Below are 144,179 nucleotides of genomic sequence, written 5' to 3'. Positions count from 1 at the left end.
ATGACAGAGATTGTACTGGATTTTAGTCTCTGGTCCCCTAGCTAGCTGTCCTTGTATATCACTGTATACAGCAGTACTGAGACCAACACCCTGTCTATAGTCGCCCCCTCCTGCTTTAGCCCTTTCAGAGCCTATTAATGGCAGCAAATTCCAGATTCAGCAACTACCCTGGAGAGCTAAAAATCAGAGTATCCATTTCATTTTTGTGAAAGAAAAAGCAATCCCCTCTTTTGCCTACTTTTAACCTTTTCCACGCCCTAGGTATCTTACCCTCTCCTCACCCATCTCTGTCCCTTTCCCCCATAGGCTAGAAAGAATGAGCATGAAAACCTGTCGCCCAGAAACAAGCAACTGTGCGCTACATGTCGAGGATATCAAAAAGTGAAAACGGTAGGCAAAGGCCGACAGACAAGTGTACGTGCACTCCCAGGTACAGAGCTTCTCTGCCTCCCAGGAGCTCTGTACAAAGAAATTGTGATGGAGCCCTTTATAAAAAAGGCTGTCTGTGACTGAGGTCACAAATGAGGCCGTGGATCCTGAGGGCAACTGGTACAATGTTAGCAACTTTCTCCATTTCAAGGAACAGAAAACAAACCAGGGTAGACAGACCAGAGGTGAAGAGATGAGATAAGCCGCTTGAGGCTTGTTATTAGCTACATACTTATAGACTCCAAGAGCTATGGGCTTTCTGCTCTCACCATGACATCTCTAACACACACCAAGTCATCTGCATTATTACAATTATGAAACAAGTTGCTTCCTTTGGAATTTGTCACTAATTCAGTCTGAGCCTCAATCTAAAAAAAAAAAAAAAAGGCTGGGGAGAGGTCCTATAGTGGTTCCAGCCAGCCAGGAGTGTCCCTTGGCCAGATAGCTATAATTTGTAATGGAAAATATTAGTAAGGAGGAATGTTATGGGAAAAGAAGTCTCTCAGGAGATCTGAAAGGAACAAGGAGACAGCGCCGCCACATGTCAGAGTCACTACAGAAAAGAGGCCTGATGTAGGGGAGATCACAGATCAGAAGGAGGATGTGGGTTAATTTAAGGATGAGGATTAGGGTAGCATGGTATTGGGGTCAGAGTAAGGGTTAAGGGTGATTTAGCTAATGTTTAAGTACAGGTGATGAAGGACCACTTTTTAAGTCTAATATCCACCAAATCTTCTTGGACTTAAGGAGGCTTGACAAAGGGTTAATTGATAAGGGAGCATGGGGACCAATTAGATAAGGAGGAAGGCTGAGCTTTGTGATCAGTGAACGTGACCTGAGTGAATTCTGGCAAGTGCTGCCCTCCATGTTATCATCTCTTGGTTTCCCACACACCGGGGACCACAGTGTTCAGTGTGAATGTTGACTGTGGTCTGGACTGGGATCACTCCTGGTTCCATTTCTGGAATCACGTGCAGAATGCCCTGACCTTGGGGATAAACTGGCCACGGCCCACAGGCACCCTTGGGACTTGAGAAAATCCTTTCTCAAGGCCTCTTCCTTGCCCCTTGCCCTAGCTTAGGCCTGACAGGAATAGACACGTAGGCCATGGCTTCACTGCTGCCACAAAGACAGTCTTCCAACACAACAGTGCCTAGAAACTCTTCTCTACTGCTGTCAAAACTGGCTGAGAAACTATAGAAAGATAGAAAACAAGTCTGAAATGCTACCCTTACTCTACGCAGGATCCTTCAAGGGAAGGGACTGGTGAACTGCTGTACTTCTGTGGCACCATCCTTCCTTAGCAGCTTACTCAGTGATAGTTGGGGAAGATGTAAAGACCCCCTATGAGTGGAAGAGACTTTGTCAGCATACTATTGAGCAAGCAATAGATTGTTGAAATAATTGGATGTATTTTTTTCTGGGCATAATACAATGAACTCTTTCAAAAACGGACATTTCAGAAATTGTATAAATTCATGGAAGCATGCCAGCATACCATTGAAAAGCAAAAGACTATTGAAGAAATAAAAAAAGATTTGCCAAAATTTTAAGCAACTGATAATGGATATTTTATATATATATATCATACCAATATATATATATATATAACAATAGCAATACTATGAGAGAAGTTTACATCAAACTCCACATTCAACACAATGTTTATCAAACTGCTAATATCATTCCAAACAAACCTAGAAAGAAAATGTAAAGTTCATATGGAGACTTAAGTAACTGAAAGCCAAAGTTATATTGAGCAAAAAACAGCTGTCTTACTTCAAAATACAGGACAAGGTATAGTGATCGGAATAGAAAGGTGTTGGCATAGAAGCAGACCCATAGACAAGCAGAAAGCAGAGTGCCCCACACTTTACAGACATTGGATTCTCAGCAAAGAAGCCAGAATTGTGAAGTAGGGGGAAAGACAGTCTCTCTATGAACAGTTCTCAGGAAACCAGGTACTCACAGGGAAAAGAGAAAAACCTGACTCCTCTTACCTCCAAAACCAGAAAGCATATCAATAGCCTACTAGGAAGAAACAGGAACGTACTTAAGATATCTATATAGGCTATGATTTGGAGGATAGAGTAAGACGCCCAAGAACAGAAAACAAAAATAAACATAAATGTGTGAGATTATATAACAAGCTAAAACCCCAAACAACAAAAGAGCAGAGTGAAGAGACAGCTGTAGAACGGGCAGGTTGTGAACTACTCTTTTGCAAAAGGCTAATGTCTAGAATATATAAGGAACTTAAATTTTCAATAATAAAAAAATCCATATATAGAATGAGAGAGAAATTCAAATGAGCAAATTTATGGGAGAAAACTCCACTTTAGTAGGAAGTCAAACACACAATCATCTTCTGATTAGAATAATTATTATCAAAAAGTCCCTAAGTAACAAATACTGGCAAAATCTGTGAGGGAATGTTTGTATATTGGTGATAAGGGGAAGGAATTAGTCATTATGGAGAACAGCACAGCACGGTAGCTCCTAAAATACTCCAAGTAGGACCTCCACATGACCCAATCATCCATCTTCTATTATATAGCCAAGGAACCGATGCCAGCTTATCAACAAGGCATTTGAGCACGCGTACTAATTACCGTGTTATTCACAATAGCTAAGATACGTGTCCAGCCTTGAGGCCTGCGAGGCCATGAGAGGATAGAGGATGGATGGAGAATGCATAATGGAATATTACTCAGCCACATAAAGCAGAACATCTTCTCATCAGCAACAAAAATCTTACGCAAACTGACGTCACTGAGCTAACTAAGGGAGATAAGTGAGGTTCCGAAACACACATATTAACTATTTTCTCATACGTAGGATTTTTTTTTCCTAAAAGGCTGATCAGGATATATAGTAGAGATCATTAAAAGCTGGGGCTGGGAAAGGATAAACTGACTAGTGGGTGCCAATGCATAGATGGGTGTACTGAGTCCTGCAGGTATGAGTCTTTAGCACAGTGGGATGGCTGCGGTTCATGGTAACCTATTATTTTATGTGTCCATAGAAATAAGGAGCTGAGGGACTACAAATACAAACCAATGATTTGGAAAGTGTCAAGTGTCAAAGTGAGCTCCCTGCGCTAAATAAATTAGTACAAATGTATGTTTGTCACATTGTAAAAACTTGTGTAAGGACAGAGAAATATTTAACTACCCTGATTTAGTTATCATTACACTATAAACATATATCAAATTATGACCATAAGTCTGTACACTTTTAAGTTTAAGAAAATCAATAAAGGTGGGAAGAGAATGACTAGGTGCACCCTGATGCAATTTGTCTCAGAAACAAAAATGCCATTGTTGGCAGCTTTGGTCTGTGCATCCCCTAGACCCATCCTTGTGTATAAAATACTAACAGCTTGAGTGAGGGGTTTTAGAACAAGGCTCATGCAACTCTGCAGGTGGTCGATAGTTCTCTGCCCCACCCTCTGTGGAGCACAGCCAATCATAGATGAAATTTTGGAAAGTGACAAGGTCTTTTTCTGGCATCTTCTCTTGCCTTTCATGTGTCTAGAAATCTCCCCTCCTATGTTCTCATTGAAGTCCTTGCTACCCTCACTTTCTCCAGGTACTCCTGGTCTTCCGGTCATCCTGTCTCCCATTCTCCCCCCCCCCTCCATCTTTCCTCAGCCAAAGATTCCGAATAACAATCTGACTAAAACTGGTAGAGTTGGCATTGACTTTTCCATTTTCAGGCACCTCTAGAGGTACTGAACACCGAACAATTTACAATTGTATTGGCAAGTAGGCCAATAGAACACCTACACCAGTATTTCTGTAATTGTCACTTCAATGTCCTAGGGATAAGCATTTGGTGGGGAGGTGCTGAGTGACTGTGCATTCTCCTTAAAGAACCAGTCTGGAGTGCTGGTGTCAAATCTAAAGCTTAGGGTGTGGTATTTCCTAGCTAGAGAAACCCGTGGCTCTTTACGGATTCTAGCCTGGGTGAAAGGCACACATTTTCAAACATGCTTCAAGCTGTCATCATTTGCTCAGTAATTTAATCTTGAAACTGTCTTAAGTGGGCAATGTGGGGGCTAGAAATACAAGAACAGCAGTGTAGAGCTGTATGTAGCACATCTCCTCCTGAAGATGAATGTTGATCAGGAAAGCCAGACATCATTAAGCAAGGAAGTGCACTGAGGTTTTATGAGTGTTCTGAAAGCAGGTCTTTAGACCAGGGGCAGAGAAGAACCAGGAGCCTGCCATGTGTGGAAGGCACGGATGGCTGCCCTAAGAGGGGGAGTGGAGAGTCACAAGAGGATATGTGAACAGTATCAGACACAACTCAGGGCTGCTAAGGTCCACTGTGTAGGTCACAATGTAGTTAAGCCAATATACTGAATCAGGCTTTCTTTCTCAGGTACAGCCAAAAACTTTCATAATACCTGACCATCAGAAACCACCCTCCCAGAATTCTGTGAATCACAGGTGAGTCAAAGACATAAACTGGGCTATAACATAAGTTCTGATTCTAACTCTTTGGGACACAGGATTAGGACTGAAAGGACAGTAAACAAAACACCCAGAGGGTGAAATTCATAGTGCTTTTATCTTCTGTTGAAATGGAGTCATGCTTCATAAAGAAGTTACTTCACTTCTGTACATGAATGACTATTAAGTTACTATTAGCACAACCTTCCTTTCCACCAATGTAACGACAGTCCAAGGAGTAGGGGAGGAAATTTCTTCCTCACCCTCTGGCAGATAACCATTCTCCTGTAGATGATATATCTCTGATTCACAACATATGAGTGACAGCACATGATTTCCTGACTTCCAGGCATCCTCTGTCACCTACCAGCAGCTCAAATTCTGTTTATCCTTTTGATTGTCGTTTGCAGCAGTGCAACAGAAAAATAACACAATAACCACAGGAGGAGAGTCTAGTCAAATCGCAGGTAGCGAGGTTTTTGAACCTTTTTCCTGTGTTTGTTTATTAGCCATAAAGAATTTACTTCTTATTTTATCTTTTAAAACTCTAGGAAGAGCATGGAAGGAGTTGAGGGCATGGGTGTGTGTGTGTGTGTGTGTGTGTGTGTGTGTGTGTGCAAATGTTCTCATTATGAAAACTTCAATTAAAAAAAAAACCCAGACCCAACTATGATGCTATGCATGTATGAAAAAAAATCATAAGAAAACTCATTGTTTTGTAACTAAAGCAACAACAATAAGAACAAATATGGACTTGTGCTGGCTCAGGCATCAATATTCTGAAAGCCTTATGATAGACTATGGAATGCGAGCATAGAGTCACCTTCACAAAGGAGTTATATAGGGCCCCAAGGCAACATTTAATTCTCTCCCTTATATATAGAGAAAGATGGGAGAAGCTAATTGGTCTTTCTGTAATCCTATGTGGCTCAGAAGCAAGTGTTCTGATTGCTTTTACAACATCACAGCCTTTTGTTCCAGACTACAACACAGTCTGGTGCACTGACACCGTGTACCAGTGCTGGCTTGGGTACACAAAGGTCATGGAGGAAACACGTGTCCTAGCAGTCCAAGTTCCAACACTAATAACATTTACTCATACTTTTTTATCATGATAAAAGTAATTCTGATAAATACTCTTTGCAAACTTTAAATAGGAACCTCTTTGAATCAATGCTTTCTGAGCAAAAGTAGATTCTTCTGTGACAGAGACTTTGAAACCTGTTACCCTGGTCTATTTAGAAAGTTTTGCACTTTGAGTAAAGCACTTAATCCCCAAATCATTCATTGCTTTTATTTTAAGCAAATCTTTCCTGTTCCTTTAAACTGTGGCTAAAAATTGATTGATCTTAAAATTCTCCCAAACCTTTGGTTTTGGTTTCATTTTCAATGTAATGAAAGAAAGCCTACCACTTCCATTTGATACCTCCTTAGAGTGTTTGTTCTGTTTGATACCTCCTTCGAGAGACTGTAAAATATGGACTTGGCTCTGTTTGCTGCTTATAAAATCTCTACACTCTTTAACTGTCACCACACATATAGCCAATGACACTGTCCCCGTCGAAACAATTCCCTTTCCCCTATTAAAAATAGATATATTTTATCTTCATTTTTGTGTATGTCATGGGGGGTGGGGGGTTGCACCTGCAGAGATGAAAAAGTCTTGGGATAGTCTGGGACTGAAGTTATGTGAGCCCAGCATAAGAACAGGGACCTGAACTCGGGTCCTCTGGAAGAAGCAAGCCTTCTTAATCACCAAACCTTCTTCCCAGCCCTCCTGCTTCTAAGTGACCTTAACTGGAGCCACCACAAGAGCTAATAGTTTATGAATGTAAGGAATGAAGGAGAGAGGAAGACAGAAAGGGTGGAGACACATATTCTTATGTGTTGAATGGTAGAACACACTGCTCTTAAACTATTCATTCCTAAAAATACTGCCGATTGCGTGCACAGTATGGACAATGGATGGATTTTGCGTCCTTTTGACTATACCTCAGTGAGGCCTCCAGTGACAATTAAATTAAAGCTTGTCTAGACCAGCCATATATTTTGGTAACAAGGCAACCTCAGAAGATCTTTTTAGAAGTGGGCACATTAAAATGTAGAGCTAGCCTTCTACATTGGTTCTCAGCCTTCCAAATGCTATGGCCCTTTAATACAGTTCCTCGGGTTGTGGTGACCTACAAGCATAAAATTAATTCATTTTACTACTGTTATGAATTGTAGTGGAAATGTCTAATATGCAGGATATCTGATATGCCATCTACAAAGGGGTCATGACCCATAGGTTAAGAAACATTGCTGGCAAGTTCATCACATAGTAACAAATTGTAAGTCTTGAGGAATTAAGCAGTTTAGCTGAATCTAGGATGTTTTGGAATTGAATGTATTTGGAGTAAGGGTCACCCCCACAGCCTTGCTGGAACAGAGGAATGGAAACATCACAAAGTCTCTAACTAAAATGTTTCCTTAGTTTTGATTTTCAAGGGTAAATTGACTGACTTGGAAGTTTTCTTACTTTTTATGAAAATTAAATATTTCCAGCTGGGCAGTGGTGGCACATGCCTCTAATCCCAGCACTTGGGAGGCAGAGGCAGGCGAATTTCTGAGTTTGAGACCAGTCTAGTCTACAGAGTGAGTTACAGGACAGCCAGGGCTATACAGAGAAACCCAGTCTCAAAAAAAACCAAAAGAAAAAAATTCCTAAATCCTTACTAGTTTTAGACTCTACATGTTCTTATAGTAGAATAATATGTTTAAATAAAGGTTTTATCAAAACTCACGAGGGTACTACTGAGGAAAAGCTGCTGAGAGTAAATGGTGTTTGGACAGTTTAGTCTTTCGCCCTGGTGCAAGGCCACTGTGCAGCTACCCTGCTCTCTGTATAAAGACCCAATCCTCTTTCACTAGACTCTAACCAACTGATGCATGTGTTCTCTTGATTCTTCCATCAGAGAGGTGAGCCTTCATTCGCAAGTGCAGCAGTTAAACTCCTACAATGATATTCCAACAGGTGTGTTGTCTTTTAGAGTAAGTACTTCTGGTATAATACCTACTCTGCTTGGAGCCAGAGAATGGAAGACATAGTTTCTATGATGCCTCTTAAATTTTTCTAAGCAAATTCCATTCTCTGTCCCGTTTTTATTTTGCATATTGTCTTTTGAAGTGTTGTGATTGTTACATAGCCTCCTCCTCCTCTTCCTCCTCCTTCTTTTCTTCCTCTTCCTCCTCTTCTTCCTCCTCCTCTTCTTCCTCCAGCTCACTCTGTCTTTTCCAAGGGTCTCACATGTTTTCATGTCGTGTTTTCCCCCAAGGCCCCTTTAGGTCACCTTTGCCTCTGAGAGGGTACCCCCCACCCAAAGAACCCACACACACACACCCTGGGGTATCAAGTCTCTATAGTATTATGCACATACTATCCCACTGAGGCCAGACAAAGCAGTCCTGTGCTTCATATATGCTAGAGGCTTCAGACCAGCTCTTTGGCTGGTGGCTCAGTCTCTGGGAGCTCCCAGGGTCCAGGTTAGTTGACACTAACTTCCAATGGGGTTGCCATTTCCTTCAGTTCTTTCAATCCTTCCCCTAACTCTTCCATAGGGGTCCTGATCTCTATCCAATGCTTGGTTGTGAGTACCTGCATCTGCCTCAGTCAGCTGCTGGGTAGAGCCTCTCAGAGGACAGCCATGGCAGACTCCTGTGCACAAGCACAACATAGCATCAGTAATAGTGTTAGGGATTGGTGCCTGCCCATGGGATGGATCCCAAATTGGGCCAGTCACTGGTCTGCTATCCCTTCAGTCTCTGCTCCATTTTTAACCCTGCATTTCTTTTAGGCAGAAGCAGTTTCAGGTTGAAAGTTTTGTGGGTGGGTTGGTGTCCACATCCCTCCACTGGGGGTCCTGTATGGCTACTGGAGGTGGTATCTTCAGGTTCCATATCCCCACTGTTGTGCATTTCAGTTAAGGTCACCCACGTTGAGTGCTAGGAGCCTCCCCACATCCCAAGTCTCTGGGACCTCCTAGAGATTCCCCCCAGCCCCCACCCCTGGCAGCTGTGTATTTCCCTTAGTTCTCTTGGCCCTCTGGGCCTCTCTCCTGGCTCTTCTCATACTTGATCCTGCCCCCCACTCCCCTCCTCCTTCCCACTTACACCCATGTCCCTCCCTCTCTCTGCCTTCCATGACTATTTTGTCCCTCCTTCTAAGTGGGATTTAAGCATCCTTGCTTGGACCTTCCTTGTTTAACTTCTTAGGGTCTGAGGGGTATATCATGAATATTCTGTACATTTTGGACAATATCCACCTATCAGTGAGTACATACCATGCATGTCCTTTTGGACCTGGGTTACCTCACTCAGGATGATATTTTCTAGTTCCATCCATTTGCCTGAAAAATTCGTGATGCCCTTGTTTTTAATAGCTGAAAAGTATTCCAGGTGTAAATGAACCAAATTTTCTATATTCATTATTTTGTTGAGGAATATATAGGTTGCTTCCAGTTTCTGGCTATTACAAACAAGGCTGCTATGAACACAGTGGAACATGTGTCCTTGTGATATAGTGGAGAGTTTTTTGGGTATATGCCCAGGAGCAATGTAGCTAGATGTGTTGGTAGAACTATTTCCAGTTTTCTGAGGAATCACCATATTGATTTCCAGAGTGGTTGTACAAGTTTGCAGTCCACCAGCAATAGAGGATTGTTTCCACTTCTCTACATCCTTGCCAGCATGTACTATCCCTTGAGTTTCTGACTGGTGTAAGGTGGAACCTCAGGGTCATTTTGATTTGCATTTCTCTGATGATTAAATGTACTGAATTAAGTGCTTCTCTACCATTCAAGATTCCTCTATTGAGAATTCTGTTTAGCCCTGTATCCATTTTTAATTGTTTAATTGGGTTATTTGGTTTTTTGAAGTCTAACTTTTTGAGTTCTTTGTATATTTTGGATATTAGCCCTCTGTCAGTTATATGGTTAGTGAAGATCTTTTCCCAATCTGTAGGCTGCCATTTTGTCCTATTGATATTGTCCTTTGCCTTACAGAAGCTTTTCAGTTTCAAGAGGTCCCAATTTATCAATTGTTGATCTTAAAGCCTGAGCCATTGGTATTCTGTTCAGGAAAATCTCTACCTTGCCAATGCTTTCAAAGCTATTTCCGACTTTCTCTTCTATTAGATTCAGTGTATCTGGTTTTATGTTGAGGTCCTGGATCCACTTGGACTTGAGTGACAAATATCGATCTATTTACATTGTTCTACATGCAGACTGCCAGTTAGACAAGGTTCATTTGTTGAAGATGCTTTTTTTCCACTCTACAGTTTTGGCTTCTCTGTCAAAAATTAAGTGCCCAAAGGTGTGTGAGTTTATTTCATGGTCTTTGATTCTATTTCATTGATCAACCTGTCTGTTTCTGTACCAATACCATGTGGTTTTTAATCACTACTGCTCTGTAGTCCTGCTTGAGGTCAGGGATGGTGATTGCCCCAGAAGTTCTTATATTGTTCAGGATTGTTTTTAGCTATCCTAGGTTTTTTGGTTTTCCATATGAAGGTGAAAATTGCTCTTTTGATGTCTGTAAAAAATTGTGTTGGAATTTTGATGGGAATTGCATTGAATTTGTAGATTGCTTTTGGTACAATGGCCATTTATAACTATGTTAATCCTATTGATCCATGAGCATGGGAGATCTTTCCATCTTCTGAAGTCTTCTTAGATTTCTTTATTCAGGAACTTGAAGTTCTTGTCATACAGATCTTTCACGCGCTTGGTTAGAGTTACACTGATATTTTATATTATTTGTGGCTATTTTGAAGGGAGTTGTTTCCATAATTTCTTTTTCAGTCCATTTGTCATTTGTATAAAGGAGGGCTACTGATTTGTTTGAGTTAATTTTATATCCAGCCACTTTGCTGAAATTGTTCATCAGCTGTAGAAATTATCTGGTAGAATTTTGGGGGCCACTATTATATCATCTGAGTATAGTGATACTTTGACTTCTTCTTTTCCAATTTGTATCCCCTTGATCTCTTTTTGTTTTGTCTTATTGTTCTAGCTAGAACTTCAAGTACTATATTGAGTAGATAAGGAGAGAATGGGCAGCCTTGTCTTGTCCCTGATTTTAGTAGGATTACTTCAAGTTCCTCTCCATGTAATTTTATGTTGGTGATTGGTTTGTTGTATATTGCTTTTATTATGTTTAGGTATGTGCCTTGAATTCCCAATCTCCCCAAGACTTTTAACATGAGGGGGTGCTGGATTTTATCAAAGACTTTTTCAGTGTCTAATGAGATGATCATGTGATTTTTTTCTTTGAGTTTGTTTATACAATCGATTACATTGATGCATTTTCATATATTGAACCATTCCTGCACCCCTGGGATGAAGTCTACTTGATCATGGTGAATGGTGTTTTTGATGTATTCTTGGATTAGGTTTCTGAGAATTTTATTGAGTATTTCTATGTCGATGTTCATAAGTGAATTTTGTCTGAGTTTCTCTTTTCTTGTTGGGTCTTTGTGTGGTTTAGGTATCAGGGTAACTGTGGCCTCATAGGATGACTTAGGTAGTGTTCCTTCTGCTTCTATCTTGTGGAATCGATTACAGAGTACTGATGTTCCCTCTTCTCTTAAAGTCTGGTCAAATTATGCACTAAAATCATCTGTCCCTAGGTGTTTTGTTGTTGTTGTTTGTTAGTTGGTTGGTTGGTTGGTTGGTTTTTTTCTTTGAATTTGGAGGTTTTAAATGACTGCTTCTATTTCCTTATGGGTTGTGGGACTGTTTAGATAGTTTACTTGATCTTGAATTAACTTTGGTACATAGTATCTGTCAAGAAAATCATCCATTTTGTTGATTTTCCAGGTTTGTTCAGTATAAGCTTTTGTAATAAGTCCTGGCTATTTTTTTCTGTTGTTATGTCTCCCTTTTCGTTTATGAATTTGTTGATTTGGATACGGTCTCTGTACCATTTAGTAAATTTGGCTAAGGGCTCATCATCTTGGTGCTTTTCTCAAAGAACCAGCTCTTGATTCTTTTGATTCTTTGTTTTGTTCTGTTTCTAATTGGTTCATTTCAGCCCTGAGTTTGACAGTTTCCTGCTGTCTATTTTTTGTTCTGGAGTTTTTAGGTATGCCATTAAGTTGCTAGTATGAGAACTCTCTAATTTCTTTATGAAGGGAAAATTATTTATGAATTTCCTCTTAACACTACTTTCATTGTGTCCATAAGTTTGGGTATCTTGTGCTTTCATTTTCATTGAATTTCTTTATTTTTTTCTCTAACCAAGTTATCATTTAATAGAGTTGTTCAGTTTCCATGAGTATGTGGGCTTTCTGATGGTTCTGTTGTTGCTGAAGTGCAGCCTTAGTCTGTAGTGATATGATAGAATGCAAGAGGTTATTTCAATCTTTTGTCTGTTGAGGCTTGTTTTGTGTCCAATTCTATGCTCAGTTTTGGAGAAGGTACACTGAGGTGCTGAAAAGAAAGTATATTCTTGTAGTTTTGTGAAATGTTCTATAGATATCTGTTAAATCCAGTTGGTTTATAACTTCTGTTAGTTTCATTGTGTCTATGTTTAGTTTCTGTTCTGATGACCTGTCCATTGGTGAGAGTTGGATGTTGAAGTCTCTCACTACTATTGTGTGGGGTTCAATGTGTGTTTTGGGATATAATAAAATTTCTTTTATGAATGTGGGTACCCTTGCATTTGGGGCATAGATGTTCAGAATTAAGACTTCATCTTGGTGCATTTTTTCCTTTGATGAGTATGAAGTGTCCTTCCCCATCTCTTTTGATTACTTTTGGTTGTCTATTTTATTAAATATCACAATTGCTACTCCAGCTTGCTTTGTGGGACCATTTGCTTAGAAAACCTTTTTTTCCAGGCCTTTTCTCTGAGGTAGTGTCTGTCTTTGTTGATGATGTGTGTTTCTTGTATACAACAGAACCATGGATCCTATTTATCTACCTAGTCTGCTAGCCTATGTCATTTTATTGGTGAACTTAGTCTAATGATGTTGAGAGATATTAATGATCAATTATTATTAGTTCCTCTTATTCTGTTTTTGGAAGTGGTACTATGTTTGTGTGTGTGTGTGTGTGTGTGTGTGTGTGTGTGTGTGTGTGTGTGTTTCTCTTCTTTTTGGGTTTGTTGTGAGATAATTAATTTTTTGTGTCTTCTTAGGTATAGTTACCCTCCTTATGTTGGCATTTAATTTCTAGTATCCTCTGTAGGGCTGGAAATATACTGCTTAAATTTGGTTTTGCCATGGAATAGTTTGATTTCTCCATCTATGGTGATTGACAGTTTTGTTGGGTATAGTAGTCTGGACTGACATCTGTGGTCTTTTAGGGTTTGCAGGACATCTGTCCAGGGCCTTCTGGCTTTTATGGTCTCTGCTGAGAAGTCAGATGTAATTCTGATAGGTATGCCTTTATATGTTATTTGGCTTTTTTCTGTACTGCTTTTAAAATTCTTTCTTTGTTCTGTACATTTAGTCTTTTGATTATTATGTGGTGGGAGCATTTCCTATTCTGGTCCAATCCATTTGGTGTTCTGTAGGCTTCTTGTACATTTATAGCCATTTCTTTCTTTAGGTGAGGGCATTTTCCTCTATGAATTTGTTCAAGATGTTTTCTGGCCCTTTGAACTTGGAATCTTCACCCCTTCTATTTCTACTATTCTTAGGTTTGGTCTTTTCATTGTGTCTCAAATTTCTTGGATATTTTGGGTTAGGAACTTTTTATACTTGGCATTTTCTTTGACTGGTGTATCAATTTCTTCTATGGTTTCTTCTATGCCTGAGATTCTTTCTTCTTCCATCTTTTGTATTCTGTCGATGATGCTTGTGTCTGTAGTTCCTATTCTCTTTCCTAGGTATTGCTTCTATTTCTATTTTAGGTCTTGTACCATTTTTTGTTCATTTTCTTCACCTGTTCGACTGTGTTTTCCTGTATTTCTTTAAGGGATTTATTTGTTTCCTCTTTAAGGGTTTCTACCTGTTTGACTGTGTTTTTCTGCACTACTTTAGGGGAATTATATCATCTTTAAAGGCCTTTATCATCTTCATGAGATGGGATTTAAGGTCAGAATCTTGCTCTTCAGGTACTTTAGGATATTCAGGGATATTCGGGGCTTGCTGTAGTAGGAGAGTTGTGTTCTGTTGGTGTCAATTATATTGGCTTCTGTTGATTATGTTCTTGTGCTTGCCTTTCACCATCTGATTGTCTCTGGTGTTAACTGGCCTGGGTGTCCTGGATTGGAGCAGGCATCTCAGGAGGCAAGTAGAGCTGTTTGTCCTGGGTTAAAACAGGCCTCCTGGGAGAAAGGCAGAGCTGTGGGGTGGGGCTGGGGGAGTGGGAGAGCTGACCCATGGAGAGTGTATGTGGAGGTTCAGACAGGAGGGGAGATGGTACTCCAACAGAGCACAGGACAGAGCCCACATCTGCTGGGTTCTGTGGGGGGTCCCAGCTGGTGTGGGGGTTGGGTGGGGGTCTCACCTGTGTCCCTGGTTAGAGCAGCCCTCCTGGGAGGCAGACAAGGCTGTGGGGTATGGAGAGCAGCAATGTAAACCTTTTTTAAAAAAATATCAAATCACATTTGAAGAAGAGGTCAAGATGGTAAAGATTGAATTATTCACATCATGAAGTATCTTTTGAAATATTAAATGCTTTTCCAGCTGTAGCCTTTTTGTAAGATCATGGCTGTCTGTTTTTTCAAAGAACAGACCTATGTATTCATGTGTCTTGGAACAGTCTCCTTAGAGCTGAACCCTCTTTTCCCTTGAACTTATATTACAATGCCAGTTATATTTTATTTTCAATTTAAATTTAATTGGCAATATTCTTAACACTTGGGTGTTATTTCTAAATTTTACTTGGCATTTTCAATCAGATTTATAAAAGTCTAAATGTTGTTGCCATGAGATGGTTCTATTAAAAGAAATTCTTATGTGAAGTTTGAGTATGCTAAGGCTAGAGGAGCCTTTGGTGGCCCTTGGTTATTTTGTGTATTTGTGAGAACAGTGTATAAGCCTTTATTTCTCTGTTCTTCTTCACACTGTCTTCCAGAGAGCATTAGCTACAGACTGCCCATCTTAGGTCCTAGGACTGCTGTCTTCCACAGGCTCCTGTCAAGTGCCTATGAAAATCCTCGGGATACTCAACACCGTGCCTTTCCCAGAAAGAAAGGAATGAGCAAGACAGTGAAGCAGTAAGTGAGTGGCCAGAGCTCATTACCCCCCCCCCAAACACTCAGGGACAAGGCCACTTCTCCAAGACAGTTTCTGACACTGGTACCTTCCCCTAATCATGTATCTCCCAAAAGATGAGTAACTTTTTCCTTCCCATGTGCTGCTCTTCTAGCTCTTACCACTTCCTCCTAAAGATAACATGATTTACTTTACATAACTATAAAGACTTATTGACTAACAAAGAACATGCTTAGTGTACCTCATGTTGTTTTGCTGAAGTTTTTAATGCATGTTACATTATAATAAATGACAGCCTTCTTTTTATAAGTCATGGATTTTTCCATCTAAGTCATTTAGCCCATTCCTTCAGGTAGGGGAACAGCGATGACTCCTTGAGCCCCCTGTGACTTCATCCTATTCATAATAAGGGAGAAAAATCACCTTTTTTTCTCTATCAGTTCATTTTATAGCAAATAGGGGACACTATGATGTAATAACTAGAAAGTGACAAATGCTTACTTATTGCAAACTGTGGTCACAGGAACTACACCCTACATTGCCTTTTTTACTTCCTTACATATTGATCAGGTGTTCAGCTAATCTTTGCTTAATCATATCCAGGCCTTGCTTGAATTTTATGATTAAGTTATTTTATATGAAACGCATGCTTTCTGGTCTTTGCTGATCTATATGAACATAATGTGTGGGATGCAAAGGAAAATTCCAAGTTTACAAATATTATTTATTTGGTCATGTATTTTATGAGCCAAATTTCATGAGGCTTCATAAAAACAAACAGACAAACAAATGCCCTTCTGTTTCTGAGGAAGCAACTGCCTGGTGGAACCCCAGACTCTAAGTATATGCTAGACCAACCTATAAGACAGCCTCTGTGCTGATTGTGTTTTAAAGAATGGAGCTAAGAAATCTCAGATCAATGAACCAGTGTCCAAATTTAACTCAACAAAAACAAAGAAAAGAAAGACAAAACCTGTTTTGTTGTCTTATATTTGTGGTAGGCTATGAATCTTGTTTCCACTGCAGTTGGAGTTTCAGAGCTTCAAAAGTAGTCCCCATGACTTCTATCATTTCAGACAATTGACTAGCACAGAAAAGCTTTTCTTTGTTATTGTTTGTTTATGCTGACGTCAGTGAAAGGACTTGGGGTGCCTACACTCATGCATTAGGGGAAATAGTTCCCTCATGCACAGTTATTTGAGGTAATGTAAGCACTGTGTAGCTTAGGGGATAAAGTGCTGCTAAAATCTCACTAAGATGGCCTTATCTAGAACAGCCCAAACCTATGTCATTAGGAATAGCATTTTGGCATTTGTCATTATTTTGACAGTGGGTGCTATGATTTAGATCTTAAATCCCCATAGTGGCCACAGTGTAAAGACCTGACCACTAGCGTATGACACCACCAAGGGGTAGGATCATGTCTAAGAGATGGAGCCAAGGATAGGTGATCCACCTCACCTATATCACTTTGATTCGACTGTACTGTGGAAAGTTATATCATTTGGGGACATGCTTTGAATGGAATAATGGAACTCTGTCCTGTTCTCCCCTCCTTTCCCCATCCCTTTCTTCCTCTCCCTCTTTCTCCCCCTCGACATGTTCCTTACACTATTTGGTCTTCGAAACATTTTATACTCTTTAATAATTAAGAATCCTAAAGAAGTTTCAAATGGGAGCTATATTTGTTGATATCTACCACAACGGAAATTAAATTTAAAAAACACTTTTAAAAATAATTTTTGAAGCACATTCATTTGGTGTCAGAATATTTAAATTATCACACGTCACTTAGTCTTGGGAAAACTCCTACAATATTTGAGGAAGAAAAATAAAAGTGTCTGTGTGTGTGTGAGTGTGTGTGTGTGTTATGTGAATAATTATGATATTGAGAGCTCAAAAGGACTTCAAAGGCCGAAAGTTTTCAAGTCCACATTTTAAGACTTCAGGTCTGCAATATATCCTTGAATCTCCAGGTCTCCAGGAAAGGGATGATATAGTGATTTTATTTATGCCCAAAGTAACGTGGTCCCTCGGTAGATGATTTAGAGAGAAGGCAATACCAGGTTAATGTCTAGCATCAGCTTCCCTTTAGGACAGATGAGCTTTGTAATTTTTCTCAGCTAGTGTCCCAGTGAGAACAGACGTTTGGCTCCCTCAGCACTGTCATGTTTCAATTTGCATCTGAGTGTTTGCTGATTCACATTTTAGTTTGTAGGAAATTTCCCAGAACCTAAGACCCAAACCTGACTTCTTAGGGCCCCAGCATACTAGTGATGACCTCAGTGGTATTGCTAAGTAGCCAATCAAGAAGAGTTTCGTTGTTACTATGTTCCTACAATCAAATCCTGGAGAGTAATAGCACTGAGTGCAGAATGCCCTGAATTGAGATTCCACCTCTAACACATCTTCATGCATGACTAACCCACTGCTTCCATTTAAATTCAAACCTGCAAAGAGATCTGCAGATCTACTCTGTGGCTTTTCTATATCAGTAGTAAACTTCTTTAAAATAAATCATCTCACCAATATCATACTTTGCTTCCACTGTGTTGTGGGAGGCAAATGGTTTACTGTGTCCCTATTGGCTCAATTGCCTCTCCCTTAGAGGCAATAGTCTGAGCCTGTTGTTATCCCACCTCCTGACCATTCTTAAGTATTATCCAAAAAACTACCATGAATAGGCCAAGCAATGTCTTCACTTGGAGTAATGTTACTCCTATGTCCAAGTTGTGTGCAGTTCAGATTAAATTTGAAAAATGAATAATCTTGAGCAGATGTTTTTCTTTCAGAGCAAAAGCCTGATTTTTACTTAAAAGAAAAAAAAAAACTCAAGTAAAAAATCTGCAGATGTTAGTCCTAACCACTTCTTTCTTATCTCCTCTCACTCCAACAGGGAATTTAAAAACCAATCAATCTGCATAATTCCCTTATGTTAGGAACGGAAAGAAATGCTGAATTTGGCAAAATCCATGCTGTACTGTCTATCCTGCTGTGTTTTAAGTAATGCACATTTGTGGTCACACCTGATCCTAATATTAATTCTGGGAAGTGGGACAGGCTTCCACTGCCGTGCTTTCTTGTCAAGGTCACTTGTATTTTTCTCTTGATTACAACTATTGGGTGAGGAGAGGGAGAAGGTGGGTGGGGGGGGGGGGAGTTGAAACTGTTAGCAAGTTGCTGGCTCCCTGGCCGCTAAGGGTCTTCCACATGGGCCAGCTTCTGTTCATTATTTTTTTTTCCATTTTTTATTAGGTATTTAGCTCATTTACATTTCCAATGCTATACCAAAAGTCCCCCTTACCCACCCACCCCCACTCCCCTACCCACCCACTCCCCCCCTTTGGCCCTGGCGTTCCCCTGTACCGGGGCACACAAAGTCTGCGTGTCCAATGGGCCTCTCTTTCCAGTGATGGCCGACTAGGCCATCTTTTGATACATATGCAGCTAGAGTCAAGAGCTCAGGGGTACTGGTTAGTTCATAATGTTGTTCCACCTATAGGGTTGAAGATCCCTTTAGCTCCTTGGGTACTTTCTCTAGCTCCTCCATTGGGAGCCCTGTGATCCATCCATTAGCTGACTGTGAGCATCCACTTCTGTGTTTGCTAGGCCCCGGCATAGTCTCACAAGAGACAGCTACATCTGGGTCCTTTCGATAAAATCTTGCTAGTATATGCAATGGTGTCAGCGTTTGGATGCTGATTATGGGGTGGATCCCTGGATATGGCAGTCTCTACATGGTCCATCCTTTCATCTCAGCTCCAAACTTTGTTTCTGTAACTCCTTCCATGGGTGTTTTGTTCCCACTTCTAAGGAGGGGCATAGTGTCCACACTTCAGTCTTCATTTTTCTTGAGTTTCATGTGTTTAGGAAATTGTATCTTATATCGTGGGTATCCTAGGTTTTGGGCTAATATCCACTTATCAGTGAGTACATATTGTGTGAGTTCCTTTGTGATTGTGTTACCTCACTCAGGATGATGCTCTCCAGGTCCATCCATTTGGCTAGGAATTTCATAAATTCATTCTTTTTAATAGCTGAGTAGTACTCCATTGTGTAGATGTACCGCATTTTCTGTATCCATTCCTCTGTTGAGGGGCATCTGGGTTCTTTCCAGTTTCTGGCTATTATAAATAAGGCTGCTATGAACATAGTGGAGCATGTGTCCTTCTTACCAGTTGGGGCTTCTTCTGGATATATGCCCAGGAGAGGTATTGCTGGATCCTCCGGTAGTACTATGTCCAATTTTCTGAGGAACCGCCAGACTGATTTCCAGAGTGGTTGTACAAGCCTGCAATCCCACCAACAATGGAGGAGTGTTCCTCTTTCTCCACATCCTCGCCAGCATCTGCTGTCACCTGAATTTTTGATCTTAGCCATTCTCACTGGTGTGAGGTGGAATCTCAGGGTTGTTTTGATTTGCATTTCCCTGATGATTAAGGATGTTGAACATTTTTTCAGGTGCTTCTCTGCCATTCGGTATTCCTCAGGTGAGAATTCTTTGTTCAGTTCTGAGCCCCATTTTTTAAGGGGGTTATTTGATTTTCTGAGGTCCACCTTCTTGAGTTCTTTATATATGTTGGATATTAGTCCCCTATCTGATTTAGGATAGGTAAAGATCCTTTCCCAGTCTGTTGGTGGTCTTTTTGTCTTATAGACAGTGTCTTTTGCCTTGCAGAAACTTTGGAGTTTCATTAGGTCCCATTTGTCAATTCTCGATCTTACAGCACAAGCCATTGCTGTTCTGTTCAGGAATTTTTCCCCTGTGCCCATATCTTCAAGGCTTTTCCCCACTTTCTCCTCTATAAGTTTCAGTGTCTCTGGTTTTATGTGAAGTTCCTTGATCCACTTAGATTTGACCTTAGTACAAGGAGATAAGTATGGATCGATTCGCATTCTTCTACATGATAACAACCAGTTGTGCCAGCACCAATTGTTGAAAATGCTGTCTTTCTTCCACTGGATGGTTTTGGCTCCCTTGTCGAAGATCAAGTGACCATAGGTGTGTGGGTTCATTTCTGGGTCTTCAATTCTATTCCATTGGTCCACTTGTCTGTCTCTATACCAGTACCATGCAGTTTTTATCACAATTGCTCTGTAGTAAAGCTTTAGGTCAGGCATGGTGATTCCACCAGAGGTTCTTTTATCCTTGAGAAGAGTTTTTGCTATCCTCAGTTTTTTGTTATTCCAGATGAATTTGCAAATTGCTCCTTCTAATTCGTTGAAGAATTGAGTTGGAATTTTAATGGGGATTGCATTGAATCTGTAGATTGCTTTTGGCAAGATAGCCATTTTTACAATGTTGGTCCTGCCAATCCATGAGCATGGGAGATCTTTCCATCTTCTGAGATCTTCTTTAATTTCTTTCTTCAGGGACTTGAAGTTTTTATCATACAGATCTTTCACTTCCTTCGTTAGAGTCACGCCGAGATATTTTATATTATTTGTGGCTATTGAGAAGGGTGTTGTTTCCCTAATTTCTTTCTCAGCCTGTTTATTCTTTGTGTAGAGAAAGGCCATTGACTTGTTTGAGTTAATTTTATATCCAGCTACTTCACCGAAGCTGTTTATCAGGTTTAGGAGTTCTCTGGTGGAATTTTTAGGGTCACTTATATATACTATCATATCATCTGCAAAAAGTGATATTTTGACTTCCTCTTTTCCAATTTGTATCCCCTTGATCTCCTTTTGTTGTCGAATTGCTCTGGCTAATACTTCAAGTACTATGTTGAAAAGGTAGGGAGAAAGTGGGCAGCCTTGTCTAGTCCCTGATTTTAGTGGGATTGCTTCCAGCTTCTCTCCATTTACTTTGATGTTGGCTACTGGTTTGCTGTAGATTGCTTTTATCATGTTTAGGTATTGGCCTTGAATTCCTGATCTTTCCAGAACTTTTATCATGAATGGGTGTTGGATCTTGTCAAATGCTTTTTCTGCATCTAACGAGATGATCATGTGGTTTTTGTCTTTGAGTTTGTTTATATAATGGATTACATTGATGGATTTTCGTATATTAAACCATCCCTGCATCCCTGGAATAAAACCTACTTGGTCAGGATGGATGATTGCTTTAATGTGTTCTTGGATTCGGTTAGCGAGAATTTTATTAAGGATTTTTGCATCGATGTTCATAAGAGAAATTGGTCTGAAGTTCTCTATCTTTGTTGGATCTTTCTGTGGTTTAGGTATCAGAGTAATAGTGGCTTCATAAAATGAGTTGGGTAGAATACCTTCTACTTCTATCTTGTGAAAAAGTTTGTGCAGAACTGGAGTTAGATCTTCTTTGAAGGTCTGATAGAACTCTGCACTAAACCCGTCTGGTCCTGGGCTTTTTTTGGCTGGGAGACTATTAATAACTGCTTCTATTTCTTTAGGGGATATGGGACTGTTTAGAAGGTCAACTTGATCCTGATTCAACTTTGGTACCTGGTATCTGTCCAGAAATTTGTCCATTTCGTCCAGGTTTTCCAGTTTTGTTGAGTATAGCCTTTTGTAGAAGGATCTGATGGTGTTTTGGATTTCTTCAGGATCTGTTGTTATGTCTCCCTTTTCATTTCTGATTTTGTTAATTAGGATTTTGTCCCTGTGCCCTTTAGTGAGTGTAGCTAAGGGTTTATCTATCTTGTTGATTTTCTCAAAGAACCAACTCCTCGTTTGGTTAATTCTTTGAATAGTTCTTCTTGTTTCCACTTGGTTGATTTCACCCCTGAGTTTGATTATTTCCTGCCGTCTACTCCTCTTGGGTGAATTTGCTTCCTTTTTTTCTAGAGCTTTTAGATGTGTTGTCAAGCTGCTAGTATGTGCTCTCTCCCGTTTCTTCATGGAGGCACTCAGAGCTATGAGTTTCCCTCTTAGAAATGCTTTCATTGTGTCCCAAAGGTTTGGGTACGTTGTGGCTTCATTTTCATTAAACTCTAAAAAGTCTTTAATTTCTTTCTTTATTCCTTCCTTGACCAAGGTATCATTGAGAAGAGTGTTGTTCAGTTTCCATGTGAATGTTGGCTTTCTGTTATTTATTTTGTTATTGAAGATCAGCCTTAGTGCATGGTGATCTGATAGGATACATGGGACAATTTCAATATTTTTGAATCTGTTGAGGCCTGATTTGTGACCTATTATGTGGTCAATTTTGGAGAAGGTACCATGAGGTGCTGAGAAGAAGGTATATCCTTTTGTTTTAGGATAAAATGTTCTGTAGATATCTGTCAGATCCATTTGTTTCATCACTTCTGTTAGTTTCAGTGTGTCCCTGTTTAGTTTCTGTTTCCATGATCTGTCCATTGGTGAAAGTGGTGTGTTGAAGTCTCCCACTATTATTGTGTGAGGCGCAATGTGTGCTTTGAGCTTTACTAAAGTTTCTTTAGTGAATGTGGCTGCTCTTGTATTTGGAGCATAGATATTCAGAATTGAGAGTTCCTCTTGGAGGATTTTACCTTTGATGAGAATGAAGTGTCCCTCCTTGTCTTTTTTGATGACTTTGGGTTGGAAGTCAATCTTATCAGATATTAGGATGGCTACTCCTGCTTGTTTCTTCATACCATTTGCTTGGAAAATTGTTTTCCAGCCTTTCATTCTGAGGTAGTGTCTATCTTTTTCTCTGAGATGAGTTTCCTGTAAGCAGCAAAATGTTGGGTCTTGTTTGTGTAGCCAGTTTGTTAGTCTATGTCTTTTTATTGGCGAGTTGAGACCATTGATGTTAAGAGATATTAAGGAAAAGTAATTGTTGCTTCCTGTTATTTTAGTTGTTAAAGGTGGCATTCTGTTCTTGTGGCTGTCTTCTTTTAGGTTTGTTGAGGGATTACCTTCTTGTTTTTTCTAGGGCGTTGTTCCCATTCTTGTATTGGTTTTTTTCTGTTATTATCCTTTGAAGGGCTGGATTCGTGGAGAGATAATGGGTGAATTTGGTTTTGTCGTGGAATACTTTGGTTTCTCCCTCTATGATAATTGAGAGTTTGGCTGGGTATAGTAGCCTGGGCTGCAGTTTGTGTTCTCTTAGTGTCTGTATAACATCTGTCCAGGCTCTTCTGGCTTTCATAGTCTCTGGTGAAAAATCTGGTGTAATTCTGATAGGCTTGCCTTTATATGTTACTTGACCTTTTTCCCTTACTGCTTTTAGTATTCTATCTTTATTTAGTGCATTTGATGTTCTGATTATTATGTGTCGGGAGGAATTTCTTTTCTGGTCCAGTCTATTTGGAGTTCTGTAGGCTTCTTGTATGTTCATATGCATCTCATTCTTTAGATTTGGGAAGTTTTCTTCAATAATTTTGTTGAAGATGTTTGCTGGACCTTTGAGTTGAAAATCTTCATTCTCATCCACTCCTATTATCCGTACGTTTGGTCTTCTTATTGTGTCCTGGATTTCCTGGATATTTTGAGTTAGGATCTTTTTGCATTTTCCATTTTCTTTGATTGTTGTGCCGATGTTCTCTATGGAATCTTCTGCACCTGAGATTCTCTCTTCCATCTCTTGTATTCTGTTGCTGATGCTCAAATCTATGGTTCCAGATTTCTTTCCTAGGGTTTCTATCTCTAGTGTTGCCTCGCTTTGAGTTTTCTTTATTGTGTCTACTTCCCTTTTTAGGTCTAGTATGGTTTTGTTCATTTCCATCACCTGTTTGTATGTTTTTTCCTCTTTTTCTGTAAGGACTTCTACCTGTTTGATTGTGTTTTCCTGTTTTTCTTTAAGGACTTGTAACTCTTTAGCAGGGTTCTCCTGTATTTCTTTAAGTGATTTATTAAAGTCCTTCTTGATGTCCTCTACCATCATCATGAGATATGCTTTTAAATCTAGGTCTAGGTTCTCAGGTGTGTTGGGGTTCCCTGGACTGGGCGAAGTGGGTGTGCTGGGTTCTGGTGATGGTGAGTGGTCTTGGTTCCTGTTAGTAAGATTCCTCCGTTTACCTTTCGCCATCTGGTAATCTCTGGAGTTAGTAGTTATAGTTGACTCTGTTTAGAGATTGTTCTTCTGGTGATTCTGTTACCGTCTATCAGCAGACCTGGGAGACAGATTCTCTCCTCTGAGTTTCAGTGCTCAGAGCACTCTCTGCTGGCAAGCTCTCTTACAGGGAAGGTGCGCAGATATCTTGTATTTGGGCCTCCTCCTGGCCGAAGAAGAAGGCCCAAAACAGGACCTTTCTCAGACACTGTGTTGCTTTGGCAGTTCCCAGGTGGTACAGACTCTCACCTAAGCAGACTAAATTCCTAAGTTCCTTGGAGTCCCGGGACCAAGATGGCGACCGCTGCTGCTGTGGCTTAGGCCGCCTCCCCAGCCGGGTGGGCACCTGTCCTCCGGTCCGGAAGGTGGCCGGCTGTCCCCGGCCCACACAGGGTGCTGCCTCAGCGCCTCTGTGCTTCTGCCTGTTCCAGAAGCTGTCAGGTTCTCTGGCGCACCCTCTCACCTGTTCAGACTAATTTCCTAAGTTCGGCGGGTCCCGGACCAAGATGGCGACCGCTGCTGCTGTGGCTTAGGTCGCCTCCCCAGCCGGGTGGGCACCTGTCCTCCGGTTCGGAAGGTGGCCGGCTGTCCCCGGCCCACACAGGGTGCTGCCTCAGCGCCTCTGTCCTGTTCATTATTTTAAACGTGCATAACACCAAGTAGTCTCAAAGGTGCTGTTTCAGTTTCACTTGGTACAGTTGTCCAGAGCTGGCACTGCCCAACAAAGGAAGAAGCATGGGATTGCTATCTCTAAATAAACCTAGGAACAAAACTACTAAGAATCAAGATTTAGGGGGCTGGGAAGCCAGTAAAGTGCTTGACCTGAAAAGATTGGGGTGACATTCCCAGAACCCACATAAAAAGCTGGCTGTGACGACATGAAGCTGTTCTAGAACTTCCTAACACTGGGAAGGTGGGGACAGGCAGGTCCTTGGGCACCGTGGCCAGTCTAGCCTGCTCAGTGAGTTCCAGACCAGTGAGAGACACTCTCACAAAACAAGACACACGGCACCTGTACATGCCCACACATACACAGACAGAGGGCCAGGGGAGGGGGAGAAAAGGATCAAGATTTAAGTAAGAGTGTGCTGCTTGCTGTCATACTGGAGACCATGGGTTCAATCTTGAGGACGGGGAGGAGGAAGACAGTGAAAGAAAGAATAAGCTAACCCATAGAGAAAACTGGGGTGGTTTACTAACTAACCTGTAAAACCACAAACTAAGCTCCATAAATTTGGAGGTTTGGAAGCAGACTTGGTTAAGTATTAGGATTCTGCCTTTGAAGGAGTTATTATTTCAATTTAGAGAAATATACACATGTGTGGACTTACGATACACACACACAGTGCATGGAGCATGAGTTACAAAAATGGAACACGCAGCAGTTTCAGCAATAACAGTCGCCGTATCGCCAGGCACCCTGCTGTCTGCACGGGAACAGAGCAGCAATTATTGAACCTCACCCGCAAGGCTGATGGGAAAGAAATAGCTATGTGAGAGAAATAGCTACGCGTTATCACTTGTTCTTTGTGGAGTCTTTGGCAAAACATTCTATCACCTGGTCGGCCAAGTGCAGAAAAGCCAGGTGAGGCATGGGTGGAGGATAATGGCTATTTCAGGGGAAGTTTACAGGGTTCATTAGCTATTAAGAGCCATTCAGTGGGGATGCCATGCCGGGGGGAAAAAAAGCTAGAAACCTTATTTCCTAGATTTGAGAAAAAATGCAAAAAGAGTACAACATATGTAAAATCAGGGAAAAGATCGTGGTAATATTGGTTAGCTCTAAAAAGGCAAACAGAGTGACTGGAGGGCAGAAAATGGCAGAGAGGGTTTTGCAACCTCCACTCTGACTTTCCTTTTGGACCGTGAACTACTTCAGTGTTTCACTGACTCCAAAACAGAACCTGGTGAAACAAAAGGCCTTTTTGAAAGTGCCAAGAAGCTAATCTAGCTTTGTCATTGGAAACCCAATAAACTATCTGGATAATTGTCTTGCTGACACTCCCTCAGACGGACAGAAGCCTTGAGTTCTATCAAGTTCAGGCAAGTGTCCGGTCCAAAGAATACATTTTATCTCTGGCCCTCAGGAAGTTTTGCCATTGAAAGGCAAGTTCTGGCATCCAACTATAAATGGTTCATGCTAATGCAGTATTTTATAATTGTGCGCTCTCTCTCTCTCTCTCTCTGCATCAACTCTGCATCTTGCTCTCTTAACATTAAACAAGACTTATCATTTATCCTCCCCTAAGGCACTTAATAAAAATTCTTCATTGCACTGACATAGGGGTGCCTGATTTTGCTTGCTTTATATATATATGTTGGTTAAGTGCTTATGGCTAGTGATATGACTCCAAACATCCCATTTGGAATCAGCCCATAGTACCACTCAGGGTGAACTCTAAATCCTAGGCTGTGGCTGTGAAAACCAAACACCCTCATTTTAGACATCCTACTTCCTGAAACATGGGATGAAATTCCATTTTTTTTTTCTCACAATGGTCAAATCCCTAATTCAGTCTCTGTCGTGGCCTTGCCACCAATGGAAGATAATCTGCCATTCTAGTGGGAATTGTGGTTCTTACGGTCTTCCTCTGTAGCTACGTGCATGTTTTGAGACACTGTGCAGCACTGGCTGCTCTGGGAATCAAAAGAGATCTACCTAGCTTTATTTCCCTAAGTGCAGGGATTAAAGGCATACAGCCTCATCCCCAGTGTGCTGAATTTTTTTTTTAAGTCATAGGCATAAGCTTGTATTCTTTAGCTAGATTCCAGACAGTCTCCATCTTTCTGAATCTGAACTTTGTTGCTCACTGGTCCATATTTGATCACCTGGTCATCTTTCTCTCTGTGATACATTCATAGAGAAGAATAGAATCAGAAAACAAACCCTATGACTCACTTCACAGCACTCCTGTAGGATCAAGAATCCTGAAGACTTTGTACTTAACCTAGATTAAATGTCAGAAAAATTTACATATACAGAGATGCAGAGATAACACATGATCACTGATCTATTCCCACACTGGAACCCACACTCATCTACACTTTGTCACATTTACTCCAACACCATGTTAAAGACAATGACATTCTACACTGAGTGGTATAACTCAAGGCTCAAAAACAAATCTCTTTGAAACACCCCTGTCTTTCTTAAGAATTATAAACCAGCATGTGTTATCTCTCCTTGATCCATATTCAAATTCCTCAATGTGACTATTACAAGTGTTGTTAAATTTCCTTTTCTTGGGGAAGTATAAACAGTATTTATCCCCTCTTCGTAAGGCCCCAACCTCAGACCTAGGTATGAGTCCACAAAACTCACTCTGAAGAACCAATGAGTTAGTTTATTAGGCTTCCTTCCAGAGCAGTGAGTGAGGGGTTTGGGGGAAGGACTTGGGTGCCCTTGAAGCAGCCACACTGGAAGATCTGCACCAAGTCTTGATGATAAGTCCCCCATGGCTGCAGAAGGAGGCCACTCTCTGGGCCTTGGCAGCCTATTCCTCTAGCCCCCTGTGCACTTAGGTAGAATTTCAGACAATGGGGTGAGAGGACTGGCTAGGTACTCAGCTGAGGATCCCATGACCCTCACTGCCCTTCCCCTGTGAGAGAGCACTGATTGTCATCAACCTGGGCTTTTTGCAAGTATGTCCAGCTGAACTCCTGAAGGTCTTACATGTCTGATATGGAAATAGTTCTGTATAACTGCTATCTTCTTTAAAGTCAGATCAAATTGAAGATGGTACATTGTGTATTTGCCTCATTTAACCTAGAACTGTATCTCCAACTTTCCTTCCCACAATATTGACGTGTAGAAGAGAGTAAGACAGTTGTTCTGTAAAATGTTTATGGGGTAGGGGTGGGGGGAGGTCATTGAGTCCAAGTGCTTGTCCTCCTAGCCTGACTTCCCAAGTTTGATCCCTGGAACCAAGAGTGGAAAGAGAAATGGCTCCCTAACGTTGTCCTCTGTCTTCCACACATATACTATAGTGTGCCCCTACTTGACTACGCATGGGTGCGCGCGCGCGCGCACACACACACACACACACACACACACACACACAAATAAATAAATAATGCTAAATAAATAATGCTAAAGACCTCTTTAAATAGTACCCTTCTTCATGAGGCTATAAAGTTATATGTAACTACCAATTAGAACTTCCATGGAGTGTGAAATAACATTCTGACCATGAGTTAACACAGTCACAAGGATAACATCACAGTTGTGACTCCTCTTCCTTCTGTGGGATAGAACTAGCCACACACCAAAGCAAGCCAAGTCTCATCTTGTTTTTCCCCCAGGAGGGAAACACCACATGTTTGCTGCAGGCAGAAACCTCCTGGTCCCTGGTCCCTGGTCCCTGGTCCCTGGTCCCTGGTCCCTGGTCCCTGCTCCCTGCTCCCTGCTCCCTGCTCCCTGCTCCCTGCTCCCTGCTCCCTGCTCCCTGTTTGCTCAGCCTGTTAGATACTCAGGCTTATTGGAATGTCTCACGTTTTTGCAACCAGAAGGCAGGGAGGGGTGAGAGAAAGAGGTTGTTATGATAATTGCCATTAGGCTAGACTAGTCTTGAGAGGGGAAATGGGACTAAGAAGGCCATTAAAATGCCAGAGTTAGCTATCATGTCTTTTACCAGTCAGTCAGCTAAGCTTCAGAACCCAGAGTGGAGGAAGGTACATGTGACAACTATGTACATGTGCACTTGAAAGCATAAAGAGCAGCTTTTTATAATATCCTTCTATTTACCTGCAGTAAAGCCCAGTGTCTGGACAGGCTTCAAAAAGATGGATACTGCCTGGGGAGAGGAGTCTGCTAAGGGGAAAATAGGAAGCCCAGGGGTTCTTAGTGGGACCATGTCATGATCTATAGGGAAGGAATATACAATTATTATGTTCAATGTAAAAATATTTACATAGATACTTGAAATTTAGTTCTCATCTTAGTCATATAAAAATAATGAGAGTAAATCTGAACAAATTAGTCTTAGCTAGTAAGAGGTACAGAAAATGAATTAGAGCTCAAAACTATTAATTATTTTACATAGTAGTATTCTTTTAAGTGGCCCGTGAATATTTTAAAATAACTCACTCAGTTGCAATATTCAGAACCCTTTGGTAAGAATAAAGGAAAGCTGATACTCTGGGGCAGACCTAGTTGCCACAACGGTGTGACTTTGATCTAAGGTTTTTCTCATCTTAGTTAATTCAGCATTAACTGAAAATGCACTGAGCAACAGGCATTGTACTGTTGTCATTGCGCAATAATGAGTGCAAACATTTTCTACCCTTGAGAAGTGTGTGGTCTAATTGGACAGTAAAGGTGCATTAGCAGAGAGTCATAATAAATATAAGAAGTGTTGTAATCAAGGCAGTACAGGGCTGTAGAGAGCACCATCTAACCTGTGTGCAAGGATAGGGATGGATGTCCTGGAAATCCATAAACAAATTTTAAGGAGTACTTGTAATGGATACTTGTATCTGGCTCAAAGGAGCAGGCTATTCAGGGCTGGTGAGGCACACTGGCTACAAGTTTGGGCTCTGCGCTCATGCTAGCTAAAGTCCTGTCTAGATAGTGCACTCTTAGGCCAACAACACCACACACACACACACACACACACACACACACACACACAATGTCTTCATCCATAACATCAAGGTGGCAATATAGTACCTAGCTCACAGAATTACAGTGAGGATTAAATGGAATGAGTATTTAAAGCTCCTTCGAATTAAGTTTCCATTGTTGTGACCAATACCTTGACTCCAACATGACGGAAGAAAAATTCACTATGGTTTCAGAAGTTTCTATGGTCCCTCGGTCCTCTTGCCTATGGTGAGGCAAAGCATCAAAGTAGATAAAAACTGTGCACCTCATGGTAGCCAGTGTCATGTCCCCAACGACCTCACTTCCTCCAAGCAAACTCTGTGTGTTAAAGGTTCTGCCAGATCCCAGCAGCCTACAGAAAAGCCTTCACTTAATCCACAGATCTCTGGGAGAAGTTCTAGATCCAAGCTATACAGCACTGTAGTACATAACTCTAAATTAATATAAAGTATTCACTTTAAATACCCTTTTCCTGGTATATCTGAATTTGTATTTGGAGGGAACTTAATTACAATGCTCCCGATGCTTAGAAATTCCCTTCCTGGGTTGGCACAAGGCTTTTAATCTCGTCATCTATAGGCTACTAGACAAAGGTGATGTCTTAAAAAATTGTCTGGTAACATGTCTTCTTTTTTTTAATTAAAAAAAACTGCACAATATATTTTGATCATGATTTTCTCCTCTGAAATCTCCTTTACCTCACATTCAGCTTAATGTTTTTCCTCTTTTTCTTAAAAAAATACAAATATATACACATACACACAAACTCACAAAACTTAAACAAGCAAAAGATCAACAAGACAAATGCTCCCCCTCAAAAGCCAAATGAGAACCAAAGTCTACAAAAATACCATTGAGGGCTGGAGAGATGCCTCAGCAGTTAAGAGTACTGATTGCTCTTCCAGAGTTTCTGAGTTCAGTTCCCAACAACCATATGTAATAAAATCTGATTCCCTCTTCTGGTGTGTCTGAAGACAGCTACGGTGTACTCATAGATATTAAATAAATAATATTTTAAAAAATACTATTGAGTTTTGTTGTGACCAACTACTTGGGGGGCATGGGCCCCACCCTGATGTGTGGTTGGTGTACTCAGTAAGACTCAGTTGGAGAAAAACTGATTTTTTTCTTTGCCAATGGCTATCAATTGCAGACAGCTTCTTGGTTAGGAGTGAGATCACATATCCACTCCCCTTCTCAATGTTGGGACCCCATCTAGCTTGAAGCTGTGTAGGCATTTTTTTGATATAGAGTCTCACTCTTTAGTCTAGGTTAGCCTGGAATTTACTATGAAGTTCAGGTTAACCTCAAATTCATGACAATCCTTCCTCAGTCTCCAAAGGGCTTAGATTATGAACATGAACCACTCTGCCTAGCTACAAGTTTGTTTTGATGTGTGTGTGTGTGTGTGTGTGTGTGTATGTGTGTGTGTGTGTGTTTAAAAAGAAGGTATCCCAGCTAGATTAAACCTCTAGCATTCACCAAAAACCTAGTAAGTAACGGGCACTGCATTGGCTGCTGTTGATATTGTACAACAAAGAATACAACCATGCTCTGCACTTCAGAAGCTGCGCTCCAGTGGATCCACTGTAGGTTAACAGATAGCTATGGTGAGATGTAAGCACTGTGATAAGGGCAGTACAGGGCACTAAGAGAACCTTCTAGCCTGTACTCATTCATTTATTCACTCATTCAGTCAGCATTTGAGTTCCTCAGATGTATCAGACCCTGTGCTTCATGGTGGGCCTACAAAGACAGTCTTCATGTAATGTTTTTCCTTCACAGCTGACACCCTAATGAAAGACATATGATTTATTACAACACAGACACCATGAGTGCTTAAATACTTTGAGAACCCTCCCAGATATGATTAACTCTGACTAGGAAACTGGCAAGGTTTTATTAAGGTAACCAACCTTCTAGCTAGGCCTTAGGAAAAAAATTCCTAAGCTGTCATCAGTAGGGTGGGAAAATTCCAGAAAGAGGAGGCTGTTTACAGAAAGGCTGAAAGTACTCATTGAGAACAATAGATTCAGGGCAAAAGGCACAGAGACTGGTTCGATTTCATTTTGTAAAGATTTTTTTTCTGACTTAAGAATCTCATACGTAGCATTTTTGAAGTGTATCCCCAGCGTCAACCTGAAACCTCTCTGTTCGCTGCAGGCCGGCTTCTCTCTTTATCACGCCCATAGATGGGTTTCAGGAACCAGGAAGGAATGAAGCCAAGCCTGCCCTTTTAGCTCTTGGCATTCCAGCTCCAGTCCCTTGCTCGTCATCGTCCCTCCTTCCTGACCCACTTGGCAGCTCTGCTGATTTGGCTTTGAATCTCGTATCTCTGGAGGTTCGTACTAGTCCCCATTGAGAGGACAAATCAGCCAATAACCATTGGCATACATATCAGCCAATCAGATTCTCCTTCCTTTCTGAGATGGTCTTCTTCCGTGTTTCTCTCTTCAGTGAGTTCTCCTCCCTTACCATGGCTCTCCTTCCGCGGCATCCATCTTGCTTTTCATACAAAATGCATGCCATACTTCCCAGTTAATTATCATGTATTACTCAATCTAGCATGCTGTCAATTAAAATATGCAGCATTACTTTATGTGCTAATGAAGAAAAATGTCCAAGATGAGAAATTTAACAAAAGATCCTAAGTAAAGCTAAAAAAAAAAATCAAAAGTCTACATCCATAATATATAGTTATATACAGACATAATTCCAAAGAGAAACTCTCCAGAGAACAGAAAAGAACATCTTGTGTGTCTCCACCTTGGCACTAAGAAAGAAAGGGGGAAGGGGACTCATTTGAGTATTTAAGTTACAAGCTGTCACTCCAGGGCTAAAGATGGCACTCATTAGTGGAGTGCCTACCTAGCGGGTTCAAGTCTGACCACTGGCCTATCAACCAAGAGAAGAGTAAAAAACAGCTGGACACTTATGCAGATGGTAGAATTTATGGTTAGCCTAGGCTACATATCTTCAGTTTAATTTGAAGTGGTCTCAGAATGTCAGGCAGACACAGAAGCAAATCCTCAAAACAAGGGTTTACATTACCCAAACCATAAACTTCTTCCATTAGCTACAGGCAAAGCCTTTCATGTCTAACACAGCCAACAATACCAGCCATCCGTGACACTCCATTGTGGAGAAGTTCGTACTATAATCTCTTTTTTGTGTGTTTAAATTATGAGAACAAAACATTGTCTAGTATGAGCATTCCAAAGCTCTAAAGATCAAAGAATGGAGGCTTAGACATTAACAAATCAACCAGAAGAGTGGGATGCTGGTTTAGTGCTCCCCGGAGCCATCTCTGATTCCCTGACAGGCCAGAACTCTTGTCTGGCAGGTTAGGCTTACACTTCCTAGATGGTATCATTCACTAAATGCCATCCTGGCATCTACAGATATGGTCATAAACTGCTGGAGAGATGAGCCTTGAATCCAGGCAGAACCATCAGAGAGTGCCTAGGCTAGTAATGGGCTTTGTAACTGGAATTTACAAATGGTGGCTGGGCGTGGCAGTGCACATCTTTAATAGCAATTGTGAAACAAAGGCAAGAGGCTCTCTGTGAGTTTGAAACCAGCCTGCGTTGCCTATATAGAGAGTTCCAGGGCAGCCATAGCTACATAGTGAGATTCTGTCTCCAAAAAACTAACAAATTAAACTAAAAAATTAAGTGCTGCTGAAGATTTTGAGAAGGGGCAAAAAAAGAAAAGTGCCATAAAACATGACCTAGATGAGAAATATAAAATTCTAGATTTTTCTATGTAGGAACCCCAGGGGCTGTCCAGTAAAATTCCTGTGGACCATCTGGAAGGACTATTAACTCTCTTGATATGAACATGGCTCATCCCCTTGCAAAACTCAGGGACCAGTTACTACATCCTCTGAGAAGCCAACTGTCAGCTTTGTTTATAATAGCCCACCCACCTCGAATGCTTCCTCCCTAGCCAGCTTCCTTTAGTCATAGCGTTTATCACTAAAGCTGCCTGAAGTCAGCAGCTAATTGCTAACTTGCTTCTTGCCTCTACCTTGCTAGAAGACAAGGCCCTTGTTCAACATTATGAACTTGGTCAAAATAGTGCCTGACCCCAACAAATAACACAAGAATGGTAACCTTAATTATTTTAATTTCAGAGAAACCAAATCTCATGATGTGGCATTTATGCCACGCTTCCTTGGGTCATTCTTTTTCTCTGAGGAATTGGTGCAAAGGCTTTAGTGCCATAGCTCTCAGCCTTCTGCCTACTGTATATACAGCTCTCAGTACACTTGCTGCACTCCGGGGATGTCCCTGTGCCTTATTATGTCCCTTTATACTCTTCCTCTCTGGGGAAAGTAATGTGCTACCATTAGGAGACCTGTGTGACTACTAATTGGAAACGAAAGAGAAAGAGTGAGAAATAAAAAGAGATTAATGATTTAAGGCAATATTTCTTTAAGTGAGAAGGGGGAAGTGTGCTATTACCACGGGGGTGGAGGGTCTGACTATGGACACACTCCAAGTTTGGGGTCAATTGTGGTACCAAGACCTCAAGCAGCTGAAGATACCTGCTCTGATATGCAGATGCACCTACGACCAAGCAATCCGATTTGACCTTCCACAGCTCTGAGGGGGGAAGTGGCAGGCAGGGAGACACACAGTTTTGGATGGAACTGTGTGAGGCTGAGCAGTCATTACTACAGTGTTCATCATGGCCTGGCACTGTGTTGGAAACTGATGAGACAAAGATGACTAAAGCTTTGTCCTGTAAAACAAAGGTGTCATGGCTGCTGCCCCATGCAAAAATGCTATAAAGGGTATCTTCAGTAAGTCCGGAGGATTCTAGTTTAAGGGCAGCTGAGATTGGCATCTCCCTTTGTAAAGGCTGCCCTCGTTTCCTTTGTAAAAGGCGCATCCTGTCTTTCCAGTTCTGGTTGACCTGTTACTTGGGGGTTAGTAATGACTGTGGTGCAGGTGACAGTCAAGGAACTGGTTTCCTGACTCTTGGGACTATGGAAAAGAGGCCAGGGTTACACTCTTGGAGATGAGCAGAAGGAAGTAGGAAACCACATGAGTGCGTAAGTGGAGAGAGGAGGAGGAGGAAAGGAGAGAGAGAACAGAGGAAGGATACAGTCAATGCAGTCTCCATGGGGGAATTAACTGCAAGTCTTCACTGCCTTGTGGCTCTCCCCGTACTCCTCCACCTAGGAATGGGAAAGCCAGGCTCTGACATTCAGAGAGAACAGAACACCTTGGTGTCTGACACTGGTCACAGCTTCTTCCATTTCCTCTGGCCATGTCCACTCACTTCCCTCTCTCTTATGGTCATTATTTTATAAATAAAGTGTGGTCTCACTTGATTAAAATGCCTGATTGGAAATGGGTATGTGATTGAGTGAGGGACTTACACCCTCACTTTATTTCCACAATAACTTAACCTCAGGCGTGTGTCTGAGCCCTGAATGTATAAAATCCTAGGAGAAACTCTTAGGCACTGGGTCATGAACAAATAATAAATAGACTTTTCAGAGAATCTCTAAAACACTGACATTTCTTTTTAGAAATATTTCCGTTCCTGGTTCTTTAAGCAATATGATTCTTTTGAGATCGTGCGAGACAAAGCTGCTTCCCTTTCACTGAAGAAAATTACCACAGTTCAATAACTCTCAAATAGACCTGTAACAACATGGGCCAGAGGAAGCCTAGTCATTTGTTAGTCAAAAGGAGAGTAGGAGGAAGTGGTAGACTGGGGACAAATGGCGGCAGTCAGGTGACCTAAGTTAAGAACCACATCTCTTTTCCCAGAAGGAAAGTAGCTGGCTAGCTAGCACTGTAGGATTTCAAGGGAAACAGTGTTTTTAGATGACCTACAAATTGGAATAGCAAAATGGCTTAGCTGGTAAAGGTGCTTGCCGCCAGGCCTGATGGCCTGAGTTTAGTTTCGTTTTTGAGATCTACATGTGGAAGGAGAGAATTGATTCCTGAAAGCTGTTCTATAATTTCCACATGTGTGACTACTAATCGCCCCACCCCACCCTCAACTCACACATTGTTTATGGCCACAGGTGCATGGACATGAACTCTCTCTCTCTCTCTCTCTCTCTCTCTCTCTCTCTCTCTCTCTCTCTCTCTCTCTCTCTCACACACACACACACACACACACACACACACACTAAAATGTAGCACAAGAAATTATCTGTAAGTTGACAACCACGAGAAAATGGAAATGTTCAGAGAGATAAAATCATTACACACCTGCATCATCAGACTCCCAGTGACACCGAGATTCTCCATTTGGCTGAAACAGAGCTCCGAAGGCTTAATCATGCCTCTGTCTCTAACCAGCAAGGTACCTGGCATATAGCAGGTGTTTGGGCAAATTATCATTGAGTGGTTGAATAAAAATATTTGAAATGTGTGACTGGAGCTAGGGATATCTTTGTGCTTCCTAATGGTGTAGAATTTGTCCTCCAGGAATAACAATTCTTACTTACTTTTTAATGAGCTCTCCTTTAACCTTGATTTGACTTTTCTGAGTTGCGCTCTGTCGTATTACCCAGAAATTTACTTCAAAACAACTAGCTCCAAGTGAGATGTTTTTCCATTTCATTGCCCTCTCAAGGAAGAAGGGTTTATTCTGGGATCTGGTGACTGAGCCTAACTAGGGACACTAGCTGATCCCCAGCAAAGGTCGATACTGAAGCAAAGCGAAGTACCTTGCAGAATTAGCTTCCTTGAGAGACCATACAACTGTTCCCGAAGGACAGAAACGAATCCGGCTCATACGGAATTTTCTATGCCTTCCAGACCCAGATACTTGAAACCTGGCGGAGGAGGGGATTGCAGTCATAGATTTAGTTAAGGTGTGAGAACTTCTAAACAAAGTAGGTTAAAACTGAAAGACAATGGGAAAGAGGTCTGCACTGGGAATTAGCATTTGTTTCTGAGAAAGCACAATGGGAAGACATGCATCTGCATATGTAGGGATGCTCATAGCTTAGCACTTGAGAGCAAGGTTGGTGGTGGAAGTCTGATGTGGTTTGTACCTTGCTCTCATACCTTAGTACTACTATGTGATTTAGGGCAAGGCTTCTGTGACACCAACACATATTAGGAAAAATGTCTAAACCATAGCCTGGTAGATAAGAAGTGTGCAATGAATAGCAACTTCTGTTCCTATTACTACTATTTTGAATGTTCTCTCAAGTTCTAACAGGGCTAATATTTGCTTACAAGATGTCAGTAGTTCCTCATTTACATCATGGCAGCCCCAAGAACTTCAAGTTCCTTAGCATGGCTCACAGGGGGATTCCAGTTTGCCCCTGCTGACCCAGGCCACCCTGATCAAATTCCCTCTCTGATCAAATTCCAGCTTCACTCAGTCCTCTTTGTAGTACCTTCTCTTACGTCACTAAACACATCCTCTTCCTTCGAAGGGAAATATCCTTTCCTCCACTTGCCTGGCTGATAGCCACTAGTCCATGGACTAGCTCAGATATCATCTCCCCCCACCCCCCGAGTGTCCTCTAAAATGACCAGCTTGGCTTAGGGACCCCCTCTAAAGGCTCTTACCTGCCACGTCCCTCTGCTCTGTGCTTCCCTTATTTAACTCTGCCCACGTGCTTTCCTTCTCGTTCTTCCCCATGGCATCTTTTTTTCCCCTCCAATACATCTTCAGTAAACATCAAGAGACATGATGTGAAAACAAGTTCTTGGACATTTAGAAACTTTTAAAATGGAAGCTTAAAAATGAGGAGGCTTTAGAATGTGAGGACAGGGCTGGAGAGATGGCTTAGTGGATAAAGCTCTTGCCTGGAAAGCACGAAGACCAGAGTTCAAATTTCCACATACAAACTGTGTCAGCCTGGTGGTGTGCGGGCTGGAGGGCTGACCAACTCAGCTATGACCCAGACCCAGATCCAGGGCTTTGGGTTGGCCCAACTCAACATACCACCTCATCTGTGAACTGCTGGTCCCGTAGATCCAAGGCTGCAGGATCTGCATGGCACAAGGCAACAACAGGAGATCAGAGAGAAGACCGGTGAGGACCCAGTAGGGATGATGTAGCAGAAGTCAGAGGCCTTGAACCAAATCCATGACTCATTGCAATGAACATTTGCAAATAAAGATGTGTGGACAGAGGAGTGTACTGTGGGACACACTGTATGTGACACACCATAATCTTGTTTTGTTTATTTTTATTTTGTTTTGTTTTGTTTTTATTTTTGTTGGAGGGGAGGTTGCAAGGGCAGAGGGCAGATCTGAAGAGATGGAGACAGGGTGAAATTGGGGTGAATGACCTGAAACTCACAAAGGATGCTGCATAGGTATGGCAGCCACCTGTAAGCCCACCATTTAAGAGAGGATTCAGGGGAATCCCTAAAGCAAACTGACTGGCTAGGCTAGTTCGTTAGTGACCTCTGGGTTTAACTAAGAGACTCTGCCTAGATAAAGAAAGCAGAGAGCTATTGACGAAGATACTGGATGTTGCCCTCACACCTCCACACCTATGGGCACACATGTAACATAAACTCTCTGACATCCACACGTGACCTGGCATACAGGCGAGCACACCATATGCACACACACAAATGTAACAATTTTTTTAAAACTGAAAGGTCTTAAAAACAAAGTATCCTATAAGGATCAGTAAAAGTAAAGAACTGAGCCCCCCCTCCCCCCAAAAAAAACCAAAAACATTCTGGGCTTTCTGTCCTGCCTCCACCCTCTCTGTTGTCCCTCCCCCAAGTGAGGACCTTGGTCTCACTTCCTTTCTTCCTTTCTCCCCCACCCCACCCCCACCCCTGCTGAGCTCTTCTGCTGCCAATAAAAGAGTGTCTATGACCTTGGTCATTTTTGTGGCTGTTACCTGATCCTACCACCTTTCCTGTGAGCACCCACAGGGCTGAGTCTGATCCGCAACAGGAAATTCTGAGTAGTCAAGATTTCAGGTCCTAAGTGGTTTAGGATTCTCAGGGGAAAGCGATCCCAGGGTTTTCACAGTCTTGGCAATGCAGAGACTGTCTGTCAGACTAGCAGGCCTAGATTACTGTGCCCATTGTCTTTCCCATCCCTCAGCGTCCCACGGGGCCCCAGGTAATCCTTTAAGAACCTCCATGGATGGAAATGCTACACTCTGACCGGAAACTGTATAGTTCAAGGTCAGTCTGCACCTCAGGGGCAGAATTAGGAACTCAAGAGTTCCAGCAGGGGTGTTGGAGTCACAGATGTTAACTTGCTGCTGCAGAGCGGCCTCCTCCTCCTCTTCCTCCTCCTCCTCTTTTTCTTCCTCTCTCTCTCCTCTCTCTCTCTCTCTCTCTCCCTCTCCCTCTCTCTCTCTCCTCTCCCCTCTCTCTCCCCGTGTATTTTGCATTCTGACCACAGGCTGAAAACCAAAAGTGAATCAATAAACCAGCTAAAGACAGAAATCACATATCTGAATGAGATTTTGCGATGAAGAAGTCATGAGTGGCCTTGTTCCTACAAGCTGCCAACCACTTAACACAGAGGCCCCAAGTTACCCAAGGGAATCCCCATTTCTTTTCTTGGCATTTTAAAGCCCCCTAAAAAAATCCAGAATTAATATTGGGAGAAAAAAGAGGAAGGACAAAATTCTAAAGAGGTGTTAGGAGGTCTCAGTCAGTCAGTAAACTGCTTGCCCCACAAGCACAAGGCCCTGAGTTTAGATCGCTATAGCCACACAAAAAGCCAGGTGGTGTATATCTGCAGTCCTAACACTGGGGATGTAGAGACAAGCAGATAGACTATTAGAAATTGCTGACCAGGCAGCCTAGCCAACACATTCAGTGAGAGACCTTGCTTAAAAAAAAAGAACAAGGTGAGAAAGATATAAGAAGGAGCGTGTGTGTGTGTGTGTGTGTGTGTGTGTGTGTGTACATACATGCACTTACTCATAGACTGGTACCCATATATATGAAAACAAAGACGATTATATTTCCTGAACACTTATGTCATACCACAAACACTGTTTTTATGCGGTGGGAGCTCTAACCATAAGATCATTCTTACTATTCTCCCACAGTTTTACATCATCTATTAGTTTAAGAAAACAAAAATGTGTCCATTCATCATGCTGCTGCTACAGGAATCAGGTTTCTGCTCTGGAATGTTTAGGAGAAAATGGCATGTGTTCTTCTGAGATACCTCAGGGTAGTATGACTCCCTATGGATAAACCTGGAGCCTGATAGCCTGCTATGTCAAATGCTGTTAAACCTGCCTCCTAGCCTTTAAAAATGAATAATAGCCATAGGGATTATGATGTTAATAAGATGGCTTTATAGTTTATTTTCCCTCTAAGGAGCTAATCCAGAGATTGGCAAGATGGCCTCTTGCACCTCTTAAAACTGATAATCAGCCTGGAATCCTTGAACACTCTGCATTTCTCATTTTCCTCCATGTATGCTAGGGAGATAACCAAACTCCTAAAATAGGGTAGATGCCACCCATATATTTCATATCTAGGTGTCCTGTTTCATATCTAGATGTCCTTTAAGAATGCAGACAGATTCACTTGTCAAGATCAAAGGTTTAAGCTTACTTTCAAGGTCAAAAAATGAGTTTGAAGTTATCAAGCTATCAGGAATGATGTCCCACTTATGCAGTCATGTTACCCCATACATCCGAGAACAAAGCTATGCTTTAGGCTCTCTGAAAATGGACTTCAGAAGCATTCAAGGAATATGAAGAAGGCAAGACACAGCCAGAAATAAATATATAGTTTAAGCTGGAGTATGTCAAACATATTCTCAACCCAGTGTTTATCGTAGCTAAGCCGACTGGTCCAGTGTTTCCTGTCTTTTTTTCTTTGTTCTCTTTTGGCACAGGAATCAGTTCTCCCACATGCAGAAGCCCATAAGCAATCTACAGAATAGTCAAGGCAGGTTGGGCATCCATAAAACACCAATCAAATTTAGAGATGGTTGTCAGCGAGGCTCTCTCTATGTTTGACACTGGGAAATCGGAAAAGAATATGAAGCTTGTCCCTTCTTCTGTGTAAGAAGGAAAAGTAGCTAATCAAGGCAACAGTGGGATTTAGAAAGTGGGAGCTATGAGACCAATTTCAGGCCATATAATCCATCCTGGCTGGATATGGGGTTGGGTGAGGGAACTAGGAACTATCTAGGGGCAATAATATACCAAGGGCTTGGCAAGTGTTTACTGATCCAAAGCAAAGGCACAGCGTGGAGAACCTACAGGAGGTTCAGCAGCCACAGTGAAAACGCTTGGAGGAGAATACATGGTTGGAACTGAATAATGGTCTTTATATCAGAATATTTTACTTTTTACGTAGAATGCTCTGAAGGTTGAATCATCAGCTTTTCACTCAATTTACTGTTGGTGACTAAATATCAATTAGTTTAAGGGATGTTTACTGTTAGCCCTCTGTCCTGCTCTATAGAAAAACAAAACAAAACAAACCAACCAACCAAAACAGCTTCAAATGTGCCAAGGCTCTACTGGTGGCTCTCTAGCTCAGATGGAAACACAAAGGCCAGCAGCAAGTGTCAATCACGCAGGAATGTGCTGGTGCCTCTAGGGCTGGGCCTTCTCCCAGCTCTCTTCCCTTTTGGTCTGGTGAATTCCCACACTGCCTGCTTTCTCTTGAGATGTCAGGTCTCATACCCAACTCCCAGCTCAACCAAGCGAGCAGAGAGAGCTCTGCTTTCACAGATCTTCCTCCCCAGCACATTCTCTCTGCCCCACCCATGATGCCCCGAGGTCCTTAGAACTGTGCAGTTCTTTGGAGACAGAAAGTCTGCCAGAAGGGAGCCCATCTCCAAGGTGGAAGGGTGGGGGTTGGGGAAGAAAGACTGATAGATTTCTTTTCCTCGTAAGCTTTAGAAGGAAAAAGATAGTTCATCATTTTAGGTAATTCCTTGAAATTTTTCATGTTAAGAGAGGAGACTTTCGGATCCTTGTTCACATAGAAAGTAAATGACATTCTTAGACGTTCAAATTAACATTTAGCACAGATGATATCATCTAATCCACACATCATTCTTATAGTTCATTATTGTTCTCCTCTCTCTCTCTCTCTCTCTCTCTCTCTCTCTCTGAATTTCCTCACTGTAGCACCTAACAGTCATGTAGACATCAACAAGTAAATAATGAATCCTTACTGTGAGTTGCCCATATTAAGGTCTGAGAAAAGGTTATAATTTTTTTATCCAAAGCTATTGGCCACACAAAAGTTAAGTTTTGCCAGAAACAAAAAACAAAAACAATTAACAGGCAGAGATGGTGGTCACGTATAATCCCAGCTCTCTAATAGGATGCTGACACAGGCAATTCTTTGATCAAGGCCAGCCTGGCCTATAGATCCAACTCCCGGACAGTTAGAGCTACACAGAGAAACCCTGTCTCGAAAAGCTAAAAAAAAAAAAAAAAAAAAAAAAAATTTTTAAGAAAAATTAAAAAAAGAAGAAGAAGAAAGAAAGAAAGAGAGGGAGGAGGGGAGGAGGGAGGAAAGAAATGGAAAAAAGAAAGGGAAAGGAAAAGGAAAAAAAGAAAAAAGAAAAGGAAAGGAATTTGGCCAGAATCGCATAGCAGGTAAAATGAGGCCAAGACTGACTCTAGGTATTTGGATCTCAGAATCGGCTTTTCTAATAGCACCTTTTCTACAAGAGGAACAAGGAACCAGTGAGTTTGGGTTGCTAGAGGAACACCAAAGAACGTAGTTTGGGTTGCTAGAGGGACGCCTACGAATCCCTCTGGCCTGGGAAGCCCTCTGGCTCATGTAACCACCAGTTCTCCAAATGTGTCCTCTAGTAACACCCCAGGAGCTAGTTAAAAATGTGTGTGCTTGGACTCCACCCAGAGCTACAAGACGTGGAACACAGGTTCTTCCATGTTTCAATCTACCGTGGATTAATGAGCCACCAGGCGAGTCTGAGGCACAGTAATTGCCAGAAAGCTCTGGTCCAGGCTTGCAGCTCTCTGTTCCCTCCTGCTGACCACGCGTGAGGCTCCACAGGTGGATGTGGCTCTCAGGTTTGTATCCACTCCTTTATTTCTGCCTACCCATCCTTTCTTTGCTTTGGTAAAGGTATCAAGAAGGCTGAATATAGGGCTGACCTCTGCTGCCCTGAATCTTGCTTTGGGAAGCCCCATCGGCCGTTGGCTCTTAGGAACCCTCAGTTTTGTTTTCATTAGTTTATTTATTTATTCACTTTAACATCCCAATCCCAGTCCCATCCGTCACAGTCACATGGCTCCTCCTTCCATCCCTCCTCCCCCTCCACCACTTAGAAGGAGATGGCCTCCCCTGGGTACCAAGCCACTCTAGTAACTCAAGTCACTGCCGGACTGGACTCCTTCTTTCCGTCTGAGGCAGCCCACTTAGGGAAACGGGATCCACAGGCAGACAACAGAATCAGAATCAGGCTAAGTCCCCGCTCCAGCCGCTCCTGTTGTTGGGGGATCCGCATGAAGACAAAGCTACATATCTACCACATGTGTGTGAGGGGCCTGGGTCCAACCCTTGTATGCTCTTTGGTTGGTGCTTCAGTCTCTGGAAGCCCCTAAGGGTCCAAGTTACTTGACTCTGTTGGTCTTCTTGTAGAGTTCATATTCCCTCCGGGTAGGAACCCTCAGTTTTTATTAGCCTTTTCCCAGAGACCTTACCAGGGCTGGGTCCGACCTGGTAAAAGGAACCACTTATTTGAATCCTCTTCTGAATAAGTAGCTTTTTTTCCCTTCAGACCTTGGTCCAGGTTACAAGAGCCCTCTGTATCCTTACCAGTTTTATTAGCCTATCAAACAGGGAAATACTTGACGTTTTCCTTCACATGTTTAGTTTTAAAAATGGCTTAGTGCTGAGCAATGAGGAGAAGCTTTATTGCCCAGGGATACAAGCGACCCACGGTTGGTATTTCCACAATCCAGAAAGCAGCCAGAGTGATCATGGGTCATAGGCATAGGCTGCCCCTCTGCGAAGAGCTGAAGCAAAGTTCTTATTCTATAAAGGAGTGTGAGAGTCCTTCGTTGCTCTACGTAGACGCACACCTCGCTGAAGCAAGGAGATCTGATGTCACCTAAGAACAATTTGCTCTTAGGCAATTTGCCTCTAATCAGTAGTGCTCCCACTTGTCGAGGGAGGTGAGCTGGCAGCCTTCTGGAACCTTTGACATTTGCCTTCAAGTCTCCCAGGGAGAAACAAATTGGCTCTGCGACATCTCCTCCCAGGGAAAACCAGAATCCTCCCTCCCTTTGTAAAATGCCCAAAAGGAAAGACGTGGTGGGTAGCCTCTGATTGAGTGCCAGGAAAGGGTGGGGCAGGTTATACCTGCCTGCCCAGCCTCCACGAATGAAATGTCAGCCAGAAAATGAAATATCCCTCCCTGAAGCCACAAGGTCATGATTGGTGCCCATTTCCTCTTGAGAAGGAAGGCAGCTGGGGCCTGAGTACACTCCCCAGGACCAGGGAGGCTCTGCAATGACTAGATGTGGCCTTGTTTTCTTCTTTGAAATGGATACATTTATACATGTCATGTTGATCCATCTATCTACTACTACCAACTCCTCCTAGTGCCTTTACCCTATCTCCCTCACAGTTTCCTGTCCTTCCTTTCTTCCTTCCTCCCCCTCTTCCTTCCTTCCTTGCTTCCTTCCTTCCTTCCTTCCTTTTGTTGTTGTTATTAATAACAGTCCTGAGCCCTTAGCCTCTATCTGGGTTAGTGTAAGATTGCTGGGAGACTGGACTTTGCCACTTGCCTCTCTGGATGTTCCCTTGCAAAGGGCTGCATGTGTCATTGTCACCTGAGAAATAGGAAAGCAGTAGGTGCCAAACTCCACCTAGAAGACCGATGTGGCAGTGTTTGGCTGAGTCAGTGGTGTGAAATGTCTGGTCATAGAATGAAGGATCACTGTGTGTTGCTGATCAATTTCTCCCGGCAGCCACTCTGTCTTTTCCCTGGATATATGTGGCCATCAACCAACCCCACCAATTGTGGACATCAACCAGCCCCAACATGTGAGAGCATTTGATCCCTTGGAAAAACTTAGTCTCTGAACTTCTCAGTGCCTTACATTCTCAATTGCCTTAAGTCCATCTTTAATGGCATGCAAATAACCTATGGGAGTTAAGCCAGTTAACACAGGCAAATGGAGCTTGCCTGCTGTGAAGTATGTGGAATGTGCACAGCAGACTGGAGAGGAAGAAACACTATGATCATAACCAAGTGCTGAAGGAAGCTATTTAGCTGGTTCCTACTCCCATTCAGGCCTCAACCTTTTCCCTCTCTCATCATAAAGAGACTGTGTCACTTTTGAAAATGTCTTTTCAAGATCTCAGAATTGTTTTTGAATACTGTGGCTACCCCACTTCCCCAGTGGGTGAGCTGTGGCAGCTTCCCCTTGCCACTGCTAACACGGTCCCATAGATACACCTCTAAGGGCACGATCCATTTGGTCATTTTAAAAATTAGCTTCTTTGGCCTTTGAGCTCTGCTTTCAAAGGTATTTCAGAGGGAGTTAATCAGCATACAAAAAAAAAAAAAACCAACAACAACATAGATGCAAATCTGTGTTCTCTGTCCGGTGATTCATAGTTGCAGAAAACCAAGGCTTCTGCACGTCCATAAGGGCAAAAGTTAATCCACCTTTGCAGGTATCTAGGAATACCAGTGAAGAGAGTGCCCCAAAAGGCTCTATCAACATCTTGATGCTCTGTGTTGCAGGAACACTTGTATCTGTCCTTGACAGAAAGTAGACTCAAATGATCCTTTCTTTGCACTTCCAGAAGATGACGAAAGGGTTCCTTTAATTGTGATAGAAAAATATAAGACTCCAGTCACAAAAAATATAATTTCAATTGAGAGACGCAAGCATAGGGAATAGTTTAGAACCCAAAGGACCCCCACTTGATTTGGGCTATGCAAGCATCCCTCTTAATGTACTGGGAGGCCGGAGACCCTTATCTACAGGTACTATGAGTACACACCTCACTCCAAACAATGTATCTCATTACCTGTTAGCAACATAGAAGCCCCATCTGTATCAGCTGCATGCATTCCTTACTCTGAACAATGGGATAAGGTGCTCTTGCCCTTAATGACCACCAAACTTAGATTCTATTCAACCATACTGTGTTTATATCAAGGTAGGGGATCAAGAAGGCCAATCGGCCTTAACTATGGTTTTTCTTTTTGTTTGTTTGTTTGTTTGTTTGGTTGGTTTTTTGAGATTTATTTGTTTTAACTTGTGTGTGGGTGTTTTGCCTGACTGTATGTCTGTGCATCACTTGTGTACAATGCCCACCGACACCAGAAGAGGACATTGGGTACTCTAAGTTACAGCCACCATGCAGGTGTTGGAATCAAACTCAGGTCCTCTGGAAAAGCAGTTAGTGCTCTTAATCACTGAACCATTTCTCCATCCAGTAAAATGATTTTGAAATTATGCACAGTAAGGCAAATTATGTTCTCATTGTAAACTTTTAGGGGAAATCCCCATTTACTTACTATCCCTATGCATAATTGGGCATTTGTGTGGTTAAAATGACATGCATTATGAAAAGAAACATGCACATTAAAAAAAATTATATAACAATCTGCCAATCAAATCAATGAACTGACAGCACAATGCCTCATCTCTTGCAACAAAATTCCGCCTTCTCTTGAACCCCATCAAAGAAAATCCCAAACTATAATCGCAGTGCCTTCCCTCACGTGGCTTACTGTCAATCTAACTAGTCTGTTCTTTTATTTCACCCTGAGTGAGGTTTTCCTGCTACTTTGAAATCCATATAGGCTTTTATTTAATTCTCGAATAAGATGCCAAGAATCTAGAAACACTGGGCCTAGGCCCTGACCATCACTAAGCAAAATATTCCTTCTTACTGAATAAGAAAACCATATACCCTGTGTAGTAAACCTCAAACCATACTACCCACCATGAGGATAAGAAAGACTAGTTAATAAGTAAGCAAGTGGGGAGAGACTACAGAAGTGCCAGGGAGTGTCCCCAAATCATGAAACCGGACCAAAGACAAATTCTGCACAGAATAATATGATGATGAAAAGCACAAGTCTTTGGGGCAAACTGTTAGAGAACCCATCTCTGTGTAATATGGAAATGGTCTAATGGAAATCTGGAACTATTTAGGGGGATGTTGATGGCTACTAATTGGAAAATTAGCTTTCGGAGAGAGAACACATAGAATAAGAGCCCTTTAACATACTAATGCTAAGTCATTTTATTTTCTGTAAATCTTAGGTGATTTTTAGTTGTGAGATTTAGTTGTATCGCACTAAAACAGATCCATATAGATTTCCTGAGTTACTGTGAAACAGGGTCTTGTCTAACTTGAAGGAAATAAAGGTAGGTGGGAGAGAGGTATTTTAGATCATCTTTCCACTCTGGACAAGCTGTACCTCCATCCCAAAGATCAGCTTTTCTTCTGAAGTCTAAGGTCCACAAAGGTGCTCTATTACGAGAGCAGTGATGCATGGGGTATGCCTCCTTTCAGTTCTGACTCTTGAACTGAGATAGTGGGAGTATGTGAGTCATTCTCTATCAAAATCAACTTGAAGTATGGGTTCTTTTTCAGGCTGACAGCTTCAAAATGACCCGAGGCAAAGCCTAGCACTGGCCAGTGTTTCTGAGGCTGAACACAATGCAGCCAGAGACTGCTGCATTTAGGGAACTGGAGAGAGGGGAACAGTCTCAACACAGGTAGAACATTGTGATTGAGTTGTTCTTTACTTGTAAGACTGCTGTGTTGAGACCTCAAGTGATTCCTACAGCTTTTGTCTTGAAGGTGTGGTCCCCAATATAGTGTTCAGAGGTAGGGCCTTTGGGAAGTAGCTAGATCACACGGGCTCTGTTTTAGGGTTTCCATTACCGTGAAGAGATACCATGACCAAGGCAACTCTTAAAAAGAACAACATTTAATTGGGCTCAGCTTACAGGTTTAGAGGTTCAGTCCGTTATCATCATGACAAGACACATGACAGTGTCCAGATGCTGGAGGAGCTGAGAATTCTACATCTTCATTGAAAGGAAGCCAGGAACAGACTGTCTTTAGGCAGCTAGGAGGAGGGTCTCAAAGCCCACCCACACTTCCTCCAACAAGGCCACCACACCTCCTAATAGTTTTACTTCCTGGGCTAAGCATATTCAAACCACCACAGGCTCTGACCTCATCATATGCTTCTACCATGACACCCTACCTCACTTGAGGCCCAGAGCTTCTGGGCCAAGTAATCATGCACTGAAAACCCTGAAATCATGAGACAAAACAAAGCATCCCCGTGTTAAAGCAGGTATTTCCCCCGGTGTTTTGTCACAGCAACAGACAGCTGGTGGCCACAGACATCTTTCTCCACAGTAGCTGAACTAGTCTTTCAAATGCCTGCTGTGAGAATTCCTAATAGAACACTTGAGTAAGCCTTTGGCCTCCTGCTAAGGCAAACGTTGAACAAACAGAACGTTATCAATCTCACTGACAGTCCTTTGAACAGTTCCTTGTGAATAGGGAAAAGAACTAGGTTTGAACCAGGTAGTGCTGTGACCTATCCAGCCACAAAAGGCAAAAGGGCTCCTCTAACTAACAAGCAGCCATAGCCGCAGCTCTCTGCGGTTATGCTTAGCTAAGCACAGTGACGGTGATCTCATTAAGAGATGTATGTGGTTACCAGTAGGTTGGGATCCTCCCTTCTCTACCTGAGCACCCATCACAGAGTGTTCCGGCGATGACCCAATGGGCAACTCTACCCCTGAGACGTTAGACAAAAAGAACACAAGGAATAAATTTGTACCCAGTTTATTCCATTAGCTCCACAGACTGTTAAAAATAAGAAAGATTGTTTGGTTGGCTGGTTGTCTTAATTGATTGTGGCATTTGGATTAAAGCATGAGTTGAGACTCCTAGCAAGTGTCAAAATTTGCCTTATGGGCATCAGTGAATTTCAGTGTGGGGGAGGGGAAGGGAAGAACTGAGTCACTAATAAGGAATGACTTACAAGTTTCTGGGTGTGGGTATATTAAGATTCAAACTCTCTCTGTCTCTCTCTGTCTCTCTGTCTCTGTCTCTCTCTCTCTTTAAAGGATTTATTTATTATTATATCTAAGTACACTGCAGCTATTTTCAGACACACCAGAAGAGGGCATCAGATCTCATTATGGATGGTTGTGAGCTACCACGTAGTTGCTGGGATTTGAACTCAGGACCTTCGGAAGAATAGTCAGTGCTCTTAACAGCTGAGCCATCTCTTCAGCCCAAGATTCAAACTCTTATATTAATGGGCTTTTTATTACTACAGCAGATGCCTGAAATAATCAGTGTGGAAAGTTATCTCGGTGGTCCTGTAGTTTATTGGTCTCTGGTGAAGCACTATAGCATGGGGTAGAACACACACCAGAGCAAAACTACTCATCTCATTGCCAGGAAGCAAAAGTGTTGTAGAAGGGTCTGGAGTCCTTTATCCTGCCCAGGGATACATCCCTCTGTGACCTCAAGGCCTCTCATTAGACCCCATTTTTCAATGTCTCACAATCACTACCACTCTGGAGACCAGGCCTTTTAACAAACAGGCCTCTGTGAGGCATTTACAATTGAAGCTACAGTACTCTCCCCAGACACTTGCTGGTGTCAGCAGTTTTTTTCATGGGTCACCCTTTACTTATTTTCTAGAACATTCACCCTCTTCTCATCCCTGTGGGACACTAACTGGAATAATAGTATCCTAAAGCTTCTCCTGGGGCAGAAAGGACAAAGGAGACTTGATTCTACAGCCTAGGAGGGATGGGGGTGGGGGACCAGAACAAGGTCAAAGCAGGAACACGGTGCATCCGTCTTGTTGTTTATTTTTAACCAACTTGCTCTAACCTTAAAAGGAAACTTAGTCTGTAAGAAGAGCACTGTTATGCTGTGGTGGCCCTGAGCACATACCAAGACCTCTACAGAGATTTTAACTCTACTGCTGCTCTCAGGATTCCCTTGCATGTGCATGCTCAGGCTTGCAAGCAGTTCCCAGCCACTGATGAGCCATGTAGAGACTATTAAGGCAGATGCATTCCAAGTAAGGTGAAGTACTTGCCCCATAAGAGTCTGGCTTGAGAGCAGCCTGTCAGTTAGACTGGGGCTTTACCATAACTGTGTTCCTTCCAGTTCAAAGATCTTTCTCACTTCTTTCTCTTTCTCTTCTTCTGCCCCTTCTCGGTTGTTAAGCCTGCAGTCATAGTCTGCATGCTCTCTCTACCTTCTTCTGTATCCCATCCCACTGGCTTTGACTCTCATAAATCTCCCTAAACACACTAACCCTAAGATCTATTTCTCAGAGCCCTCAATTAACATATTCAATGACAATATATGGCTGTTATCAACAATTATCTACTCATTATATTTTCTATACAAGACACTACACCAGGGATGTGTGCGGAGTAGAGAAAGAATACTGAGAGATACAGATCATGGTTTCTACCACCACAAAACCTTTCACCAACTAGGTAATGTGAGTCCCATAGATACTTCAATGAACAATAGAAAGTACAGTTGTCATGTAATTACTCATTTACATGACTGCTCGTATTTCAGCAAGAGTGTTTTCCAAACCGTAAGTCAAGACACAGTACTTGACTGTGAAGTGACGGCAGTGAGTCACATGCTGCATCATTGAAAATGAAAGAGAAGATACCAGAAGAAAGCATACCACATGTAATATTACAGTATGAAATGTCTATGTGCATATGTTTAAAAATTGACACAATTATATTTTAAAGTGTGCTTGTATGTCTCCATCAAAAAGTTAGGAATTGAATTAAGAATTAGCCCATGTCCTCCTTAAAAGCATGGGTGGTAATCTTTCCAACAGCTGTCTCCCGGCAGTGTTTGAGTAGATGTAGGTCTTCAACAGTTGTTTGTGGATGATGTTCGCTGAGTAGGAAAGAGGAAAGTCACCTATCTCTTTAAGAATAGGAAAAGTGGAGGAAGAGAAAGAGGAAGACTGTGCCAGGGCTTTAACATAATCACATAATCAAAGGTCAGGATACTCCGGTCTTAAAGTGAACTAGAGGTTCCATGAATTGGTGGGTATCTCGATTACCTGTTCGTACAGAGAGAAATTAAGGAAGGAGATGTTGGCCAGAAATTAATGTCAAAATAACCAGCAAGATTCTCCAAGCATGAGTTTTCTATGATAAGCTTATCAAGTAATAATGTCAAAATCATATACTTGCACAGTGCGTGTGTGTTGGGGGTGTTATTTATTTTAAGGGTCTCGACTGGTATTTCTTTGTAAAGATTTTTTAAATTTTTATGTTTTATGTGTGTAAGTATTTTGCCTTTATATATGTAAGTGTGCCACATGTATGCAATGCCTTTGGAACTCAGAAGAGGGTACTGGATTCCTCTATAACTGCAGTTATGGAGCGTTGTGAGCTACCATATGGGTGCTGGTCATTGAACTTGGGTTCAAGGACAAGAGCAGCAAGTACTCTGAGCTCCTAAGTCATCTCTCCTGGCCCTCAATTCATATTTTTGTTATATATTTTTCATCTCAGGCATTTTGTGAGACAAGAAGAGAGAGGCAGCAGTATATTCACCTAATCAAAGGCAGTGACATTTTTTGATTCTACTTCCCTGTAATGAGCCAAGTTGGGCACTTGGTCTGAAATGAACTCACTCTATTTAGGTTTCTTCTAAAGTCAATTTTTCTTGTAAACATGTACAGAGGGCCCCCATTCTTATTGTTTAACTCTTTTAAAAACACTTTTAAATTATATTTTATTTATTTAGTTATTCTATGTAGGAGTGGCTCAAATGCCACTGTTCATGTGTGGCAGTCAGAAGACAACCTGTGGGAGTCACTTCTCTTCCAACACGTGGGGCACCAGAGACCGAGTTCATCTCACTGAGGTTGATGGCAGATGCTTAAGGACATTGAGCCATCCTGTTGACCTCTAAGTATTTATCTCTTGCAGGCAATTAAGTATGATAGATTTAGTCATGTTATTATCTCATCCCTTGGGAAAATGGACTGGTTTTATGTTCTTTTTTAGTGTCTAGAGTGTTTCTCATGATGCCTAAAATTAAATCAAGTTTTTTTTTTTTAAAGATTTGTTTAACAACAAAGACAGAACCAAATGATACCTACATATTAAAATAGATTTCCATTCCAATACAGATTCATTACCTACTGAAGTCTTCTGACTTTGAGTTACACTAATCTAAGACACTGATTATAAAATCTGGCAAAGGTACTTGGGCAAGATGGCTCAGTGATTATAGTTGCTTGCTCTGCAAGCTTGACAACCTGTGTTTAACCATTAGAACCCAGGTAAAGGTGGAAGGAGGGTCAGCTTTGTGAATTTGCCCTGCATCCTCTCACACATACACACACACACACACACACACACACACACACACACACACACAGAGAGAGAGAGAGAGAGAGAGAGAGAGAGAGAGAGAGAGAGAGAGAGAGTTTGTTGTTCATTCGTTTGAATCTGATAAAGGTAAATGAAAGTCTCACAAGATACTTTAGCTCCTAGCTCTTGCCTTTAGTTCATAGTCTGTTTGGACAGATGGGACCTCCTACCTCTGTACTTGGTCTAAGGGCAGACTCAATACTCTGTCCTGGTTTCCCAAGTGCAGATCCCTTGAAGAGCTGCTAATATGGTCATAATCCACCCTTGGCAAAGCTAATATTCCTCTAGTTGACTGGTTGAAGCCCTCTTTTGTGTCCAGGTCATTCAACAAACTTTGTGTCCAGGTCATTAAATCAACAAACTATGTGATGTCATGACTGGCTATGGTATCCCTAACCACCTCTGAACAAAACTGTCCATGTTTAATACCACATATCATCATAATATATCACAAAAAAGCATAGTCTCTAAACCTGAGTTTCTCATTGTTAAAAGAAAAAATATGTTCAATTAGTATCTACAAATTTTGAGTCCATGAGACCATAAAACACAGCAGTAAGGTCAATACTTCTCTTTCCAGCTATAGCTAGGTCAAGACTATCAAAAAGAGACCCTAGCCATATGAATATAACCTACAGTATAATGGCTACTAATGTATATATGACTACTTAAGTCTAATGTCTTTCTTCCTTCAGCTTCTACTAAACATAAAAACCTCTTTCTATCTCATGGGATCCTCTCTGGAGTTGAATGAGCTATAGCCTTGTCTGCTAGTAGATGCTAGGTAACATTTCTGAGGGGAAATGCTGAAATAGCCTTTCTGAGTATCAGAATCTTGTTCTCCCTATATCTACAGCAGTATGATAAGGAATGGAAAACTGATGGAGATGGTCCCTAAGGGCTATGAACTACTTGGTTCCTTAGACAGGGAGGACATGGTAAAACTACAGCTATACAGGCTTTGTATCCACTGCAAAGATAATGGCACAGCCTCTCCCTCTCTTGTTCTCCAAACTCTTCCCTATATTCATCCCAAGATCCAGACATTCCGATGTCTTTGTCATACCTCAATGTCAGCATGCTCGTTATTTCTTTTGTACACACTGGGTTTTTTTGTTTGTTTGTTTGTTTATTTTTTATCTTTCTGGACTGTCTTTGCCATCCTGCTCTCAACCCTTCTGGTCTCAGCTGGGTATCAATCTCCTATCTTGTTTAAGTCTTCTTCCTCTTAATCACATACTAAATCATGTGAGTGCAACCTCCATCCTCTAAGAAGTTAGATCTGACTTTAAGTCTGTGATTCTTGGTGGCATGTCATAGAACTTTTCTTTCCTCCAAATCATGCTGTGTGTGCACCTCAAAGACAGGGAATAACACCTTTTATCTCTATATCTCAGAGTTCAGCACTGTGCCTGGAGTGTATTGGTTAGTAGGTACACAACATTGTGCTTGGGGTAAGAAGTAAATAAGTGGAGCTGGAGAGGTGGCTCAGGGGTTAAGAGCGATGGTTTCTCTTGTAGCTGCTCTGAGTTCCATTGCCAGCATCCACATAGGATCTATAATCATCTATAACTCCAGTTCCAGGGGATCCTGGTAGGCAGAGACAGGCAGATCTCTGAATTCAAGGATAGCCTGGACTACAGAGGGAGTTCCAGGACAGCCAGCACTATACAGAGAAACCCTGTCTCAAAAACATAAAAAATAAAATAAATGGGTATTTTGCCTGCTTGCATGTCTGTGCACCATGTGTGTGCCTGGTGCTCACAGACATCCACTTCTGAACTTCTCCATGAGGTATCAGGCACACACATGGTGCACATACATACATCGAAAAACAATAAAATTATTTTTAAGACGGAATGGTAATGAATTGCCTGCCACACTTAGTCATGAGACTCTCAATGCATCTTTGTTGGCTCTGATGTCTATTTGGGAGGATCGATTAAACCTGAAATGGAAAGATAATTCCAAGACGCCAGCAAGTGAATATCCTGTAACTTGCCTATGACCATAGCAGACATGATTAGATTGGGCTAATTTGCTACACTTCAAAGAACAGCCGTTCCAAAGCGTGCCCATTGGAAAAAAATAGACAAATTGTTTTTGTTCCCAGGAACTCCCACTAAGGTCTTAACAGTAGTTTAATATTCCACTGGGGTCTCTTTAGACAAATAGGTTGACCTGTTTACAAAGTAAACAAATGATTCCAGTGTGCACTTCCTTGCCAGGCAGGGCTTGCTTAGAAAGCAGGTCTGGACTCAGGACAAGTTGGAAACGGTTTCTCTGTGGAGGTGGGAGGAAAGAACAGGCTTCTTTTGATGGTAAAGATAAGGCCAGGGAGAAGTTATTAACCCATCCCTGGGCCATAGGCTCAGAAAGGCACAATCCATGCTAGGACCAGGTAGTTCCTCAGAGTTCTCCTCACCTTCCTGGGTACCGTCCTCAGCTGTACAGAGCAGACTACGAGGACCTAGGTTCTTCTCCAGGCTCCTTCCGTGAGCAGTCAAATAAGAGAGGTTTCCTTTTGCTCCTCGAGGAAATTTCTCTTGGAACAAAAAAGAAATAAGCTTGTGTTGATTTGCATCAGATTTGCATTTCCCATGATGACTGGGGCCTGAGTCTCATTTCCAACACCAACTTCTATAACGTCAAGTGCAAATCGAGCCTAACCCAACTCATAAAAATGTCATTCCCCTCATCCTCCTTGCAAAGTAGGAGGACAACTAGAATTGTCACACAATTTCTTCTGGGGCAGAAATATATGCTAATAATCTCACAGCTCTCTCCAACTGCTACAGTGCCTGCTGCTCTCTTCCTGTTCGCTCTCAGAGGGCACTTCCCTGCTTTATCTGAAGCTATCTTTATGTTTTCTTATCTGAACTGAGTCTACACATACCATTATATGCCATTGTCTTTAGCAGGTTTACCCTTCTTGGTGTTCTAACCCCAAACTGCCAAGTCTGACATTGGATCTCTCCCTTTTCTGCATTACATTACCGTAGTCTTCTATGTGGGTTCTGGGATGACAGGCAATAGTAGAACTTGGCTTGAAGTTGCTAAAGTAGCTAATGGGTGGATCTGTGGGAAGCGGGTGTCTGTAGATGATTGAAGTCGCTCACTTCTTTGCTCAGCATGTACTAAAGCTACAGGATGTACTAGACAAAAGTTTAGGGGAACTAAGACTAGATACACAAGATGTATCTATCAAGGAGGGTAACTGTCTATCAGAAAAATTTGTAGTTTTAAAATGAGGATTCTAAATCAGAATAGGTCTAACCACAGTGGTTGCCTACTTGTGGATCCAATTGCTGGTGTGGGGTTTGGATACAAAGACTTTTACGTTAATAAGTCAACTCCATTCTAAATTTCAGGGGAATTATGCATCAATTACTGAGATATATAGTGAATATTGTCAGATAAGCATATCTATTTATGGAGAAGATTGCTTGCTGATTGGCAGAGCTGATACACTGGTGGTTCATTTCTGTGCTGAAGGTGGATAATATACGAGAAAGTTCCTTTATATCTGTTATTACTCATGAACCTAAATGGAGCTGGACTCTAAGAACTATGACCATGGCAGCTCCAAATATCCACAACAAAATATGAGGCAGGAACGCTGACTACTAATATGTTTTCATCCACTCTCAGAAATGCCTTGCAGAATCCTCTTGATCTTGTAAGCTTTAGGTTTTGTTGTTGTTGTTGTTGTTGCTGATGAAATGTGTTGTATCGAATGCACTTGACCTCACAGAGTGGCTTAAAGCTCAGTATCTTTACCTGCCAGATCACTGGTTGTGGGAGTTACTAAGGATCTGGCAATAAAAAAAGGTCTCTGAATCCGAGAAAACCAAAAGTGAAGTCAAGCATGTACTGAGTTTAATGTGGCTTTGATGGCACTGCCTCTGTTACCTCGCGTGCTGTCACTCCAGCCTGGTTCTGAGCACACACCGTGAGCGCTGTCTTGTGCATGCTGACATGATATACAATAGCTCAGCTGATTGGCTCAGATTTAAGACTCTGGTAGTTATGAATCACAATTTTTTATTGTTTATAATGTTTTAATAAAAGTTATTTATGATAGGCCATGACTTAATATTTTCTGTCATTCCGGGGTATGTAGCTATTAGAACTTGAGCAAATTGTGGTTACTGGGAATTGAACTCAGGGCTCTTAACTGCTGAGCCATCTCTCCAGCCCCCGGACTGTATTATGTATGTGGGTTCTTAAATTTTCTGTTGGAGTTGTTGAAAAGTTTAACTAAAAATTAACTACATAAAAATTGGATTGAAATTAAGATACAATTTCCAAGAATTTCTGAAGTATCCCTAAAACTATTTCTTATGGTTTGCATGACGTATCAGTGTTGATGATAATAAAATCAAAATCTCCATCAACTCTGAAAAAACTGCTGTTCTTTAGTCTCAAATGTTCCATCAAGATTTAATTCTTCATGTAAAAATAAACAAGTTACATTCATGACATTGTTGTACAAATTTGACTTCAGCATTAATAAACTATAGAATGAAATATATACCAATTATTTTAAAATACATTTATTTATGACTTATTTTCAGAATATCTTTGATTTGTATCCCTATTTTAGACACTGTATAAAAATCATTGAGTTGCAGGGATGGGGAGATAATATAGTTGGTAAAGTGTTGACTTTGCCAGAAAAAGGACATGATCCAATTGCTAGAATCCATGTTTTAAAGAATAAGCCAGGTGTAGTGGTACATGCTTCTAATCCCAGCACCTGAAAGGAAGAGACAAGACTTTGGGTGTTATTGGAGTGCATGGTAAGATACTTTGGGGCTAGTCTAGAGTGCTTGGTACACTCCAAAGCAATCTCAAAAAAAAGGTGGATGGTACTTGAGGCATGACCCCTAAGGTTGTTCTCAATGCATGCACTCATACTCATGTGCACCTGTGTGAATACATATGGTTATATATGCATACACAGATACACAGTCAAAGGTATCAGAAGTGGAACAAATTCAAGAAGATCTAGTATAAAGCATCACACAAGATTATAAGAAATGAAAATGGCCACTCTTTTCCTCCTGTCCCAACATTGAAAGACCAGGATCCTATTTCACAAAGCACATGCTCAGAGAGCTTGAAGTGACAGGAAGAAGGCTGCTCTGCTCAGGAGACCTGCTGTGAAGAAAGGGGAAGATGAGGTCGGGGCTCTGGTTTCATTGGCTCAGAGTCCCTCTGCATCTAAGTGGTTCTCTCACCTTTGTTACAATGGAAGCAGGTTCTGTTCAGAATCTCTAAAGCATATTTCCCCGCTTCTGCCTAGAACACAAAACATTCATTGTCTACTTCATGAAAGACACTGCATTGCAAAGATGAGAACACAAAGTTTCTGTCTGTAAGATGGCTCAGGAAGGAATAGATAGAGCATGAAATAAAAGAGATTTGTTGGTTACTTGTATCAGGACCAAGATAAATTAAGAACATTAGAAGTCATGTGTGAACCAAGGCAGAATTATCCTAACACCCAGCAAGAGGTATCAGGTGGCATTTCCTGGTAGGTGGGAAAAACAGACTACCCAGTATGGTAGAGACCCTTGCCTACTTTGGAGACATCTGAGACTTTTCTTGCCAAACTTTCTCAGATGTGAGGTTTTTGTTGTTGTGACTTCAAGATTTAGGGTGTGAATAATCAAGATTTAGTTTATGATCAAAGAGACATGATGGGTCACCATAGAAACTAAAAAATATGATATAAACTCACTGTGGTGCAAAAACTGTCTACCTCTGGTATGGAGGAAAATATATAATTCTTTTTTTTAATCAGGACCTGTTCATCTCTTCTTAATGAAGTTTTAAGTGACAGTTTTTTCTTTATCCCAGCTAGCTCCCAAATAAATGAGACAGAGATTATTAGATTTATTTAATAAGCTTGATGGCACAATAACTGAGCAGTTATTCATCTATTCTAATCTCTAAACTACTCTGGCTACCTCCCAGAAAAAGATCCTCTAGATACTTGCATTTTAGTACTGATCTGGCTCTCTCTGCTCCATGCCTGGTCTCTCTCATAGCATCTCCTCGACCCCCTTCTCATGGGAAATCCTCTCTTCCTTTCTCTTTTCCCCTTCCCCTTTCTGGGATAGGAAGTCCAGCCTTATTTTTCTCCTCTGCTCAGTCCTTGACTGATCAGCTCTTTACTGACCAGGGAATCTTTATAATTAGGGGATAATTGAGGAGCAATAGTTACACAACATTGAGACAGGGAATTCTTAGAATAAGCATTACAATGCCACATCTAGTTTGCAGTCAGACATGGGGACACTGAAGTCAGTGTGTGAATAATACAAGGATAATCTTTACACACTGCACAGTAACATTATGCCTACAATCTCTGGTTATGTGGTAGAGCCACTTACCACCAAGCCCCAGCAACCTGAGTCCAATCCCTGGAGTTCAAATAATGGAAAAAGAGAACCAGCTACTACAATGTGAATGTGACCTCAAGAAAAGCTTGCAAGACACTAACATTGGGATGCATATCAAGTTTTAGTCAATGAATTATCAAAGGTGAATCTTCTTTTATAATGCCTAACTGTAAACTTGTCTAATAATATTGACTGTTAAATGGATAAACTCCTTTAGCCTTTATTCTATGTGTCTTTGAGCCTTGAAAAAAAGTTGGCTTCCTTGATGAGTGCGCTGTGGTTCAAACTCTTCCTGCCCTGCACCCGTCATGTATACTTGGATTCTAGATACAACTGCTTTCAGGCCCTACTCTCCACTGAAGTGGAGAGCCAATGAATCCATGGTACCCAAGTGCCCCCAGAGGACTAGACAGAGCAGTCAGAAGAGAGATAAAGAGCAATAGAGAGAAGAAAAGAAGAAGGGAAGCCAAAGGAAGAGGAAGGCTCCTAGAGTTGATGCTGAGTTATGAGGCCAAATGATGAATGTTGCACTTGAACAACTGAGAAGAATCAGTGATCTAGGGAAAATGGGGTAAGAAGAGAGCTGGGGTAGCATGCTAAAGAAAAGAGCAGTGAAATAGGAAGATGGAGTCATAGTAACAATGGTGGCTTAGCGTATTCATAGTAACACTGATGGTTGGGGATATTTATTGAGATTAGTTGTTTTTCTGATATTCCACTAAACACTGACATGCATATTATTTTATAGGGACCCCATTAAGTATGTGCAATAATTACAGTTTTACATTTAATAAGTATCTTTGTAATAATAATTATTAGTTTATAGATTTGAGAATTCCAATCCACATGTACTGGCTAGTTTTGTGTCAACTTGACACAGGCTGGAGTTATCACAGAGAAAGGAGCTTCAGTTGGGGAAATGCCTACATGAGATCCAGCTGTAAGGCATTTCTCAATTAGTGATCAAGCTCGGAGGTCCCCTTGTGGGTGGGACCATCTCTGGGCTGGTAGTCTTAGGTTCTATAAGAGAGCAGGCTGAGCAAGCCAGGGGAAGCAAGTCAGTAAGAAACACCCCTCCATGGCCCCTGCATCAGCTCTTGCTACCTGACCTGCTTGAGTTCCAGTCCTGACTTCCTTTGATGATAAACAGCAGTATGGAAGTATAAGCTGAATAAACCCTTTTGTCCCCAACTTGCTTCTTGGTCATGAGTTTGTGTAGGAATAGAAACCCTGACTAAGACATAGTTCACAGATTTGAGAATTCCAATCCACATTAGCCAGTAATTTACAAAGGTAAACTTACTGCACAACTAGAATTAATAATGATCATATTTGAGTTGGATCTGTTCAACAAATCACTAGATTGCCTATTCTTTTGGAAGACACTTATCTGGGCAACAGGGAAAAAAAAAGTTTATGTTTATTTCCTAAGGAGAATGTTGTTAGGGGCAGTCTCTTTTCTCTTAAGACAAAAAACATAAGAGGATACATGTGAGAAGATGAGAAAGCAGCGGTGGCAAAGGAGGTTGAAGATAGGAAATCAGTTCTGGTTTGATGGAAACATTTGATTGGGTGAGAGAAAATTTCCCAAGGGACAGAAAGGGCTTCCGTTGCTGCCACAGTAAGTTAACTTGTAACGCGAAAGGAGGAAGAAAATGTCCGTGGACTTGATGATTAGGACATAATATTGTTTGAAAAGGAAGTCAGTTATTAACAAATGCTTCGTTGTTCTTCTCATGAGTTAGTTACTTGCCCTGTCAGAGGGAGTCAGCAGCCCGCAGTTGCCATTTCTGGTTATTCTATAGAGAGTGATCTAACAACGAAAAACAGTCTGCTCCTGTTCTGGACAGAAAAATGAATCATACTCTTTTTTTTATGAAGAAATGATTATCTATGAATAGTTATATAACTGGGAACTCTTCATTTAAGGGTCAGAATCTAAACTTGCGCTAACTCAGGCAGACGGGACATGCAGCAGATCTCCAGGTTTGGAGTCGCTAGTCTTGTGGAAAATGATGAACCAAATACTTAACTGCTGCCCACAGAAGCCTAGTTCCTGGGTTTTCAGATGGGGAAGGTGAAGCATGGGGATGTTAGAAAGTTAATACATAGGCTGTGAGATGGCTCCATGGAGTAAAGACACTCGCTACCAAACCCCATGACCTTAGTCCAATCTCTGGAACCCACAAGGTGGAAGGAGAGAACCAACTCCCATTAATTGTCCTCACCTTCAAATGTACATCATTGTATGTCTTCACACACAGACACAGATGCACAATAAACACATAAATATTCTTTCACAATAAATAAATAAATAAATAAATAAATAAATAAATAAATCTTTCCTTCCTTCCTTTCTAAAATTACCTAAAAGAGACTTTGAGTCATAACTGATAATAGTCTCAGATTGTTTTTTTCAACTTCAGGCCTACATAGTTCTCTGTTAAATGCTCTATATTAAATGTTCTATATTAAAGACAGGATTCAGTAGTAATTGTTACTGGTTTCCAGTTTGACGTCTCTGTAAACAGAGGTGTCTGATTACAAGTTCATTGCTGATTATACCCTCAAGGAACCGTCCGGGCGGCTCTGACTATATGTTTAAGAGCCAACTTCGCTCTTCTCATATAAAGCAATAGGGAAAAGTCATAGCAAATTCGCCTTGGGCCAGCAAGTCTCTGCTTGCCACCAACCTGTCTTCACCTGGATTCTTCAGGGTGATCTCAGTGAGAACCCCTCCTGCCGTGTCATAATGAGCGAGCAGAAGCGGAGGGAATCGCTGACACAGACCTCTGCCCTGTCATTTCCTCTTCCATGCTTGACTAAACAAAGGGCTGGCTTCCTCTGTTGCCATGAGGACGAATATAGACATCACTATATATATGTTAACAGATAAAGAGATCTTGCTTTTGCTCTGTATCTCTCAGCTTTAAATATTGTAAAGGGAGTGTGGTGAACAATGTCTGGAACCCCAAAACTTAGGAGGGAGGTTTAGGAAGGAGGACTGCTGTTGAGTTCCAGTCCAGCCTGGACTACAGCGGGAGACTGTGTCTCAAAAAGCGACAAAGCAAACAAAAAGAGTAGTCACGTAGCTGACATAATGTAAGCGCGTTTTTCTCTTTGTTCATGGAGTTTGAAAAGGTAATTACTGAATGCTTGGATGTAAAGCAGAGTTATGGATTTCATCACAGACATGGGTCTTGGCTATGGGTATAGATGGAAGGAAAGCAGTATAAAGAATACATACATCTTATTATATGCATGCAGATCTTAGCCTAAGGTACTGAGTGAATTTCTGGTTGAGAAAAGCTCCTAAGTGGGAACTAACTACTGGACTCCAGAATGACAGGCACAGCATACTAAGCACTCGCCTCAGGGGGAGAATTGATTGTCTGACAGAACTAGTCCCGTGTTCATTTTCCAAGCAGCCATGTTCTCCTTCTCCCTATGGATTCAGAATGAACTCGTCATTCGTTGGCCTTCCCTGTGCTATGTATGGTGTTTGCCAGATACTGCTATTCCCTCCCTCGGTTCTTACTTCAACCCCATGGCCGTCTCACTAGTCTCATTTGACAGACCTAGAGAATCTAAGCACTTTCCCCAAGGTCACAGAAGTAGTGAGTAGCCAGTCGGGTTCTGGAAATTCTAGTCTGTCACTTAAAAATATTGTTATTGCGATTGCATGTATGCATGTGTATAATGTTTGTGTGTGCATGCACGCATGCCACAGCACATGGTCAGAGGTTGGAGAAGAACCTGTGGAAGCCAGGCTTCTCCTTCCACTGTGGGCTCTGGTTACCAAATTCCCACTGTCAGGCTTTTTTTTGGCAAGTACTTTACTGCCTAAGTCATCTCACAGCCTGTAGGCCATCTTTCTTTTCTGATAGCGTGATCTATGTTCCTTCCACTAACCCTGCTCTTGCCATTTGTCCATCAAAGAGTTGCACCAGCATTTACTAATAAATGACAAGAGAGGAGAGTGGAGAAAGTAGTATTCTTTCATTGTTTTGATTTTATAAACAGAAAAATTATACACCATGCCTAGAAATAATGAATGGGGAATCCATAATTGAAGTTGCCATGAGACAAGATATAAAATTATCTATTCCCTCTAGTGTGTGTATGTGTGTGTGTGTTTGGTAGCATAAGCAAGCTCAGGAAAATATGAACAGTAAAAACATACTAGTTCTAACTGCAGGAGGTACAGGGGCAGCTGAGCTCTCAGCCCTTGGAATTTTATTTACTCACTGAAAGCTTTATGTGGCATGTGTCTGAAAGCAGACTTATCTCAGAAGAAGCACTCACACCAGTGACATCAGAGGGTCATGTAGCCGTGTGGGACCTAGAGATAAGCTTTGCATTGCAAAGCTGGTTGAAACCAAGAGCCTGTTTGTTAACTTCATGTGAAACATCCTTTTGGCAAACACGAAGTCCTTTGAAAGAAAGAGAGTAGAACACATGAGAATTGTAACCCAAAATTGAAGTAAATAGGAGTTATGAAGGAGAAAAAAAATCAACTATATCTGAATACATTGCTTTAATAATTAAGCTAATGTCACTTCTGTATGGCTCCTTCCCAGGGACATCACTGTCTAGAGTCCATCACTTAAGTGTCTTCTGGTAAGTGACTGTAAGGGTTGACCTGCCTGACCTTCCACTTTATTTTTAGGACAGTGGCACTCAGGGGCATGACTGTCTTAGGCAGCCCTGGATAACATATATTCAAACAAGCACACACAGAGCACAGCAAGCATGCTGCATGCTGCATGCTGCATGCTGCATGCTGCAGAAGGAACCCTTCTCTCTAGCCCTGTGCTACCAGTCAGTTTTGGTGCAAAAGCAAGAAGGGAGACGTTGCTTCCTGACCGTGTATTTTCAGTTTCTCAAGCAACTGTAACAGGAAGGCCTGAGACCACACTTTATTTCCTAGGAAGTGTTGCTTGGTTTCTATCTGCTCATTATTCTCGTCACGATTCAGTTTCTTTCTCGTTTAGATGTTTTGGTTCTTTCTAATTGAAAATATGTATTTTTTTCATGCGAGATATTACAATTACAGTTTTCCATCTTCCAACTTCTCCCTAGGCACTCTTTTTTAAAATAAAAAGTAAATAAGTAAATGCATAAATAAATATAGATAAATAAATAAATAAATAAAAGTTCACACAAAACTATTGATTGCTGCCTGCCAAGTCCATGGTGACAGAAACATAGGTAGCTCTTCCATTGTTCATTGGGCTCCCTTCTGCTATTCTTCAAGGACCATTCATCTGAGTACCTATATAAAGAGAGAGAAATGGCTCCCGGGTCCCCACTAAACACAAAGCTTGAGGCCTGCCCTGTTCATTTTCACAGCTCCGCCATCTCTTATGTCTGTCTCTCTTGCTCATATTCCCCCTTCCCTCTCTCTCTGTATCCTTCCATCTCAACAGCTTTCTGGCATCGTAAGACTATTCAGAAACAGCATCTGAGCATTCTGATGGCCCTCCTAGGAGAACTGCCTTGGGTTTCTGCATGATTGCTTTCCTCTTCAAAGCAGAGTGTTCATCTGCCAGGCAACAGGGCTCCTCTCTAGAATGGTGAGCACCCATCAGACGTCAGGAAGTGACATCAGGTGTGTTTGGCGGGATTAAAGCTGAGAATCTGGATTGGCTCCTTGCTAGAGCACAGGGTGTCATTCTGGGACAAGAAGGAGAGCAGAATGAGTGGGGGTGCTGACATGGAGAGAGGGTAACCAGGTTTTGGGGACCTCTTGTAAAATACTCCCAAATGAATTTTTTTTTTCAACCATGCCCTCTACAACCTTCTGGCACATGGGTAATCTTTTCTTAAACTCATAGCTCAAGGTAAATTGATTTTCTTTCTTTCCTTTTAGTAAATGTGGTTCTGTCCCCATGTCTTGGCTTGTGTGTCCTTCTCAGCTAACTATGCACACATATGCTGTCTCTGCCAGGAAAATGCACCTAGCCATTGAGACCGTGTATGAAAGACAGAAAGGGGGTGGATCTGGAGGGGAAGAGGGGAGGAACTGGGAGGAGTAGAGGGAGGGAAAACTGTAATCAGGATATGTTATGTGAGAAAAATATTTATTTTTAACAAAAGGGGGGAAAACTCACTTGTAGGCCTTCCATTTCCTCTGCCTTCTTTCAAGTTCAGCTTCCTCCACACCGTCCTTTCTCTTCTGCGCTTTGTAGCATATACGTGGTCAGACAAGAGTTAACCTCCACTGTGAACACAGATATGATGCAGAGGATAACATTCCCCAGGCTTGGAAGAATAGCCTGTTTGCTCATGTGTGTGTCTTGGTCAAGAAGCAGAAAGTAGATGATCCAGATGGCAGAAAGGGTCTTGAGAAAAGGCAACAAACACAGAGAAATCGTGAGAGAAAACCGATGGAAATAAGGTGTCACCTCTGGGAATGACCCCTTATTCCAGAAAAGCCCACTTTTACTGTCTTCTTTGCATGGCGATTATCACACATTTCTATTTGGCTCTCATTTTGCAGCTATTAACTGACCTTAGAAATTCACCAAAACCTCACATTTCACCTCAGCATTTTTGAAATATTGTGTTTTACAAGAGACTATATCTTTCTCCCCCTCCCACATAGAGAGAGACAGAAAGCTACAGGGAAAGAGGGAGACAGAGACAGAAAAGACGCAGACAGAAAGAACTAGTGGAGAGAGGAAGAGAGGGAGAGAGAGAGAGAGAGAGAGAGAGAGAGAGGCTGACTGACTATAATTGGCTATAGTGTTGATCAGCTTTCCATTATTGTAACAAAATGCCCAAGGCAACACAGAAGAGGACAGGTTTCTTTTGTCTCAGGGTTCAGATGTTTCAGTCCATGGCAGGCTGACCTGGTTACGAGTCTATGGTGAGGCAGAGCATTGTGGACGGGAATTCATGGTGTAGCCAGCTGCTCACTTTCAGACAACTGCAAAGAAATAGAAGCAGGAAGGCCAAGATCACTAAAACTCCTTCCCCGGAGCCCTATTTCGTAAAAGTCTCTACCATCATCACCAACATTAACCCTGGAGGCCCTAATCCACAGTGTCTGCTAACAAGCAGTAACCTCATAGACGATGCTATTTATATACGTCTGTAAGCAGAATTCAGATAATCAGAAGAGCTTACGCTGAATGTATGTTCTGATCTCAACCCACCCAGGTAAGCCTCATTTCCGTGTGTAGACTGAAGCACATCAGACGCCAACCAAACCCCAAATATACTTATTTCTTTTTTAGCCTCTGTTTTCTTGTTATGTACATATATGGTCTCACAGCAGAGTAATGATACAATCTATAAATAAAATGTGTGTCTGGAAAACAGATTTGAGTATCTAATTTTTCTTCCCTGATAGACAATGTAGGCCTTTTAATATCTTTTCCAGACAAAACCCTAAGGATACTTATACTTACTTTTTTTTTACATATTTATACATATTTATTTATAATATATTAATATAACGAAAATATTTATACATATTTTTATATATTTCTGGCCAGATACACATCACACTTATGATTTCTGGTAACTTGTGGTTTTTAGATGATAAGACTTTGAAATAAACCCAGAAAGAATTGGAAGTTAAGCCTTCCTTTCCTCTCTCTGTTCATTTCTTCCTCCTTCCTTTTTTTCTTCCTCGATTTCCTGTCTTTTAACAAATATCATCTGAAAATTGGAATATATATGTGCATGCATATTTGATTGTGTAGGTATCTGGTGGTCCACAGTCCTAGAGCTGTTGCCTGGTATATAGAAAGGAACCTAGGTTCAGCGATACCATGGATGGTATAAATGGCTTTCCTAGTAGAGAGAAGTCCCAGTTTTATTTTTTAAATAGGTCAGTTTATAGCCCAGAGCCTACTGTTTATTTTATTAACATTTTAACCAGCCTCAGAAAGCCCCGCGGGGAGTCTCTGCCTCATTGAAGTTTCCATTCTAGGTTGTATATTATAAGCATAGAGAAAAAGCATTTGCATACAAAAGGGCAGAAGCACAGGCCAGGGTCCACAGAGGGAGTCTGACAGAAGAGACATAAGACTATGGGGAGAGGGGCTTGGTGGGAAGAGCTTCCTGCTAACGTCTCCCATTGACCTCTGCTAAGTGAGAAATGTGAGCAGTGCTACTTGCTTCTGGGTGGACTGAAGACAATCCAGGCAATCACAACAAGGAAAAGCTGTGTAGGTATCATTACTCCAGGCTTCTGACATTTTAATTTATTTCCACTCAGTGTCATGCAGTTTACATCTATTATGTGCCTGTGAGAAGCATAGGCGAACCAGAAAATGAGTATCTGGTCTAGGACTTTACTTGATGGGGGAATAGACCCAGTAGACTAGCTAGATGGTATAAATATTACAAGACAGTAGCATCTAATATATAATTATATGAACTATATATCATGATATGTACTATGCATTACCACAGTTATACCAGATGTTATAATTCCCACAGTGACATACACTATTGTCTTAGTCAGGGTTTCTATTCCTGCACAAACATCATGACCAAGAAGCAGTTGGGGAGGAAAGGGTTTATTCAACTTACATTTCCACATTGCTGTTCATCACTGAAAGAAGTCAGCAGGTCAGGGAGCAGGAGCTGATGCAGAGGCCATGGAGGGATGCTCTTTATTGGCTTGCTCAGCCTGCTCTCTTATAGAACCCAAGACTACCAGCCCAGAGATGGCACCACCCACAAGGGGCCTTTCCCCCTTGATCACCAATTGAGAAAATGCCTTACAGTTGGATCTCATGGAGGCATTTCCTCAACTGAAGCTCCTTTCTCTGTGATAACTCCAGGTGTGTCAAGTTGACACAAAACTAGCCAGTACAACTATGTTCTGCTTTTTCACATCAGAGTGGAAATACAAACATTCATATTCATGATGGTGACAGAGCTTAAACATGAACTAGGATTAGAATAAAAATATTTTTAACCAGTTTCTTACAGCCACACCTTGAATGAAGTGCAATAGAAATATTTTATTTCCTCTTGTAAGAATAATGCATCAAGGTGCTGGGGAAGAATGTTCTAGAACGGTTTCTAAACATATCCAACAACAACCAGAAAAAAAAGGTACAGATCTCAGAGCTCTTTCTGGAGATGGTCATTCTGTGGTTACAAGGTAATAGTAAGAAACTGCACGGGAAGATGGATTTGACCCTAAGGGAAATTTGGGAAAGATCTGTTTAGGAGAAATGCTCTGTGATCATGGGGAGGTAAAAATACAAAGAACAGTATGTATGAAGATGAAAGACAATATGATGCTTTGTGTACCTTTCACAATCCACGCCATGTTGGCAACATTGCAGAGCAGTATGATTTAAAAAAACTCAAAATTTCCTGCCCATTTGGAAAAATATTTCCTTAAATATTTGACTTAAAAAGCAGACACAGGGGCTGGAGAGATGGCTCAATGGTTAAGAGCACCGACTGCTCTTCCAAAGGTCCTGAGTTCAAATCCCAGCAACCACATGGTGGCTCACAACCATCCCTGGTGAGATCTGATGCCCTCTTCTGGTGCATCTGAAGACAGCTACAGTGTACTTATGTATAATAATAAATAAAACTTTAAAAAAAAAAAAAAAAAAAAAAAAAAAAAAAAAAAAGCAGACACAGTGAATTACAGTTACGCAAATACATATATCATATTTAATTTCTCAGCTTATAAGTTGACCCGGAAAGTGGTGAAATTAAAAAACACACCCAAGGTTTAAAATTAGTCAACACAATTTACAAGACAAATTAGGACTAAAAATTACATTCCAACTAGTGGGGGCTGGAGAGATGACTGAGAGCATTTGCTGCCTTCCAGAGGAGCCAATTGTGGTTCACAGCACCCTCGTGGCTGGAGGCAGTTGCAGCTGCCTGTAACTCCAGTTCAGAGGGATTTGATACCCTCTCCTCTCCTGGCTCCTGGGAGACTCCTCACTCATGTGGCACGTACGCACACAGACACATATACATACATGTAATTAAAAGAAGTCTTTAAGTTCTGGCTGGAAAGGAAGCTATTATGAAGGGGAGTATGAGGTGCCAAGGAAGCAGAAGTGGGGTGCACAGGGTGATGTGAAAGTGGAGTGGAGGGGGGGAGGGCTAGGAGGGAAAGCAACAAGCGCACATTCACTTGAAAGGGTCACAGTGAAAAACTGTGTGTGGTAATTAAAATATAGTTAAGGTCTGTTTAGTGTCATTAAGTCTCAGTCTCATTCTTCTACTTCAGTAATAAACATTTGATTTTTCTCCTTGTTTTCTTTTTTTTCTTTTAGTTTTTAGTCTTTGCACCAAGTCTCACACTGTTGCTTACGCTGGTCTGGAACTTGTGATGTAGCTAAGGCTGGCCTTGAACTTATGGCCATCTTTCTGCCTCCATCTCCTGAGTACCTGGAACTTGAAAACTTCTTAGAATGTAACTTGCTTTTCAGTATTATCTTGGAAGGCGAAACTAAGTACTGGCAATCATAAGACGAGCGTTTCTCACTTTTAGTAGACTTTAAGTGTACACAAAGCTCTAGTGCTATATAGCACATGCTTAAGACACAGAAGCATGCTGCTTCCTAGATTGCTATCGTTGGCCTGCTCCTTGCTTATTATTGGCTTGGTTGAATGCTTCTTTATGCTAGGAATAATGTACCGGGGGAATATAGATATGGGTATGCAATCCCTACATTTCTAGTTGAGAACCTACTGATCAGAATGTAAGAATGTGATTATGATTCATGGCATGGAAGCTCCCAAAGTAGAGGGACTGTAAAGGAGACTCTGTCAGAAAAGCAGACCTTCTGGAGAGAGTGGTCATTGAGCTGGCTTGCAAATACATCTCATAAAAATGCTGTATTATCGACAGCCGCTAACCTTGCTTGGCAGCGTCTCTGTTACTCTTGGTCAATTATTCAGCGATGAGAGATAATTAGTGTGTAATGCTCTCCTGTGGAACAGACCTACCCAATGAACTCAATTAAGTTGTTTGAGTCATTTATGTGTGAGTAAAGAGTGGCTGTATGGTGGAGGGAGATTGCAAAGTCATTCAATACCAGTTGGCCTTGAATATCCTTTCACACAGACTTGGGGACAATTTACAGGTGGGCGTGTTTTAATGCCACATTATCTTCCTGTGAAAAAAGATGAGATGAAATGACTCGATCCATATGATGTTGTTCGCAACTCAGGCCTCAAACTGTGATAATGACGAAATGACTAGAGCGGAGAGAGTTTTCCTCAATCGCTAGCTAAGTACGTATGCGTTAGGAAGACTGTCTAAGATGGTCTCACAGATAACAGGCAAGAAAGGAAACTTGAGGGGAGCAGCAAAAGTTACATTTTTAAAGTTCTGAAAATACACACAGCAGTCCTAAAGTATAAAAGAATCCTTGGGGAAATGTTTTTCATTTACTTTACATTTTTTCGTGTGTGTGTGTGTGTGTGTGTGTGTGTGTGTGGTGTGATGTGTGTGTGTGTGTGTAATTATCAGTTTTGAGGTCTACTGGCTGAATAGGAAAACTGAAAAATCTATACACCATAGTAGACAGTATGGTTTATCCCACATATTCAGTATAAAGGTATACAGAGATGGAGAAGAAAAGCATTAATATATGACCTTATTGTGCCATAAATAGTAAGTACCTGATGACTGTGACCTTAGACATTTTCCTAAACTCAGTTATATACACACACAAGAATCAAGTCTTTTCCATTGGATTATAAAAATAAGTTCATAACCTCTTCCCACTTCTTCCTGTTCAACTGCTTCTATCTCTTATAGCCAATAATGGTATTTACTCCATGTCTTATTATTTCTTGTTTTTATGTTTGAATTGTAGGCACTTCAGTGGAGGCCAAGGACTTGCTTTTTCCTTCAGGGACTAGAGAGTCCCATGAGGTCTACACTCTCCTCCATCTCCTGCTTTCTTGATGTAGTTATATTGCACTTTTGATACATTTTCAATGTTTATATGGTGAAGAGTACACTACTACTTTTGACAGACAACCCTTCTGTACATAGCTGCTTTTGAGATTACGTCTGCTTTCTAAATGGCTGCCTCTGTGAACTGAATGTGTCATTTTCTATCCCATGTTCAGATTTTGAAATCCTAATTCTTCAAGATGATACTATTTATAGATGGTTCAATAGAAGGTGATTAGGTCTGTTCATTTCCTTGGGGGAACAGATCTCTTGTCATGAGTGTTGTGTTGTCACTAGTCATGAGAAGAAATGAGCAAAGCTCTGTCCACCCCAGAGAAGGCAATGACATGCCTAAGAAAGGAGATCACCGGAGTCCAACTTGGTTAGTCACTGGGTTTTATTGGAATTATTTAGAGGTGAGGAGTTACTTATAGGAGCAGAAATGACTTAATGGCAACGGTGTCACCAAAAGCCAAACCACGGTGAAACGTGGATGCTTGGAGAGAAATGAACAGTGGTCAGGCAACTCCACCGTTGGAGAGTACCCTGCCCAGGCTGTTCTACCAGAGACTCTTGTTGGCAGCTCAGCTGCTCTGGAAGTCTAGTCAGCTGGGCTCCTCCAAGAGTGTCATTGGTACTTACTGCTTGTATTTGTTTGGGAAGAGAGAGCCCTTGTGAACCTAAAAACCATCAAAAATGCTCACTGGATATCACTTTGAGCAAATGTGTGATATTTGAATAAGTCCTCCCTTAGAGAGTGAATAACATCAGATCTCCATGGCATCTCTCTTGTTTTTTTTCTTGCAATGATCATCCTTTCACAGATAAGACTCTTTCAATTTCCAACATAGACCATGAGTCTGACTACTGATGAAAGATAGTGATTGTCTCTATGAACACAATGAACACGTAGAAGTCAGAGGACAACTTTTCTCCTTATGGCTTTATGTGGGCTTTAAATTCAGGTCCTCAGGCTTGCATAGCAGGCACTTTATCTGCTCAGCCATCTCCCAGCCCTGACACAGTCACTAAGATGAGAAGATCTATGAATTACACACACACACACACACACACACACACACACACACACACACACACACACCCCTTTAATCTCCCATGTGCTGATTTTAATCCTGCTATTTCCTGAACTGGCTTTGTGAAGATTTCATGCCACATAGTGGACCAAGTTTTGTTATCTGCTGTTGATAACTTGGAGTTCTGCTTTTGGGGGTCTGATGTGTTGAAGATGACTATATTATTGTGCAAGTCAGAGCATATCTGAAAGTAAAAGTTGGCACTGTTATTAATTATGTCAGAATTATTAACGGAGTGAAGCAGGCTTGCCAGAGCAGCAGATGGCATTTTAGGGAATCTCCATTCCCTGGTTGTCTTCCTGCTTCAAGGTTTTATTCTTATGGTCCCTTCACCTGATCTTCCAGCCTTGGAACCTCATGAATTAAAAAGCAAAACCTATCTTCTGTAGTTTTGTGTGGCTTGTGAGTAGAGATAATTACACAGGTTCAATTAAGGCATTCTTTCTTCCAAGCTTAATCATTGTTAACTTACTTTGATTCCTTCTAAACTGCTGCATTTTAAAAAAATTTAAATATTCTTGTCTAGTCCACTAGAAGATGACATCTTTAAAATCTTCCCTTGAACTAAAATGCTTTATACAAGGTGCCCCATAAATAGTTGATTACAGTTCACCATCACTAAGTTTTCCCAAACATAAAGTACCAAATAGGGAAACTAGAATTAAAAGCCATGTGATCTAGATTATTGATGTTACTTTTTCGTAGGTTCTAAGGCTTAACTGTCCCCAGTGTCTAAGACACTGTGTCCTTATTTCTTTGAAAATCCTCTCTCTCCTCCCAACCAGCGTGTGTGTGTGTGTGTGTGTGTGTGTGTGTGTGTGTGTGTGTGTGTACAGAGGCCAAAGAACAACTTTGGATGTACTTAATTAGATTCCATAGTCATTAAAAAAACAACAACAACAAAAAACTTCTCACTGGTCTGAAGATGAGTAGGCCAGGCTGGCTAGCCAGTGGCCTCTAGTAGCACACTGCCTCTGCTTTTCCAGTGCTGGCTGACAAGCCATGCCTTACAACCAGCTACTTTAAAAAACTTGTGTTCTGGGGGGCATAGTCATCCCCATGATTGAAGGCAAGTGAGTTACTGACTTCCTGTATCTTCAGCTTTACCTCATTTAGTAAGGACTATCTTAAATACATTATCTCCTTTTCCCCTCAAATGAAAAAATGACTTTACTTTTCCCTTAATCTTGTGGTACCTGCTATTAATATCATTTGGCCTTTATTCAACATGTCTTACACATCTCATTTCTCCTTCTGAAGATGCTTTCACATTATTTTGAGTGCAACCCATAATTAGACACATTCTTACACTGCAACACAATTTCATTCATATATATATATATATTCATATATATATATATATGAATATATCACACGCACACACACAACTGAAATAGGAGTGCCAAGAAAAACCATCCCCAGTACTGAGACATACTCTGATATATTTTTTAAAGTGATTATTTTTTCTTTTTAAAAATGGTTTTGTATTTTTGAGAGTCACTTACTGTAATTCCAGCTGGTCCAGAATTCAGTATGAAGCTCAGGTGACCTCAAACTCTTGGGTGATCCTTGGGCCTGAACTGTGACAGTGCATGTTGTGGCATGAGCTACCACGCCTGACATCTTTTACTTTCTAAAAGATGCTGCTGTTCTCCCTCAAAACTGACTCTTGACCCTCTAATGAACTGTGACCTGACCTGTTGCTCTGTTGAAAAGCTTCTAAACTTGAGACACATAAACACCACTTACTGGTCTAAAAATGTGGGTAAAAACACAATTACACTTTTACCTTCTTTAAATTCTTACTAAAATTTACAATTTCATATTCTCATTATATGAATGTGGGTGATAATTAGTCTAGAAGCATAACTCTAATATTAAGGACTCATGTTTTGATGCTTATATTCCATAACTGACTTCTCTGTTAAGCTATACATTTTAATGTCTTTATAAACTTTCTGAGACTTAACACTCTTCAGAAATATGTTAAGACTCCCTCTCTATGAGTAGCTATCTGTCTCAGTACATTTTACATAAGGAAAGATCAGTAAATATTTTTTAAACAATTTACTTCTTCCATGTTACACAAGAGTAACTAGAACTCAGAACAATCAAGTCAGACACAAGTAATATTATACAAATAAAACTTCCTGTGGTCACCAGTAGTGAAAGAGATAGTTTGCTAGCTTGGGGCCTCTAGGAAATAGTAACATTTGTAACATCTTACGACTTCTAAGAATTCAGCAACAGAGAAGATTATACTAATTTAGTGTGATTAGAGTAATGAAATAGTTAAACAAAAATGACTTCTTGTGCCATTGTATAAAAGTTATTGTATTATAAAACCCATGATCTCATAAATTAATGTACTGTTTGTAAAGTCAGAACACAAACAAATGAACTTGAAGTAAAGGCCAAGTATTTCAGGGCATGGCAAGCAGTTTGCTTTGGTGAGAAATTGAGTCATGAACGGAAAAAAAAAAAAAAGTAGATAAGTCTTGAACCATTGGATATGCTCAATCAAAGAAGGCTTTGAGTGCCAGGCCAAGGAAGCAACCCTTTATTAGCAAAGCATTTAAGGCCGACATGAGATTGTATTTATTTTTTTAATTAAAGCAAGGGCGGGATGGAGGCAGTGTTTTAGGAAGCTATTACCTGACAGCATTGTACAGGAGAGACACAACACTTCCACTTACTCCTAATCTTATCCTTCAAAGTTGATGCTAGATATTTCCACCAGAGCCTTAAACCCAATACTGTGCTTCCAAAACGAAACTAATCTAAACAAACAAACAAACAAACAAACAAACAAACACAATGATTGTCAGGAAGACTCTGTACTCACGAGTGGTTTCATGTCATTACTGCAAAATCAAGTTCCTAATAGTGGGCTTGTTCTCTCTCTCTCTCTCTCTCTCTCTCTCTCTCTCTCTCTCCTCTTGCTCTCTCTCTCTCTCTCTCTCTCCTCTTGCTCTCTCTCTCCTCTTGCTCTCTCTCTCTCTCTCTCTCTCTCTCTCTCTCTCTCTCTCTCTCTCTTCATGTCCTCTCTATCCCATTACCTCTCCAACTCCTCTTTCTGCCTCTACCAGGCTACCTCACAGCAAGAAAGACCTCCTTGGATCCTCCCTAGAGTCATGGATTGAGCCTTGGTTCCTCCCCGTCCCCCCAGAGTCCCCCTTCAATTGATATTGGATCCTCCCTAGAGTCATCAATTTATATTACATCCTCCTATCATTTGATATTACATCCTCTTTAGAGTCATCAATTAATATTGCATGCTCCCTAGAATCAATAGTTGATCCTTGATCCTCTCTAGAGTTATGGATTGATCCTTGGTCTGCCTCCCCTAAACTCCTTAATTGATCTTGGATCCTCCCTAGAGCCATCAATTGATTTTGGATCCTCCTTAGAGTTAGTTATCAGTTGTTCTTGGATCCTTCCTAGAGTCATCAATTGATCCTGGATCCTCCCTAGAGCCATCAATTGATTTTGGATCCTCCTTAGAGTTAGTTATCAGTTGTTCTTGGATCCTTCCTAGAGTCATCAATTGATCCTGGATCCTCCCTAGAGCCATTTATTGATTTTGGACCTTTTCTAGAACCATCACTTGATTTTGGATCCTCCTTAGAGTCATCAGTTGTTCTTAGATCCTCCCTAGAGTCATGGATTGATCCTTGGTCCTCCCTAGAGTCATCAGTTGATCTTGGGTCCTCCCTAGAGGATTAATTTTAGAATTCTCAGCCTAGAAATCTGTAAAAACAAAAACCAAAAACCAAATGTAGACAGTAACTTAAGGATGATAGTCTTATGCATTCCCATTCTAGCTTCTAAGTAACTGACATAGAGATTTAGTAAACTTTTTAATAAGTTTTAAGCACTATGAGTGGGCAGGTGAGCATCTTTCTAACCCTCTAAGCTATCTATTTCCCAGCCATATGGTCCTTTATCTTCAATCTGAGTCTTACCCTGTTGCTCTGGCCCATATGTGTCCTCATGTCTGCTCTCTCATTGTGACCTACTCATCACAACTCCTCCTGGACCCTCTGCCTCATGCTCTCTCCACATTGCCTCTTTACCTTCTTTCCTCATGATCCTTCTCTTACTTCTCTTTGTACCTGGGACCCCTGGTTGGTGTCAGAAGTTCAGCCTTCCTATCTCTTCTGCCTAGTCATAGGCTGAGTCATCTCTTTATTGACCAATCAGAGATGATGGAAAATAATTTTTACCTAACATTGAGGCTAGCGATGCTTGAGCCTGCAATCTTCCAGACTGCATACCAAATCAGGATCTGAGTACACAGTACACAAGACCAACCCCCAACAAACATCTTCAATTTAAGTAAAAAGTATTAAGTATAAATTATCCTGTTAGAGACACAAAATTAATGCAGATAAATTGGTTCTGGCTGATTTCATACTCATAATTCCCCCTGCCTCAGTTTCCTGGGTTTTAAAATTTATAGACAGGCACCACAATTGCAAGATTTTTTTTCCAAGGAAGGAGTGTTTTGTTATTTGAAATATAAACAGGACTCTACAGGATAGCATGCCCCCACCCATTGAGAAGATAAAATGAGTTCCCAGCTAGCTAGAAATAGAATTCCTTGTCTTATCCCCTTCTCAGTTTTACCTTTTCCTCCCCAAATAGCCAGATTATACATGATACTAAGACTTGAAAAGTAATTTTCTTTCTTTCTTTCTTTCTTTCTTTCTTTCTTTCTTTCTTTCTTTCTTTCTCTCTCTCTCTCTCTTTCTTTCTTTCTTTCTCTCTCTCTATTTCTTTCTTTCATTTCTTCTTCTTCTTCTTCTTCTTCTTCTTCTTCTTCTTCTTCTTCTTCTTCTTCTTCTTCTTCTTCTTCTTCTTTAGAAAAAGAGTAGCTAAATAAAGGTACATAAGGAAAAACATTAGGTGGAGAAAAACAGCAAATTCAGGTGCACTCACTCATACTTTCAACATTTTGTTAACAATAAAAGAAGCAGATACAATTTCAAGTAAATCAAAATACGTCAATGTCTACTAATCAAAAAAACACCTCCTTAAATTAGACAAATAGTTCTCTTCTTGAGTTTCTTAGGTACCATTTATATGGGAGATAAAGGACAAAAGAGATGACCAGAAGGTGTTGGCTGCTGTTCTGAGATCGGTCTGTTCTTTCTTACCAGCAGTAAAGACTTTCTGATCTTTATCAGGGCTGGGACCTGACCCCTACATAGTTTCTGTGTTGTTAACCTTTCAGGAATGGCTGAGCTTTTGTTCACTGTGCATGATGTCCCTTTGTAACTTCCAGAATAACCCAAATACCTGTAGGGAACATTAGTTACTGTGTGTAGGTGTGTGGTTAGAGGTTTGAGATTTTACTGAATTGAGAGAGTTTTTGTTATAGCAGATTCTCTTTCAAAAACAAACAAACAAAACAATAGATAATGCAATTAAGAGCCAAGTGAAAACCTAATAGCCATATCTCAAAAGAAGATATACAATAACTATATGGAAAATTACCATCACAATTTCTTAGGGAAATGCAGATTAAGAAAATAACATGTGCCGGGTGTGATGACTTATGCCTTTAATCCCAGCACTCGGGAGGCAGAGGCAGGCGAATTCCTGAGTTGGAGGCCAGCCTGGTCTACAGAGTGAGTTCCAGGACAGCCAGGGATACACAGAGAAACCCTGTCTTGAAAAAACAAAAAACAAAAACAAAACAAAACACCCCCCCGCAAAAAAAACAAAAATAAAAAAAAGAAAAGAACATGTAATCTTACTCCAGTTAGAATGACTACTATAAAAAAGATCCCCCTGACCCCCCAAATCTGACTAAGGTAAAGAAAAATAGGAACTATTCTATGCTCTTCATGGGGATCTAAGCTAATACAGTTACACATGTCTGAGTACGTGAACTGAGACTGTGGAACCATATAAACTTGAAAGGCTTTATATTGTTATAATGGTCTTCAAATGAGATCTTGAAGATAAACAAGAAAAGTTACGGTTGACAAGTGATGTGTTTGTGTGTCAAGTTGTCAAGGAATCAGTTGTCCTGTTTTTTTTTGTCAGCTTGTTATAAGCTAGAGTTATCTGTGTCAGGAAAGCTCAATGAAGAAAACACCTCCATCAGATTGCACAGAGGGAAGTCTGTAGGGCATTTTCTTAATCATTGAGGAGGGAGTTCTCAGCTCACTGTATGGGGTGCTTATCCTGGCCTCGTAATCCTAAATTGTATAAGAAACCTGGCTGATGGACTACTGATGGATTGGCTCAGTAGTTAAGAGCATTTGCTATTCTTGCAAAGAACTTGGGTTCAGTTTCTAACACCCAGATAGCAGCTTGCCACCTCCACGGGCACCAGGAACATATATGTTGCTACACAGACATACATGCAGGGGAAACAGTCATATATACAAAATAACAAAATACATACATCTAGGAGAGAAATTAGGCTGGGAAAGCTACAGGGAGAAAGGCAGGGAGCAGTGTTCTTGTTCCTGCCTGCAGATTCTTGTGTTGATGCTTCTGCCCTGACTTCTTTCTATGATGGATCGACTGTAAGCCAGATACCCCCTTTTCTTCGCCAAATTACTGTTGGTCATGATTTTTTATTACAGCAGTAAAAAGTAACTTAGGGCCCATGGAAAACAGTATGATTTCTTTGAAAACCAAACCAAACCAAACCAAAACTATGGGAAAGCCCTGCTAATTAAGGTCCAAATCTACCATTGCCCAGAAGGCCTTCTGGGCTCAGCACAAAATGGAGGCCTTCCTTTACTGGCAGGGCTTCCCCCTTCTCTAACCTTAACCCTCCACATACCTCTACCTGCAGAGTATCACATAGCCTTGGTTAAGATTACAGGTTCAACTTTCTTCCTCCCAATATGAACCTGTTCAGCTAGCACCTGAGATTTCTGGATGCCTCTCCATGTTAATGAGGCATCCTGGTACCTTAAGCCTTTATCCAGTGACCTTTGCCCATCCTAGATGTTCCTACCCTACTCCCATTCCCCAAAGTATATAAGCCTTGCATCATTCCAAGTAAGTTAATCTGTTTTCCAGAAGCTGGTCCTGGTGGGCCATTATTACCTGATGTACTCACAGGGCTTCTGACACTCTTCCCCACCCAATCCAGTCTCTGCTCCATCTTCCCTCACAAACCAAAAAAACAAAACTACCAAACAATTCAACAATCCTGCTGCTTGGTGTTAGCATTTCTAGGCTCCACCCCACAGTTATGCCTGACTCACTATAAAAGGGGCTGCTTGCCCCCTTCTTTCTATTTTTGCTTGCCTTTCTACTCTCTCCCACTCTGTCCCTTCTCCCTTCATTTTCCTCTCCCTCTCCAAGTGTTCATGGCTAGCCTCTACTCCTCTCCTCTCTCTCTCCCTTTCTCTGTCTCTACTATCTTGTCAACTCCCCTCCCCATGCCCTAAATAAACTCTATTCTATACTATACTTGTATGGCTGTTCCTCAGGGGTAAGGGATGCCTCAGTGTGGGCCCGCAGAAGCACAGCCTTCTCCCTGCCCCCCTCCCCCAACTCCATACTGTGCCTCCACCTAACATATCCCCGGCTTTTTCTTTTATATAAAACATAACACCTGGGTAAATGTCAAGGAGGAATTGCACAGTCGCCAAAATATGGAAGCAACCTAGGGATCCATTGATAAAGAAAATACAGTATATTTATTTACACATTAAACTATAAAAAGAACGAAATCTTGTCATTAGTTGTAACACAGATGAAATTGGAGAATGTTGTGTAAAATCAGAGGTAGAAATACAAATGCCGTGTAGTCTCTCTTATACATGAAAATTAAGATAATTTCAAAGATGAGAACAGAATAGTGTTCACAGATCTCAGGAGTTAAGGGTGGGAGAAGTGGAGGAGGTTAATGGGTATGGCGGTGCAGATAGATGAGAGGAACTGAAAATAAAATAAAATAAAATAGGAAGGGAATGACTGCTCCTGGGCATGGTAGAGGAGGTTTATACAAGGGAGACATAGCCAGAGACAGGGGCATCTGGACGAGTCCAGAGTGAATACGAACCTGAGCAGGGGCCATGTGAGGAAAGTGGAGGAGGCAAGGAGAGCCAGGAGACCAGGAGATCAAGAGGCCAGGAGGGTAAAGGGCAGACCAAAAGGGCCAGGTAACCAAAATGGCTGGATTATATAGGGAAGGGTGCATGAGGGAATGGCTGCCCAGCCCCTGGGCTGGAGAAGTTTGGAGTAGGGGCTGATGAGAAGAATCCTGCAACTAACTGGTAGAGACTGAAGAATGCTGGGAGAACGTGGCAGCCAGTTCTGCTTTGATATGTTAAATAGGCACACGGGAGACTTAGAGGAAGGAACTGCTATACTAAGAGGCCAAAAGTCTAGTCTCTTCCAACTGCTGTCTTTCAGGATCAGTAAGCTACTTGAAGAGATGTCTGGCAGTAGCCACAAAGCATTCTGAGATTGCACACCAACGCTCCCTAAGTAGGATTCTGGGCCTCAGCTTTTTACAGATTTTGGGGTCTCCATCTGTGAACACCACTTCTTTTTTTTTTTCTTGTTCACAGCAAGTATGTGTAGGAGTTCGCTTTCTCTGCTTCCAGACGCCGAGAGTCCGTAGTGTCTTTTCTGCCTTGCAGCAGCAAACCCACAGCCCGAAATTAAAAGAACAAAAAAGAACACTAAAGCTCTATCTTAGGAATCTGGCGGGCAGGTAGGAATTCTCACTTAGGTGAAAGAAAAGCTCAGTCCTTCCCAGCCAATCATGTGAGAGGAAACGTTGACACGCCTCTTTCTACCTTCCAATCATCATCTACCTCAGTAAGCCCGACCCACTGCCGGTAAACCGACTTTTAAATTGCATTAGCATGCTTTCTCCTGACCCTCTCCAGTCATTCCAGGCCGTTCCATGACTGTGCTCCAAGGAAGAATTATAGACTTAACAATGACAAATGACAAAGCTAGTCAGTCTGAAGGTGAGAAGTGAAAGTGTAAAACTCGAGAACCAAACCCGCGAGTTCTACGGAGGAAAAAAAAAAAAGGCGGGTTCGGGCAGGAGGACTACAAGCCCCAGATACCCGTGCGCGGAGGCGGCGCGTGCCAGCGAGAGTGGGCAGGCCATTGAAAGGCGGAAGACCGAGGGTTACAGGACTTCCTGTTCGAGCGCCAGCGAGTGGGTGGGACCTGCGCAGGTTGGGCGGCGGTTGTGGCGTTTTGGAGCTTTGTCAGCGGAGGGGGCGTGGCCCGCGCTGTGACTTGTGGAGCGCGAGCCGAGAGGGACGTGGGTGACGCGTCTCCTTCCACCCAGCTCAGTGGAGTGCGAGGTGCGCTGGCCCGGCCGGGGATTGGCTGCTGAGAGGCGAGTACGCGGCGGCCGTTGGTCGCCGGCAGCACGGAGCGAGGGCCCGGGCGGGCGGGGCGGGGATGGGGAGGCAGTGGCGGCGAAGGCCGGAGGAGGCGGGCGCGGGCGAGCGGGCAGACAGAGCGGCGGCGGCGGCAGTCTCCCGAGCGCTCCTGTGAAGCGTCCCTATTCCCGTTGCCGTGGGCCTCTCGGGGAGGCCATCCGGGACGCGAGCCGCTGCGGAACCGCTCCCCAAGCCCCACTGCTCTTCGGACTCTCGGTCCCATCCTCGCGTTTCTGCTCCGGCTCCTCCATCTTGGCCTCGACAGTGGCTGCTGTGGGGAGGATGTGCCGCCTCCTGGCAGGGGGAAGAAGGAGGAGAAGATGAAGAAGTACCGGCGGGCCTTGGCCCTGGTCTCCTGCCTCTCTCTCTGCTCTCTAGTCTGGTGAGTAAGGGGCCGGCCTCTGGGGACTTCCCGTGGGGATGAAAGAGGGAGTAGGTCGGGTCACACCCCCAAATCATCTCGGCTTTTTGGGTTGCTTGGTGCTCCTGCTCCTAAGCCAGGGACACAGCGGCCACCCAGCTCTTCCTCTTGTGGTTTACGAGTTGTGTTTTGGAATTTGCAGAGTTCCAGCAGGGAGAGAAGGGGATATTGGGGATCACTTTTTGCCTTTGTACTCGGGTACCCCATCACCGCAGTTAGGGCAGTTTGGGTAGTGTTCAGAAAGCTAGTGAGTGAGTTACTCAGTTTTGCTGTCAGTTCATTTGCTTTCGTTATGAGGTAAGGGCAGGGGCGAGTCAGGTGTGATGTGTTCCGGACCTGTGATTTTGAAAACGTGAGTCGTCATGAGGGTAAGAGTAATGTCTAAACTGTTGTTCTTCTGGTCAGGTCTTGCACAATCTTGACCAATAGTACTTTTGGGGCTGCTCCTTGAAACCCTGCGGCGTGGGGCGGGCGGGATCCCTGATGAAGCCCTTTTTCGGTTAGCCTGGTGGGAGAGGATTATCACAGATGTGGAGTCAGCCATAGTTTTGGGGCATGTTCTTTGGCACTAGAAAGGAAACGGTTTTTGCGACCCGCTCTGTCCCTTTCTCTGAAGTTCTATGGAGTTCAAGTTAATTTCAAGCACATCTCTGGATGTCCAGGAGCAGACATAGCTTATGAACCAAAGGATTGCTAAAGGTGTACTTGGAAAAGCCATTCTTTCTGAAGGAATTCCCAAAGAGCCTTGAGACTTGGTGACTGAAAGTGATGGCCTTTGTGTTAAAGAGATTTTGCTTCTTATACTAAAATCTAAACACACTTTCTTATTTACCTTATGTCTTCAAAGCGCCAGTAATAATTCCCTTTTTTTTATGGGTGTAATGGAATCCAGAGGTGCTCAAGTTGTAGAGTTGTTGCTCACATAGAATAATATATTAATATGGGCTCAAGAAAACACTTGTCTGAGAAAATCTGACTGGAAAGACTGTATTTCTTGTCATTCTGAATCCTTTAAATACTCCTTAAGAGAAACTGGTACCTGAAACCAGTGTAGGATTAGGTAGCAATTTCTTAGAGTTGGTGAGCTTCTCTTACTAGCCTTTTCTCCCCTCATTCAGAAATTATCTCCAGATTTTGTTACCCACTTCTCTTTTGTAGATTGAGTATTCTATGTTCATATAATAATCAGTTCTAGGGTCTACCCAGGACTTACTCTATTACTATTACTGCAGTTTAGTTTGATCTTATACTGTCATAGTTGATAGATTGTGTGTGATACAGCCTTCTGCCTTTTCTCTTTTCCTGCCTAGAGTGCTATAGATTTACCTTAACAGAAAACCAAAATGCATCCTATCTATTCATTCTGGTTGCTATTTTTTTCTTTTGCACACTGCTAATCACAATTCTTGGTTAAGTAGTACAGTGTATTCTAGGTGTAATTGTAGTGTAGCTACAGAAGAACAGTGATAGCTAATATTTATTGTTATCTGTACCAAGCATGTGGCATGTGTACGTTTTAGCATCTTTGTCAGCAAGGTCCTCTTAGGTAGATATTATTAGTTGAATTCTGTATTTTACAGATGAATAAATAGAGAGGCTAAAGTTATGCTTGCAACAGAGTAACATGGCTAAGCAGCTACTGCATTCTAAAATTTAGATTTGAACCTAAGCAGCTTGTAATACAGGCTCCTCACTACAGTGGTCCTCTGACTGACTATAGGTTAAATAAGGCCTGTGTTTTTAGACAGATACAGTACCATCACTTACTAGATATGTGTACTTGGACATGCTATATAATTCCTTTGAACTTTAGTTTTTAGAGCCTCAGTATGATAAAATTGATCCATTCATACCAAAGTTATTAGAAGCAAATGAGATAACACATGCACTTTGTAAAACAGTAAGAGCATGCTGTCTTTCATTATAAAAGCATTCAAAGGTGTTTTTCTTATGTTTACTGTGTATTGAATATTGTGAATCTTGAAAGCTTGAGTGAGTGGCCTCTCTCGTTTTTAGTACTGAAACTATCTCAACTAAGAAGCCTCCTTGTAAGCTCCTACTGCTGCTATAACAAATTACCAGAAATCCACTGGCGTACACATAGTTGTTTTATAGTTGTAGGGTGTGTGTACAGGAGTCCAAAATCAGTCTCACTGGGGCAAGTATTAAGGTGGCATGGCTGCTTCATTCTGGAGACCCTGAGGGGGAGACTCCAGTTCTTTGACTTTTTCAGCTTCTAGGTGTTGCATAGATTCTCTCTCCTGTCTCTCATCACTTCAACCTCTCATTTTGGCCTTCAACATCTGCTTATGACGGCCCTTGTCTTCCTCCTTCAAGGACTTATTATATTGTGTTTACCCTTAGTCAATATCCATGTCTCTTAGTTTGCTGAAGTCTTCAAAGTTTTATGATATAATATACACTATTCAGAAGCTGAAGGTGCAGAACTCTCTCAGTCATTGACAGAGGGGAGTTGATCATCACACTGAAGTGGACGATGTGATCCAAACCTTTGAACAGTTATTCTGAGTATGTTCCCTAGTAGTAAAACTTGGTGCATGTGCCTTTAAAATGTGTCTAATTATTTGTAATTTATCTACATGTATCAATATGGCATCAGTATTGTACATATAATTACCAAAGTTAGTTGTTTAAGAAAGATAAAAAATACTTTGTTAATATTACCATTTGTTTTCATTAAAGTAATTTTCAGTGAGAACTGTTTAATTTAAGAGATTATTTTATATCAAATGTAGATAAATGGTTTATAATGGTTACTCTTCTTAGCCTTACTATTTTGTTACTGGTTTATGCTTGTACTATTATCTTTGTTAGCTTTTCTGTTTGTTTGTTTGTTTTAAAATACATGTAGTAAGTTGTTTAGTTAAAGCAGAGCAATCCCTCCATCTTAGATGGACATGTATAGAAACCCAGTGAGTCATGGTATGCCGGAGGTAAACCAGAGCTTTACTCTTCCTTTACATATCTGCCTTTAGTTCTTAATATGTCTGCAGCTAACCCCTAAGAACCAGAACTCTTTACATTAATCTAAAAAAGGCTAATTTTTAAAAATAGTAACAGATTTTTTTCTGTGACTCAAAGGATGAGCTTAGAGGAGCTAATATTTAGACTAAAACCTTGACGTTAAAAAACTTTGATATATTTAACATACAATAAAGGTACTTAAAAGGACATGAGGTGAATCTAATGAAGGGTTTGTATTTTAGAGTCTTTCCTGTCCTCCATTCATCAATCATATGCCTTTGGGTTGTTATTTCTGTGAACATTAGTTCTCATCTATTAATGGTTTCTAGGGTGAATAGAATAGTCAAGGTGGGAGACTTGTGTTACAAGCAGAGGGAACATTCTTGTGGGGTTTTCTGGAGTGTTTAGTAAGGGTGGAGAAGACTTGAAAAGGATAGAGTTTTGAAGAAAATTATTGCCCAGGCGAACTCTGAGTTTAGCAGGATAGAAGATGAGCGAGTGAAATAGGTTAAATAAGAAGGAAAGAGGCAGCCATATTGATATTTTAATTAGATTACTATCAAAGATAGAATGGACTGCCTGACAGATTCTGGAGGTGGTAGGTCATGGTCATAAGTGGAGGGAGGTGCAGTAGGGGAGCACTGGGAGCTGTGTAAATCAAGATGGTGATGTTTTTTGACCTTAGTCTAGTTTTTATAGATGGAAGAGATTTTTCCCTCCTTGAGTTGTGATTTCTGTATTCTTTGTTTTTTCCTCTGATAATTTTTCCAGCTTTTTTAAAAATTTTATCTACCTACCTATCTATCTATCTATCTATCTATCTACCTACCTACCTACCTACCTACCTATCTAATATAAGTACATCGTAGCTGTCATCAGAAATAACGGAAGAAGGCATCAGATCCCATTACAGATGGTTGTGAGCCACCACATGGTTGCTGGGAATTGAACGCAGGACCTCTGGAAGAAAAAAGTCAGTGCTTTTAACTGCTGAGCCATCTCTCTAGCCCCTAGCTTCTTTTGTTAATTAATATATGAGCAGAAAAACAAGAAGCAAACTATATAAGAAACTGCTTTCTTTTTATATGGAATTGTCGAAAATTCCTATTCTGTCTTTTACCTGGAAAATGTTTGTGTGTGTGTGTGTTTACTGCTTCTGTAGAGACTTTTTAAAAAGTCTCTGAGTCTATTTTCTGAATAAAATGATATTCAAAATAAATAATGAAATAATCATGCTCTCCACATCATTTGATGACTTTTGTTGTTGTTGGAACTTAATATGAAGAGACTGGAAAGAATTCAGATTTGCTGAGATATTTATTCAAAGGATAGCATCTGGTGCCTGGAAGGAGTATAGATAGGGTCATTATGAATAGTGCCAGATCCCTTCACATAAGTTGGGTGAACTAGGCTGCTTTAGTGTGAAGAGATCCTTGAAAGAAGGTGCCTTCTCTTTATGAAAATCTGTGATGTCTGTCTATACACCAAGAGGCAGATGATTCTTTATAATAGTCTTTGAATTATTTTAGGAACTGGAGATGTGGCTCATGTTGCCTTTTAATGTTTAATACATTTGAAGATGTTTTAGAATGCAAGTAAAAATAGACTTAGCAGACAATAAAAAAAAGAATCAGATATTAACAGTTAGCTCTCTTTGAGCACTATTATCTCATAATTTTGTTGTTTGTGACTAGTACATTTCCACTTCTCTCAATCTGAGCAGAGAAATAAATATGTATAGTTAACTTTACACTTCTAATGAAAAGAAACTTTAAAAAGTATTTAATTGCTTTTTTTGTCTCTCAGGTCATTTTCAGCTATGAACATTTTATACACACACACACACACACACACACACACACATACATACACATACATCCATATATACACACACAAACACATATACATACATACACACACATATGCTATATACACCCCTGTTTAATAGTTTGTGTATATATGTGAATAAATAAAACACCCTACTTGAGCCAGGCATGGTGGCGAATGCCTTTAATCCCAGCACTCAGGAGGCAGAGGCAGGCGGATTTCTGAGTTCGAGGCCAGCCTGGTCTACAAAGTGAGTTCCAGGACAGCCAGGGCTACACAGAGAAACCCTGTCTTGAAAAACCAAACCAAACCAAACCAAACAAACAGACAAAAACACCCTAATTGAAATAATGATTTATGGATTTCAGATTTTTCTTTAGTGCCAGCTATAAAACACATTTTTTACTTGCATTCCCTGTTTTGTTTTTCAAGACCATATAAAGTATTTTCACAAGGTATAATTTCATATGTCACAAGGGAATGGGAAATTGCTTTTGAGTATTTGGATATCCCTTGGGATATACTTATTTTATAAATTGAGTGCTTTTGAATTTTTTTTAAGATTTGTTTGCTTTTGAAGGACTTGTTTTCCTTCCTTTTTTGAATATTGGATATAGAACCTAGGGCTTCCCAAATGCTAGACAAGTATTCTACTATGAGCTACACTCTAAATTCAGAACATTTCTTGTTTTGAGACTGGGTTTCTCTGTGTAGCCCTGGATGTCCTAGCACTCTGTAGACCAGGCTGCTCTAGAGCTCACAGAGGTGCACCTGCTTCTGCTTCCTGAGTGCTGGGATTAAAGGCTTGTGTCACCACCACCCAGCTTCAAAACTTTATTTTTATAATGAAGTATTAGTTAAGTGATTTTTGTACTTTATATAAATGTATTTAATGTATATAAATATATTCAGTCTTTTATAGTGTTGATATAGTTCTTAGGTACTAAGCTCATAATGTATTTAAGTACTATTTTATATATATGTTTTGATTCATTCACTCTGGGTACTTTAACAGCTTATAGAGTAAAATAGGAAAGGTTATAAGGGTTTATAATAATATATCATTTATTTTTATAAATTTATTTCTAATATTATTTGGTTGCCCCCAATGTATTTGGTACAGAGAAGGAAACAGTAAGTGTGGAACTTGAGCCTTGTGTACAAGTTCCTTGTCCATAATACAGATGGATATCTTTATTAGAAAGGACCCAATAGTCACTTTATGATCATTGTAACTCTTCTGAAAAATACGCCCCTTTTAATATATAGACTCCTGTGGGACTCCTTCATGTAAAGACAAAGAAGGAAGACACATAGACACTAAGCATCTTTGCCAAGTTTTTCACAGGAAGGATCCAGAACTTAGGTAGTTTTTTGAGCTTGTGTTCTCTTAATCACTGTGTGTTCTGCCTGTACGCCAGTTGATGTACTTGGGTAGATTTCTTATTTGAAAATGGTGGGGCCTGAATGAGCCAAGGAAGGATTTGACAGCAGGAGTTAACAACATGAAGCTCTTTTTAAAAGGACACTTTTCGAAGATTCCTATCTCAAAGAAACTATATTTATGGATATTTTTGGTTTTTGTATTCAATTTAGTGTTACTGGATTAGATGAAGTCAACTATTTTTATACAGCCAACATTCTAGAAATATGATTAGAATGCTAATGAATCATTCAGAAAACTGAGTATCATACTACTTATTAATGAAAAAATTGGCCTGGAGTTGCTAGGAAGGTTTGAAGTGTAATGTGCCAGCTATAAACTCTCCAGTGGGAACAGGTGTTGCATGAGCTGAAATAAGATGCACTGTTGCTGCTAATATGAATGATGGCTATATCCGTATATATGTGTCTCACTGCCTGCAGTGAGCAGATTGCACTTAATTATCAAGAGGAAAGAGTATGAGAAATTAATAATGAATGGATAGAAGTGATAATAAGTAGTTAAACTTAAGAAAAAGTTGCAGATAGGAGATTATGGTGAATTTTATAAGTGAAGTCAGAGAGCTAGATGATAAATATCCAGCAAGGGAAATTGTTTTGAGAAGGTTATGTTGACATCATTGTACTAGATGTATTTCTGAGAAGAGAGAGAGATTTACAGAGACAAATACTTGGAAACAGTCAGAGTAATTGAGTTTGCCACAATAAGAATGTGGTTTTAGAAATGGAGAAAGTAAGAGCATTAAGCACAAATCTTACGGAAGTAAATGCTCTGGTTTTATAATAGGTTGTGAAGTTGGCCTGTAGTGCAGCTGTAGTGCAAAGGTACAGCATTGAGCTAGAACTCAAAAGAGCTGTTTAGTTTGTCTCCGACCTGCTCTTGTCAGCATTGCTTTCTCTTACTCTTCTTATGTCAACACATCTAGCAAGGCTCTTGTGCTGTGTGGTGCATTTTTTGTAGAATTCTGCCAAACAAGGAAAGGTAGATACTTTCTTAGAACATATGCAGATGAGACCATACATCCTTGTATATTAAATTAAGAATTTGGGAAATTGGTTCAAAGAGAGAGAAAACTGTGTTCTTATCTTGTATTAATAGTGTACAAAAAATGCAAGAGTTATAAAAAATTGAAAAATGAATGATCTTCTAGTTGGAGGGGGATGGAATATGTAAGCCCAGAATTGTATAGATTGTATACAACTTAAAAATGTGGGCTTGGGAGATAAAAAGACTGGAATTTTCTCCACAGAGGGAATAATTTTTGAAGGGGAATGTTTGACTTTTGAAACAGAGCACTGAGTTTCTGAAGATAATAGGAATCAAGATGACAAAGAAAGGAAGCTTTGAAGGCCTGGTATGCTACTGCATTCCTGTAATCCCAGCCTTTGGCAGGAGGAGGGAGAAGCAGGAATTCAAGGCCAGCCTTTGCTACATAGAGTGCAGCTTAGCTACATGAGACCCAGTAAAAGGATAGAAAGGAGGAAACTGGAAATAAAGATGGAAAGCTGTTTAAGATTACTTTGTCAACAGTGTAGAGTCTGATAGGGTTGAAGCATTTGAAAACAGAAATACTGTTTTTTAGAGGGAAGTGTTGATAAGTCATTGTAATTGAAATAGAAGTTTAGGAGGTGGCAGGCATGCATTCTTGCATGGTTGGTTGGCATCCTGGAAGAAAAAGAATACTTATAATAAGAAAGTTAATGGCTACAGTAGCCTTATACTTTTTAATTTTTAAAAAGATTTATTCTCTTAAAATCTATATGTCTGCATGCCCCCGTGTGGATATGTGTATCCAAATGCAGGTGCTTATGCAGGCCAGAAGAGAACTTTGGAGCCCCTGGATTTAGAGGCTGTCTGTTGTAAGCTACCTCACTCAAATGCTGGGAACTGAACTCTAGGACCCTTGAAAAGTAGTGTATACTCTTAACCAGTGAGCCATCTCTCCAGCCCTCTACTTTTGATTTTTGTCAGTCCCTTAATGAAATTCTTCTAAATAACCCTGCTTGCCTAAGGATAAACATTTGAAGGCTCAGTCCCTAACCTACTTTTGAGGGATAGCTTTTCATTGTTCAATATGTGGATTTCTGTTTACCCAGATTATATGGTTAGCCTACACTAATTTATTTGGGAACTTTATTTGTATTTTGAACTGAAAATTGCTATAGAAAAAGCACCATGATTTTATTTTTTTTTTAGGATAAATACATCTTACACAATTTTTAAAAATATGCCATTTTAAGTATGATTAGTATATAATTATTTCCATCAGCTTTAAAAACAGATTTTATTGGCAAAATTAGTAATGGTAGATTAAGATACAAAATATTACCTATGTTGCTCAGTGCTTCTTCATGATGGATCATTGAAATTATTGACCAGTTTTTAGTGATCAGTCATTGAATATAATTTGATATATGGAGTATGGTGGCTGAGAATATCTAAGACCCAGCCTATATAAGTGACTAGTAATGATCTGAACTACTAAATTTAAAGGTTTGGTTATCAGCAATCAATAGGGCTTTCTCAGTGAGAATGAAAGAAAGGACACATTGTGCTCTTACCTAGTAAGAGACCAAGCAGAGCAAAGCAGCTTTTAAGAGCTCCAATTGTAAGGTTAAAGGTTGTCTTTGTTTCTAGCTGTGGTGTTTGACCCTCCTATCTCAGTATTGCTGTAATTGTAGCTTCATATAGGTTTAATTGGTCCCATATACATTAGAACCATCTTTACTATCTCTAGCCTACTTTTCCTCCCTCCCTTCCTTCCTTCCTTCTTCCCTCCCTAACTTCCTAAATTCCTTCCTCCCTGCATTTATCTATTTATTTATTTATTTTCATTTTTCTGGATGGGTTTTTCTATGTAGCCTTGGCTGTCCTGGAACTTACTATGTAGACCAGGCTGGCCTTAAACTCACAGAGATCTGCCTGTCTCTGAGTTCTAGGATCAAAGGCCTGTACCACCACTGTTCAGCTCTGCTTTTATTTTTTAAAAAACCAAAAGGTGGTTTTCAGGTCTTCCTTACACATCAGTATTTTGAAATGTGTTAAAATGACTTTTTTTTTCAAGCAAAGCAATTGGCTAATATTGGAAGTCTCAAATAGTTTGATTTGATAGTTTTCATGTTAAGTTTGGATCTTTTATTCATTGTAAATAAGGAGTTATATAACATTTTATAACCAGAAATGTAATTGTTGGTTTTGTTTTGTTTTTTGAGACATGGTTTCTCTGTGCAGCAAAGTCCTGGCTATCCTGGACTCGCTTTATAGATCAGGCTGGCCTCTAACTTACAAAGATCTGCCTGTCTCCTAAGTTCTGGGATTAAAAAGGCATGTGCCATCATGCCTGGTTTAGGAATGCAATTTTTATATCTAATTTATAATAGTTAATATCTTTGTATTTTACACTTACGTAAGTCATCTTTACTATAGATAAACTCATTATTTGTAACATAATTTTACTGTTTTACTTTTCCACTTTGATTTTTTTAATTGAAAATAGTTTTTTTCACATAAAATTTCTAATTATGGTTTCCCCTTCCTCTTCTCCTTCCCAATTCCCCACTCACCTTAATCCACCCCTTTTTCTCATTTCTCATTAGAATACAATCATTCTTCTAAAAAACAATAAAGATAAAATAAAAAACAAGCAAACCAGAATATGATGAAGCAAACAAATTAACAGAAGAGTCAAAGAGAAAGCACAAGATGCACATACAGAGACACACATGTTCACAGACACACACACACACAAAGAGTGTGAGAGAGAAATCCCAGAAAAGCGTAACACCAGAAACTGTAATATATATGCAGCAGACCTGTAAGGAAATAATAGTGCCCAGGCAAAGCATTATGAGACAAAGAACCTCCAAAAATGCCATTGAGTTAATTTTGTGTTGATTATCTACTGCTGGGCATAGAGTCTGTCTTTAAAAGTAGTTTGTACAACTATTGAGACTCCATTGGGGAAAACAAAGTTTCCCTTTACGAGCAGTTATCAAACAGAGGTACTCTCTAGATTTGGAATGGGGACTTGTGTTCACTTTTCTCAGTGCTGGGACCCCTATCTTGGCTTAGATCCGTGTAGGCCCAGTATATGCTACCACTGTCTGTTGTGTTCACATGTGCTTCAGTTGCACTGGTGTTTAGAAGGCCTTGTTTCCTTAGTATTCTTCATCCCTCCTCTGTTTCTCAGAATCTTCCAACTCCTCTTCCAATAGTGTTCCCTGAGCTCTGAAGGGATGGATTTGACGGAGATATCTCATTTAAGACTGAGTAGTCCATGATCTCCTTCTCTGCACATTTTCCTGTTGTGGGAATCCTTTTTTGTCTTTAATCATCATAGCATGTGATACTACTTAACACTAGACTAGTGATGCATGGGTTATTTTTTTTTAATTAGGTATTTATTTCATTTCCATTTCCAATGCTATCCCAAAAGTCCCCCACACGCTCCCCCACCCACTCCTCCACCCACCCACTCCCACTTCTTGGCCCTGGTGTTCCCCTGTACTGAGGCATATATACATGGGTTATTTTTAAAGTGACATATTGACTTTTAAACTGAGTGGCACATGTCTATAATCCCAGCACTGAGAAAGCAGAGGCAGATGGATCACTGTGAGTTTGAGGCCAGCCTGGTATACAAAGTGAGTTTCAGTTAAGGCTACACTGAGAGAAATCCTGTCTCAGAACAACAACAACAAAAACAACAACAACGAGTTTTAGGATTATATAACATATGTTCCACATATTGTGTGTATGTGTGTGTGTGTGTGTGTGTGTGTGTGTGTGTGTGTGTTTTATTCATTAGAAGGATCTTTATAGCTATGTAATTTATCCAGATATCTTTTAGTAGGTGTGGTAATGATTTTCTAGGTTACCATAAAATAGATTTATCGATAGCCTGCTTTTTTTATTGGATATTTTTTTCATTTATATTTCAAATGCTATCCCAAAAGTCCCCTATACCCTCCCCTGCCCTGCTCCCTTATCCACCCACTCCCACTTCTTGGCCCTGGCATTCCCCTGTACTGGGGCATATAAATTTTACAAGACCAAGGGGCCTTTCTTCCCAATGATGGCTGACTAGGCCATCTTCTGGTACATATGCAGCTAGAGACACGAGCTTTGGGGGTACTGATTAGTTCATATTGTTGTTCCACCTATAGGGTTGCAGACCCCTTCAGCTCCTTGGGTAATTTCTCTAGCTTCTCCATTGGGGGCCCTGTGTTCCATCCTATAGATGACTGTGAGCATCCATTTCTGTATTTGCCAGGCACTGGATAGCCTGCTTTCTAAGACTGTTAATTTAGAATAAAAGACACTTGAGAAATACTAGGCTACAAACTTGTGGAGATTTCTGTTTTGTTATATTATGAGGAACTACTGAGGTAATTTTGACATTAAAATAGCTCACAGATATTTGTATATTTATTTTTGTTGCTTGTTGTTTTGAGCCAAACAATCATAAGGAATTCTATTCCTCCCTTTGTTAAACTTGCAGAGAGGTTTTGGCCTAGAAGAGTTACATACTGGTTCAGAGTACTGTCAGCCTGGAGTGTTTGTGCTTGTAGAGTTTGTTACTTCTAGCTGTCAGTGTCCTTAATAAGGCTAGCTTACAGGTTTTACTTCCATGATTTGAAGTAGTCTAGGCGGGTTTTAGAATTATCTTTAAATATTTGTAAATGGCTCTGGCATCTGGACACTTTCTCAGGAGGCTAACTCTGACAACTTTCTGTACCTTCTGTGATAATTACCACATACTGCTTCTGTTGTTTTTGTTGTACCCTCCAGAAGTGTATGTATTACTTGGTGTTGATAGTAATAGAATGATTATCAACTTCCCCTCCTACGATACCAATACTCTAAAGTTGTGTTCTTGAGTGTTTTAGGATAAGAACGGGTATTTTATTGCCTGAGGTTGTAGCCCATAAAAGGATATTTACTTAACTTTCCTTCTCTTGTTCATTGTTGCTGGTGGTGGGTGTCTGCAGGCTTCCGAGTTGGCATGTTTGCTGTAAAGAGAGTTCTTCAGCTTCAACATCATACTATTCTCAAGATGATAATTGTGCAATAGGAAGTGAAGACACACAGTTCCAGAAAAAGGTACCTTAAATGGAATTGACAGCTTGCTTTCTAAGACTGTTTCCATTTAGAATGAAAGTAACCTGAGAAATGCTAGGCTACAGTTTCTGGAGATTTCTGTTTTAATGTTGAGGGCTGCAGAGGTAATTCTGATATTAAGATAGCTCAGAAATACTGGTATATTTTTGTTGCTTATACTTCAAATACTATGTGTTAAGTATGATCTATATTCAATAAAAATTACTCATTTATTGCTGCAAAGAAATCTGCTTTTACAAATTAAAAGTTATCAGTAATGAGTATTGCATTTTTGCTGTTGGGGGCTTTGTAGATATAATTAGGTACAGCAAATAGACATAAAACCTGATAGTTTTGAAATCATTTATAGTTTTGCTACTTCAAATTTGTCTTTTGTCTCCAACTTTCTGTATTTTAATTTAAACTACAGAAATAAACTTTGGCTGACTATAAAACAATTTTCTTTGCATATACTTATCCTAAGCTGAGTATGGTGGCACACGCCTTTGATCCCAGCACTTGGGAGGCAGAGGCAGGCGGATTTTCGAGTTCGAGGCCAGCCTGGTCTACAGAGTGAGTTCCAGGACAGCCAGGGCTACACAGAGAAACCCTGTCTCAAAAAACAAAAACAAAAACAAAACAAAAACAAAACAAAAAAGCTTCTTGTGAATGTTCAAATGTTTCTTGTAGGTAAAGGTACACTTTTAACTAGGAACACAAATTAATATTTTGATTTCTATTACAATAAAATAAAAATGTTCTACAAGTGATTTTCTTCCTTCTCTAAGGGCATATGCACATGGCCTTTATCATACAGATACAGCAGAATGTATTTTTCCCTCATGAGATTTTTTTGTGTTGTTCCTCAGCTCTGTGTGCATGTGCATCATGACCAACTTTTAGTTACATGTTTGGAGGTTTGAGATATAATATTTGGACTGGATTATTTAATATTTGAGTTGTATAGAATTTATATCTGGGATGGAAGATACAAACTTTGGAAAATTAATTTCTTTAGAAAGAAAACTTAAAATGTAATGCTTTTATTCACAATCAGAAGAATTTGTCTCTAACTTCATCTTCGAGGAGATATTTACATACCAAATGTTACAAAAACATTTTAAGTAAACATTAAGTGGGGGGAATTCTCAGCAAACATTTCAATATTTTGTATGTGCTAGATAAGCACAGGTTTAAAAAAGGCGATGTGAACTTTGTTTCTATGAAATGTGTATTTTAGGAAACACATTTAAAGACACAGGTATAGAAAATATTAATGAGTGTGTGTCAAAAGATAGATGAAACAAAAACATATATTCCAAGCAATTATGGAAGTCTCCCTTGGTGTCTGGTATATAATACTTCATATAGGATGTGTTTATTAAGTTATCAGATGAGGGTTTTAAAGTCATATATTTCTATTTTAAGTATGGTGAAAAGGAGAGGGATGGAAGGAGATAGAAAATAAACATGTAAATGAAGTTGAGAATCAAATGTATATAAGACTGGTTTATGGCAAAGAAGGAGATAGTTTTGCTAACTGCATTTATTTATTTATTTACTTACTTATTTATACAAAATAATTTTACCAGTCATTTCTTTGTCACCATGTAGAATGAAAGAGAGGAACCTAGTAATGCTGAGCTATCAGGAAAATCAAATTCCTATTTAACTATATCTCCAGAAGGAAACAAAATAAAGGATGACTACACTGTGGATGTACAAGTAAGCTATAGTCTGCCTTTGCTTTTAATAATATACCTTATGGTTTTGGGTTTTTTGTTTTTGTTTTTTTCTTTTTGCACAGTAATGGATACCTTTGTTTAGTCAACATGTTATATATGGTTAATTTTCTTCACTGTAAAGAACCATATAATAGAATGTAAAATTATTCACATGTTAATAGTAGTATAGATTTTGTGAAGATGTAAAATTAAAGATTTAATAATAAATACAGCTATTTTCTTAGAGGTAAAATTTGAGTGCAAATATTTCTTCCTAAGTTCTATTTTTCTTGGCTCATTATAATATATATTTTCTGACTTTTAGAAACTAAATCCTTTTTTGATCTTTATTTTGCAGCAGAAGTAGTTGTATGTAGCACATAGAACATTCTTGAAACCAGTATTTAAATTTACATAGTATATGAAGTTAAAAGAATGCATTAAAATGGTTTCTGCCATTTTTTCATTCTAAGTATTGTTTTCAAATTTATGTACCTGAAATATGGCAGTTATTAAAATCATGAATAAATACTATAAACCTAGTAGAATGCTGATATATTTAGAAAATGTTTAATCTATGAGGTTGAAAGAACTAGGGATGTTTGGTATGGAGACAGAAAGATTAAGAAAAACCAAAACATTTTACAGATTAAAAATGTTCATCTTGGGACTGGAGAGATGGCTCAGTGGTTCAGATCACTGACTGCTCTTCCAGAGGTCCTGAGTTCAATTCCCAGCAACCACATGGTGGCTCACAACCATTTGTAATAGAACCCAGTGCCCTCTTCTGGTGTGTCTGAAGACAGCTGCAATGTACTTATACACATAAAATAATTCTTTAAAAAATGTTCACCTCAGAATGAAAGAGTTTCATTTTATTAAATTTTGGAAAATATTTGCCAAAGATTTAGGTATAGACTAAAAAGCTACTATCTGTTGCCTTTCCAATTGCACAACTATCTTAAAGCTCATGTAATTGAAGTCTAGAACAGTGGTTCTCAGACTTGGGTGTGATTCCCCCATAGGGGTCACATATCAGATATTTATTATGATTCATAACAGTAGTAGTAAAATAATTTTATATGAAGTAGTAGTAAAATAATTTTATGGTTAGGGGGATACCAAAACATGAGGAACTGTATTAAAGGGTTGCAGCATTAGGAAGGTTGAGAACCACTGCTCTAGTAGCTTTTATCTCAAATGTTTTGAAATTTTGTGGAATCTCTTATTCCTGTGTTGTTTAGCATAGTAGTCATTAGGTCCTTTGGTTATTGAGCATTTGAAGTGTGGCTGATTGGTAAAATTTACTGTTAAGTACAAAATACATGTTGAACTTGAAGGACTTAGGTTTTAAAAAGAATGCAAAATACCACTGTTTTAAAATTTTAAAGCCTGGCAGTTTACTGTTAAGTACAAAATACATGTTGAACTTGAAGGACTTAGGTTTTAAAAAGAATGCAAAATACCACTGTTTTAAAATTTTAAAGCCTGGCAGTGGTGGCGCACACCTTTAGTCCCAGCACTTGGGAGGCAGAGGCAGGTGGATTTCTGAGTTTGAGGCCAGCCTGGTCTACAAAGTGAGTTCCAGGACAGCCAGGGCTACACAGAGAAACCCTGTCTCGGGAAAAGAAAAAGAAAAAGAAAAAAAATGAATATATGCTGAAATAATACAGTATTTGATGATGTCTTTTCCTGAAGATTTTCTATCTTTAAAAACAAGCCATTGTTATTTGTAAAACTTTTACTGCTACTAGTTCTCCAAATGACCATAATTTGATCATACTGTTGACATTGTCTTGTGTCTTCTTCTAACCCAAACTGGCTTACCTACTTTTCAAGGCCCATCTCATATAGTCTGTAATAGTTCATAGTTTTTTTCTTTCCTTGACCTTGGTGTGAATTTTTCTTACTTGTTATCCTTTGTTACACTTTTAAGTGCGTTGTGTGCTAAATACTGGGACTTAAAATCGAGAGAACATTCTCCTTACTTAATACATTTATATTATAATTGAAAGCAAGAGGAAGATTTATAATACCAGTTGACTGTTACGGATGCTGTGATGAGACTGAATAGAGAATAGTGGAAGCAGAATGGGAAGGAGCAGGCGAATTCTTTTATCACTGGAGCTGATAAAGGTTTTCAGATCTAAGGGGTGAATGACCTAGAACATTTAGGATTGGAAGAAAAGCAAAGTCTTATATTGTGCTGTAATACTTGTACATATCTTATATTGTTACTTGTTGATGCACACTTTTTCATAAACTCTTTAGGGATAAAAGAACTGTATCATATCATTTTATATATTTACATAGTCTTACTTAGTTACTAATAGTACAGTATTAAATAGAAATGGAGTTAACTTGTAGGACCTGATACAGCTGTGTCTGCTAATGTATGAAAATGTGCAGGTTCTGTATTAGAATATGAAACAAAATTCTAAGGGTAGTAATGATGGAAGAAAGGATTTGTGTGTGTGTGTAAAAGTATTTCGTTTAAGTAATATTCTTTCTTTAGTGCTAGAGAATTAAACCTATGATAGCAGTCTGTGTATATTAAGCACTTTACCATTGGACTAAATACTCTTAGATTATTAACATCATATAGTCATTTTTCAGCTTTCTATGAACTTTTTCCCATCAGAAGTAACTTATTAATCTTAACATTTAATATAACCTTTTAAAAAACAGGATTTGGAAACAACGAAGTTAAGCCTCCCTGTGGTTGAAGCACTCCCTACAGTTGATTTGCATGAAGAGTCTTCCAGTGTAGTTGTAGGCAGTGAAACCATTGAAAATAGTTCCAGTTCATCTACCTCAGAAAGGACTCCAGTCTCAGAGCTTGAGTAAGTCATTATGAAGGAGGATGGAGTAGGGGGAGGAGCAAACACAGCAAATTAAAAACATTTCTTAATAAAACACCTTCGTATACTCATATTTGATATTTGGGCAGTTATAATTTATTGTATCAATGTCTTATTTGTGTATGTTGAATATAATCTTAATAGTGAACTTATTTATTCAGCTCAGTAGATGAATAGAATAGATTATAGCCTAGCCATGAATTTCTACGTTGCATAGGTTCTACTTAGGAGAAATTATACATTTAAAACAAATGATTTGTATAGTTATTCAAAAATCAAATGTCAATTTATTTCCATCAAGTGTTACTAGCATTCCAGTAATAGTCATGCTTTTGTGTGACTAGCTACCTTTTTGTAACTTAATAACATTTGAAATATTTAAGCTTATGTTATCCTTAGTTCTCTCAGTTCTGTGCTTCTGAGTTACTTAAGTTGTAACACAGAGAGCAAAGTCAAACACCCTCTCTTAATACCCATTAAGTATTTACTTTATTGTGAGAATTAATAATAGTAAGAAGGTAACAGAGTATTTGACTCAGTAAGAATAAATGCTACTTTATTGCCACTTTTAAAAATCTTTTTACTGCAACACAGTCAGGTTTTGAATATCTGTATTCCTGCAGAATGTAAGGGACTGGGCTGATGGAGTTTTGCACAAAGATGGTATCATTTGAGAATGTTGCTCAGTTAAGGAAAAGGGAACAGAAAGCATGTTGGAAAAAGTCTAGATAGTATTTCAGAAACTAATTAAGATCAGAATACTATTTATCTTAACAGTATGTTCTTATTCTCCCATTTTATTAAAAATTATTGATTGGAAAAAAATTAAATTAAATTGAAAAAAAATCCTGAAAAACTGGGATTAGGGGCTGTCCTAAAAGCTGTTACCTATACATGGAATATGTTCTACTAGCTGGGCTGTCTGGTCTGGCCTCAGCAGGAGAGGAGAAGTATCTAGCTATGCAGAGACTTGAAGTGCCAAGTTGGAGGGGTTACCCAAGGGGTACCCCTGCTGCTCAGAGGAGAAGGGAATTGGGAAGGAGGAAGGGGGAAAGATTGTGGGAGGGAGTGGCTGAGAGGGGGCCAGTGAGTGGGATATAAAGTGAATAAGTAGAATTAAAAAAATTGATTGGAAAATTATAAGTAAGGGAAGGAAAATATTGAAATATTGACACATTTTTAATAGTAAAATTGTAAAAGTGCAGTAAAGCGTCACTGAAGTAGCTCGAAATAATTGGTAGATTTTTGCTAATTTCAACAGTATTGATTCAATAGCTGCAGAAATCAAATATTAGGAAGATACTCTTAGAAAAAAAGTTTTTATTTTTATCAGGCCAAATATTCATTTAATATTTTGTTTTATAAAATTCTGTAGTGTTTTAGGTGAAGGAACACCCATAGATCAGTCAACAGTTGATTGTTCATGGTTTAAAGTAAATAGCTCAGTCTGGCCTTGACCTCTCAGTCCTCCTGTTTGGCCTCTTAGATACTGGGATTAAAAGCATGTGCCATTGTGCCCAATTTAATAATAATTCTTGAGCCGGGCAGTGGTGGCGCACGCTTTTAATCCTAGCACTTGGGTGGCAGAGGCAGGCAGATTCTGAGTTCCAGGCCAGCCTGGTCTACAGAGTGAGTTTCAGGACAGCCAAGGCTACACAGAGAAACCCTGTCTCGAAAAACAAAAAACAACAACAACAACAACAACAACAACAAAATCCTTGAAAACATTCTGTAGGTCTTCAAACATTCTTTTTTCTTGGGCTTAGGTTATGTTTCACCATTGTTATTAGAATTTAAATGTATATTAAGTATTAAATCACTGGATTATCATCTTTTCTTTCCTCATTTAGTGAAGTAGAAAAGTCTGGTACTTTATCTATAGCCAAGCCAGGTGAAGTGGAGCAGCCTGAAGCTGACTGTGATGCTGGGGAGGCTCCTGATGCAGATGCTCCAGTGGAACAACCTGCTTTTGTCAGTCCACCAGAGAGGTGGGTATCGATAGTTCTTTTAACTGTGGTTCTTTTTGCTTTTTTATCATGACAGTGTCTTTTTGTGTAGACCACCCAGGCTAACGTGGAACTTTATGGGTAACCCAGGCTGCCTCAATCATAGGCTCCTCAGCCTTCCAAATGCTGGAATTAGAGGCCTGCACTACCACATCGGATTAGTGATAAGATTCTGTAATAACCACAATGTGATTTTTTTTAAAGTTGTTTGGTGCAAGCTTCATTCCAATTTTATTACTGGAATTTTATCTCTTTGTGCTTTTGTTTAGGTGTTCCTTGTGTGTGGTAATCATATTGTATGAAAATTTGCTATCCAGCTAAAATATGTTTAATATATCTTTTGCTTTTATATAGCCTTGTTGGCCAGCATATAGAGAATGTGTCATCTTCACACGGCAAAGAAAAAGTAACAAAATCAGAATTTGAATCAAAAGTTTCAGTGAGTGAGCAAGACGGTGGTGATCCGAAGTCTGCATTAAACACTTCAGATACTTTAAAAAATGAGGTTAGTGTGTGACTTTGGCTGACTAGTGTATGTTATGTAACTTACTTTAATAGTGCAATCTTGAAAATAAAACGCTAAACATATTTCTTATAAAATTAGGGACTTTAGTCATAAAACTGATGTACTCTGCGTCTATGTATAGCAGGTAGTCACTTCATGCTATTCTGACTTGTGTTTATGTATAAAGGCGTTCTGGGATGGATTCTCCTGGGTTTTATATATAATTACATGACTTTCTGCCCACCATCAGCTCTTTGGGACAATATAAGTAAAATCCTACTTAAGCAGTGTTATTGATCTGTATAGATGCTACAACCATTAAATTGAAGAATAGTATTTAATTCAGTGAGAACAAATATATGCTGCTCAGCTAGAATATTTTAAGGGCACATTTTTGGTTTCTTTACTTACATGCAAGGTACAACTGAATGCTAAACTACTATCTTGAAACTATTCTTCCAATAAAGATGGACTTTATTATAGTGAAGCAGTTGTCTTTATTCTTTGTGAAGAGCTTGGTAAAAAAAAAGTTCCCAAGGAACCTTTTATCCAGCAATTTAGGATCCCCCTCTGGTAAGAAATAACTAAGTGAAAGATGTTTTTCATCAAGTTGAAAGCAAAATAAATAGAATGAAAGAGTAATGTAAAACGCCAAGCACACCTTTTTATTCATTCCTTTTAGTTTGAGATGTTCCGTTCTTTTTAATGAATTTTCACTTGACCTTCCTAACTTAAATTGCAGAGCTTTATATATTCATAGGACTAGCTTTGTGTGTTTGTGGCTTCCTAGAAACACAGGAACTCAGTGTTTTCTAGTCTGGTATTATAAAAGAACTCATTTTAATTTTCCCAGTAGAACCAGATCAAGAGCTGTTAAGGTTCAATTGTCAGATATCACACCCATAAGTAAAAGTAGGCAAACATTAAAGCATGTCTCCTTTGGCAGCCAGCTGTCTTAAATTTACTTGTTCTCAACTGTTAACCAACTACAGTACCCAAGGCCTTCGACTGTGAGCCTGTGATAATAGGTAGAAGAATGAAATTTTAATTAAAATGTAATTACTTCCTGAACAAATTAATATCCTAAAAAGGTTGTCAGAAATAACACATGAGTATCCAGTTCAGAATAATTCTGCCTAGTTACGTTCATGTAAACCAGTTTGCTTTCTAATACAATTAGATCTTTGCAGCATCCATTATTTAAAAGATTTAGTTTTGTTTTGTTTTTGTAATGTACAGATAGTTGAACCATGAAATGACTAGGCAAGTAAATTACAACTCCTCTTCAGATAATGCTATCATGCATTTGGTGATTTTAATAATGTTCATTTCAGGACAGTCTGTGATGACATTCCATGCCTTCATTTAGTTTTTTTTTTTATGATAATAGATATTTTCTTTATTTACATTTCAAATGTTATCCCCTTTCCTGGCTTCTCTTCCAAAAACCCCCTATCCCCACCCCCTCCCCCTGTTCCTCAACCCACCCACCCACTCCTACTTCCTGGCCCTGGCATTCCCCTAAACTGGGGCATAGAGCCTTCACAGGACCAAGGGCCTCTCCTCCCATTGATGACCAATTAGGCCATCTTCTGCTGCATAGCTAGAGCCATGAGCCCTACTTTGTGTACTCTGGTTGGTGGTTCATTCAGCTTTTTATTTGTCTTGTTAGTGCTTGATATAGTTATTTTCTTTCAATTTTTCATTTGAAGGATATTCATTTTTCTGATTACCCTATTAGAAGTAGTGGTGCACTATGCAATTATACACATTTTTGCTGACATTGCACATGGTGAGGAATTAGTAGGTATGTACATCTTGCTAATACTTTTTGGTTTTTTGAGACAGGGTTTCTCTGTATAGCCCTGGCTGGCCTGGAACTCACTCTGTAGACCAGGCTGGCCTCGAACTCCTCGAACTCCTGCCTCTGCCTCTCAAGTGCTGGGATTAAAGATGTGTGCCACCACTGCCCGGCTTTGTATTTATTGTTTTATGTAAGTACACTGTAGCTGTCTTCAGACACACCAGAAGAGGGCATCAGATCTCATTACGGATGGTTGTGAGCAAGCATGTGGTCGCTGGGATTTGAACTCAGGACCTTCAGAAGAGCAGTCAGTGCTCTTAACCGCTCAGCCATCTCTCCTGTCCCGCTAATACTGTATTTTAAGACTCCTTCAGCAATCTGATAGAATCCCCATGATGCATTAGATATGTAACACTTTGCCCAGACTATCACACTATAACCGCCATCAAATTGGTATTATTTATGTCTCTGATTTTCATAGCTTCTTGTGAGCATTTTATGACTGCATCTTCTTTTTGTTAATTTATTGCTTCTACTCCTTTTGCTGCTTATTGATTTTCAGTTAATTTTTATACCCACTCGTTTGTTCGTTGAATGCACTCAAGGATTGTTTCCCCCAGCTCACTGTCTTCATTTTATTTTTACATTTTGTATAACAAGTGCACCCCAGTTTGAAAAGTGCAGTCCAGACGTCCATTTTTTTTTCTTTTGTAAATTCTTTTGCCCGCATGTAACACAATTTCTGTATGCTTTTAAAGCGTAAGGTCTTGGGGCTTTTAAAATAACATTTTAAATATCAACTTTAAAGCTTGTATGCATAGGATACTTGTTACTTATTTTGTAAAAGCAATATGCTACACCTGAAATTACTATTTTAATAAGTAAGTATATTTAAGGTGGTTGTACTGCAAGTGTACACACACTTTCTCTCTGGTTGAGTAGTCAGTTTAAGATACAGCATTCTGTTTGTTTTATTTTTAAAATAAGTTATGTTTATATTACTAACATAATTTTATAGTGCTTAAAGTTAGTTTTTATGTTAACTTGAATTTTAAATAAATCACTATTTCATTTTAAATAGTATTCATTATAAAATTAAATTTTTATTTAGTGTTAAAGAAGCATGTGTGCTCACCTTCGTTATTATTATTATTTTTGTGCGGGGGCATTTCTTTCAGAGCTCTGATTATACAAAACCAGGAGAAACTGACCCTACATCTGTCACAAGTCCCAAAGATCCAGAAGATATACCAACATTTGATGAGTGGAAGAAGAAAGTTATGGAAGTAGAAAAAGAAAAAAGTAAGAAAGCAGTGGGATTCTTTTAATTAAAAAAAAATTATTTGGGGCAGGGGGTGGTTTAAATATGTGTTTTCTCTTTCTAATTATAAAACAACCTTTCTAAAAACTTGTTCAAAGATATACCACATTGCTGCTGATTACACTACCATTTACTGGTGGTATACAGTTTTAATATTAATTAAAATCTATTGTTAGAAGTTATCTACTGATAGTAAAATAAGAAAGAGTAAAATATCACTCCCAATATATGGAGAAAAAACTTGGACATGGAAAGGTCAGTTAGAAAGCTTTAAACCGTCTGCATAATAATTCTGAAATAAGAATTCTTGATGTTGGGATTCAAAGAAAAAAAGAATAAAACATAAAACCAACAAGGCTATATTCTCATGGTAAATCTTTATGTTCTGTTATTAGACGTACCTCAGGAAATGTGAATTTTTATTCCAGATGTTTTAAAACATTTTGAATTTCTAGTTTGTTAGTTTTGAGATAGAATCTCTGTATGTAACTTTGGTTGGCCTTAATGTAACTGTGACTACAAGGCTGGCTTCAAACTCATGCCAATCCTCTTTGTGCGGCATCTCAAACGCTGGGATTATGAGCATGTGCCACCATGTCTGCCTTGGATTTCTCATGTATTTTAAAGCTGTGTTTTTAGGAATTAAAACCTGTTCCTTTCTGGAAAGTGCCTGTTACTTTTGAGATGATTGTGTTGCTGGGGCCAAGGATGTATTTTCGATCATAATCATCTATGTGTTTATAATAAGGTTTGTCTACAGGTCAGTCGTTGCATCCGTCTTCTAATGGAGGTCCACATGCCACAAAAAAGGTCCAGAAAAATAGAAATAATTATGCCTCTGTGGAGTGTGGTGCCAAAATTTTGGCAGCTAATCCGGAAGCCAAGGTACTTTTTTTTTTTTTTTTTTTTTAAAGAAAATATAAGAAACTAGTGACTTTATTAAAAGCAGACAGTGGTTGACAGTAACTGTTACAATGTGAATTATTTTTTAACTTTATTAATTAATATGAGATTATGCTTTTAAATATTTTATAGTGTCAAATTTTTGTTACATTAGTTGATCACATTACAGCTTTAAAAATCATTTAATAATCTATGCAGCTTTAAAAATAGCTCCTGAAAAGTTATTTTCCTTTATAATAAAGTTTTAAAAGGACAAATTGATAATAAGGCTAATTTAATGCTGCAGCCTTAACTGGTAAATTTTAACTATTTAGTTTATTCCCCCCCTCCCCCCCCCCCACACACACACATAGGCTCATTTTAAAAGTCAAAGTACAGGAATTCCACAAAATTTTAGAATTGAAATATTTTTAAACTGCTTCTCTTTATTTTCTTTGCCTCTTGAAATAGAGCACATCTGCTATTCTTATAGAAAATATGGACCTTTATATGCTGAATCCTTGCAGCACTAAAATTTGGTAAGTAAATAAAACTTTACAAAGTATATTTTATATATGAACATCTTTATTGGGGTAACATTAATATATCTGTGTAATTTAATAAGCATTTATGTTTGATCAATATTGATATTGCCCCTAAATTAAGAACAAGATGCCTTTTCTTTTAAGGAGATAGAAATGTTAATAGTGACAGGTCTGGTCAAAAGTACTGTTGGATGGGTTGTCTACAAAAAGAATATAAAGGAGAATTCTTAGAAGAGGTTGTTTCTGGGCTGGATCTTAAAGGGCCCATGGGAAGTAGCAGATGATGGAGTCACCGCGTTTTAATAGGAGCATATCTCTTCTGGATGACTATGTAGCAGCAGTTTAGTTGTGACAAGAAGGTGCAGTTAGAGTAGTGAGGTGATGAGGCTGGAGCATTAATCTAGCTGTCTAGCTACAATTAGACCATTTAGTACTGCATGTACTCAGCTTGACAGTGTGCATGCATCTCTCTCTCTCTCTCTCTCTCTCTCTACTTCCCTCCCTCCCTCCCTCTCTCCCTCTACACACACACACACACACACACACACACACACACACACAAACACACACATTTGCATGATGTGCTTGTATGTGGGAGTACATGTTTTCTTGTGCAGATGAAGGCCTGCTGTGTCTTCTTTGATCACTCTTCTCCTCACTTTCCATGTTGAGGCAGGTCTCTCACCTGAGCCCAGAGTTTGCTGATCCCACTAGTCTAGTTAGCTGGCTTGCTCCAGGAGTTTTCTGGGATCACTGGCAGCTGTTGCCCTCACTCAGCTTTTACCTTTGTGCTGGGGATCTAAACCATTGTCCTCAAACTTGCCTAGCAAGCACTTTCTTGCTGAGCATTCTCCAGTTTTACAGTTTGCAAGTTTTGTTTTAAAGACAGGTAGGCTAACATTTATAAAGACATGACATTATCTCATTAGCATTTCAAGAAAGCTTATCTTCAAAGAATGGCCTCTCCAAGAGCATTCAGTTAAAGCAGAGAAATGAGGTGGGAGACTATTGTCATAGCTTCAGTTTGAAGTCATAGCCTTGAGCTAAATAATTTCAGTTTGAGTATGGAGGAGAGGAATCTATCTGAAAGAGGTTTAAACGGGAAAATGACAGTGCTCAGTAATTACAAATATAGAAGAGAAAGACATCTAAGAAATACTCTCTTACTTCGGTTTCACTGCTTTATAAATCTTTTATGAATACTATAGACAGGAACAATTTATGGGGGAGTTAATACACTTTTATTACACTGTTTTGTGTTCAAAAGTTCATGTTTAAAAGCCAGTTGAGGGAGCTGGCAAGCTAGCTCAGAGGTTAGGAGTGCTTACTGTATTTTCAGAAAACCCAGGTTTGGTTTCCACAATTCAGTCTTACAGATCTTCATATCTAATAGGGCAAATTTTTGTACATTAGGACTTGTGTTTTTTTTTTTTTTTTGGTACCTCTGATTGATTACTATTATTTTTAGACTTTTCTTATTTCATTCCTGATTTCAATATGGAGATTTTATTTGAGATTGTTTTGAATCTTTAAATGACAGATACTGAGTTTCATTACCAGTAAAACAAGGTTCATCCTTATTGTTTAATGTACTTAACCTTTTTCCGTGGATCCTTTCTGAAATGTGTTCCTCAGCAGGTTTTTTATTACTATTGTAAGCACCTCCTTCAAACTGTTATATAAAGAGGTGCATTTGACTTATACATTTATATGTATTTATATATATGTAATGCAGAGAGAGAGACACATCTACCTCCTTGTATTTTTTATTGATAATTTAGAAACCAAGGGGCTTCTCTATGTGGGAATTCTATATAGTGTTCCTATAAAATAATACTTCAAAAATTTCTAATTCTCCTTATCACATTTCACCTTTTTATCAACATGGTGATTCATCCTTGAAAATTGTCAAATAAAAGAATGACATTTCCAACTCGTGTATTTTAAAGGCGGTGCTTCTAACTTTGCACCTTTATTATTATTATTATTACGTTTTTGACGTCTTAGTAGTGTTCTGCCTGCATTTGTGTCTTTGTACCACATATGTACTAGGTGTCCTAAGTGAGGCCAGAAGAGGCATTAGATCTCCTGGAACTGGAGTTAACCTGAAAGTTATAGTTGACAGTTGTGGTTACAACCCATTATCTAAAACCATAAAACATAAAGTCTGTGATAGCCATATTGTAGCTACAGCTTAGGAAGTTCTATTATTAAAAGAAGAAAAAATGTGAAATGCTCAATTAGTACCTGTTAAGTGATTGTGTAGAGACAATGTCTTTTGCAGTTTGGTGTGAGGACAGATGGAACTGTCTAATCTGAGCCAGAGTAAGCATTTCATAAATGTTACTTGGCTTTCTTCTTCACCTTTCTCTGAAGCCTGATTGTTTGTTTGTTTGTTTGTTTTACCTTTTCCTGGAACTTAGTTCTGTTTTTCTCCAAAATTAGACAGTTACTTTTATGTCTTTAATTTCATTCGGCTCTGGCAGTATCACTCAACATGTCAAGAAAGCACGTATCAAGCATGATAACCTGAGTTCAGACTCAAGGGCCAACATAGCGAGCGAAAGGGGAGACCTACCTCTCCTTCCTGCAAGTTGCCTTTGAACTGCCACACACATATGCACACTGAATGAATGAATGAGTGAAAATTAAATTACATTTGATGAAAAAGTTATTTAAAACAGATTGGAATGTTATCCATGAGTTTCTTTTTTCATAAATGTGATGCTATATGCAGTTTTTGTAACATACTATTATTATGATACTTTTTTCCTGAGTGGTCATACTGTGATGACACCTTACCATCAGTAGGGCTCGCACATAATTTTCTTTTCCTTCCTTCCTTCCTTCCTTCCTTCCTTCCTTCCTTCCTTCCTTCCTTCCCCCCCTCCTCCCCTCCTCCCTCCCTCCCTCCCTCCCTCCCCCCCCAGATCATCTATCTCTCTCTCTCTTTCTTTCTTTCTTTCTTTCTTTCTTTCTTTCTTTCTTTCTTTCTTTCTTTCTTTCTTTCTTTCTTTCTTTCTTTCTTTCTTGTCTTTAAGTGATAGGAATTGAACCATGAGCCTTAATCTTAAACGGCATTAGTTGCTTCATTGTCTGGAAAGACAATTTTTAATCCTTTTGGATAAATATTTAAATTGACCTTTTTGCTTTTTCTTAGTAACCTTTGCAAAATGTTAATACAGGGTGGTCATTTGGGACAGTTGTTGCCATCAGATAATTTTAAAGAGATATTTTATAGTAGCTATGTATAAAGATTCTTATACACAGGATACAGGATACTTTTAGTAAAACTATTTCATTAAAGAAAAGAACATCATAGGAGCAAACATCAATGTTCTTTCTTCTCACTGGGAAATGCCTGTCCCAATCAAGGCGTTTTATCAGTGGATACATTAGATTGCAAACACTATTCCTGTTACATTTTGGTAATTTTTAAATGCCTAATTTATACAGATGTTTTAATATGAACTGCTTTGGTTAGCTTATGTAAATAATTGTCTTATTTTCTTTTTGAAGGTTTGTTATTGAACTCTGTGAGCCAATTCAAGTGAAACAATTTGATATTGCAAATTATGAATTATTTTCTTCTACTCCCAAAGACTTTCTGGTTTCTATCAGTGACAGGTAAATTCTTAAAACTATTTTCTATAAAGCCCATGATAGAATTTCAGAGTAAAAATTAAGCTCACATGCCAATCTGTTGTCTTCTGTTGTTTTAGTTTTTAATAGCAGTTTGTGATGACATTTGGATTATGGGCTTTTGTTAATCACTTAGCTCTTGTAATACTTAAACATCACAAGTATGCTATGTTATTCCCTTATAAACTGAAGACACAGGGGATTAGCTTGTATAAGTCACATGGTTTAGTATTTGGGAGGAACAAGATTCCAATCTAGAATTATGTGGCTTCACAGTTATTTTAATCATTATGCTTGTTGCTTTCTGAGAGTTCTTTGAAATGCATTAAAAATATGCACATATTATGTAAGTGCTTCATTTTATATCACAACGTATGTTTTTGGTGAAGTGTTTTAAAAACTTTTTACTTGCATGATTATGGAAGAAGTAAATATCTAAGGAAGTCAGAAAGAGAACCAACCATATTCTGTTCTTGGCAACCCTAAATTTATCATTCTTAGCATTTTAATAATATTCTTTTCAGCTTTTCCTGTTTATTTTTTTATTCTACTAAAAATGAGTATCCTTTTATTTCTTATATCCTGAGAATATTTTGCCTAAAGCATAGCAGTTTTAATTATAATTTAATTTTATCCCACAATGGAGGTGTTTACTTGTATATTAGTGTGTCCTAGAGGATGCTGTGACTCCCCTGTGCTGCTGTCAATTGATGGCAATTCCAGTGGTCTTTCAGTGGTCTTCCTCTCCCTCAGAGTCATCTTCATATCTGTATGGCTTTTGAAACCAGTTCTCAAAATGTATTGAGAATTCCATCTAGTATTTTGATACTAACCTTTTTTTCCAGAATATCCCCCTAATATTGTACATGTTAGATGGTAATATCTGGCACTGAAAATTAAAGTACGCATGTTTTTTAAAGAGAAGGGATAACTCATTAATTTGGGCTCTTTAACTATTACAAACAATAACAGGCTTAGAGTTGAATCCTAGATTTTCTTTTAAAGGACTTAGCTATAGAAGATGTCTATTTAAATATGGTAATGTGTTTTCTAACCTGCTTTCTGCTAGTGCTGTATTCATGCCTTTCCTCATCACCTTCCCCTCACTGCTTGCATGCAACAGTCTCCCGGTGTCTCATGGGTCACTTTTCCCCCTAAACCCTTGACACTGCTTTGCTCCTGCTTCTCTCTTTCCCTGTCTTCTGTTTGTTAATGTGATTTTTCAAGTAATTCTTTCCCAGTGAAGTGGAACTCAAGGCCTGTCTTATTTAAATGAGAAGAAAAACTACATGATAAATTTATTTTTACATTTTTAGATATCCCACAAATAAATGGATTAAGCTGGGTACTTTCCATGGTAGAGATGAGCGGAATGTCCAAAGTTTTCCCCTGGATGAACAGATGTATGCAAAATACGTGAAGGTAATCTTTATACATATAGGACTATGTTCTGTAATGAAACTATTCTAGTTATCTACCCTGCTCACTTAGGAATTAGAGAAACTAAGAGTCCTAGCATAACACTAATTAAATATTTTTTACTGGGCTATTTTATTTTATAGACAACTTTTATTCTGACATTTTTCTATTCTTGGTAATCTAGACCAAACTATTTTAACAAGCTCCAAGTTACAAGTCTTGTTTTTGAGTTTTGCTTTTTTTTTCTTTTGAGGCAGAGTCTCATGTAGCCCACCCTGGCCTAACTCACCAGGTGCTGGTGCCTCTGTGTGAAGTACAGTCATGCAGTACCATGCTCAGCATGCCTTAGACCTGTAAATTGTCATCCACCTGGTATTGTGTTCTATTTTGAAACTTTAAACATTGTTGCTGTTGAAATCTTTTAAGTAGGTGTGATTTTTTTTTTTAATTTTTTAAAAATCTTATTCCTAGATTATTGATTCATTTTTATTATAGCTTTCTGTTTTTATAATTAAATGAAACAGGCCCATTTAGCAGTTTCAGATAAAACTTTAGACACTTTAAATATTTCCATTGCTTACTTTACCAACTGTTACTCGAGTTGAATTTAAATAATCTATGGAAGTTTCTGTGCCTCTTTCCTGAACCTTTTTTCTTTAATAGAAAATAATGGACACATCTTAAAGTACCATGCTGTCAATTATAAGACCTTTTGAAATTGCAGAACTTCTAATTTCTGTGCTTTCTTTAAGTTGTAAGAACTTATACCTACTTGATTTTGTCTTCTGGGATTTTACTCTCTCTTTTTAAAGCATGAATTAAATTGATTTCTACAAATGGGTAAACTTGTAGTATTCCTAATTTCAGTATGAAAGTGCTGGATTCTATATTGAAAATGCAGTTGGCATTCTCAGTGTAAAACTGCCACGTAAAGCTCCTGCTCGCTTGCTTTGTGGACAGAAACCATAAAATGTTTATTAACTGCTTTTTTTTTTTTTTGAAAAACCCTCTTTCGTATAGACATGTCTAAAAGCCACTTACTTATAGTAATGAATGCTATATATGCATACAATTTCTTACCTGGGTATCTGTTCACCTAAAGTAACTAAATACCAATAATACAAATGACTTTTTAAAGCTTGCATTTTATAAGTAAAGCATCTTGTATCAGTTGTATTTGAAATACTAGAATACCAGAACTTATGCCTTCCCTGAAACACATTGGATACAATATTTTAAAACCACCAGAAAAACTTAATTATTTTGTTTATTAATATATACATTTATCTGTATACACGGCAGTAATACTTAACAAAAGACCTGGTTTCTAAAAACCATCAATTAGGAATCCTTTTTTATTTAACAGATGGAAAACAACTGCATTTAAAGATTATTCTACTTTATTAGCTTAAAGCTAATCTATTACATGTATTTAGGTTGTGCTTTTCAGTTGTTATGGTAAAAATGGAAATTAGGGCTTTTGGACCTACAAAGAATTAGGAGTGCTACAATCTTCCCACCCGCGCTGCTTCCACACTGCGGACTGTGGGTGCAGATACTTGTTACCTATGCATGTGATCCGGACTTTGCAACTGATTCCTTTTTCTTTTCCTTTCTCCTGCTTCAGATGTTCATCAAGTACATAAAGGTTAGCAACCTTCTCTTTTGCAATATTGAATAACAGACCATGGCATATTAATGCATTACAAAGATAAAAAGCAGTTCCAATGCTTTATAAGTATTGATTTTGGGGGCAGTGATTGTGTTTTTAGAAACGCTGTACTGAGAAGCCTGAGGGTGCTCACCTTAGGGTCCCCGCGGCCTCCGGCTCACGGCTTCTGTTTTTCAGGTGGAGCTGCTATCACATTTTGGATCAGAGCACTTTTGTCCTTTAAGCCTAATAAGGTAATACAAAACGAATATTTTCTGCTGCTTATCTTACAAGGGATATAGAAAACCTTAATGTTTTTAAGGTGAAGAGAGAATTTTCTCGTATGTGAAGTTATTGTTGTGGAATGTGTTTTGAAAAAAATGTCAAGATAGTCTGAAACATAAACCTTTTATTTTTTATGTTCTTGTTAGCTTACTTTGTTTTATTGTGTTAATAATACATAGAAGCACAGATTGATAGGAAATCAGACATTATATTTCTAAATTCTTTAAGTTAATTATATTTATGGAAGTAGTGAATGAATAAATGTAAGAAATATTATTTTGAAGGGCAAAAGCTAGTGGCCCATAAAACATTACCCTGATTGTGACAATTTTGCTCATGCATTGTGAAGAGATGAGCCTTAGTAACTTGTACTGTAATGAACTGTTGTTAGGGTTTTTGGTACTAGCATGGTGGAAGAATATGAAGAAATTGCTGACTCCCAGTATCAGTCAGAACGTCAGGAACTATTTGATGAGGACTATGGTAAGTGATGTAAACAGGTGACTATCAGGAATTTATTTATTTAGGTACTCTAGTAGTAATGGGTGAATTACAGATGGTTTAACCTGTTTTAAAAATGTATTTTCTAGAGTGAGTGCTTTGTAACTTAAATTGTTTCCCAAACCTACCTGTGAGTTCTTTGTAACTGGAACTCTTGTAATACCAATGCTATAAATTATGAGTATATCTCAATTCTGGGCCCAAAATCTGTTCAACTCAGAAGATACTGTAACAACAGAAGAAAATATTTGTTCAATTGATTTGCCTTGAGCCTTGGAGCAAGTACATGAAGACCTGAGTCTTTTAAAAGCTCCTTTAAGTCAGAAGGGAGGGGCAAAGTTTTATGCTGGTTTCTTTATTTGATCAAAATGGTATAAACCATAACTTTAAGAATTAAAGGTGGTTTTGTGTGTGTGTGTGTGTGTGTGTGTGTGTGTGTGTGATTTTCCTACCAAAAATACAAAGATATTTGCTAAAGTTTGGGAAAATGTTTAGTTTAATAATTTTGGTTAGCATTACTATATTGTCCTTGATTCACACCTGTAAGGCTTCTGACCCTCTTTATGTAAATGTCTTCTAGGCTTATAGTTAATATTTACTATACAGTGTTTTATATGTCAATTACCTGACAAAACACAGGAACTTTTAAATACTGTTATTGGAAATTGTTTTTATTAAAAATTGTTTTCTTCTCTTAAAACAGATTATCCCCTGGATTATAATACTGTGGAGGATAAATCTTCAAAAAATCTTCTTGGTTCTGCTACAAGTGAGTATTTGGGGGTTTCCTATTTATGCCGCTAAAGTCCCAGTCTCGCTTGCTCTCTTTCTGACAGGCTATTTGTTATAGTATAGTTTAGGATGCTTGTGCTCCCAATCTTGACCTGTGTTAGCTTTGAAAGGTGCTTATGTGGAAGTGGACTACAGTTGGTAAAAAGGAGGGAAATCTAAGCATGGGATGGAATCAGATTTGTACGGTATAATCTCTTTCAGTAAAGATAGGCCTATGAATTTCTTCAGGAAAAATGAAGGCAGCATCACAAGTAAATTCGTTGTGAATGAAGGCTTGGTAATCTGTGTCTATGCCTAGTTTTCTGTTTAACGGTAAAATATCACATCTGTTTCCAGAATGCACCAATAACAGTATCAATATATTACGCTGTTGAAAATGACAAGGTGACTAAGATACCTACTTGGTGGTTTAGTTGTTCTCCCAAACTAGTGTGAATATAGGGGTAGACTGGCTAAAGATAATTCTGGAAAAGTACTACCCAACTGGAACATTATTTTTCTGTTAATACAAAATTAACTAAGAGCACTTTCTTTGTATTTAGAGATTAATAACTAGATAACTAGAGGTCATATAAGTGTGTGAATACAAACTGTCTCTCACCGTGGATATGCATGTTTAGTTGAGTCACTTTCTTTTTATTGTTTCTTTTCTCCATCTCTTTTCTTCTCCATGGAGAAGAAGGTTTCCCAGGGATGAGAATAAGTGTGTTAAGAATACCTGCTAGAGGAGAACCCGATATATAATGCTCACTTCTTATTAGTTTATTATACTTCATTTATAGTCACTGACTTAGTTTTCTTTCATATGTCAGGAAAGCACTGTAGCACTCAGCTACAACCCAATCCCCTGTGCTAATTTTTGGCTTTTTAAATATGAGCAATGCTTTCAGTTAGGATCTGTTGTTATTTTTATTGCTGATATAAAATAGTGCTGTGGGACAAGATGAGATTGTATGTTATGTATCTGGGTTTTGCTATTATTAAGTATGTATTTTTGTATGTTGTATAATAATCATTATTCTTAATGATATTGAGCTAGTTCTAAGGAAACAGCTTTTTCTTTTCTTTTTTTATACATGGAATTAGATTCAGACTAAAATATCTTTAACTTCTGATGGCTACCAGAAAGGAAAGGACACAAAAGGGAGGTAGTTTCTTACTATAGATTTAGATAAGAAAAAGTCCTATTAATATTCTGCATTTTACTTTTTCTTTCTATGGGATTACTTGTTAGATGCCATTAAAACATAATTACATGCCAGTGTAGGACATTTCCCTACTTGCAGTCTCTTTTCTGACCATATATTTTTATATAATATATACAAAGGATTACTCTGGTCCCAATATTTTTTTGTCTCTCACCTTGAGAAATATGTTTCTTGCTAACACTTTTTTCTTCTATTTTTCTTTTATGGGGTTTGATGGGCATATTGAAAGAATTTGCATAGTTAAATGATAGGGACAGGGAGATGTTACTTGCTCTATAGTATGGAAAATAGATTTTGAAATGACATATACCTCGTTTTTATGATACATTTTTCCATTTATTTATTTACTTATTTATTGATATACCTCATAAGGCTTCAAAACAATAGGTGGTGAGAAGGAAGCATTACTTTGCTGTCATGACGTTTACTGATCTGATCTATATAGTCTTCTGAAAAATTAATGGTTGCTTTTGAACCTGACTTAGCCACATTTTCTAAGATAGGATAGCTAATAGTGTAAGGAGTGCATACATGTGTAGAATTAGTCTAAATAACCAATGTTTGGACATAGAATGTCCAAGTTTGGCAGTTCAAAATGGTCTTGAGATTGGGCTCCTTTGGAACCCAGCATTTTAGTTCTGGAAAGCAGATCTAGGGCTTTTCATATGCTAGGCAAGCACTCTGCTACTGCACTGTTCTGTTCCCACTGTTTAGATGTTTGAAACATCTGTGCAGGTCAGGTAGCTTCAGACTTATCCTCTTGCCTCTACTTCCCAAGTGTTGTGATTAGAAGTGTGTACCAAAACAAACTTTTCCCTTTTTAAAATTGTGTGCATAGTCTCTACAAAACAGAATTTTGTAGTTTTAATCTTAATAAAAACTTCTTTTCCCTTTTTCTATTGGGAATGTATTTAGTATCTCCTAATTCATATTCTTGGAGCCAGAAGTATTTGACAGTATGTATTTCAGAATAGTGCAGATGCATAATGAGGCACCGTGAGAATGAGATACAAGTTTAAACATGAAATTCTCTTGTTTCATAATGTATATATATAGCTTGAAGGTGTGTTTAAATTTTATTTTATTTTTTACTTATTGACTTTGCATGCTTGAAGATAATTATATACTGTATTTTTAGTGTGCCTGAATTTTGACTTGTGATTTATCCTATGAAGTCATATTTACAATTTTCTACTTGTGGAACTGTTAGTGCTCAAAAAGTATATTTTGGAGCATTTTGGCTTTCATGTCAGGCGTTAGAGTTATGTAGATTTTTAAAGTAGTTTTTTTAGAGTTTTATAGCTTAACCTATAGTTAGTATTCACAGGAAGTTTATATCACCAGATATATATACACCAGATATATATACAGTACATACATACTCTGTACCTAGACATGCTTATTCCTGTGTAATTTAACTATCACTGAAGGAGATATGGCTGTCTTACAACAGCAGCATATGTGCAGCCTGTTCAGTCTTCTGACTCCTGCTTAGATTCTTGAACTAAAACATGTAAATCTCTTTTGTCAATAGGAATTCTCTGTCCCATTTCTATTTCACTTGAATTTTGTCTTGTGGATTTTTCAGATGGCTATCTACTTTGATATTCTTATAAGTTTGTCTTTTCTCTTAGTTACATGTTTAAGACAAAATGCAGTTTTTAAATCAACATATTTTTAGAAAAATAATATATATGTAGTATGTGGTCCTACAAATAGAAAGCAGAAAAGATTATCCAGGGGGAGCCAAGAGCACATAGAAGAGGTGGTATTTTGGTTGGTTTATCTTGGTATATTGAAACATGGCCAAAATCTCCATCTCAGCATCCTAGACAACTTGTGTTTTCTGTAGCCAAAGTGCCATTGGTGTACTGAAAGACTCAACTATAATGTAAAGATGTTTGGTCCCTAGGAGTCTTTCATTCCAGAGGAATAATGTGAGATGAGTAACTTTCTCCACTCAGAGTAATGAGGGAATATTTAATCCAGTGTGGAGCTGTGTCTGACATTACTGCTTTACTCATTAGGACTTTAGTTACTGTGCTGACAAGCTGACCCACGTTTAGCTGTGCATGTACAACAGTCAGAACAGACTGCCACAAAGTTGCCTTGTCTCAAAACATCAAAAGAAATGTTCTATGAACATAAGGAAATTGTTTCTTTTCATTAAATGAACTGAGAAAATAGAAATCTTTCAAATTTTGCCTTTGTTACCAAACCATCACCTAAAATGACAACAAACAGGTTTTTAAGAGAACATTGTGTCTTCTTACTGTGGAGCTAGTAATAAAATTAAGTTTCAAATAACACAAAAGACAAATTCTTTATACAGATTAACATAGGTTTCGGTTAATTAAATAACAATGACTTAAATTGGAAATCCGAAGAACAGGTTTACTTTGAATACAAGAGAATATAAACTATAGATTAAAATTTTTGATATTTTTAAAGCAGGCATCTTTGCCTGAACTTTATTTGATGGTAGTGTAAGCAGAAGATCATGTCCAATAGGGCGGTATTGTTTGGCATTCAGAGCAGACTTATAAAGAAGCAGTTTCCATTCCTGACTTGGGGTTTGTGAATTGATGGCCATTACTGTCATTACCTCAGAGAAACACCTCAGCCTGAGTAAAAATCCAGGGCTGTACTTCTCTGTTCATCAGATTGTCACATCTAAGGGCAAGACGTTTCAAAGTGGCAGCTTTTCTGTTATTCTGATGTCTCTAAACGAAGTACTAAAATTATATTCAGATAAAACCACAGTTACGTGCATTCCATAATTACTGTACTTGGAGTCCTCTTTAAACCAGTGAAATTTTTCCCTACCCTACACACACATTTACAGAACTGGGCCTGTGTGACCATGCTGAGTGGCGCAGCCTTCTTTATGTGCCTTCCCTTAGAGCTTTGTGTTTCACATCTTGGATTTTCATTGAAAGTGTCATGCAAAGTCTGTGAGACACTTTTATCTGGAGACTAAGACAGGGGTAACTTGGGAGCCTTGCAGCACAGCCTCTGCACATTCTTACTGCTTTGATGCAAATGTGTGATAATGAAAATTGATATCAAATGACAGTTCAAGGTAGACTGAGGAAATTCCTCTGAAATTATGTATTAGAAGACCCCCTCAACTCCCATCACCAGTTTCTCATAGATTTCTACCATTCTGTGATTCTTATGTATTCATAGATGTCTTTATATAGAAATGGAGGCTTGTACCTTTATTAGCTAAATGTCTCCACTAGGTGCAAAAAACAAATAAAAACAAACAACTCACAACAACCAAATTGCAAGTTGTTCTACCTATTAACCTTAGTTTTGACCTTTAAAAAATCTTACCCACAAAAAGATATTGGGGGTTATATAACCCACAATATACTGCTTGCCTAGTTAGTTTTAAACATCATCAGGGAAATTTAATTATGCATATTACCAGTTTATTTGACTGATATAGTACTATAAAATTAATAATAGAATTTTTCTACTTTTCTTTGGATACTAATCTTCCCATTTTATTTTTTATCTATAACCATTCATTTAGAAAATTGCTTTGTTGATATAAGTTGATTTTTTTTTTAAACTGTAGAACCTTTTTAGACGTTTGAAATAGGAATTTTGATCATCTCATGTCCTCCATATTCCAGTCCAGGCTATAGTTGAATTTTGTAATGTGTTAACAACAGTACTTAGTTATAGGTAGGATGAAGTTTTATTTAAAAAAAAAAAAAAAAAGAAGAAGAACTATTCAAAATTCCCTCTGAACCTTAAAATTTCAGCTTACTTTGGCTAAAATCTATATCCTGTATTAGACTTTGATAGGAAATAAAAGATATATAGTCAAAAGAAAATGGCTAAAAGACCTTTATAGGCCTTTTAAAAATTATCTTAAGATTGTAATGACACTCTTTAGGTATATTGGTATTATTTTCTGATTGAATTTTGTTTTAGATGCCATTCTAAATATGGTGAATATTGCTGCTAATATTCTGGGAGCAAAAACTGAAGACTTGACAGAAGGTACCTAATCATTTTGTGGGTCTTTAAAATAGTTGGTACTTCATGGATCCTTTAAGTTAGAAAAAGGAAGTAATAAACTAACAAAGTAGAATTTTCATTTAGAAATGAAGAGACCATTGGAAAGAACTTAGCCATCTTGTATTAGCTTTTGTTTATTGAATTTTACACTTTTGTTTTAAATGAAAGAACTTCATTTCATACATTTCATTAATTGATCCCTGCCCCTCTAGAAGCCTCTTCTGCCCTGGTAGAATTGTTTAACCCAGGATATCCTATGTGCTATACAAGTGCTCTTTTTTATTTTCAATCAAGGTCTCATGAAGTTGCTGGACTGGCCTTGAACTTAACAGTGCTCCTATCTTAGTCTTGTTAGTATCTGGGTGGGAGCAGGTGCTCCCTCCCTGCCCAACTGAATTGATATTTGATTCTTCCTAGCCATGACAGTAATGATTCTATACCCTCATCTCTTTATTGAGAATTCCTAGTGGTACTTTATATTAGCTTTCCTTTTGTGTAGCAAATATATTAATATATTAGACCATTTTATTTTCTTTTAAGAATGGCAAATATCAATTAGTAAAGAGTAACAAATGATGCCTTTTAGTTTTTGAAGAACACTAAGCTAACTGTTAACTTCAAAGTTAGCCATTTTACTTCCTCATTTTCCAATAACTTTTTGGTCTAGAAGCATATTAATCATGTAATATTATGCAAAATTTATAATATCAAATAAGGAATAATGTTCATTCTTTATAGTTGTGATCATGTGCAGTCATGTCTTTCAAAGAAAACTTAGATTTAAAAGAAAAAACTCCTCATTAGCAAATGTATTTGACCTTTTCCTTCTGCCCTGAGAGACTACAACTCTTTATTTGTTACAGTAAAATATTTTATGGTATAGTTTTTAAACATTGAACTCAATGTGGGCATCTTTCTTAAAATAGGAAATAAAAGTATATCTGAGAATGCCACTGCCACAACTGAACCTAAAATGACTGAATCAACTCGTGTTTCAACTCCTGTTCCATCACCTGAGTAAGTTATGCTACGACAGTAGATTTCTGTTAAAACAGTGGAGTGTATTAGAAAGAGAAAGAAAAGAGCTTGTCATCTGTATACAGTCATCATCTGTAAGAGAGCCCAAGTCACAGGACAGACATTCCTACAGCTACTGTGGACACTTTGCAGTTGCTTCTTCTCTTTTGTGTATATGCATATTAAAAACACACTATTCCAGACCACACATTTGTTGCTTTAGAATTATCTATTACTTTCACTCATTGAATCTTTTCTAAAGAAAAGTACTTACTTCCTTACTGAGGGTGATTACTCTAGGCTTGAGGACAGATTTCAAAGGATTCTTACTGAGTTTAGGTTTGAAAGTATTGCATATGTATATATGAAGTCCCTAATAAGCCACAGAGGGTACCCAAAATACCTAATGCAGTAGTTCTTGAGTTGTATTTGTCACACAGCAAACTAACTTGTTCCCTGTCTCAAAATGATTTGTATAGAGGTTTTGTTTTTGTTTTTTTTTTTGTTTTTGTCTTGGCACATATTGAGCAGTGTTTTGCATATAGGTAAAATAACATAAAATATCTTCATTTTGTGGGTATTTTCTTAACAAAGGCATTTACATCATAGATATATGTTATCTATAATAGACCATAAACTCAGTGATTTGGCTCATGGGTTATGGTTATTGTGTAAAATTTTTAAATCTTTTTTGTCTCTGAGGAACTCTAATAGGATATATGAATGTGAACTATTTCACAATAGTAGGAAATCAGAATTGCAGTAAGTATGCTTTAAACTGTAATTCCCAACTAGCATACTAATTAAAAAGTAATTTTGTGCTTTCAAAAGTAGAGTGAGATATTTATATTCTGAAAGAGACTATAAAGATACTTACTGAGTGATTGGATGAGAAATATGGCATATATGTTACTGATTCTTAAGAGGACTTAAAATATGTATTAGTGATGAAGACATTCTTAGTGGTTCTAATTATCTGGATGTGTAATAGCTATTTTTGATTTCATAACTAGGCTGCTTCTTCAGTTAACATAGGTTTGGTTTTTTTTTTTTTTAAAGCAAGCTAAGCAAGCTAATTTTATTTATGCACACAGACAAATGTGAGTATTTTGAAAGATGACTTCATTGAGACAGAATCTCCCTATAGAGTCTAGCCTGGCCCTAAACTTGTGATCCTCCTGTCTTTTTCTCCCAAGTACTGGACTTACAGGCACATGCCACCACATTGGCAAAATCATTGAACAATTTTTACTCTAAGTGTCTTTGTTTACTTTAAGTTTTTAAAATAATTATATAGCAGTCATTTGGTAAAATAACAAAAATGTACTCCGTATTCAAAATTAATACTCAATTTATAGAAAGCTGTTACTTTCTTTTCCTAAGTCTGTTTTAACTAGAATAGACTAGAGTATGTACAACAGCATATAACTTCATATTTACCAGATTTTTATTTTCTCCTTCTTCAGACATTGCTCCTATTTACTGTCACAGTTTATTCAGTAACTAATAGTTGACATGCCACGTGAATATGTAAGAAAGATAATTAGGTTCTAAATGGATCTATGTGGTTATAGATAAGCTTTTTGTTAAGAGAAGCATGACTTAATTGTTTTTGTTTTGTTTTGTTTTGTTGTCAGCAAAAATGAAAATCTGCTTAGATACTCTTTGACTTTGCTTTTGTCATTGTGGCAGACGTCTCTACTTAGAAATATTTTCTGGTGGTAACTTTTAAGTAGGAAATTTTGCATATAAAGATAATTCAATTTTGATGTTCATATTACCTGAGTTTTTCATTCAGGTTTTTCTTTGTCCTTTAAGGTTGTATTTAGAAATTGTCTTTATCTCAGACAGAACCATAGGCATCGTAATTTGTAACCCAGTTTTTACTACTACACCCTATCTAGGCCCTATCACACAGACCTTCTGTAGATCCACTGATGAGACAGACAGGTTTATGATGCATCAGTACTTTTTTTAAAGTGGTCAGGCATTTGTCTTTTAGTAAGAGAACTAGCTCAGATGATGTTAAGATTGTATTTCCTTAAAAGTAGATAGTCTGCTGTGTAGGAATTCCTCACAACATATACAGAAATAGTCTTTAGAACTTTAGCTGCCTTCTGCAGATGATACTAGGAATCCTGGGTTCTAGTTCTAGCTCTTGGTTATCTTTAATTTCTAATCTGAAAGACTTGTAATGAGTTAGTAAATGTTATAGAAACAAAGGTACAATGTACATATAAGGAAGAGAAGTGTTCGGAAATTTGATGTAAAATACAGTGGTTTGAGCTATTTGGTTGGTTGCTTGGTAAGTGGACTTTGTGCTGCCATTTCTGGCTTAAGTACTCTATATAAAATGGAAAAATGTCTATAGGGAAAACTGATCAAATATATTTGTATACAGCTTTGTACTCAGCATTTCTTCATAATCCCAATCTTTATGTTGTTCCTAATACATTTTCCTTAAGCTTATTTTAACATTAGATTTCTACCTTAAGTGATATGTAATCGTGTATATGTATTTCTAGATATGTAATCAAGGAAGTCCATACACATGATAGAGAACCATCAACCTCAGATCCTCCAAAAGAGAGTCCGATTGTACAACTGGTTCAGGAGGAAGAAGAGGAAGCGAGTCCATCTACAGTGACCCTTTTGGGCAGTGGTGAACAAGAGGATGAGTCGTCATCCTGGTTTGAGTCTGAGACACACATACTTTGTAGTGAGCTGACTTCAATTTGTTGTATTTCTAGTTTTTCGGAGTACATATATAAATGGTGCTCAGTTAGAATTGCTCTTTATCGACAACGCAGCAGGACTGTGAGTAAAGGAAAAGATTTTGTGCCACCTCAGCCATCACTACTACTTCCTGTAGAATCAGTAGAGGTTTCAGTACCGCAGCCTCCCAGTGGCGATGTGGATAGCGAGAACATGGAAAGAGAAGCTGAAACTGTTGATCTGGATGATTTAAGTAGTGTGCACCAGGGGCATTTGATAAATCACACAGTGGACACAATTGAACTTGAACCAAGCTACCCTCAAACTCTTTCTCAGTCTCTTCTCTTAGATGTTACTCCAGAAATGAATTCACTGTCTAAAGTAGAAGGATCTGAGTCTGTTAAATCTGAAGGAGGATATATTCCATCACAATTGATGACCCAAGAGAGTTCTGTTGAGTTTGATGATAAAACAGAAAAAAAGACCGAGAGCTTTAGTTCTGCTGAGAAGCTCTCTGTTATTTATGAAACAAGTAAAGTTAATGAGGTGATGGACAATACTGTGAAAGAAGACATACTCTCCACAGAAGTTGTCACCAAGTTCCCTGAAACAGTAGTACCACCACCTATGAACACAGCCACTGTGCCAGAGGGTGAAAGTGTGGAAACCAAACCTAGTATAGCTGATACACTAAAGCATACAGTGACTCCAGTTATGGATCCTTCATTGCCTGAAGTGAAAGAGGATGAACAGTCTCCAGAGGATGCCCTTTTAAGAGGGTTACAGAGGACAGCTACAGATTTCTATGCTGAATTACAAAATTCTACTGATCTGGGATATGGTAATGGAAATCTTGTGCATGGATCAAATCAGAAGGAGTCAGTATTTATGAGGCTTAATAATCGTATTAAAGCCTTAGAAGTTAACATGTCTCTCAGTGGTCGCTATCTGGAGGAGCTTAGTCAAAGGTAAGTACAACGCATTTTACACCATAAGTTTAGTAGCTGAATATGATCTACAAAGACATTGTGATGATGTAAGAAGCACAATTTTCACTGGAAAAAGGGAAAGCCATTTAAATGATGTTCAAAGCTTCCCAGAATTGTTATCTTTGTTATCTTTTCCGTTTTTATAAATATTTATAGTGACATGCAATTATTATTGGGCTAATAAATTTTCTGTGTCTTATTTTCTCCTTTATAATTGTTGTGTTCTTACCATGTTGCTGAGATTAGTCATGAGCTCTTGTGCTTAATGTGACCTCCTTGTCAGCAGCTTAACTGGTAGTGTAGTTCTGTGCTAGCGTGCCCAACTTCATTTCCAGGATCCTTGATGTCCAGGATCTCTCTATTTGGTTATACCTTTTATGTGTGTTACTGGATTGCACAGTCCTGAATTGGTCATTTAAGAAAAAGCAGGATTGTTCAGTCTCAAAATCAGAATGATTTTCCAGTACATAATGAACGAGAAAATGGATTGAAAGCAACTCTTACTTTGTAGGTACCGCAAACAAATGGAAGAAATGCAGAAGGCTTTCAATAAGACAATAGTTAAGCTTCAGAATACTTCACGGATAGCAGAAGAGCAGGTTGGTTTCTTCCTTATTGTATATGTACTTTTCACCCTGCAACATGATACTCATTTCTGTGGAGTATTGTAATTAATGTGCATCTATAGTGTGTAATAGGTAGTAAGTCATTTCAGCCATTGTTAGTATTCTCTGATTTCAAGTAGATCATAATTTTTTTAGATGATAATAAAAATCAATTTTATCTTACTTTTCTTATTTCTGATTTTTGTTAATCAATGAAGACTACAACAAAATTCTTTTTTAATGACACTTAGTACTTAGATAATGTAGTTTTAAGGATATTTTACATTTTTTAGACAGTACTGTAGCTGAAATGTAGCTTCTCCAATGTCATGTATGCTCATTTCATACATTTAATATAGACTGGTGGTTTGCTTCATGTGAATATTTAATATTTACTTTATGGTAACTATATAAATATTTTTATGTGTGAGTACACATGTATTTTGTGGAATACAATTATTTCTTCTCTCTTTAGTTACTCACAAAAGTATGTCTGCAGTTGCTCTTTTCTATGTAATTATTGGTAATTTTCTCTAGTTTTCTCATCGGATTTCTAGAGAGCTAGCCCATACATTTCCTAGTGTCTTGACAACATAACTAACTTCTCATTTCCCTGGTGTCACTTCTGTGGCCAGCCTGTATCTTCCTACTCCAACATAATTAATGCCTCTGTCAGCCTGATCATCCTTCTGTTTGGACACTTTTTTGTATAAAATTTGATGTTACTGGAATTTTTTAAAACATACTTTATTTATTACATTTCAACCTTTGCTCTCCTCTTCCAGTTCCCCCCTCCCACAGTTCCTCATCCAACTCCTCCTCCTTGCCTCCAAGAGGGTACCCTCTACCATGCCTCCTCTCCCTCTCCTCTCTCCCTTCTTCCCTCTTTCCCTCCCTCTCCCTCTCCTACTTTTCCCTCCTCCTTTCCCTCCCTCTCCCTCCCCCAATCCTCCCTCCTTCCCCCCCTCCTAGATTAGGTGCATCTTCTTCCACTGAAGCCAGACCAGGCAGTCCTCTGCTATGTATGTGCCTGGGACCTTGGACCATCCTGTATAAGCTGCCTGGTTGGTGGCTCAGTCTCTGGTAGCTCCCTGGGGTCTGGGTTAGTTGAGATTGCTGGTCTTCCTGTGAGACTGGCCTCTTCTTCAGCTTCTTAAATCCGTTCCCTTATTCAACCATAGTGGTCCCCAACTTCAGTTCAATGGTTGGATGTAAGTATGTGCATCTGTCTCAGTCAGCTGTTTGCTGGTAGAGTCTCTCAGAGGTCAGCCATGCTAGGCTCTAAGTCTCTTCTCCATTTTTGTCCCTGCAGTTCTTTTAGACAGAAACAGTTCTAGGTCAGAAATTTTGACTTAGTTAACCCATCCCTCCACTTTAGGCCCTGTCTATCTGCTGGAGGTGGACTCTTCGATTTCCATTGTTGGCCATTTTTGCTAAGGTCACCCCCATTGAGTTCTGAGAGTCTCTCACCTCCCGGTCTCTGGTACTTTCTAGATGGTTCCCCCATCTCCCACCCCCTAGGCTGCATATTTTCATTCATTCTCCTGTCCCTCTGAGCTTCCCTTCTGTCCTGCCCCCCATACCTATTCTGCTTTTCCCTTCCCTCTCCCCCTCTTCCATCCAGGTAGAATGGATCCCTCCCTTTGCCTCCTGTGATTATTTTCTTGCTCCTCCTAGTGGGGTTGAAACTTCCTCTCTTGGGCCTTTCTGCTTGTTACACTTCTTCTGGTCTGTGGGTTTTATCCTAGGTATTCTGTACTTTTTGGCTAATATCCACTTATCAGTGAGTATATACCATACATGTCCTCTGGGATCTGGGTTAATTCACTCAGGATGATATTTTCTAGTTCCATCTATTTGTCTGCAAAATGCATGATGTCCTTGTTCTGTATCCATGCTTCAGTTGAGGGACATCTGGGTTATTTCCAGCTTCTGGTTATTATGAATAAGGCTGCTGTGAGCATAGTGGAACATGTGTCCTTGTAGTGTGGTGGATCATCTTTTGGGTATATGCCCAAGAGTGGTATAGCTGGGTCTTCAAGTAGAACAATATTTTTTGAGCAACTGCCAGATTGATTTCCAGAGTGATTGTACCAGTTTGCAGTCCTACCAGCAATGGAGGAGTTTTAACCGTACTAGAGAAGAAATAGAAAATGTTCTTGCACTCTATTGTGGTGCCCTTTATTGAACTTCTTTTCATCTTTTCACCTTGCCGTCCTTCTTCATAGATTGACATAATAGTTTTCTGCAAATGGGTGAGAATATATGGTCCATGTCTTTCTGTGTGTGGTTCATTTCACTTGAAGTAATAGCCTTGATATTAATCCACATTGCTACAAAAGCAATAATATTTTATTCATTTTTTTATGGCAAAATAGTATCCATTGTGTAAATGTACCACTGTTTTTGGTTCTTGTCCATTCCTTCACTGAAAGGTATAGGAATTGATGACATAATTTATCTATTGTGAATAATTCCGCCATAAATATTGGACATTGTTTTATCTCCTTTGATTATTTACCCAGCAGTGAAATTGCTGGGTGATAAGCAAAGTTGGTTGTAACGTTTAGAGTAATTTAATACTGTTCTGCGTGATGGCTCATCTGCTTTACATGTTACTCTGGAGTTAAATAGTTACTGATTTTGTAAAATGTAAGTTGCAAAAGTAATGCTTATTCACACTTTTCTGCAATAGCTAATGATGGAGCTTGGATATGATCTCATGCTTTGGAAGTTAGCTATTGGTGTCATATCTAGAAAAATATTTAACATTGCATTGTGTGTAGACAACCTTTCTACAACTCAGTAAAACTGCAGGATGTTTTGTGGTTTTTCTCTGAAGTACTCTTGTTGATTATAGAAAAGAATGGCTTTATTTCTTTTTGATCCTCCCACCCTTTTCTGTTTATTTATTGCTTGTCCAGATGTAGGTAATGATAATGGTATGACTAGTAATAAAAGTTCACTCCTCTGTCTTAATAAAAAAAATTCCAGTATTACACTTTAAATATGATTTGTGTGCTCTTACAATCAAGAAATATTTTGAGATTTAATCTGATATCTTTTATTTTCTCTATGCTTTATATATAGTTTCTGTATCTTATGTCTCAAAGACCTATATAAGTACTTTTCATGTTCTTATAATCTTAACAAAAATAAATGTATTGATTAAAAGTATCAACCAGTTTAAGCTTGTCTTTAGTTGTTTATAACTATCACAGGCAAATCAGTATTGTGTCTTGGCTTTTAAAAGGAGTGATTTAATAAATCATTAACTTAGTATTTTTAAATGGTAAACTGTATTAGAAAGAGCCAAAGGTTTTCAGTAATGAACCCCACTGTTAGTTTTATATGCCCTTCTTTCCTCACAGACAGTTGAGGCTTGAAGCCTTTTTTGAGCTTAGATCTAGACTAATAAAGGGTTATGTAGTTTCTGTCAAGTCTTAAGTTAGAGTTTTCAAGTTCTTAGACTTCTTCCTGCTTTTTTTTTCTTCCTTCCTTCCTTAGATTTATTAACTCATTTGCCTAATACCCAATGAAAGTGACTTTGTTGGCCTTCTTTTCATTGGTAGTAGTGTAACGTCAATTAGATGACATAGGTATGACTTCCTGCATTCCATTGTATTTTGCTATGAAAGGAAAGATTATAATTTTTTTATATTAAAATACCTTATATCCAGAAACTAACTTCAAAAAAAATTTCAGCATGTCTTTCTACTGGCTGCTTTGCTTTAAAAACACTTGGTCAGAGTAGCGTGTATGTATCTGGTGATACACTAGTTCAATACCAAGTTGAAAAGCAGTTTATTAGTCTCTATTAACATGATACTCTACATCCTGCAGGAAATGGCAGAATAGTTCCTTTTGAGGGGAGGATTGAGCACAATCCCAGATTCTTATGTATTTTATTTTTTTAAAAACATTTAATCGAAGTTTGTGTTTCTCTTTTAAGATCGTTGCAAAAATACATTTTGAAAGAACTTAGTGGATTTTCCAAATTACATGTTTCACTTAAATTTATAATTTAATAAACAGATGAAATATAAAGAAAAACAATCTTTTGTTATAGGATCAGCGGCAAACTGAAGCCATCCACTTGCTCCAGGCACAACTGACCAACATGACACAGCTTGTTTCAAACCTATCAGCAACTGTAGCAGAATTAAAGCGGGAGGTAATTGCTTAGTTACCTTGTAAGACAGTCTTCCTAGGAAGATTGTAGGAAGGGCAAGCTTGTAACTGAGCATGATGGTTCAAAGCTTAAACCAAACAAAACTGATATTTAGGTAGAACTTGCTTTAAACACCAAAATGCATTCATTATTTTATTGTTTGGGAGCTGGGTTGAGAGTTTGGTAAGGCATGGCTGTCATGATTTGGTCTTCCTATAAGGCAGGTATTACGTTAATTCTGTCAGGTCTTTTGAAAAAAGCAGTTTAGTTTGATTTTTATTCTGAACATTGCAAATCATTGGAAATTACTAAGTAAAGAAATTATCTGGATCATTTCAATAATGTTTACCATGTTGAGAAATTCCTTGTTTGCTACCTTGCTGAGAATTAGCTGTTTAAGGACAAGAGCAGAAACAAGAAGGAAACTTCTTAGGAGGAGGCAGTTGCAGTAACTTGGGTGAAGTTAACTAAGATTTTAGAAGTAGAAAATAGTAGGATGTTAATTGAATTAAGTATATATTTAAAGAGGTAGAAAATAAGCCTTAATGAAATACCAGGTATGTGAGGATAAGAAATTTAGGTTGAATCTGAGGGGTTTGATAATTGAGTAGTTGAGTTGTATATGTGTTAGCATACTATCTCTAAGGGAGAGAGTGCAGATGGAAAGACAGACTAGATATCAACAGAATGTTAAGTGGTGAGCTTAAGTCTAAGGCATAAATGTACTTACTGTACTGCTTTTATATTTCAAGAAAGAGTTAAATGGGGAGAGAACAGAAAAAGAGCAAATGTCTGTAGTTTGTTTTCAAGCACCATGCTCTGTATTTATGATTTCAGAGCACCTTGACTGTTTAAAAATAACTTGTTTGAATTTTAGGTCCCACGGTCCATTCTTTAAAGTAGTTTATAATTATGTTTATCTTTTCAGGTTTCAGATCGTCAGAGTTACCTTGTCATGTCTTTGGTTTTATGTGTTGTCTTGGGACTGATGCTCTGTATGCAACGCTGTCGAACTACTTCTCAATTTGATGGAGATTACATTTCAAAACTTCCCAAAAGTAATCAGTATCCAAGCCCTAAAAGGTAAGGTTAACAATATACTCCACAATTTTCTTCTTTTTGTTTTTCTCAAAGAAATGCTGAGCAGATAAAGGGACATGAAACTAAAATACTAAAAATATCATTGTAGCAAGATGGTAACTGTACATGGAGATAATGCTATTGAATAATCGAGAGAAACTAATAATATATATATTAAGCCTTTGAATTATTTTGGTTGAGAAAGATGTTAAAATGTGGCATTCAAGGGTGGAAGAGAAGTAAGATAAGATCTTTGGAGAAGATTTGTTTTATATTAGCAATAATGGTTTTGCTAATTTAGGCTTGTTCCATATGTTATGCAGGTCTCAAATCCTCCATTTAAATAGGCTACACAGTAAGTTAGATCCCGTATAATCACTCATGTGTGTAATGTTTTCTTAATATATTAGGTGTTTCTCTTCCTATGATGACATGAATTTGAAAAGAAGAACATCATTTCCCCTCATCAGATCCAAATCTCTGCAGTTTACTGGCAAAGAAGGTAGATTTTTATGGATATGATCTACATATATAAACTGGCTTCTGGAATAAGTATAATGTACATGCTGTGTTTTCATCTGCATCCAAACAATGAATCAGTTATCTTTGTGTTTGTGCTAGTCAAAGCCACTTTATCATTTTCATGCTTTAAAACTCTTTGTTCCTTTGAAAGCCCAAAGGGTGGGGAGGGGGTCTTAGTGTTAATTAGCAATGAGTAGTTTTGTTTGCACATGCTCCTGTTTAGAAGTATTTCTTTTTAGAAAGGGATGTTTGAGAAAGTTCAACAGCTATGGAAACCCTGAATGCTCAATGTGCTCTCATAGCATCCTGTGCTTTTCTGCCTCCTCTTCTTGTGCAGGTAGGACCTTTTTTTATCTCTAGTTTAGGACGTTCAAGGCACTTTCATAGCCCAGAGTTTATTTTCCTATTTTAGTTCCTTTGTAATTAGTGCTTATTAAGAAACTTAAAAATTTATTCTTATAGCAATAGTAAAATAATTATAATCATTTAAGGGTGCTTTCTAAATAATGAGCTGTTTTCCCTTTTTTTTTAGAATTTTAGTTATTAAGCCAAGTGTTTCTGTTATTATGTCCTTCAAATAGTCTTTCCTGAGTTTTACTAGTGTAAGTTTTCACTCCGTGTGCCTTTATTAAGCTTAGAGAATTTTTATAAACGCAATATGCCTGTGTAACCTACATCCTAATTAAAAAGTAGAATGCAGTCTAGCACCTCAAAAACTGCTTTCTTTGTTCTCCTCTCCCAGTGTAGGCAGCATTTTAACATCTAATTATTGTGAGTCATCATGCCATTTACTCTAATTCTAGTGCAGTATTCCACTGTACAAATGCTGCACATTAACACATTTACCTATGGACTATTTTCATTTAGGCTTTTACATGTCTTTAAGATATGCATGCATCTGCCAACAGGAATGGAAATGGGCATTCTGGGTCTTAGCATGTATGGCAGCCTTAGTGAATACTAACACAGGGTTTGCTGTGGATGACCCCGTCAGCTTTGGGTGCTTCCCCTAGCTTTGTCAGGTGTTCACATCCTAGTAAACATGTTAGTAATTGGGTCTTGTAGTCATTCGGATTGGTGTATATGCGTTTCTTCTTTGAGGTATATTCATATAGCTGTGAGATATGTTGAGATTGTTTTTGTATTTATAAGTTCTACTCTTATTTTAAATTAAGTGAACTAACATTATTTTTCCTCTAACTCTTTAAAGGCAAATAGAATAGGCTTTTCCCCCCAATAATAGAATTGCTTCTGTTTTAGACAGTGATGTAATCTTGACTTAACCTTGCTTTTAAAGAAAGCTGAGGACAGTAGGTGGGGACAGTAGGTAGGAAGAAACTGACATCAGTCCTGATTCTGTCCCTCCCTCCTCTCCTCTCTTCTCCTCCCTCCCTCCCTCCCTCCTTCCCGCTCTCTCTCTCTCTCTCTCTTTTTCCTCCCTCCCTCCCTCCCTCCCTTCCTCCCTCCCTCCCTCGTTTCTTTCTTCCTTCCCTCTTTCTCTCTTTCCTTTAAAATTAAAGCTCTTCTTGGAACATTTTTTCGGTCTGCCTTAAATTTTCCCACCTTGTTGGTATTTTCAGTTCTTAATTTAGAAAGAACCATGTCAGATTGTTTTCTTTTTTTAAGCAACAACTTAAAATTTTAAAAAAGGTAGCAGTTGCCTTTTCCCCAGTGAGCCATCTCATTGGCCTTCTGTTTGTCTTTTAATCAGATTTAAGTAGCATCCTCTTTTTTGTTGTTGTTTTTTTTTTCGAGACAGGGTTTCTCTGTGTACTCTTGGCTGTCCTGGAACTCACTTTGTAGACCAGGCTGGCCTCAAACTCAGAAATCTGCCTGCCTCTGTCTCCCAAGTGCTGGGATTAAAGGTGTGCGCCACCACGCCTGGCTAAGTAGCATCCTCTTATATATAATGGAAAATGGGATAGATAAGTCATGTGACAGTATTGTTTTACTCTGAATAATCTCCATTGTTTCCAAATTACTGTATTGCTTTACAAGCCTAGCAACAGTGTTCCATTGTTCCCATATCCACATTTATGGTAGTTTCTGCTTTTCCTTCTAATGATAGCTATTCTAATGTCTGTGGATTAGCCTACTGTGAAATTTGCATTTCTTTAATTCATTGTGTGTGTGTATGTGTGTGTATACATGTGGGTGTATATACATACATATATAGATGCACACATGTACATATAAATAAACATATACACATATGCTAGTATATAAAAGTAAAAGTAATGCATGAGTCACAGAGCTTCCTTTCTTCATGTGCATTTTCACTATCCATCTTGTTTTGTTTGCACTTTCTGTGTTCTATCTAGGCAGTCTTTATGAAGTCCAGAGTCCTAAAACTTAGTTTTTTTCTTCTAGTTTTATAAGTTTAGATCTGTACTATATTTGGAGTTAATTTTTATATATGACATAAGGGTCCATTATCTCTGTACAATTTATTGACTAGATTACCTATTTTTCATTGAGAGTAGTCTAAGCATCCTTGTAAAAGAAAAAAAAAATCACTTGACCATATCTCCACATAGTGTAATGCCCTATTGTTAAATATGTTAAATTTGTATGAATTTATGATCATTATGTTTTCTTGGAGTATTGTAGTCCAATAGTCATTATGTAATTTTGTTTAAAGTCTCCTCTGTCTCAAATGAATGTAGCTGTTCTTTCTTTTGCATTTAAATGAATTTTTTTAGGTGATATATAGTTGAATTTCATTACCTGATTGACTGGTTAGACTACTGATTTTAAAAATTGTTTTGATGTAGTTAGCTTATTATCATAATATTTTCTATTTGTTAATTTTTGTTTCTGTTTTTGTCCTCCATATTACTTACTTTTACTCTGACTATAGTTATTTTACATGATTTTTGTTAGTATATCCAACATAGTTCTTTATAGAGTTAATCTAATGATTGCTTGTTTACCATATACGTTCTCAAGAACCTACCTCCACTTTCAAACAAAGCCATACCTTTTCACAAGTTTGGTTATAGCAGCAAAATAATTAATACTACATCCTGCCTCTCATTGCATGCAAAATTGCAATCATTTATTCTGCTTATGCATACACATACATAGCTTATACACACATACAAAATCATGTGGATATTAATTTGAATATACTTATCTGTTAACCAGTTAAGGATAAGAAAAAAAATTGTTTTTTTTTCTTATTTTTTCTTTTTGAATTATTATTTTTTTTTTTGCAAGGCAGATCTGTGGACAACAGCACTCCCTCAATTTTGCTTATTTATGAAAGTCTATTCTCTTTTGAAGAATACATAAGCAAGATAAGAATTATATCTGGTTTTTTCCCCTCAAAACCTGAACTTTAAGAAGAAATTTACATCTTAATGTTTCAGATCTCACTCCTGGTTTTTTGTTTTTGTTTTTTCTTGTCATATTCTGCTCTTAGTAAGTTTATGTTTCATCCTATCAAGATATGCCATAGTTATGGACCATGGACTTTCTTTTAAATTAGTAAAACTACATGTGTATAGCGTTTTCTTTATAAGAGTAGTTTAAGTCTTTACTGTAAGTTGTAGGAATGAAGTTTTCTGGTAATGTTTTGTTACAATTCCAAAAATTACCCATTTTCCCTTAAATGCTAGTCTGTATTAACACACACTTCGTCGGTCATCTGAGCTTTGCAGGGTGAGCATTTGGTGTCGCAGCAGCCTGCTGTGCTCTCCTTCTTCATTGTCTTGTTTGAGGCTTTTTGTTTGGATGAAGGGGATATTCATTTCCCTATTGTTACACTTAGTTGGGAGTTATGCACAGTCATTGGTCTTTATTGGTCACTTAAGGAAGGTACAATTACTTACTAACCTAAAGAAGCTTTTTTGTCTCTTTCAGAACCAATACAATGATCTTATGAAAGCCTTTGCTTATCCTGTTTAATTTATATATTTTCCTTATTATAATCATTTTTATGTTGTTTTACCTCAATTGTAGTTTTTCTGCTTAATTCTATCTCAAGGTGTTATATTTTTTATTTATTGTATCTTTAAATTTGTCTGCATATGTACTGAGTTCTTTGGTATGTCTTAAATCTTTTTTCTAAGATTTTTCATTTGTCATATTTCTAAACCTCTGAATTACGGGTTTTTTTGTTTTGTTTTTTTTATTGTTGTTGTTGTTTTTTTTTTTTTTTTTTGCTTTGTTTTGTTTTGTTTTTTCTTGAGACAAGATCTCTCTGTGGTCCTGGCTGTCCTGGAACTCACTGTGTCACTGTGTAGATCAGGCTGGTCTCATGACTCACAGAGATCCACCTGTCTTTGCTGGGATTAGAGGTGTGTGCTACCATACCGGTTCCTTGAACTACTATTTTTCTTTTTCTTTAATCCTGTGTTAGATTTGTTGGGCTCTTAGATCTCTAGATAGGTATCTTCTTTTTTTTTAATACATTTAATAAAAATAATCCATAGTTTTACATATTTTACATCTGTAGAATATTTATAAGTTCTCTTCTATAGTATTTAATATTCCCCATTTTTTCTATTATTTGCCTTTGGATCATTTCTTTCAGCAGTGGAACTGTCCATTGTTCACTGGAACTAAAAACATAGCTTCTTGGGCAATATTCCTTGTTCTAAGGCCTCTGTCTTTTCTGTTTTGTTGCCATGGTTGGATTGGACGGTTCCTTTAATGCTTCCACTGAACAGTTTGGTCTTGGAAGCTGGCATCCAGGTGTTGGCCCTGGACAGTTTCTGAAGTCCTTGGTCTTCAATGCCTGTGAGGCTGTGATCCTAGTACACGGGTTAAAGAAGAACAAGCCTTGGATGAGATCCAGCAAGTCGTCCCCAGCTGCAGTGAAGATGTGTTGTAGTGGGACCCCAGGGAAACTCTTAAATGTCACAGAATCTGGAAGGCTACACATGTCAGGCCACTGTTCTTCAGTTGGTGTACCCAAAGTTTCAAATATTCTTGTTAGCTGATCAAGGTCTGACTCTCCAGGCAAAAAAGGAACCCTTAGAAGCAATTCTGCTAATAAACAACAAACAGCCCACATGTCCATTCCCACATCATACATCCTAGTTCCAAACAATAACTCCCTTCATGGCTTCTGCATCAGCTCCTGCTTCCTGCCCTGCTTGAATTCCAGTCCTGACTTCCCTGGTGATGAACAGCAATGTGGAAGTGTAAGCCGAATAAACCCTTTCCTCCCCAACTTGCTTTCTTGGTCATGATGTTTGTGCAGGAATAGAAACCCTGACTAACACAGGGGCCCAATACCATCTGGTCACAACTTGATGTGTGTAAGTCCTGCTGGGGCTCCCAAATGATTTGACCAGGACAAAGTCTGCCAGTTTCAGAACTCCATTCTTATCTAACAAGAAGTCCTTTGGTTTCAGATCCCTGTGTAGAATCCAATGCTGATGCAAATATTCTAAGCCCTGAAAAGCCATCAACATGTAGGCTTGAATGTGGGATGGTGTCAGCACAAGACTGTTATCCTTTATTATAACCTCTAGGTCAGTTTCCATAACATCCAAGACAAGGCTAATGTTAGACTTATGTCCAAATGTGTCAAGGAGACCAATTGTGTTCGGATGACTTAGTTTCTGTAAGAGCTTTATCTCCCTTAAGGCTGTTCTATTTATACCACCTTTAGCTTCTGACCTGTGTCCAAGTTTGATTTTCTTAATGGTGACGATTTGGTTGGTGTTCTTATCTCTGGCCTTATAGGCTGTAGCAAAATGTCCCTGTCCGAAGAAGTCCAGTTTTTCATAGCGTTTCGCTTGAGATTTTACGTCCACAGCCATGAGAGTGAGAAACCAGACTCTAGCATCTTAGCACCTAAGCTAAGTCCTCCACCCCTCAGGAATTTAAAGCATCTCTAGATAGGTATCTTTTAAGTAATGGAAAATTGTAGCTGATAGTTTCCCCTAGATATATTACCTATCTTGATTCCTCCATCTCTTAAATCTCAAATTTCATAAATGTATTAATCCATCTTCATGTATCCTCTTTATCTTGTAAAGTTTCTGTCTTCTTTTAAAATCATGTGTGTGTGGCTGTGCCTTTGGAAGCCAACTCACTCCTGAGCTGTGATCTCTGAGCTGCCTGGCATGGGTGCTAGAACTCAGCCCTCTGCATGACCAACATATGTCGTTAATCCAATCCGCCTTTGCTTCCTTAAATATTTTTCAGTATTTGTTTTTCCCTAAGCCACAGAGTCTAAAGCTATATCTAATCTGTTCTTAAATTTGTCCATCGAGTCTTTTGTTTTACTTACCACATTTTTTTGTTCCTAGGAGATCTTTGTGTTTTTTTTAAAAGTCTCGTTTTATATTTCTTGAGGTATTTTTCTGCTTTTTAGTATTTAAACACACTTAAACATAGTGTCTTTATTACCCATGTTTGAGATTGGAATAATAATACAAGTTGTAATTGATGGGGTCATGTTATTAATAAGTTTCTGGTATGTATAGCTTTATGATAAATTAGTGTGTGTCAGAATACAAGTTGTTTTTAACAAGTTGCATTGGGGTGCAGTTTAGTAGCTCTGTGGAGAGATCTGTGCTTATCATTGGAGCAGAAGGTGCTCTGAATGTGCTTTTGAGTAACAGAATTTTTGAAACTTAGGGGTGAATCTATAGATGATTTCCTCATCATGTCGGAAAGTTTTTTTCAAGAGCTTGTGGTCACATGTACCGTGTTCAAACTCTTTCTATATTTTAGAGTTAATAGTTTAAATCAGAGCTATAAAAGATTAGAGAAAAAGGATTCCTAAATCTCACTTTATGTTCTTCTGACATCTATGATTCCAACACGTCATTAATGTGCCTGTCTGACTCTATCCATCTTTTGGGTTACCTGTATGCTGCGTGTAGGTTTGTCCAGTAATGCCATTTTTCTCGTCAGGTGGGGAATGAATCTGGTCCCAGAGAACAACCCTTACTGTATCATTTGATACTTGTTCATTCAAAATGTAAAATGGAAATAGACTTATGTAAATGTTGGTTGTCTTCAGGGTTGATGACCAATTTTCAAATATCTTTGACCAAGTTCAAATTCAGAGCGCACTACTCTGGCTTACTAATTTTCAGTGTAGAAATAATAGTTATCCTGATACCTTTCATCCATTTCACTAATAATCACTAATGTTGTTTTGGGTGTATTTTGTCATAGCATAATCCACTTTTCATTTTATACCCCTTTTCTTTACTTATAGTAGATCCGAATGATTTGTACATCGTAGAACCCCTCAAGTTCTCTCCAGAGAAAAAGGTAATACTCTTTTTCTTTTCAAGCCTATTTTAAGCTGTGTGGTAGTAAATGAATTGAAATTGGCATTTTATTTTATTTTATTTTATTTTATTTTATTTTATTTTTTATTTTAGTTGATTTGGGTAATTGTTGATGTTTTTGCATTTATTGTGTCAGTGCCGAAAGGGTAACTTGTAGGAGTTACTTCTCCACCCTGTGAGTTTAGCACCAAGTGTCTTCCTGCTAAGCCATCCTGCTTTTTGATTTACTTATTCATTCATTCATTCATTCATTCATTCATTCATTCATTCATTTAAAGACAAGGTCTCACATACACTACTGTACTCTGATTGGTATCAAACTCTCTGAAGTCTTCCTGCCTCAACCTTCCAAAGGCTAGGATAATAGGTGGGAGACATCATACCCAACCAGAATGTTGGGTTTCTCCCCACCCCTTGTTTTTGTTTGTTGGAGATAAAGTCTGACGTATGCCAGGATGCCTCCTGAGAATGGCTTTGAGCCTGTGTTTGTACCTTCTGAGTGCAGGGGCTAGGATTGCAGGCAGACGTTCCCCATGCAGTTTTATGCAGCACTCAGGGTCAAGCCTGGGGCTTCATACCTATGGTACAAGCCCTTTCCTAACTGATTTGCATTCCCAGTTCCCATATGTTCATTTTCAGCGGTCATACGGTATAAGTAAATGTTTAGAGGGGTCATCAAACCTTTGTCTAAGAAGTATATTCCTATATTTAAAGGTTTACAAAATAAAACTAAGAATTCTTTAAAGAAATACTTATGAGGCCTGCAAAACCTTAAATATTATCCAACCCTTTAAAGAAAAAAAATGTGCAGATACTTGGATGATAGTCATTATTTACTGAGCTGCTCATGCATGCCAGGCACAGTTCAAGCACTGTTTATATAATCCTCTTACAACCTAGCAGTGGTAATAATCTCTTTTTAAAAAATGAAGACTCAGACAGAGTCTGTACTTAGATGTCCCAGCAGATAGTAGGCACTGCTGTGTATCTTCCTAGGATTCCCCCCCCCCCCTTTGCCTATAAAGTCTGATTTTCTTTTTTACCTCTCAATTTACATAATATTTATTTTGACTAGCAGTAATTGTCTGTAGTAGAATTTCAGATTAGTGCAAAGTAGCATTGGATTTAATCCTAACTTCAGTATTTACTATTTTGTAATTTAGGTAGTAAGCCAAATCTCTAAAGTTTGATTTTTTTTTTTTTTCATGTAGGAGCCAAGGGCAAACAAACCTCTCAGGGTTAACATATATGAAAGTAACCAGTATAACATCTGACACATAGAGGTATTTAGATATTAGCTGTCTCTACTTAACTCTATATGCACAAGTTGCTATAACTTGAGTTGAGTAGCATTTACAAAGGGGATGTCAGAGATACTATCTATTCACAGCAGAATGTGTGTGTGTGTGTGTGTGAGAGAGAGAGAGAGGGAGAGAGAGAGAGAGAGAGAGAGAGAGAGAGAATGAGAGAATACTTGTTTTACTTTTCATAGGCAATGCTACTTTCCTCTTACATCTCTTATCTAATAAGGAGGAGTAATTTCTATGCTTTTATTTCTGTTATAGAAGAAACGTTGCAAGTACAAAACTGAAAAAATTGAGACAATAAAGCCTGCAGATCCATTGCACCCTATAGCAAATGGAGATATAAAAGGAAGAAAGCCCTTTACGAACCAGAGAGATTTTTCTAACATGGGAGAAGTTTATCACTCTTCTTACAAGGGCCCTCCGTCTGAGGGCAGCTCGGAAACTTCATCACAGTCAGAAGAGTCCTATTTTTGTGGCATTTCAGCTTGTACAAGTCTGTGCAATGGACAGACCCAAAAGACAAAAACTGAGAAGAGGGCTTTAAAACGAAGGCGATCTAAAGTCCAAGACCAAGGAAAGTTAATAAAAGCTCTTATACAGACTAAGTCGGGGTCATTGCCGAGCCTGCATGACATAATCAAAGGAAACAAGGAGATCACCGTGGGAGCATTTGGGGTTACAGCAGTCTCGGGACATATCTAAAAGGAGCTGAACATTTATACTGAAAACTTTTTTGTTCTTTGAAGAACAGCCTGTGGTATTTGAAGGGTTCAGGGGGAGGGATAAAATATTGGGGAAAGTATTCAGAAATTATGGGTTTTTTTATTTTGCCTTTTAAAAAAGTAGACAGGATTGTGTCAATCTTGGCTGATGAGCTACAGTTTTACAAGGCTGATCTCTTCCTAGAAGGATGGTGATAGGCATTTTATAAAGATGTGTTTTCACAGATAATTACTGGGACAAAAGTAATTTGGAAGCCCAGTTCCTTGGGTGGATAGGAACGAAAGCCTAAACCTCTCCTTCAGCTTGGTTCCCGTTTCTTGCACCTTCCCATATTTATGTGCCTTTTGTCTATTTATAATGCCACTGGAAGAGGAGGGAGAACTTTTTCTGTCATTTGATTTGTTTTGTAACTTTATTAGGTTTTTGAAGCTGCAAACACTACAAAGCTTTAAGGTGGTCCATGCCTGAAGCTCAGCAATGTGGGTCATTTGCATAAAGATCCTAAAGACTTCCAACTTAGAACCGCTCAGTAGTCTCACTGAAATAAACACTTTCTCAAGTTTTCTAAAGGCCTTTCAGATAAAAAGGTGATGATTTCACCCTTGGTTTCATTTAATTTAGTTGGATTGGGTTTTTTTTCCCCCTGAGTTATTATTAACTCAGTAAAATGGTAAGATATTTTCTTGGAAATGACAGGTATTTGGAATAAATTTATTATAAATTCACCTTTAAACACACTTAACTATTTGTGATGATTTCTCTACATTGCTCTCAATGTTCACAGTAAACACTAATCCTCCAAATTTTCACATCACCAAGACCAGGTTTTCCATGGTCCTGTCACTGCCTTTGTACATAGTCACAGAACCAGCCAGTGAGCACGTCAGGCCTGATTCAGTCTAATTGGTAAAGTCTAATGGGATTGTGATTCCTTCATGTTTGCTTTCGTTGGCTACAATGTGCAGATATGTATGTATGTGATGTCAGCATCTGTCTTCACTTGTTTTTTTGTTTTGTTTTGGTTTTTTCCTTAAGTAATTGGCAGTGTCTGAGTAAATTGATTTCTTGATGTGTGATTGTACAGGGATGAGTGAAAGTGATATGTGTTTTAGAGAGAGAATTGACCATTTTGTGTTGTAAAATTTTAAGTTATAATTTATTGAGCACTTTTGTTAATAATTGTTTATAAATTTGTCTAATGCCTTTTTTGGTATTGTTTGTAATGTGATTTATTTAAGGCCTTTTTGTTTAAGTTGCTGCTTTAGGTTAACAGTATGTTTTAGGAAATGAATTTCCCCTCTCCCAGTCTGCACAATTAGCCATTCAGAGCAATATGGCCTGGTGGTACACAGCAGGCCCTTGAGAAGTCCAGATGTGAGCCGAGCTAGAGTGGGGAGTCACTGTGTGCTGTGAAAGGAGGGTTTTTAATATGTAACTACAGAGCTGTAGTACCATTAGAAACTGTGAATTTCCAAATAAATCTGAACACTTGTCTTTATTAATCACTGGCTCTTCTGTCCTTTAAAAGATTGCAAAAATTTATTACTAACTTTTGATCATAGATTTAAGGGTGTTTTGGTTTTTGGTTTTTGTTTTGTTGGGGTTTTTTTTGTTTTGTTTAGTTTTTTTTTTTTTTACATCTTTCAGGCTAAATATGACAGCATTGCTCAAATTTCAGGCAACCACAGTCTACTCTTTCACCTAAGCATTATGTTCGTTAATAATCATAGTTTACCTTTGCAGACTCTAAGCAGACAGTTCTGATATTTAGTAAGATGCAGATCTACCTAGAGAACTATAGCTTTAGTCTGAGTTTTATTTCTGCAGATTATAACTACATGTAAGAGGGAAGAAAACTAAGCGGCAAAGTCTCAGACCTTTAATGAGAGAAGATTCTTGCCAGGAGCAAATTTGTGTTTCTAAAAGGTAACAATCAAACTCCAAGGGTTGTAAAATCCTGAACTTCTGAATTACTGCTCAGGTTTTTTTTTAGAGGATTTGGATTTTTAGAGGATAGCACTTTTGGATTTTAGATTTTGGAACTAAGGATGCCTACCCAGCAAATATAATTAACAGAATCCGAAAGTCTTCAAACACTTCTCAAGTGTTTCAGATAAGACATACTCAAACCAGTATGTAAATCTGATTTTTCAATATTCCGTGGTAGCCAACCTTATATTATTTGTAGTGTTAAGGTACTAAACCAGAATGAAATAAAACTTACTCAACTCAAGCAAATCTTCGTGTATCTGTGGAGGTTTATATATGCGTATGATTTGGGAATTAAATAGTTTTTACAAAGCTTGTACACAGATAGGTTTCCTCCCTCACGCTGCTACACACATGCACCCTACCCCCACACCTCTCACTGTCCACCATATCCACCCCCAGCAGCATTCATTTTCAATTCTGTATTTCAAGTTTCCGTGCTTACCTTGGGCCTTATGTTGACAGTTTTAGTTCTGGATGCATATCCAATTTGGACACAGACGGACATAAACCATGCTTTTATTTAACTGATAAAATGAGAGATTCAAACTTATGGAGAAGTCAAACATTCATGCACCATTACCTGTATTGACCAGCTGTTAACTTTGTTTATTTATATATGTTTATATAGATGTCTGCATATACATACATATATACATATATATGTGTGTGTGTGTAGTGTATATTATGGGTATATAGAATTATGTGTACATATAAGACATTTGGTAGATGAATATGGTAGGACATCATGACCCTTCCACCTTGAATAAATTCATGTTAATTTTATAGAATAAAGATATTTACCTTACATCCTTACATGACTATATTAGGGTTCTCTAACAACTTACCAAATGAATCTCTCTTTCTTTCTCTCTGTATTTTGGGGATTTCTTAGAATGACTTACAGGCTGAAGACTAGCTAATCTAACAATGGCTGCCTATGAACAGAAGGTTCTAGAATCTAGCAATTCCTCAGTCCACAAAGCTGGATATCTTAGCTGCTCTTCAGTAAACACTGGAATCCTGACAAAGTAGACTCTATTGCCAGTAAAGGAGTGGACTTGCTAGTGAGTCAAAAGCAAACAGGCAAAGAGCAAAAGCTTTTTTCTTCCATATCCTAAGTTTCCAGCAGAAGGCATGGCCCAAATTAGAGGTAGGTCTTCCTAGGCCAAATGATCTAGTTTAAAAGAGATGTCTTCCCTCCTTAAAGATCCAGATTAGAAGTGAATCTTCCCACTTCAAATTAGAAAATCCCTCACAAATGTGCCCCTCCATTTATGGGTTATATTTAATTTCAGATGTAATCAAGTTGACATCCAAGAATAGCTATCATTAAGTTCACCTTGTCTACTCTTTTTGTCATGATTATCAATTTCCAAATAAAAGCAATAGCTATGTCATTATTACACCTAAACATGATAGAACTACCCCACATACAGTTTCAGACATTGGTATATATTTAACCAAGTCATAATTACACCTAATGATATAACTATCCTTCATAAAACCACAACACATTATAAATTTAGACTAGGTGGCAATGTCCCTTGAAGAATTCTTTTAGTATCTCAAACTTAAATATGATAACCATTGATATTCTCCTAATTGATGTTACATCACATGATAAATTGAGGAGAGAAAACACAAATATCTATTACAATGCATTCTTAACAAAATACACCAGAAACACTCATCAGTTTTAAGCCACATGTCTACAACGGATCAAATGGCCTTAGCTAGTATTTATAACCACCTTTCTCTACAACTTGGGCTTATGCAGCCTAGACCACATTTCTTAAGCTTTCATGGTATCCATGATTGTACTAATACAGTAGCTACAGCTGGACACAACCGGGTGTGACAAGTGTGGTGTGGCTCAAGTATGAATAGGATCTATTGGGTTTTGTTTGGTTTTAAGATTTATTTGTGTGTGTGTGTGTGTGTGAGAGAGAGAGAGAGAGAGAGAGAGAGAGAGAGAGAGAGAGAGCAAAGGCCAGAAGAGGCATTGGATTCTTTGGTACTGGAGTTACAGGCAGCTATGAGCCATGCAGTGTGTGAGCTGGGAACGAAACCTGGGTCCTGTGACAGAGCTGCACGTGCTTAACTGCTGAGCCACCTCTCAAGCCCATCTGACCTAGAATGTATTTCTCTGTGCTCACTTTCTTAATGACTGCTGTGTAACTATGGCTAACTATGGCTAAAAATGTTTGTGATAGTCTGTAGATCCAAATGAATATATTATATGAACATATATGAATATACATATATATATGATATATATATATATATATCATATATATATGGAAATTACTTTTAGTCAAATTCCTAAGACTTCCCTTTGAACTTTTAAGATGTCAAAATCAATATGTAGTGAAGTGTTTATTTTGAAATGTTGGTCCTTTTGTTTGTTTGGTTTTTTTATTACGTATTTTCCTCATTTACATTTCCAATGCTATCCTAAAAGTCCCCCCACACCCTCCCCCCCCCACACTCCCCTACCCACCCATTCCCATTTTTTGGCCCTGGCGTTCCCCTGTACTGGGGCATATAAAGTTTGCCTGACCAATGGGCCTCTCTTTCCATTGATGGCCGACTAGGCCATCTTTTGATACATATGCAGCTAGAGTCAAGAGCTCTGGCGGCGCACGCCGGTAAGATTTGCTGAAGGAGGCAGAGGCAGGAGGATGTTTGTCCTTTTGAAACTAAGTCTCTTCTTAGGAATGCTGTAATTTGCAATTCTCACATTTTTATATATTGTTGGTATTATGGGTACACGGTACTTCTAATATTTTCTAATAACTTTTTGATAATATGACAAAAGACATGTTTTTCTTAAACATTTTATCATTTTACCTTACTGGATTCCATTTATTTTTTTTTTCTCAGTTGATTCTTTGCCAGGAATTTGACCCACATCACATCTCATTTCATATTTCTTCTACCTTTATTTCGAATTTACCAGGACTTCCCAAATAGTGCTAAGTAGGAAGGATGCTAGCAGGCATCATTTTCCTTTATATAAACTAGAAATTGTACAATGGTTATAATTAAT

General features: G+C 38.9%; 2 protein-coding genes, 1 long non-coding RNA gene and 1 pseudogene across 18 annotated transcripts in view; 2 read left to right on the top strand and 2 right to left on the bottom strand.

Annotated features, from left to right (window-relative positions):
• The window catches only part of 4930558K02Rik (RIKEN cDNA 4930558K02 gene), a 40,283-nt gene extending 24,889 nt beyond the window's left edge, over positions 1–15,394 (top strand). For 2 of the 4 annotated variants that reach the window (NM_001204904.1, NM_001204905.1), the window contains exons 4-7: positions 307–390; positions 4,816–4,883; positions 7,841–7,899; positions 14,948–15,394. In NM_001204904.1, the coding sequence (NP_001191833.1) occupies positions 307–390; positions 4,816–4,883; positions 7,841–7,899; positions 14,948–15,093 (357 nt within the window). In that variant the 3' untranslated portion in view covers positions 15,094–15,394. The remainder of the gene's footprint in view (positions 1–306; positions 391–4,815; positions 4,884–7,840; positions 7,900–14,947) is intronic. The other 2 variants (XM_030243265.1, XM_006497015.2) reach the window with 2 other exon arrangements.
• Positions 15,395–45,137: 29,743 nt separating this feature from the next.
• Positions 45,138–61,190, bottom strand: Gm31925. 2 transcript variants are annotated; one of them, XR_373652.2, is made up of 3 exons: positions 61,099–61,190; positions 54,421–54,540; positions 45,138–45,384 (listed from the first exon to the last, which is right to left on the bottom strand). It is a non-coding gene; the product is annotated as a predicted gene, 31925 (long non-coding RNA). The 2 variants fall into 2 exon arrangements; XR_865680.1 differs by lacking the exon at positions 45,138–45,384 and adding an exon at positions 54,115–54,278.
• A 19,455-nt stretch (positions 61,191–80,645) lies between these two features.
• Suco (SUN domain containing ossification factor) lies at positions 80,646–141,371 on the top strand. Of its 12 annotated transcripts, none has more exons than XR_003954894.1 (25): positions 80,646–81,172; positions 93,458–93,569; positions 95,181–95,291; positions 97,979–98,133; positions 100,002–100,139; positions 100,512–100,662; positions 103,645–103,768; positions 104,536–104,672; positions 105,141–105,208; positions 108,734–108,841; positions 110,173–110,278; positions 111,903–111,923; positions 112,125–112,180; positions 112,603–112,694; positions 113,416–113,481; positions 118,661–118,729; positions 119,674–119,764; positions 122,290–123,447; positions 123,980–124,067; positions 128,143–128,247; positions 129,173–129,327; positions 129,735–129,826; positions 130,086–130,183; positions 137,033–137,088; positions 138,674–140,640. XR_003954894.1 is itself a non-coding variant. In XM_017320016.2 (25 exons), the coding sequence occupies exons 1-24, from the start codon at positions 81,111–81,113 to the stop codon at positions 138,380–138,382; spliced, it is 3,384 nt and encodes a 1,127-aa protein (XP_017175505.1). In that variant the 5' UTR covers positions 80,646–81,110; the 3' UTR covers positions 138,383–138,391; positions 138,674–140,640. The 12 variants fall into 12 exon arrangements, 8 of the variants coding, with proteins under 8 accessions (XP_017175505.1, XP_006496824.1, XP_006496828.1 ...); XR_003954895.1 differs by having other exon boundaries at positions 137,036–137,088; positions 138,674–139,203; XM_017320016.2 differs by lacking the exon at positions 130,086–130,183 and adding an exon at positions 138,320–138,391.
• Positions 134,415–135,620, bottom strand: Gm7496 (predicted gene 7496; annotated as a pseudogene).
• Positions 141,372–144,179: the final 2,808 nt, after the last annotated feature.

This window comes from Mus musculus, chromosome 1 (genome assembly GCF_000001635.26).
Source record: "Mus musculus strain C57BL/6J chromosome 1, GRCm38.p6 C57BL/6J".
Lineage (NCBI taxonomy): Eukaryota > Metazoa > Chordata > Mammalia > Rodentia > Muridae > Mus > Mus musculus.
Note: the sequence above shows the minus strand (reverse complement) of the source record. Positions and strands in the feature narration are given on the sequence as shown.

Coding starts and splice junctions, on each gene's coding strand:
- Suco (NM_172645.3), top strand. CDS start 81,111: ATGAAGAAGTACCGGCGGGCCTTGGCCCTGGTCTCCTGCCTCTCTCTC. Junction 110,279..111,902: donor TGTATGCAAAATACGTGAAG/GTAATCTTTATA, acceptor CTCCTGCTTCAG/ATGTTCATCAAGTACATAAA. Junction 119,765..122,289: donor ACTCCTGTTCCATCACCTGA/GTAAGTTATGCT, acceptor ATGTATTTCTAG/ATATGTAATCAAGGAAGTCC.